The sequence below is a fragment of the Strix aluco genome, chromosome 2 (assembly GCF_031877795.1).
Source record: "Strix aluco isolate bStrAlu1 chromosome 2, bStrAlu1.hap1, whole genome shotgun sequence".
Taxonomy (NCBI): Eukaryota; Metazoa; Chordata; class Aves; order Strigiformes; family Strigidae; genus Strix; species Strix aluco.
In genome coordinates, this window is record NC_133932.1 from 32009067 (window position 1) to 32153245 (window position 144179).

A 144179-nucleotide genomic window follows, 5' to 3' on the forward strand; every position below is an offset into this window, starting at 1 on the left:
TTTCTAAGAAGCACTAGATTTTCCTTCTTTCGTACAGACTTTAAAGTGCCCTGTAGTCACCAGTTTGGGCACACAGACTTGTCTTTCCAGAGTAATTAAGCCCCTATATGTGAACTGTCAAGTATGATTTGCTCCTTTTGCAATGGGCTTTGAACTCTATTCATGTTAGCTGTACATGGCCTGGGGCAGCCATAATGGGTGCTCAGCACCAACAAACATTTTACCTTCATTTTCACCAAAATTTAAATTGTTCCTGGGTGATCACACTGTGCTAAGGCTGGAGCGCCCCAGCTGTGGGCTGAGGCATCTCAGTGCTACGTGCCATACTGTCACAGGAAAGGACTTCCCCTGTCCGAAAGACCTGTCCTTGCCATTTGATCAAAGGGCAATGAGTATGTCAGTACTGCTCAGCCTGGAGTCGATGAACTGGAGCATTTATTTTATGATGGTCATATGAGTTGCCAGTGTGCTCAGCATGCCGCCCAGAGCCATGGTGGATATGTCACTAATGCAATATACAAGTTGGCAGAGGGAACCTGAGACGTGGCAATATTGTGTAACAAGTTCAAATGAACTTACTGTACATGCTGTGTGGCAGATGACTGGAGATGGTAAAGATGTATCTGCAAGAGGTCTGAGATGTGATGACCACTAGCCATCTGGATAGTGCAAAACGCAGACTGAAAACGCAAAATATATTCACTGTCAGCAAGGTTTTTCTCCTCACAGAAGGTTCTGTTAGTAGGAAATTAAAACAACATCAACAGAAATGGATAGAAAAGCAGCACATCAAGGCCTAGTCTGTCCTATAATCCTGAATGTATAGATAGGATCCCCCAAAAGCATCTTCTATTCCACACTTCCCAAGGAGCCATTTAATTAGATTCTTCCTTCAGTGCCTGTGTAAGGAAAGGGAACCTCCCTCGGCAGTTAGTTTTACTGTTTGTTCACAGGCCTCATATCCTGCTCTGGAGCATTTGTGAAAATTTCTGTCCAACAGATTATTATTTTTTTTAAACAGCCTTGATGTTTTTCTCTAGAAAAAAAAAGTCCTCCACGTCTATCCATCACCCCTCCCCCTCCTCCAAAAGAAATATATGTCTGTTCTCAGTGCTTCCGAGTGACTCTGTTTGCCAAGGAAACTTGCCAAGGAACTGATAGTTACCCATATCTCTGGATTAAAACTTTCATCTGAAAAGCAAACTGACTGCTGGGTTTCATTAATTTGTGTTATTACCTAAGCGTCGCTTCTGTTTAGGAACAGAATTGTTAGATAGTCTCTGTACATTTTTTCCCCCCTTTGTGAAATACAGTTTACCCCTTGCCTTGCTCTCCACCCAGAAACAGCAGAAAGATACTTGTTTCAGTGCTTCCTCTATCCTAACGGACTTGGATGTTGCGTTTTCTCCTTCACGTGCACACTTTGCAGAAAATAAATACAAGAGCACAATAAAAGTGTCGTACAGGCCTACAGCCAGGTCTCTCTGCTCCACTTTTGCGGCCAAGACCCCTCTCCCCAAGGAGACATGGCCTCCTGCCTCCTCACCCACCCTTGTCCTGCTGCTGCAAGCTATCAAACACATCGCCTGCGGCCAGTAGCCCTCAAACATTTCTACACAGGCTCCATTTTATGCTCACTGCTTTCTCTGGAGTTGCTCAAGTATGAGATAAAGTGTATCTGCCTGTGCTTGCAAAGGGGGATTGAGCCTGGCCTGGCTGACGTGGAGAGTATCCAGGAGTGGGTATTGCCCGTTTGGGTTCCCTTTGCATCACCCATGTCTCTGTTTACCTGGTTGATGTTGTCCTTCTTGACTCTACAGAGTTAATAGTAAGCCAGGTGGTCCACTCTCTTTGGCTAGGGGAAGCCAAAGAGACACAATGAGGGCAGAGATGGATCACCCCACAGCAAATACGAAGGGAAAGCAGAAGGCGCTCTTAGGTGGGTAGAAGGCAACCTGACTGCCTCTAGCCCTCCCGACAGGTTACTGTGTCCTGGTTCTCACCTCAGATCAAAGGGACGGCCCAGTCTAGAGGCCTGTGCCGGCAGGGAAGGGGAGAATGGGCAGGTGTGGCTGCAGAAGAGCCTGAGACACCCGCCCCATGCAGACATGGCATCTGTCCCTCCCTGGGCTGGGGGCAGAGGGGCCTGTGCCCAGCAGAGCACACGAGAACCAGCGGTGTCCTCTCTGAGCACCCTGCCAACCCCCTCTCTGAGTCCTGGTGTCACCCGCTGGGCATGGGAGAGGGTCAGGAGCCAAGGGGGTGAAGCCTGTCCAACCATTTATTGCAGGTGGTGGAGGAGGAGAAGGGTTACAGAGCCCAGAGCTACATAACAAATATGTATCTCTCCTTTCAGAAACTGGTGGAGATGCAAAGATAAAAAACCAGAAAGCTTAATTCTTCTAGGAGGCTGCAGGAACTAACAATATCTCATTGATTTTAAAGTAAAACTCATCCTTAATTTCAACAGGGAGTTTGAATTTTGCTTCAAAACAGATAACACATTATCTCACCCTATAAATTAACTTGCTCTCTTGCTCTCTCTCCTTTTATGTTAGCACTCTCTGCCCAAGAAAAATGCACATTTCGGGGGGGGGGGGGGGGGGGGGGAGGATAAAAAGAAAGCAAGCTTTTCAGTGCAAGAAGAGAATGGAGGAGAAAGAGAAGACCATATGGCTCAGATACTATAGCTGCTTATTGTATGATATGCAGCGACAGGATTTTATGCTCTACTGTTGTGCTTGAATAACACAAGGACATTTGTTAAAGTAATACCTATCTCATTTGAAAGAACCACTCATCCCTTGGCAAATAAAAAAATAATCTTCTCCAATTTTAAACTAAACAACACAATAAAAATAAAATGTTTGCTTATTTGTGCAACTACTGAGATGAGAGAAGGTTATAGGTTAATATTAACAATAAGGGATAAATTATCTTTATTCTGCTCTGGCCATTACGAATAGACTACTTGGTATTTCTTTTAACACCTGCTAACAGCTTTTCAGAATTCCTTTCTAACATTTGCAACACATACACCATTGCACAATATTTACAATTCAAACAAAAAAAAGAAAGCTTCCTGCTCTCAAAAATAGTTGTTTCTGATAAAGCCACTTAAAATAATACTCTACCTCTCGGTCTTAAACTCACCAACAGCATCATTTCACCACTTATTACACACATAAAAGAGCACACAGGCTGTAAAGATAAGTACCCAAAAGGCAGGAAATTTAGTAATTAAAGACTGCATCACAATACATCTTAACCTCCATCACTTACAGCAAACATTGCCCTGTAATTAGCTGTATTATTGTAGCACTGCAGTACAAAGCATTTTACAGGGAGAGGAAGAGAAAGCCACTGCCCCAAATTCAACCAGCTGCAGCTAATTCAAGGCTGCAGCCAACATGTCCTACTCAGGCTTTTCTTCCAAGGCACATTTCTTGCATCTGCCACCTGGGCCACATTAAACTAATCAGCATGGACTGAGCAGGGAAGGTGTAGGCAACCTCCTGACTTGGACGTCTGACCCTTGCTGATGTGCATGGCTTTCCTGGCATGCTGCTGGCTGGGGAGGAGGACACGGTCATTCCCCCAGAGCAATGGAGTTACCTTGGGAACAGCCCTTGCGTTTGTGAAACAGGAGAAAAAAAGGCTCTGACCCATACTTACTGCAAAGAAAATGTCTGTGCTAAGAATGCTTCTTTGGAGACCACCTCTCTCACCTGTGCGTCTCTCTTGTCAGAGCCACTCACAAGATTTTCCAAGTCAAAAGCCTTATCTGAATATGCAGTCTTGCTCAGCTGGGATAGACCATAATTAAATACAAGCAAACTATTAAAGCTAATAAATGAGCCAAATGCTGACCCCTGCTGCCATTGCTTCCCCTCTTTCAGCAGGATAAGGAGTCTGTGAGTCTGCTGGATCTTCTTCTTCCCCATCCCAAGGACTTCCCACCCTCAGGTGATGTGGAGCACCTTCTCAGCAAAGCTGCTCCACGTCCCTGGCATGGAGGAAGCCCACCTGAACAGCCTCTGGGTCCCTCACAACACTCTCAGAGTGGGGGCTGCCTGGCCACTTGCCTCCATTTGCCTGTGATGGAGGAAAGTGGTATAGCTCTGCATTTTCTTGCTTTTTCCCTGCAGCTGTGCCATTCTTGCTCTGCATACAATTAGGACAGATTAGGGAATCTGAAATATTTCAAACTCTACTTGATAAGTGTTTCCAGTCATAATTGTGACTTTAACAGTTCTGGGCCCAAACCTCCCTGCTGTGACTGTGCGAAGAGGAATGGACTGATCTTATTCTGCTTATAAAGGGAATCGCATTGACCTCACGTGGCTTTACTGTTATGAGTATATCCATAGGGCTGTACTCCTTAATCAAGACACTGAGGTTTGCATTTATCGTTACTCTGTAGTACTAGCAAATGCATTTCTCTCCCCAGTCTCTCTTCATCTGCCAGTATGCTATAAGAGCAAAGTGTTGTGGAAAATCACTTCATCAGGAAAGAATCAAATGCCGTTGCGAAATTTTCCTCAGAGTAATCCCATAATCTGGCAGTTCTTTGAAGAAGTCGTGCATCTGTAATGTGCAGACATCTCATTGCTAGGGAACAAAGCTTGCCTGTAATGACTATTTGATGTTAAATTTCAGCTTAAACAAGACTGCTGTAACTGTTGCTTCTGCATGACACTGCCTTCACATTTGGATTTCAAAGGATTGTGATATTAAATTGTTTAAAAATAGCATTTATTGTTTCCAAAAATAATGCTGCCATTCTCAAGATTTTAAAGTGCTGCTGACTGTGCTTTGTCTTCTGAGAGTATGTCAGCTTTTCCATCACAAACCCTGCTGAGAGCATATGGCGTGGGTTTTATTATCTTCAGCCAGCTGAAATGGCAAGTGAGGTGAAATTTTGACTCTCCTGGGTATTGGATGCTTATCTGTGTAAAGTTATGTCCATTAAGATGGTTTTAGCGGAGGCGTCAGCAAACCTCATGTGCTACCCAGTTCCTGAAATATTTTGAAACCTCTCCCAGGCTTCTGATGGCCCAAATACTTAAAGGTAGTGGATAACTAACAGGGGCACAGGGACATGTAAGAGAAGATGTGTGACACCCAAGCTCCTTTGCAGCCCCACCACAAATGAGGGAGAAAAGCAGGAGTGGTGGCCTTGTGATCTCCTGCACCTCTGAGCAGCAAGGAGAGGCGGTTGAGAGAATGGAGTTATTGTCTCCCTTTTCCTCCCACCAACATGAAAACCAACAGGGAGAGGGAGACTGATTTCCTAAAGCATGCAAGAGAGAGAAAGCTATTTAATGCTCCTCTGTATATAACTGGATTTGCCAACATGGCTTTAACCAGGGGAGCTATTTATGTACATGTGAAAGTGCAAACCTAATTTAGATCAGCGAATGAAATTTCCTTGTTGGTATAGCTTAGATCAGTTCTCAGAATAGAATAAAGGACTTAGGCCAGTATAAATGCATCTTCATTAGGATTTTTTGCTGTTACAGCTATAACAAATTGGGCTGTGTTTTTCTTTTCCGTGTTCTTCAAGGACATTATTATGCCAGCAATGCTTTTAAGAGCAAGCCTTACTTAGGCAGGTCTTGTGTGAGTCTGTCAAACAGCCCCTAGCAAAAGCAAACAAGCTCTCACTAGTCAGACGCGTAGGCAGACCCGAATCAAGAAGAGAACTGGCTGGCTACAATATACACCAGGCTCCACTGAAGGATAACATAAAGTAGATTTAGGCCACTTGACATTCAGCATGTCAGATACTCAGGTAGATGGAAAAAACCCATGGCCATGTGAATTGTGGTGAAAAGCTGCTAAGCAGCATGCCTGTAAGTTAAAAATTCTCCTCTAGAGTTGCAAAAATGTATGCACCAAATGCTTATCTTTTAATAGTTCAGGTCTTGAGTAGCAAATGATTTCCATTCTTTGCAGCACTTTCCTGGCATCCCAGTGACACTGAATGCAAATTGTAGGACCCATTTTCCTGGTGCTGAAAAAATCCACCATCTTTTTGTTTTCCACTACATCGCTCCCAGCACCTCTCCACAACAGGCCAGGTCTTCATGGGTGCAGAGCTGGGGCTGTCTGGATAACACCAGGTCAAACCTCACTCTTCCACCCAGTTCTGTTAAAGGACTCTCCATCGTCACTGACCTTAAAAAGAAAAGTGATTTTCCCCCAGAACTGACAGTGGAAAACACCTGGACAATAAGTATAGTAACTTTATAAAATTGTATTTTCTGTTCTCTGACACAGTGTTCCTCTTCAGGCCAAGTCACTAAAACAATTCTAATTTCTGAAGACAATTAATTAAATTTCATCCCCTCCTGATTTAACAAGGTCCTTTGTAGTGTTGCCACTGCAAAGCTGTTTGAGCTGAATGTCTGGGACGTGCTATCTCTGTTCTTGGAAGTTATGCCCTATTCATCCTTACAGGCAGTTTTGTTGCTTCACATTAGGTAGTCTGCAAACAGTCATCTGATCAACCATTTCCAATGGGAAGCTCTCTACTAGTATCTTTAGGGAATGTAGTGTGCAAACCTTGGCTTTCTTTTTTGTTATTTGAACCAGTCATTTGCATGCTGCCAGTGAGAACACGTGTCTCAAGAAAAAATAGTGATGTGTAGAATCAATGGTGCCAAACACAGAAGTTATTTCAGTAGCTCTGAACTCAGATCGGGTTCACCCTGGCTGCGGGCCATGTACGATTGTGCTTGGCCCCACGGTGGCATGCGTTTTGATCAGTCTGTGGCTCAGCAGCAGTCCTGCAGCCCAAGGGAAATGCCAGTACCTGCAGCTGGGGAAAGGGAACCTGGCTAGAGAGGCTGCTTTGCAAAACCCCAAAGCACTGCTCACACCAAGATGATGTCATCAGCTTACTTTAAAGCAGCTGATGTTGCCAGTATCTTCATCTTCTCTTTCAAGTCTTTACATGTCTCTCTCAATACTAGAAAGTGAAATTTCCCTACTGCTGTAAGCAACCCGGAGACTGTTTCAAGTGCTCACATACCTGTCAAATTCCCAACAAATATTCTGTCAGTGTCATCCATGAACTCTGATCCAGAATCTCTTAAGAGCCCACCTCCCAGTAGGAGAGTCCAGCTGCAAAGCCCCCCTCCTGCCCTCCCAGCACTGGAGGTGTCTTCAGCAGTACTGTGTCAGTCTCTACCTCCTCCTCCTCTGCACTACACCCAAAAGGCAGGATCCCTCTCATTCATTCCTTGCAGTTAAAGCTGTCATGCAGTGCTGAGAACATCTGTGGCACAGACTTAAATAATATCAATCTACTGATTTTTAAAGTCGGACCAACAGGAATCTAATTTAAAACCAGGAATTAAGTACATGACTTAGTCTCACCAAAGCCAGTGTTCTTATGAGGGTAATATCCATTACTTCAGACTGAGCATTGGAAACAGGCTCATACAAACTTTTGTCCCTATGCAAATGGAAGCATTAGCTCTGAATTGCCTGGCTTTTGCTAGCTTATATCAGATTCAAAATTATTTTATGCAGGATTTTAACATTTATATTCTTTAATGCCTCCAACCTTCTTGTCTGCCAGGCAGCTGTTTAGTGTCCTCTTGGATCCACTCCAGCTCGAGCTGAATTCAGATGTGACTTTGGGGGCTCTCCTTTCTGACATCAGCTGTTATTCCTTTAAAAGTGCAAATAAATAAAACTGTAAATTAAAAGAATCAAGAGGAAACATGTGCAGAGGTTTTTTTTAAATCTTTTTTTTTTTTTTCTTATTATTCATCAAAGGCAGCTGAGTCCCTCTAGTGCTTCTGTGTTGTGTTCTGCACTTGTTCCAGCAGGAGAATAATGAGAAATGGAAAACATCAGTCTTCATTATTTTAGCATATTCCCAAATGTGTGTATTGGTTCCCTGGGAGAGGAAAAGGAGGTGGACATTACATTGCATTTAATTCCCTTCTAAATCTGCCCAGGCCTGATTGTGAAATCTAATTTCCAACATATGTTTCAGAAGTTTCCACAATTAACAATTCCACAGAAGTCCTTTCCTTTCCTTTCCTTTCCTTTCCTTTCCTTTCCTTTCCTTTCCTTTCCTTTCCTTTCCTTTCCTTTCCTTTCCTTTCCTTTCCTTTCCTTTCCTTTCCTTTCCTTTCCTTTCCTTTCCTTTCCTTTCCTTTCCTTTCCTTTCCTTTCCTTTCCTTTCCTTTCCTTTCCTTTCCTTTCCTTTCCTTTCCTTTCCTTTCCTTTCCTTCCCTTCCCTTCCCTTCCCTTCCCTTCCCTTCCCTTCCCTTCCCTTCCCTTCCCTTCCCTTCCCTTCCCTTCCCTTCCCTTCCCTTCCCTTCCCTTCCCTTCCCTTCCCTTCCCTTCCCTTCCCTTCCCTTCCCTTCCCTTCCCTTCCCTTCCCTTCCCTTCCCTTCCCTTCCCTTCCCTTCCCTTCCCTTCCCTTCCCTTCCCTTCCCTTCCCTTCCCTTCCCTTCCCTTCCCTCACCTCCCCTCACCTCCCCTCACCTCCCCTCACCTCCCCTCACCTTTCCACTTCCACTTCCACTTCCACTTTCTCACACACTTTTATCTTTATGAAAAACTTATAATAAAAGTTTGGCCTCTGTAGTTAATTCAATATATAATTAAGATTTAGATTAAACAAAAGAAGGCAAGCTTTTCTTTTGTCTCTCAGATTTAACCAGTGCTGTCCTAAATCATGGTGGGTGCAAGCACGCGCTTAAGTATCCCATTGATTCAAAGCTGTACCTGCAAGACATCTTTATTTTATTAAAGTAGTTACAGACAAGGGCAGTTTTGTGACTCGGTTTAAAGAGTACTCCATGTTTTTTCTGCTTAAGTTTAATTACTCAAAGCTCTTGGTAGGCAAAAGTGTGAGAAACATAAGAGGTACAGACTTCAGTAGAATGTGGTCAATATCTGTGCAATTTTGAAGGCATTTCTAATATAAAGGGTGCCCTGGTGATGTCAGATTTAGGCACTGCCCATCTGTCAGACATTGCAGAATCACCGACTTTTTTTGTGCTTAGCTGTGCCTTCAGTGTATGACTTTGAGCACCCCTCTTTCTTGATATTGCAGCATCCATGTTTTTTGCCAGTCTGGCTGTCAGAAAATTGAAAACCGAATAAGAAAACCAGAAGTGAGTTGCTTTAAAGCTTCATATTTTTGATGGCATTTGTTTTCACTTGGAATAAAAAATTAGAAAAGATTACCCATTAACATGTGTTGCTTGACAGAGAAATTTTTAATCCAAATAATTGAATATCAGTTGTTTTCTCATCCCTAATTTCATCTCCAGTTTTGTATGTGAAAAATCTTGCAAAGTGGCAGTATATATTTAAATTGTCTGGAAGAAGACAGGCATATTGTCTTAGTTACACTGAAAAATATATCGGTGCACAATTAAAATGGCCACCGCTTTCAGCTTGCCTGATTATAATCTCTACCATATGACTCCCATCTTCCTTTAGCTCCAATTGTTCCTACTATGTTGGAACAAGCAGCTCCTTTTTGTGGTTGTAGGAAACTGTATTATAGTTGAGTGCAACTATCTCCAAGATTGGAGAAAATGCTGATATTCAAATGGAATATCTGGGAAGAATCATGAGCTGGTAGAAACTCAAATTAGTTTTGTAGCATTCTTACACAGGAGTAGAGTATATTAAGGATGACAGGCTTTGCACTGGGTCAACTTAGATGTGAGGTGCTTAAATTTAAATATTGTCCAGGCATCTGGGATCTCATTAGCTTACGGTCATAGGCTGAAACATGACAAAGGACTATACTTTATCACATTGACACTATCAAGCACATGTAGCCAGCCTACAGTACTGTATGAAACTGTACTTCTATTGCCCAACATCAAATCTCTTTTGCACAAGACCCTCTTACACTGTCAGGTACCGTAAAATAGATCTGCAAGCCCAAACAATGCTACTTTCATCTTCAGCAATAATCAGTCTGCCTCAGGCTTTGGGAGCCAAAGCATTTGTTAAAACACCATGTTCATAGCACCACTTGTTGTGAACATGATAACTATGTTTTGACTTCCCTTCTGTTGATATAGGTTGTTTTGTGATTTGAGGGGGAACATCAAACATGAATGCATGTTTGTAGCTGCTGTTCTACTAGGAAAGCATCAAGATTTGGTGCTGCCATGGAAGAGCTATCAAGCGGGTGCTGCTAGGAGAGGTAGCAATCTCCCGGTCCATTCTTTTTCTGCCTCCACATGTTATAACAGTGCACTCTATTTACGCAAAATAGGGCAAATTGCAAATGTTTATGCAAAATGAGGGTGATTGCTGAATGTTTACTTACACTCCTGTTGTAGCCTCTGTTTTCCACGGGTGTGGGGGAAGGTGATGGGTTTGCTATATTTGGATGACCTTTTCCCTGCTAGGGAAAACTTTTCACCTGATTATACCACCCTCTTTGTCTTGAGGACTAAGCAGTTGTGACCATATCACACAGGATTTGGTCTTTGCTCCAAATGGTGGTTGGTAGGCATGTTTGCAATTGCATGGGATGAAAAGCTTTCCCAGGTGTACGAGGTCTGGAATAATGTTGGGCTGTTGAAGCAAAGCTGTGCAACCAATTTCATAGCCAGCTGATGAGCAAAAGCCAGACATTACAGTGGGAGTGTTTGCTGAGGTGTCTGGGCTGTTCTTCTGAAGCTGCCTTTCCGACTTTCTTCACAAGTATTTTCTTCTCCATTCCCTAACCTAGCTAGTGGGTTAAGATATTTAGTGTAAAATTTTCCCCCACCTAGATCATGTCACCTATTTGTCCTACAACATTCAACAAATCACATTACTTTGCATCTGCTTACCCACTTGTGATGTTGCAATGATAAAAGCAAAGGTCTCACTTGTTTTTCTGTACAAGGTGTGCCAGACTTTTAACGAAACATGCAGTGCTTGGAGATGTTGATTTGAATGAAAGCTAATGTGGAACTACAAACAAAGGAATCCAGTTGTCACGTTACAAACTATGTGGAGCTGCGTTTCAAAAAGTGAAATGCCAGCTTTGCTAGTACGTGGCAAATCAGAGTGTTGTTCCTATACATATCTCTAGGACCTTTATGCTCTAAGTCAATGTCCTGACATCAAAATTAAAGCTCCAAATATACTCAGGCAACTGATGGCTCTGAGATGCAGGTATCAGATGCTAAAGTATATACCAGTTCTAGACAATTTCCAGATTTTTCCATACCGGAATTATTTATTTACTCTGAAAGCTCAAACAGAACCAACTTCTATAATAGCAACCAAACTTTCTTTGCTTTGAAACCACATATATTACAATAAGTGGCAAAATAGTTATTATTTGGGCCACACCAGCATCTCTTATTTTTACAACAGTTGGACTAAAGAGAGGGGAATGTAGCAGCTGAAGAACCCTATCACCTACTGGGTTCTTTTTTCCTATTTACTGTTAATACAATTTCAAGCAGTAAATCATATTATTTATGATTTTAACAGTGCCACAGGAAAACAACTATTCCAAATTTGCTAGTAGCACCATTTACAGTGTTTAGCCAGCACAGATACCACAATTTTATATCTAATCAGCCTGGAAGGTAGTTCTCCAGCATAACTGTTTTCCTCTTCAAACTCCTAGTTATTTTCTGACTTAGTGAAATCTGAAGATTGGGTTCTGGAGATCTAGCCCTCAGACTGGATTTCTGCCCCAATGCCAAGGCCACTGAAAGGCTGGAAAGAGTTTTTCCTCAGTCTCATGATGCCTGAAATGGCAAAGAACTACACACTACGTTGCTTCCATTTGCCTCCCTCTGCCAACAGAGACTTTAGCCTTACCAGGAACTGAAAGATCACTCAGCCTAGAAAGCAATGAAACCAAGGGTGATTAAGGGAGACACATTTCATTCATTTAGACATCTGTGTCTCGCCACACCTCTGAAAATACTTGAAGATACAGATTTCATCTACCAAGCCCACGCTACTCAGCTAAACCCATTTATCTTATGACACCAAAATGTTAAAAAAACAGGCTATAGCATCTGGCTTCTCTGAACCTGGGAGGAAGCCAGGCAAATTTGGCTCCAAACTGAAGTGAGGTTTGTCCTCAGCTGAAATGCTGGGCGCTGGAAACCTCCCACCCAACCTGTCAAGCTGGACAGCTGAGACAACCTGGTTGAAAACAACAATCTTCATCTAGGGTCTGAAGCTCATCTGGGTGTCAGTGGAACCAGTGGTCCTGGCTCAAGGACAGAACGCCTGGGCTGTCAGAAAGCACCAGCTCTTACAGTCACCCCAACACAAGCTTCAGTGCCACTTCTGCTCCCGAGAGTGCCTTATGAGTCAGTAATAAATGTTGCAATTCCTGCTCACAGCAAGGAACTTGCAGACAAAAAGCACTTAACTATCCAGTCCTTTGTTACAAAAGCTATAAATTGCCAGACTCTTGGTGCAGGGGATGTGTTTAATTGTGGTCTTGATTGCTACACAGTTAAACAATGCTCCCCTGGTTTTGCTTGTTTCCCTTTGCTGGATCACCCAGAGCAACAGACTTTCTTGTAACTAAAGGGCATTTTGGAAGGGAGCAGTTCTTTGGCTGCCTTGCTTAATTAATACATTATTTGGAGCATGTTCTTTATAACCCAGCTCTATTAAAAATAGGATATAATTTCATGAACCATATTACTATATAACAGACACAACTGCTGAGAATTCATGAGCTAGTCAAAGAAAAATACATAGTCAGTAAACTTGGAAATGCAGTCTTGGCCAGCTGCGCTACAAATATGGGTAACGAGTTGACCTGCTGCTGCTATGTTTATGCTCTAAAGAAATGAATGCCACCATAGAAAATAGGCTGTCATTATATCATAACTTTTTATTAGTTCATCACTCATTTTATTATGCAGTCGTTTGCAAGGGTGTAAAAAAAAAAAAAGTTGATGTTATTGCCATTTGTTATGGTAAAATACCGAATGTGTTTGATTTCCCTCATGCCCTCTGACTCCGCACTTAGCTCTGGTTAACCACGGAGCTGACGGATCTAATCTAGGTAATGCTGGCTGAAGCATTTTGAAAATGCAGAACACATCAGCACCTTTTTGTAAAAAAGGGGGATTTTGCTGCATTTGATCAGATCCGAATTCCCTCAGCGTGAAATGCGGTGGCTGTGAAACACCATTTTTCTCTCCCAAGAGCCTCCTTAGGTGCTACTGCAAGAAGTGAGAGTACGTCAGCACCTTGGGCTTGCTTTGATACGGGTAGGTCTGGGAGAATCTGTTTCCTCTGCGGGGCTTTCTTAGCTTTGCCTTGAATGTTTCTTCTAGACTGATGAGAGCAAATTTGGGTGATCACTATCAACCAGCAGTTGTGGGACCTTGCCAATTCTGTAGATACGGCAGGGTCTTGCAGTTTCAGGACTGTAGCTCCTTAGGCTCTTAAACAGAGAGTGTTTCAGGCAACACCAACAGCTACGTTAGGACGTGAAGTCTACAAAGAGTAAGAACAACAGCAGAAAATGAAAAAAAATGCATTTTTTTTTCTCTTGAAAATGTATGTATTCCTATTTTGACTATTTTTGTAGTAAAAAATACATGTACATATACATATGTACAAATAAATATTTGTTGTATTTATAAATACTTTTAAGAATTTATAAAACCAGAAAGTGATTGGCTCCCTCCTAAATGTCAGAAGTAATATGTTCCCCAGTATTTTTGCATGTCAAAGACAAAGTAACACTCAATGAAGTGTGACGTGATGAGAATTCTTCTATGTGCTTTAGAGGGGCCAGGATTTTATCCGTGGAAGAAAGCGGGAGCTATTTCTGCAAGACAGAGTCCAAACATTGGCAAAGGAAGTTTTAATAGATTTTTACATGACACAAAGCCAAAAGTATTCATAAATGACTGATGTCTCAAATTCCATGGCAAAAATCCTACCAAGTTCAACAGAAGATTTTCCCTCAACTGCAGTGGTCATGAGATCAGAAATGAGGGAGCAAAAATCAGTTTCTTGATGCTTAGGATGTATTTTAACGTTCTAAAACGTGTTACCAACAGCATTAGAACAGCTCATTCATACAGTACTTCTAATTAGAAAAGCATGATCAGGAGGCCCTCCAGAAATTTGTGAGGGAAATCTCTGACTGCTAGTTAATGGTTTTAAATTTTGAATGCTTCTTTCCCAGTAGGCTAAGGTTAAGTGGAGCAGGTAAAACTGCTACTTTTGTACATATTTTGTTGGTTATAAACACCACTGACAGCAATACTCCCTCTGTAAGCAGTTATTAAAAGCAGTGGCATCAGTCTAGTTGCACTCCATTTTTTTAAAAGATGAAAACAACAGTGCTGAGCACCCTCTTAGTGGTTAAGTAATAAAATACAAAATTACCCCTTTTAACGTGGTATATTACATTATGGGTAGAGTTTTCCAAACCCCTTCACTAACACAGTCAATTAGTAGCCTAAGCTACCAGTCATTTTGAAAAATGTGGTTTAGCTTTTTTTGTAACATTGCCTTAGATTCCAAGCTCTTTTCGCTCGATGGACTAGTTTTACTCCAGGGAAATAAAGACGCTCCATTTCCAAAATTTATAGGGTTCATTTATTACCTCTAGTAACATATTATACTGTATAAATACTCTATCCTTGTTATATGTCCTTTTAAAAAAGCGATAACTTAGAAGATCACATTAGACAAGAAGTATAAAAATAAATACGCTCATTATATGCATTTATTACAAATTATAACCCTTCTCAGAAGGGAAAGAAATATGAAATACTTATAAAGTATATAAAATCTATAGTAATATATTTTACTATATACATATGGAAAGCCATATTCTCTCATTGTCTATGGACTGGCACAAACTTTAATTATATGAACGTTGGCGTATTGCTGTGGATGGACCTGCTATCCTTCAGCTTTGTCTTCCCGCCTTATCAGTGATTTGAGCACTATGAACCCATCAGAGCCCACATAGGAGAGGTTCCCATTCGTAGCGGGATTTCTTTGATCTTTTTTTTTAACTCAAATGCAAATAATTTCCATTGGCTGGGGTAAGGTAAAAGATTTGAATGTGAAAGCATGACTCACATGCTCACAAATGCCAGCAGTCTGTTTGACAGGATGGTGGGACCAAGCTCAAATCAGAAAAGTCAGTGGAAGGTATGCAGTAGGCACAAAGAGCAACTGTTCAGAGACGCTACCTGCTCCATGAAGCTTTCCACTTTTTCTGGCCTCTGGATTACATACATCACTGCAACAGCATCAGAGTGGATGACAAAAATGGACAGGCACATTGGGATGACATAAAGATACTTTAAAAAAATGACATTCTAGTTATTTGTGGAGTTGACTGACTGTTCTTGGTATTTCTTACTCTTTACAGGTAGAGAATATGGCTTTATTTTTATATAAAACTATTCTCTGAAACAATAGCAGCCATGAATGACATAGTTAAAGCTCCTTTTCCAATCCTGTTTTTTGCCCTTCGTGAGGTAGGTAAGCCCTGACCAATTATTTTAAGCTATCTTTTCCACTCCCCTTTCCCTCCCCTTCCTAGGCATGGGGACTTGATCAGTACCACAATATAAATCCAAAAGAAGGGAGAAATTACCGAACTCCAAAATCTTTGCTTAAATGTGTTTTGGCCACCGCTCATGTTTTGTTTAATTTGTAACAGGCTTAAAAAAAGGCAATTATAATGCCCTCGGGCCTTTTCTGCTAAAGACGAGTGAGTGACATGGGTCTGCTATCCTATCAAATTTTCAGTTGGCAGGGTATTTTTAGGATGCAACGCCAACTACAGCTATTTGCACTGTCCCACCTCAACGGATCCTCACCATGAATTTTGTATGCAAAAACACATGCGCTGCCTCTAGCCCTCTTTTTATCAGTGCATTTTTCTGAAGGAAAAAAATAAAATAATAAAAAAAAATTTAGCTTTCCCAACTTATACTATTTAACTGCAGTCCGTAACATTGCAGAAGTCTATTAGGTGTTTTGGTTTCTTGGAAGGCTCACAGCTTTCTTGCGGCAGCACGCTGCCGTCGTAAGAAATACATTTCAACAATCTCTTCTTGAAACCTTTCCCGCACGTCTTAGAGCAGGGCGACCAGTCCCCCAGCTGCCACTGCGGGCAGGGCACGTCGGCGCAGGGACGGACGTCGCTGGGCTTCAGCTCCCGGGCGCAGTCGGTGGCCGGCCGCCCCCGGGGGTCCCGGCACTCCACCGCCCGCCGCTGCCAGCCTGAGCCGCACGACTTGGAGCACTCGCCCCACTCCTCAATGACCCACTCGGAGGAGATGATCTCCCTGATGGCGTTGAAGGACTCTTTCTTTCTGCTGGGTGCCTTCTCTGATCCAGGCTGCGTGGGCTTCTTCACGAAATAGGTGAACTTGATCTTGGGCTGTGGCAGGTCCCCTACAGTGAGGACCTGGATGGTCAGAGGCTCCTTCAGAGGGCTGAAACTGCGGATCCTCTCCAGGGCAGCAGATGAGCCGCTGTACCTCAGCACGCTGCCCTTGTAGGTGATGTCCTGCTCCAGCGTCGACAGGGTATAATCGCCGTTGAGGACGTAGGTGCCATCTGCGGCTTTGATGGCGAGGAAGCTGCCATCATGCCTTGCGCCCCTGTGGTTTCGCTGCTTCACCTCGATGTTTGTCGCACCGGCTGGAATGGTGACGACGTCATGGTAGCCGGGTCTGCTCAAGAGAAAAGAGAAAGACTGAGTCCTCCGCTCTTCCCTGGGAAAGGGAAGAAGCTGCCCGGCACAAGACTGAATTTCATTTGAAGCCAAAGCGTTAAGCTCATGAGCTGCCGACCTAATTGAATTAATGGATTAAGGGATTTGCAAAGTCACATCCCACGTTATTGCTACATCAGAGGCGTGCCCACATGTAAGGGGCTTGCTTTCGTTGGGATCTCACTGTAAGTTATTCTTCAGTCAGATGGCTCTGACAGACCAAATCTCAGTTCCAATGATACACTGGGGCAACATCTCACTGACTCGGAAACCCAAAGCTTACACCCACAAAACATTCACCAGAACAAAATAATAGCAGCAGCCATATACTCACTTTGCTCTAACAAGTGTGCCAGACACTTTCTTGCAAGTGGATCCATTGCCACCGCAGATACCACATTTGTCAAACTTCTTATTGGATCCTATCATACGGTCACAGCCAGCCTTTACACACTGTCCCTGGACGCAGACGGAGGTGGAATCGGGGCTACATGGGGTACCATCCACAACCTTTGCAGGAAACAAGCAGTAGGGCATTTGATTAGAAGATGCACGTTGCTTTGAAATTGTGTAATAGAGACACATACAAAATGCAAAATATGGACAGGTGGAAGACCTGCAGCACCCATATTTTCAGGGTTTTTGAAACTAAAAACCAAAGCAGCTCATAGACAGTTGAAGGTATGTTGTGCTACTTCATCTCACTTGCAAAGATGACGCCATGGGGACAGAAGAAAACAACCAATTTTAGTTTTCATTAACAGCGCCCCCCCCCAAAACCCCCACAGAACTGTTTTACTGATTTCATATAAAGAAAGAACATTGCTTTCTAACGTCACTAGAAGGTAGTCATGTCCTCAAAGTACAGGACCAAAATGGCTTTTAATGGTGTTCAATGTATCCTTTATTTCCAGGAGTACTGCTCTACAAAAAACATCTGTGTCATCACCCTGGTAGTTATTGGCTCTCAACATCTATGACAGTGAATTCAAGTAGCTATGCAAGACGAACATTTTTCCTTTTGTTTATTTTAAGCTGTCAGCATATTAGTAACTGGTATGCGAAAGCACCAATGTTTTGGCAAAGAACCCCCACAGTTTTCCAAACATATCTCAAAGTAATCAAATTGGTGGAAGGAGAGGAAAGGAAACTAGGGTGGAGTGGGTAGAAGAGGTGGTACGTGTGAAATAACTGATAGGACTGTGCCAAGATATTTAAAGCATGCTTGCACTGATCAAGCTGTACATGTAGGAAGGGGAGAAGGAAGAATCTAGCTTAAATAAGAGAAAGACACAATTTCAGATTTCTATATTGCTTGATTCTTAACTTCACATGAAGAGTTAGAGTAAATAAAAATCCTACTCCTGATTAGATGGAAGAGGTATAGTTTTGAGTTTTGAAATACCTTTGGCTGTAAAACGAAGAAGTATCCTGTTCCTTTTGCTCGGCAGACCAGCTTGCATCTGTCCTTCGGAGAGACACCGGCAAACTTGGGTGTCCACTCCACTGCAGGTCCACTTCCAAAGGGAGACTTGGAAAACTCATTGTGCTTTTCACATTGTTCCTCCCTAAAGGTTTTACCTGCAAAGGAGACAGGTGGACATCAGATCATCTTCTGTACATGCTCCTCCTCCACAAGACACCCTTCCTCCACCTTAAAAATGGGGAAAAGATTACCATCATTGTCCGGACAGTCCTCGATGTTACATGATCTGTATTGCACCCGCTTCCCTTCACAGTATTTCCCCCCATTCCTCGGGATGGGGTTGTCGCACTCCCTGAAGGAGTACTGCACTCCTCCACCGCAGGTCCGAGAACACTCTCCCCACGCCCCCCAGGACCCCCAGCTTCCATGCACCGGTGTCTGGAATGACAAGCAAAAGCAGATCAAAAAAGTTAATACAATAAAAGCTAAACAAAACCAAACCACAAAACCCACAATCACGCTCACTTTTACCTAAGCCACTTGTAAAAAAACCCCTCTAAGTTTGTTTCATTAGCTATCTGCCTCCATTTATTCAAGCCCTTTTAACTGATTGCTCCCAGTAAAGCATATCCGTGCTACTGTGCAACCCACGATATATTCTGATTTCTTTTTTAGTACTTACATCATAATGCTTCTTCTCGGTTTTATTCACACACTTGCCATTCATGCACCACTTCCCTTCCCCGCAACTGGTGCCGTCTGCCCAAGGGAAGTGTTTGGTTTGGCACACAAGAAGTCCTCCAGAAGTGCCAGTACACCACAGCGTCGTACACGTACTGGCTGCATCAGGGCAGTGCTTGGACTCATCTCCAAATGTAAACTGGCACTGCCTGTTGGCATCGTACAACGTGCCAGGCAAGTCAGAAGGAAGCTGGATGGGTTTGTGGGGCTTGTCCAACAAACACTCACCTGAAAAGGAAGGGAAAAAAAAAAAAAAAAAAAAGGCAGACAATGCTGTCAGTGAGTTCAGATTCAAGCATTTGCTTTGTAACATAAGTCTCTGAGGCAGTTTGTGCCACCCTTTTTGCAAAACTAAGGGTCTTCTAAATTCACTGGCAGCATGTAAAAGGTTAACTCCATGCTGCAGCAGAAAGCACTCCGTTAAGAAAAAGGAAAGAAAAAAAAAAAAGCAAAACAGTAAAGCACAAGAGCTTAAATGCCACATGAATGGAAAGCTTAATAATCTTACCATGACCGTTATCCAAAAATGTTGTAATCATGTAGGCACTACATGGAGACCATGGCTGGCTGCGATCCAGGTTGGAAAGCATAGATGCCATCATGTGGAAATCCCGGCTTATTCCATTAATACCAGCACACTGCTTTGCATCGTCATGAGGCATGTTAAACACGTGGCCTTAAAAAAAAAAAGGAAAGTTGGTGATTTTAGGAAGTCTGTCCTATGCATTACCAACACTATTTTAAATATTACTTTACAGCTGCTCATAGCCTGGTCTTTAATTAATACCCTGAATCTGAATACTGCCAAACTTTAAGCAGATAGCACTGTATCTTCACTCCCCTCACAGGCTTCTCACATGCTTTTTTTCTGCAGTCAGTCAAATACACAGCTCTTGCAGACAACGCCGTGCAGACAGGATTTGCTTTGCACAGCTCAACCCTGCTAGAAGGCAAAGCTTTGCCTCCTCCCGACTGTGCCGGGGAGCTCAGGGCGAGCCCACGGTGCGGGCTGGGCTGCTCTTTGCTTTACGGCATCGAGCTGGCTTCAATTAATCACGTGAAATGGCCTTTCAAAGTTTCAAGTACCTAGTTCGTGGGCTGTTGTAAAGGCAGCCTGCAAACCATCGTCTTCTATGATAGAGCAACTGCGGTTTAGATCACAAACTGTTCCCACATCAGCCATCCCAAGAGTATCACATGTCTTGGCACCGCAGAGGTCCTGTAAAAAAAGGCAGTTTCATTATTAATCAGATCAGAGACTTAACCTTGGCAAGAAACATCCAGCCCTGGCAGTTTGCCTTTACTTATGGAAAGAGCATAAATATTCAGCACTTCAATGGGTATGATGGCAAAAATCTGTCTTTGGAACATACACAAGGGTTACACGTAGAAATAAAATGCATAATTTCCATACTAAATCTGCTAAAAATATATGAGGCAGAAATACGTTGCACATACTGTGAGTTTCACCTGAGACGGTGCAAACAGCAAAATAAATGACTAAATAAAAAGCAGTTCATTTCATTTTTAGCCTACTTTGCTGAAGCTGCAATGACACAAGACTGCCTCTGAACACTTTTACGGAGGTCTCCTGGCAGAAGGGGCCTCCGGGGGTAGGGAGCAATGGGCGTGGGGATGGATTTGACCTCCGCGTCCCTCACCTGCCTGGTGAAGAGGATTGCCGTGTCGTAGTGCTCCGCGTGCCGGTCACTGGGCGGGTTGTGCTGCTTCTGCCAGCTGCAGAAGTTTCTCAAAGTCAGGGCCGCGTTGGAAGAGATGTCGGGTCCCTTCCGCTCCTCGTAAATGACCATGATTTTCACCACCACGAGGCTGATGGAGTTGCGGATGCTGGGGTGCTTGTACAGCTTGGCCGCCACGGAGAGCAGCGTCAGGAGATAGTGCTTCAGCCCGCTGCCGTGGAACTCGGCCATGGACTGGTCAGCTACCAGCATGGTCTCCACGTAGCGGGGGCTGGACACGAACCTTTTCTTCCTTCTGCTTCTCGTTTCTGCATGCAAAAAAGAGAGGGAGATGGAGGGAAAGCGCAGGTGAGCACCGCAGGAGAAACGCCGCTGCAAGAGACCACCGTGAGGAGCCCAGACCCCACCGACACTCCAGATGTGCACCCCAGGGCAGCGCCCCACGGCCCCGCGCCCACTCCCGCCCCCAAACCTCGGCTGCATAACCCCCCTAGACGGCCACCGGGCGGAGGGGCGACACCCGCACCCCGGTGGGAGCACCCCCGGCCTCCCCTCGGGGTGGGGGTGAGGGGGAGGCACCGGCCGGGGCCCCGCCGGGGCCGGGGCGCAGGTGGGCGCAGGGCGCGGCAGATCCCCCCTCCCCTCTCCGAGTCCCCCCGCGGAGGGCGGCGCGGCGCCCCGACGGTACCTGCGTGCCCGGGGGGCTCCGGCGGCCCCGGCGCCGCCGCCGGCTCCGTCCCCGCCTCGGCCTCGGCCACGGCGCAGCGGGCGGCGGGGGCGTCCCGGCGGGTCCCGCGGAGGCGGAGGAGGTGGGCGCCGCGGCGGTGCGCGGTGCCGGGGGCCGGCTGGATGAGGTACTGCCGGCCCCGCAAGGAGAAGGCGCCGCGCATCCCCGCGCAGAGGCTGAGGGCGGCGGCGGAGCTGGGGTCCCGGTTGACGGTGCCGGAGTAGAAGCAGCGGGAGAGGTCGTCCTCCGGCGGCGGCGGCGGCCCGCCCAGGTACTGCAGGGTGAAGTCCGGGGCCAGGAAGCTGCTGTCGGGCTCCAGCTCCAGCGTCAGCCGCTCGCCGAAGGCCTCCAGGCGGAAGCGCTCCCGGCCGCCGGCAGCGCCCAGGCGCCGCGGCAGCACCAGCGCCTGCCGCTCGGCGGGGCGGTGGGCGCCGCACGGCCCCAGCAGCGCCGCCAGCACCGGCACCAGCAGCGCGGGCACCAGCGGCAGCCGCCCCCGGGTCCTCATCGCGGCCGCCGAGCTGTGGCCGCTGGCTTGGCGGAGCCCTTTTTATTGACTTGGGTTTATATATATATATATATATTTTTTTTTTGATTTTTTGCTTTCAGGTTTTGGGGGTCTCTTAGTTTCTTTCTGCCGGCGGAGGGGCGGGGAGGGCCGAGCGGGCGCCGGGTCCCGCGGTCACTGCAGAGGCGACGTCGGCTTCCCCATGGCCGGGGCGCGGCGGCGGGGAGGGAGGGTCTGCGAGGGGAGCAGCCGTTCCCCTCGGTCCGTCTCTCTGTCTGTCTGTCCTCTTTCTCTCGCAGCCGTTTCTCCTTCCCGCCTCCTCCTCAGCTCTCCCCAGCAGCCGCGGTCAGGGAGGAAGCTCCGGCGCGTCTCCGCTCGCCCCTCCGGCAGCCCCGGGACGGTCCCGCCTGCACTTCCACGGCCCCGCGGGGCGGGGGGAGGCGAGCGCCGAGAAGCCTCCCGTCCTTGCAGAGCGGAGCAGAAAACGGAGCCAACGCCACCCCAGCCCTCCGCGCCGGCCCGCCCGGGCCCCTTCGCCGCGCTCCGGGCGCCTCCGCCGTGCGGGGTGAGTGCGGCGGCCGGGGCGGCCGCTGCCGCCCTTTATGGGGTTTGCCCGGGCCGCCCCCACCCCCGGCGCGGCCCGCCGCCCCCCGCCGCGCCGCCCCTCGGCCCCGGGCCGCTGAGCTCACTGCGTGCGTAACGCGGCCGCGGGCGGCCCCCGCCCCCCCCCCTCTTCCCTTCCCTTCCCTTCCCTTCCCTTCCCTTCCCATCCCCCCCGCCGCCCCCGACGGGGCGGGACGGGGCGCGGCGCGGCGGGCAGGACCCGGGGTCGGCCCTTGGCTGCCGGGCGGGCCGCGGCCTCTCCGCGCCCCCGCGGCTCCCCCTCCCTCCCCGGCCCGCCCGGCGGCGGGGTCTCCTTCCCCCTGGCCCCCGGCTCTGCGCGGGGCGGGAGGGGAGCGCCGCCGCCCCCGCCGTCACCCCGCGCTCAGCCCCGCGCCGCTCCGCGGGGGCGCACGTCGCTCGCTGGAGCGCCCGGATGGGCCGCGGGCGGCCGCCCCCCCCCCCCCCCCGCCCCGCCGGCCGGGGCCCGGGTCTCCGCCCGGGGCAGGTGAACGGCCCGGAGCTCCTGCGGGGAGGGAGGGAGGGAGATCCCTGGCCACGCTCGTGGCTTTTCCTTTCTCTTTTTTCTTTTTTTTTTTTTTTTTTTTTTTTTTTAAATAAGCAATTCTTGCCCTTTCACGGCCCTAACAGCTACAGTCAGCTGTGCACCTGTACTTCTGGGAAATGGTTCCTTTTAAATCACTTAAACAGACATTTACGTAGGTGCAGCCAATATTTTCCTTTGAAGCCATAACCTGCCGTAGTGGTACGGCTAATCCACTTAATTCTTTATATGCAACACGCGTGCGATGTGCGCAGCTCGAGCAATACTTCCTTCTCCTCGTTGAGGCCTTTTTGGAGGATGAGGGAGAGAAGTGGTGAGCAAATGAGCGAATGAAAACAGCAGCAGTCTACCAGTTGGTGACAACTCCTGGGCTTCCAAATTCAACAGAGATGCTTCGGTGTGGGTCGACACTGCATTTCACACCAGCGCAAAACTCAGAGGCTGAAAACAAGTAGCAAAATGTATCATCTCTGTGACAGCGCAAACATTTCTAAAATTTTATGTATCCACTGTTCTCTTAGGATCTAAACCAAAGGGTTTTTCTTCCTAATTTGAACCTTGTCAGATAAACTTGGAGCCACCCTTCTGTGTCAATCGCACAGCCTGATTGCCTGCTAAATTCTGGTAATACATGTATTTCCCATGGTGCTCTGTAAATCGTGCAAGTTCAGAAATGGACATTTTTCTGAAGTTGTGCAAAAAACATATGAAAAGATGAACCCAGTTTTCCAGTTACTTATTCCACAGAAGTGCTGTTGTCCCACATAGTGATGAGCAAAATCAGAACTGGGCCTCAAATGAAGGATTTTCCTTGGAATACAGCAGGAAATGCTGGGCTTTTTGAGCAGAGTCTTGGCTTTGAGAGGCTGCGACTGCCGCCCATTAATACATCAGGAGCGGAAATATCCATTCAGTTATAACAGAGGCCTAATTTTTTGCCCGAGTCAGACATGTGTGCCAATCTCTACCCTTATCTTTGAGAGCTGGTAACGTGTACCCAACTCGGTGAAGCTTTTCCTAGGATAGAAAACTCATAACAAAGGTACAGTTCATTCATGCTGTTAATTTCGTGTTGCGTATGATACATACCTCTCAGTTGTATATCTGTTGCATATTTAGGGAATTACAAGTTTAAGAGTCTAGAAATATGGTATATGAAACATAGAATTGAAAGGAAAGCATTTTAATAATTTATTTTTGACCTTACAAAGGTTGCAAAGATACTAATTAAAAATATGAAAACCTCCTGTTCTGTCAGTGTAGTCGGCATAACGGGTACATCAGCAGGGATTAGAGCCAGGCCACTTCGGCGTCCACCAAGGACATTCCGCCCAGCTGCCGGGTGCACCTTTGTGGTAACATTTTGCTGGTTTTTTTGATGTAAAATCTCTGATGTGAAAAGGTCCTGACCACCTTAAAACGGCTTTTTTGGTGTGAACAGTCTTCCTGATGTTCCACCAGGTGGCACTCGCCTATAAAAAAGTTTTTTTCGAAGCGTGTTTCACGGTTTGAAACTGTGCTCTGGTGGAAAGGCTTGCGTGTTAGTGGTGTTCCTAACAGTTCCCTGATTAAGGCAAAAGTTTTGCTGGCCTTTATAGAATAGTCAAGAAAGTGTTTTAGTAGAGACCTCGGCAATTGCCTTGTTTTCCCCTCACTGCTAGGTGTGCTGCTGTGCCCAGGCAGGCAGGCATGTCAATGCTTTGCAGTATGTGAGCACGCACCAACTGGTGAAGGAACATTTACAAAAGGTTTGCTTCCTGACAAATGTGCGACCTTGCTACGCGCCTAGTCCTGCAGGGGCTTAAATCGCTTTCTGTGAATAACCCCAGTGAGTTTAGCTGGGATATTCAAGACAAGAAAACCCATTTTGCAATCCATAGTGTATCTAATCCATATCAACTCCAATCATATTTTGTGATAATCAAGATTCAGAAAGCTAAACGTACTGAACTTTTTCAGAATTTCACTTAGTGGCATAAAAACCTAGAAAAGGTGTAAAACTTGCGGTTTTAATAAATTTCTAGTGCTTCTTGGAAACCCCAGGAAAGATACAACAAATTAAATTCAAAGTAAGCCACCAGGTGGAGCTAACAGATCATCGTATTTTAGTCTACAGTGCAAGAATAGTTTTTTTATGGATTAGACCTGTTACCAGTATCTGAGCAGTATTAACAATGATAAAGCTTTAATTTCCTTACCAGTGTTTGCATAACTGATTTTCCAAAATTAAAAAAACCACACTTTTTTCAGCCTATTTGTTTAAATGCTTGCTTTCTTCAAAAGGTTTCCTTCCTTCAAAAACTGTTATAATTTAGAATCGAAACAGCAGATGGCACATTAGGCCCACTGAATAGAGGATTGAAGACCTGCTGCTGTTAAAAAAATCCTTAAGTCATTTTTTTTTTGGTCAGAGATTCGTCTGATTTTGCAGAACTCTTTTCCCATTGCTGCTTGTGACTACTGAAAGGTTCACCCACAATCAACACTACTATTCTAAACACTCTCTTAATAGTTGTTGAGCAGCGTGAGTGGTTTGGCTTCATGCAGAGGGAAGGAATCCATTGTCATTCAGAGTGAGTGACTCTACTGAACAAGATTATTTGTGGAGATTGTTCCTCTATGATGTCCTTTGTGATATGCATGATTAGCTTATTATTGATTTTCATGTCATTAATGGTTAGTTTTTGTTAAGCAAGGTAACAAGGATAAGAGAGAAAAACCTCTAATTTTTCCTGAGTGTTTTGATAATCAGTAGTCACAGGAAAGAGTAATCACTTTAATAACTTTAATCACTTTAATAACATTTTTATTTTGGAGGAGGAGGAGAATCATGTGATTTAATGTGGCTATCTGTTTGCCCATTATTTCTGCTTTTACATGAGCTAATTGTCAATGTTGCTGAAAAAAATAGATGCAGAAATTTTGGGAGCCACCAAATTTTATTCCTAAATAGCCTGTGTAGTCCTGTATGCACTCAGAATCAAGAACTACCAATTCTTTCTGCTTTCCATTAGTAAACTTTCATCAAAATTGGATTCAGTGGGAACTTGGCCTACCTGTGGCTGTGTGAGTCAAACATTTTATTATTCAGCAAATATAATGCACCTGACTCTGGGGTTCAGAATTTATGTTAGTTTAATTTATAAAGGTAAGGGCAGCCAGGAAGCTTGATTTAGTTTAAATGCAACAACATTTGTAGAAATAAGAATCCATTTCCTGGAGACATTTTGCACTAACATAATACCACTCCTATGATTTTAATACAATTACAGGCATTATAACTGATGGCATAATTTCTCTCATCAGTTTTTTCATTGGGCACAGGTAGAAGCATATGTAATCCAGGTCACTTTACACATCTAAAAGATGTGGTATCAGCTGTCAAACTATGTCTCAGCTGAGTTTTTCTTGTGTCTTCTTCATACAAGTTTTTACATGTGATTTATCTGTTTCCTCCCAAAATAAGCATGGTGAAAAATGTATTGAGTTTTGTCCATGATAAAATGTTTTCAACTCCTTTATCGTTAGGTAGGAGTGGAGGGAAATGAAAAACAGGGAGAGTAAAAGTCAGTTACAGAGCATAGGGACTGCAGCCATGGGTCTTAACGTTTATCAAGCAGCTGTAAAATCCCCCAGTCACCTGTGGCTCTGAGTGTCCTCCTCGTGTTATAGCCACGAGTCACAGTCTTCTCCTGACACTAATAGTAGGTAAGATTCAGTGATGAAGATGGTGATGTGGAGCACCTTTCCTTCTGTAGCTGTCTGCATCCAAAGGGGGATGGCAGTGCATCGCTGATGGCCTACTCTGGCTGATGCTCCTGAGCACTGTGGGGAGCAGCAGGCCTTGCTCTTGACCAGGAGTTGGCCGCGCTTGTGCCCATGCGTGTAACTGTCTACTGTAGTATCCCTATCTGATCTGAGACATCAAAGGCTGTTAGCACCTCCCGGCTGTTTGTTGATTGATGTGCTTGTTAGAACGTGTGAGCTAATGCATTTTAAGTGATATGTTCTAAGAGTAGTGGAGGCAAAGCTGTGCATATATTTAATAGTAGTTTTCTGGCTAGATCAACACCTAGGGGATGGCCTAGCATTTAGTTTTATGTTAACCTCTGCCCCCAGCTATTACCAGTCATATACCATATCAAAAGTCTGTTATCACAGCACGGTAAGTCTGAAGAGGGAGTTTTGTATAAGTATGTGAATTCAGACATGACTGTATCACACATAAATCCAGAGGCAAGTGGTTTAAAAGACTGTCGAGGTCTGACATGTGGATCTCACTTTCTGGTGGTAGAAGTATTCCTACTGAAGAATTTATGTCACCATCTAAATTTCTTGTGAACAGCTGACCTAAATCCAAATTTTCATGGTCAAAACAACTGCTAGTGTCAAATATACAAAAAAATCTCCCTGGAAAGAAGGGATCAAGTAAAAGCAATCAGGGAAAACAAAATGTTGCATTATAATAGGTCTGCAAAAGTGTTTCAGAAGTTAAATATAACTGTAATGTTGGCTGCAAAGTCCCTCAGCAACTGGCAAGGAGCATATTCATGCATACCCTGAGCTCCACTGGCATTTTGATATTTTTATCACGCTGCGATTTCAACAGATACCACACTTTCTCCGTGTACTTTGGACAGAGGATTTCACAAGTACTGCAAGAAGTGTTACAGTTTCCATGGCAGTCCTCCTAATGAAAACTCATCAGTGTACCTATTAATAATTTTTTACCTTCTAGACATCTGTGTGATGCAGGAGACAATTGCCATCACTTAGCAGGTGTGGGCATTGGCCACGCTGACTCCAAAGAGATTTCCATCTTGCTAAACAGTGCTCTGCTTACTGCTGTCCTGGTCTACCCGGACATGTACTGGTCATTCGTTGTGACCAGAGCCTATATAATGCTGATGCTCCTCATAAAAAGTGTCAAGAAATTTGAACATAAACAACAAACATTTTTGGTGGAGTTAAATTTCAAGCTGGGCGGTTCCCTCACTCTAGTTCTAGCACAGCCACGCAAATGATTGTGTTGGCTTTCCAGAGGATGTGATGCATCACAGCAAGTGGTGGAAATGGGCAGCTCAGCGTGGCAGGCAGGTGAAGGGCAGGAAACCCCCTGAGCAGATTTTGCTGTCCTGCAATTCCTGGGTCTATTAGCTTGTTGCAATACTGTTTCCAGACTGAATCTGCCTCATACACATCACAATGTGCTGAATGCAACATGCATGAGGATGTACTAATATGAGGATCCATTTTAATAACCTTCCTTTTCTTCTTCACATTCTCCCTGTGCCATTTTAATAGCCTCATTTACATGCTTTACTTTATTCATATTTTTGTTTCATCCCCTCTTACCCTGCCCTTCATTTCTGTTATGCTGGATAATCAAAAGTTGGCAGTAAGTGTATTTAACAAAGGGCAAAAACCATGAAAGAAAGCGACTAACCACTCTCCACTCCCCAAACAATTTGTATACATGTGTAGACTCATCTAATTCATGCTTTGCTAAAAGCTGGATTAGGTGGGTTTTCCTCTTGGTTTGCAGGGATGGGGCTGTCCCTCTCGAACTGCAGTTCTTAGGGCTCCTCTTGGTTTTGGGCTGTTTACTTGTTCTGAGGAGGTTCCTCTTTTCCTCCCTCTCCCTTTCCAAAAAGCCTCACCTTTCTTATGTGTGTCTGAAGATGGCCACTGCTGGATAAATGGTCTTTGTTGTAGCTTTCATGTGAAAACTTACTTTTTGCCCAGCACAGCTTTTTTTCCGACTTGAATAACTGTGACATCTAGGGAAGAAAGTTAGACCCTTTCTAACTATGGTTATGTGGGATGTGACATAAATTAGTCTATGGGGGTCAGTGTATTGTCTGCTCTCTGTTATAGTCCAACATGCTGCTTGAGGTTACCTAAAAACACAGGCTTGTATTCATTATCAGGTTCTTCATCACCTATGACAGAGATATTACACTAATTGCAATAATCATGGTAATGTTCAAACTCTTAGATTGTAATTTCCCCCTTTTTTTTTCTTTAGACATGGTTCTTTCCTTTCTACACCTTGTGAAATATTTTTCTGCACTTACTATAATGAAAGGGGATTCCCCAGACACCAGTCTCAGGGGTATTTGGTATCCTTTATAAAAAGTTAAATATCTTGCATTCTAACATCCAGATATCTTCAATCACCCTGTCATCTTTGTTGATACTAAATAATGCCCAACCTGTGCCACATTGGTGTCTGACACATAGTTAAAGCCCTCCTCAGTACAGCCAAAGGTAGATTTTGCTATATGAGCAGACTAGAAGCCCTCCACCACCTTCTAGAAAGGGTGAAAAGCCAGCTCTGTGGTCCTCAGTATGCTGAGGACATGGTCCTTGAATTTTCTGAGGCACTGACCTCGCTTCCTTTTCCTTTTGATAAAATGACAATGTCTTCCCGTCTCTGTGGTCTGACACCTGGGTTGCTAAAACCAGAGTATCTGTAGGCTGTGTGGGACCAGAGGATGCTACTCTTTCTGTCAGTGTTGCCACAGGGGTGGACGTTATAAGCAGTCTTAACCTATTTTACATGTATTTCAGTACCTACTCTTATATACTACGTCACTGTTGGTATTTTCCATTTTAAATACTGTTTTGATTTTAAATAAGAGCCTATATTGGCTGAGCAGTCAATGACTTCCCAGACTTGCTTCACAATTATAGTTTCCTTAGCTTACTTTTGGGGTTCTTTCTCTGAAGTCTGAAGTCTGAGGCTTCAAACCAGCATGCAGCAGTAGCCATTTGAGAAGTAAATGGGGAAATGCCTTTATTACTCAAAAAGTAGAGTGAAGCTTTGGGGAAAAAAGGGTACAGAATCGAGCAACAATTACACATTTCTGCATCCAGGAGTTGAATAATATACCTCAACAGTTTTCCTCTTGTAAAGAGGGGTTTTGATATGACAGTGCAACTTTTTTAAAGCCGAAAGAGTTGCTAGTCCCAGTGTTTTCACTAATCTCTGCACTACCTGAAAGCGATTGTAATGGAGATCATCTGTTAGCTTCTATATTGCTGCCAAGCTGGACCTGTATCACAAGTGGAGAAAGTGCTAGCCAGCCAAGTGTGAAATACTCTTGCCTGCATCTCTTTTATTCAGAACTAATGGAAATAACATGTAAGCAAGTAAAAATCTCAGCAATACATACCTCAAGAGAGAGAACCTTAAAAGGCAGCTTCACTTAACAGCAAATTTGGGGATTTGCATCAGGATCCTTATTTAGATGCTTTAATCCGTACATTCATCAATTTATCCTGTGACCTCAGCAAATATTTCAGAGATGCTGCAAGAGATTATAATGCAAAGTCATGATTTGAAGTACAGTTCTATGCATCTTCCTTTAATATTTGCTCTATACCAAAATAGAGTAAGATGTCTTTGTACCTTTTGGGAGGAGTAGCTGTCCTACAGACTCTTTTTGAGATGACAAGCAAATCACCTAAGTTTAGGTCCAACAAAAGCCATAGATGTGTGAGAATCAGTTAATCCAGTAACTCTTTTTTAAAAGCTTGTTGGCTTTCAATAGCCCTGATTAATTACCTCCTTCTAAACATTATATTTTTGACTCCCTCATTGTGCTTACATGGCTCTCAAATGGACAATTTGCAGTCATTAAGAGGTATCTCGTCAAAAGCCCCTAGCAAGCATTATTTTTATTTAAAAGGTAGGAAACTGAGGTACAAAGAGATTCAGCAATTTATTAGCAATAAGACAAAATACCTTTGGGTTCATCAATACAATTCATAGACATTTGTAGAGCCTCTAGCTTTGACATAACTTGTTTCAGCTACTTCAGGACAGGGCTCATGATGTTGCTAATCTGTTCTTTATTTTTGACAGTTTTATCCATATTTTGAAGACCACAGGAGAGGGCTACCTCTTATTTTTTTTCTGCTTTCGATCCCCCTTGTTTTCTATTGGACTGGAACTTCAGATGCTTCTTTACACTTCTTTAATGTTAGGGAAAAAGTAAACCAGAAATCCTTGTTTGCTCTTGGGTACAACGGCACCTAAGTCAGTAAGACTTGTTTAGATGTCTTTGGATACAACAGATACCTAAAAGGTCTCCCTCACTTCTGGCTATATCTGTATGTCAATGCTCAGCTGGGCTGGAGGCAAGATTTAATCACAGATTTTGTCTAACACATTGGGATGCTCATTTTATCAATGAAATGGGTAAAATACAATGTTGTAACTCAAATCTTAGGCAAAGAACTATAGGGTATTGTAGTGAGTTGACCTTGGCTGGCTTCCAGATGCTCACCCAGCTGCTTCCTCATTCCCTCCTCCTCCTCAACAGGACAGGGGGAAGAAAATAAGATAGAAAAGCTCATGGGTTGAGATAAAGACAGTCAGATCACTTACCAGTTACTGTCATGGGCAAACCAGACTTGACTTGGGAAAAAGTAATTTAATTTGTTGCCAATTAAAATAGAGTTGGATGGTGAGAAACAAAGACACCAGGGAGAGGGCAGCAGGAGCAGAGGGAAAGATCACTGCAATGGTGTCATATTTGCCGCTGTCACAGGAACTAGTATCTTCAGCTTTTCTCGTCTGCCTATTCACAGTGTAAGTTTTTCCCAAGCCATGCAAAAATCTAATACCAGGCTCTCTGTTCAGGAATTAAATGCTTAGCAAAATAGATCAAACCAGTTTTACAAGGCTTGGATTGACAATATCCCATTTTTGACTGTCCCTTGCTGACCCTTCCTCTGCTCCTCTCTGAGGAGGGCAGATATGGTGAGGAGGCCTTTTGCCCTCCGCTTCCCTCCGTGCATATGCACCAGTTGCTTTCCACCACCAAGGGCTGGACAGACCAGCAGCCATCAACAGAAAGAGTGTGAGTGTGGAGGCAGTGGGGGCCTCCCTTTGCTGCTCTGTCCATTTTCTGGAAGGCTTTAAATCGCTGTCAGAGTTCACTGCGAAGTCGCGCTCGCTATCTCCCTGGCTGATCTGGAGCAGCTCATGTGAGCCACTCCTCTGGCATAAAACCTCACTTGCACAACTCCATATTAAGACTATTAATACACTTTGCCCACGTGAGCAACCCTCATTGCAGCAATGTAACACGTAGCTCAATCACGTAATGTTAACAAAGAGAACTGGAGCAGACACGTAGGCCCCAATCCTGGAAATATTTATAGTTAGGCTTAACTTCTAGCATCTTGCTAACCCCTCGAGTGTTCGCAGGATTGAAACTTAATAAAATGTTGGCTAAAATATTCTGTTTACAAATGTTATCAAGAAGAAGCATGTGCAAGAGCTTATACAAGAAATTAAGTTTTTAAAACAAAACACCCTTCCATCCATCCTCTGTGTCAGTTTATACCATAGACACTGTGAGAGAGCATGGCAAGAAATAAACAGACACTAGTAAACCAATACCCGGATTTGTATTTTCACTCTTGTTATCGGTAGGTCTTCTGGAAAAACATCGTTGCTGCTTAAGACCAAACACCAAAAAGCCGGTCAACAAAACTTTCTTTTTTAATTCCATTTAGCATCGCTAAATTTCTCCTCTTGGGTTTAATATGCAAATCCTTATGCGAAGCCTTCGCTGTTGTTGTGTAGACAGGCTCTTTCATTTCCAGTGGGTATAAAGCTCAGCATGTGAACACATTTGCAAGAGATGCTTGGGACCCCTGTTGATGTGCTGCCTTCTCTATGCCACTTTTTTTGCATGGCATGGCACAAGATACATTATTGTTTGGGGTGATAACCACAATTGGGGAGCATGGGATGTTCATGAAACCTTTTCATTCAGTATTATTTCCATAACTGTCATGGGGAAGTCCCAGTGTATTTGACGGAATGGTTCAGGTTGCCAAATGCATGCTTTAAAGTTGAAAGCTGTACTTAAGGCAAAAGGAGAGGTTTGGGTATATGATTAAGGTTGATCAAGGAAAAAAATCACAGGTTTTGAAATGTCTCAAGTCTTCTGGGAATATGTGGGCCTAAGAAGAGAGGGAAGGGGTAAAGTAGGCATGGGGAAAGCTTTCCCGATATTATTATATCTACCAGTTAATCTCAGTATTTTGACTCATTGTCTTATTGTTGAGTTCCATCTTCTGTTTATTTAGAGGATTATAAGTTTTAATTCAAAATATATTTAAATATGTGATTAAAATATTGCAGACAGAAAAATGCATCATCATTTCATACAGAATCATTTTTTTTAGCAGAATAATTCATTTCATTGCCTGCACAAACTCGGCCATCATTTCTGATTGTAAGCTGGGCATAACTGGAAGGCAGGCGTCATATTCCCTTACCCGCTGGCAATGCCCTCTCCTGTTGTGAAAGAGGCCTGGATCTGATGCCCAGTTTGGCCGCCAACTCCCTAGTTTCCGCAGGGAGTACAGCTGAGGCAACCCCAAATTCTTTGGGTTGCAGTCACCTCTGCCTGCCTCAGCTGCATGCTGAAGCTGGGGCAGAGGGACATCTGTGTGCCCCTTGTGAAATGCAAGTGGGTGAAGAGGTGTGAGGGTGTCCTCCAGCTGCCTGTGGCCGATCCAGGCTGTTCTGGGCTCAGTAGAGCTGCTGGCCGAAGTCATGTGGCTGCTGACAGGCTGCTCTTCAGTGGTGTGTTGGCAAGAGCAGGGCAGCACTGGGCTGGTCCAGGGGCAGCCTGGGATAGTCCCATGGCAGTTAACGAGGGACATGGACTGGAGGAGACTTTCTGGGCTTCTGAGGCTGACATCCCAAGGGGAAGCTTGGTCTGGTTACATATTATGTGGCTTCAAAGGCATAAATGAAAGCAGCTAGGGAAACCCCTTCTCTGAGATCTCCAAGGTCCCATAGGAGTGCTCCCTCTGAGCCCGGACTTATTCTTACACTTATAAAGTAGAACAGCACAATTCTTAATCAGCTGGAAAGAAGAAAATCAGTGTTATTCTGTGCTGCTTCTCTCACTAACATTTTCTTTCTTGATTGTTTAAAAATCTCACAGGTTGTTGCTCAATAACATTTATGAACTGGGTGTAGTATAAAAATCCTAGCTACAGCGCAAATATGCACAGCTGTCACACGTAACACACCTTTTAAAACCAAAACATCATCAGGTATTTTAGCAAACAGAGAGGTAAAAAAATTCCACTTTATAAAACCATAGATTTATATAATTCTAGTGATGCCAACTGAGCTGTCATTGCTTTATATGGTAAATACATGAGCTAAAATAGGTTGTGTAAAGAAATTGCTAATAAGACAAAAAAGTGAAACCAAATTTAGCTGAGAGGGCCCTGCCAGCTTTATTAATTTGGATTCAAAGCTCTCCAAGAAAAATGTTCTCTTTTTACCTTTTCCAAAGAATTCAAACTCAAACATAGTATTGGAAACAAGCTGAAAAACTATAAACACTCAAGCTATGACATAAGACACTAAAAGCTCAAAAACTGTACGAAGTGACAACATTAACTCATGCTGTTTGCTTCAGGGAGGGCAGAAAAGTAAAAGTCAATTAAGGTGAGGACATCCGCCGCTAAAACTGCCAGCATTTGTTGCTTTATGTTAATCTCTGTGGCCCAAATCCCACAGAATTTTTCACATATCGGCAGACAGCTGCACTTGAACAGAGGCCCATTGACTTCATGTCATTTGAGCATCTCTTTCGCATTTGAGGGCTTTGATCTGTGTGGCTGGCAGTCTCTTCTTAGCTTCTGTCTACAGCAGTGTCCCAGCACACACCTGCCACTTTCTTAGCGCAGTGCAATTCTTCTTGACTACTGCAACTCTGCAAAGAACTATGGAAATGTATGTTATTTTAACTCCCATTAGATCATTTGATTGTATAGTTATGATGTGAGAAGTACCAAAAGCTCTAGCTGTGAGCAATATAAATGGTGGTTGTCCACAAGCCAGACATTTAATTATTAGTGCCAGTGAAGAGAGACCAGATTATTGATGTTGGAGACCGTTGCATCTGTAGCCTATGTGGCCTCTCATAGATGCAGTTTCATGATAAGGCCTTCAGTAGGTGCACATGGGTAGACCCGCTTTCCAACAGGAGGGATGAAGACAAAGGGCACAACGGCTGTAAAATTTAACTTGATGAATTTCTGATCTGAATTACATGTATCTATCTCTGGCTGCAGTAGAGGAAGGTATACACTGATGAAGGAAGTACCTTCCAGACTCATGTCCCTAAAATGCTACAAACCATACATGCATAAATGCCCTGCTTGGGTTTATTTCAACATCCAAACAAGCTTGTGAGCAGTGTTTGATTATCCAAGAGTAGGGGAATGCAAACCTTCTGACACCTCCAAAAAGCCTCCAACAAGCACTTGGACTAGGAAGCAGTGCCTGGGGAACATTTCCACACAGAGATAAGTTTAATTGCAGACATCAGCATTTTGTTGGGGAGGCCTCCTTGTCCAAAATTTTGCAGTGTGTGCATATGTCATTTCAACCCTAACAGCTAGCAAAAAAGGATCAGCTGGTGCTCTAGATTCCAAGGCCAAATGCTGTAAATATCTACAATAAATGCTGTTCCACACATGAGTAATTCCTTTGGCTCTGTCTATGCAGTCTCTGGGATCATGAGTCAGGGAGCGCACTACAAACCTTGACCTGCTTTTCGTGGGCCTACATTGCTGGTAAGGGGATATCCAAAGCCCAGCGACCTCTGAGCCCTGTGCTTTCCCTATTGCACATGAAATTAGGCTTTGCTGTGGGAAGTAGCTTGTTTGTCCCAGGGTAGAATTGGATAAGGGGTAGAAAGGCCTCTCATCTCATTAGGGGAAAAGGAAACCCTGCTGAAAGCATTACCTGCTTCACTACACTGAATTTCTTCTTGCCTAAGATGAAACCAGTTGACCACCGACCTTTCCAAAGGGACATTGTAATCTAATCCTACTTTAGACCATCTGTGGTGGTTTAGCCCTTGCAGGGTCTGAGACCACGCGGCCACTGCCCCTCCCCCACAAAGGGAGTGAAATACAAAGCCCCGAGACTGAGATAAGGAAAGGTTTAATACAACAGAGCAACAGCAACACAACAAACAGCAACAATAAGAATAACAGTGATAACAATGAACAGAGCAAAGTATATCTACCAATACAGCAGTGAGAGGACCAGATGTATAAAACCACGCGCCCCGCGCTCCCGTGCCAGGATGTGACGCGCCAGGATGTGACGTCCGCATGGTATCTGAATAACCCGGCTAGAGCTCCCCCCCCACTGCTGGGGAAACTTAACCCTATCCTGGTTAAACCAGGACACCATCTGTGGAAAAGGCAGGGTTTTATGGCCAGATTTGGTTATTAGTTACCATATACCAGGTACCATGGGTGTAATATTTCATGTACACTTTTAGTTCTATGGCATCAGTGTAGGTATTAAGTTGGATTTTTGGATGCTTGCTTTTTTTTTTTTTTTTGTTTGTTTTTGACATATGATCTGTTTTTAGAGCTAGCAAGAAATAAGGAATAAAGACAGAATATAAACAAATAATTTAATGACTTTACTGTTGGTCTTATGTTAGGAGCCAGAAGAAAGAAATTTGGTGATATAGGGCGTGACTGGGATACATAGATAATTATCTTATAAAATAGCATGAACATTGGCCAAAGTTGGAAAAAAACACTGTTTCTAAATAGGAAAATATTTTGCTGCTGGGGATTTGGGGATTTGTGTGCTAAGAAAGGTCTAGGGGATTTCTTTATGCAGCATGGAAACACTCCCAGCAATTCATCCTCACATTGAGTTTCTTTGTCATCTGACTACTGCCACTCAGCTGTGTATAGTCTTCACTTAACTGTGGCTGTGGGGAGGGCTGGAAGCATTTTGATGCTGGAAGAAGACTGAAATCTCATAATTAAAGACACATACCTTTTTAAACAATTTCCCCTGAAAAATTAAAAAAAAAAAATAATGCAGGAGACTTGAGCTACTACATAGGTGTCTGCTGTCTATCAAGGTAATTTGCAGTTATCATGAACTGAACAGTGTAAGAAGAGGGTGAAACGTGATTGATTTTATGAGGGTGCACATATACTGCTGAACCATAGGAGCGCCCTAAAGGAGCGTGTAGGAACTGCAGTGCCTGTCCTGTTAAAAAGAGCTACTGTGGGTGAGGCTCCTCCAGCCCCTTTTCCCTTCAATTCTCAAAGTAGGTGCAAGATTGCTACAGGCACTTCCCATCCCCAGCAGCTCCACAACAGCTTGCGCCAGGCAAGAGGCCTAAATGTCTATTTTCTCACCCACTGTCAAGCATCAGTCTGCCTCTGTGGTGTAATTACACCTGCTGTCACTGGTTGTACCTCCTTCCCTTTGTTTCACTGATCCTGCTCAGGTTGATCCCATGGTGGCAAATCATGCTCCCACTCCTGCATCCTTGACTAGCACAGCCCAAAACCAGCTCATCCCCCTTCAACTCTGCCCATGTGCCCTTTAGAGAGCTCATACACATTAGAAAACAAAATCTGGAGAGCTATAGTCTAGGATAAAACCCCTAACTCTCTAGAAATGAGTTTAGGGAACTAGTAACACATGGCCTCCTCGCCACGTGAACGATGGCAAATGTGTAATTGACTTGATTAAGCCGTTCTGTAGTATTAGGGCCACCCAAAAGATGGCACTAAACAACTTTTAGTCACACACACATACACATACGAAATTTGCTAATAGTACTCAAAGAAACAGTTCACTAGCTTAATTCTGTAATTTTGTGTGCAAAAATAGAAGTCATCTTAGATAATTCTATGTTAGACCAACAGGAGAATTGAGGACAAACACTTTTATATAAGTAGATAAAGTTTGTACTGTAAATATTACTTTTCTAGACCCACTTGAAAGCGTTCCTGTTTTTGTAAACCTGACAATGTGACATCTGGTGAGCAGTGCAAATGTGTTAAAATTACTCAGGAGTTAGACACTGCACTTAAAATACTAGTTTCTTTAGAATCTACCGATGCCATTGCTGTACATTGACCTTTGTAAATATGTGGTTATTGGGCCAAAAGTGCAAGATGAAGTCATTCCACTGGTGCCCACAGAGCTATATGGAATGGTAAGTGGCAGCAAGGGGAAGTCCCAGCCTATTGTCACTAACTTTTTTAATAGGTAGGGCTGATTATTTTGATTTATACATTAACTTGTTGCCTGCGATGGGAAGAACAAGACATGTTTCTACTAGTTACCTTCCATTTTATGATGGAATAGTTGAAAGAGGAAAAAAATCCCTTTCATATTTATAACCTCTGAAAACTCATTAATGGTATCTAATTTATAATAAACCCTAAGGATGAGAGCGTTCACAAAAAGTGCTGGAGGAGAAATCCTCACATCCTGTAGGGGTCATTTTTTACTGTTACTTCAGTTTCATTATTTTAATCAAACTCCATGTTAATAATAAATGATACAAATGAAAGAACACCACCTTTGCTTACAGCAGAAATAATTTGGGTACCAAAAGGAGTTGAGAGATCTGATGCCTTCCACAAATGTTTGATTCCCTTGTATTATGAGGTTTCTCTTTTGAATGTGGTTGTCTGTAAACCTACAGCTAAAGTAGAAGGATAAAAAGAAACTTCCCAGGAACCAGGAGAGACGTAGTGCGAATTGAGCAGTGTAAAGTCTGCCTGGATACAAAAAATTCTTTCACCACTTTCTCCAAAGCCTGTCCACTTGACAAGCCTAGTATTTTGCTCACTTCTGCCTTTCTTACTGTGACAGCTGGCATAGATGCATATGGAGTACTGAGCTCTCCACAGCTCTATGCACTCATGAAATTAAAGGCATTTAAATCAACTATATCAGCTCAGAAAAGGGAGTTTTACATTTGGGGAGTGTTTTTTTTCTTTTTTCTTTTTTTTGACAGCTCAGGTAAGGCATTTGGCTTATATAATAATTTGGTTATAATATGGTCAAATTATAACCACTATTTGGTTATAATCAAAAAGAAACTTGGATGTCGGTGTTTTCTTCGGGAATGAGCTGGAGCATACTCAAGAGAATTTAGTGACACCTGCGGAAAAACAGTGCACAGACATGGAAGCAGCAGGTGGCTTGATTACATTTATTCACCATGGGGTAAAGAAGACAAAAAAGAAGAGATAGTGGAAGTATACACACAATGAATGGGTGAGGATCTGGGTTCTCTTTGTGCTTGTAACACAGCAATAATATCTACTTGATAAGAGATTCTTCACAACGCATAGCATTCAAAACTACCATGTATTTCATGGTTACTTTTGGATCTCATTGTCACAGCTTGTTGAAGGGCTTACAACAGCTTGTTGTAAAGGCTTACTAATATTAGATGTGTAATAGGGATAATGAGTTGTAATAACATTACTAATATATAATTCAATAATTGACTTTAAAAGCTCTGTAGTAAAATATGATTTTAATGTTGTATATCAAGGCTAAGTGAAACAAATACTTTTGCATTTCTCCAAGGCCATCATAATTTCATAGAATCATAGAATCATAGAATGGTTTGGGTTGGAAGGGACCTTAAAGATCACCTAGTTCCACCCGTCCTGCCATGGGCAGGGACACCTTCCACTAGACCAGGTTGCTCAAAGCCCCGTCCCACCTGGCCTTGAACACTGTCAGGGAGGGGACGTCCACAGCTTCTCTGGGCAACCTGTTCCAGTGCCTCACCACCCTCACAGGAAATAATTTATTCCTTATATCTAATCTAAATCTACCTTCTTTCAGTTTAAAACCATTTCCCCTCGTCCTATCACTACACTCTCTGACAAAGAGTCCCTCCCCATCTTTCCTGTAGGCCCCCTTTAAGTACTGGAAAGCCACTATAAGGTCTTCCTGGAACCTTCTCTTCTCCAGGCTGAGCAGCTCCAACTCTTTCAGCCTGTGCTCATAAGGGAGGTGCTCCAGGCCCTGATCTGATTTGATTTGATTCCCACTGTGCTGGGTTTGTGTGGCGGGGTTTTTGGTAGTGGGGGAGGGAGCTACAGAGATGGCCCCTGTGAGAAGCTTCTTGAAGGCTCCCCTGCTCCAAGTTGGACTGGTTTCTGGGCAAGGCCAAGCCAAATAGTGACAGTGGCTGTGCCTCCGCAATAACATATTTAAGAAGGGGAACCTGAGAGAGCGTTGGGATTTGTCAGGAGGAGTTATGAGAAGAACACCTATGCTAATGCCAAGGCCAATAGAAAGAAGGAGAAAGAGTAGGAAGAGGGGGAGGTGCGCCAGAGCAGAGACCCCCCCTGTATCCCCTGGAGACAGCAGGGTCTCCCCCCCTGCCACCCATGGAGGTCACTGGTGGAGCAGAGATCTGCCTGCAGCCTGTGGAGGACCCTGCACCAGAGCAGATGGCTCCACCCAAAGAATGCCAGGACTCTATGGGAAGAAGAAGCCCCCGCTGTTGTAGTTCAGCACTGGGAGGACTGCAGCACATGGGGGTGACCCACACCTGAGTAGCCTGGGAGCGGCTGCAGCCTGTGGGAAGAACTCACGACAGAGAAAGTTTGTGGAGGACTGTCTCCTGTGAGAGGGGAGCCACGTGGAGCAAGGGAAGAACACAGAGGAGTGCTCCCTCTCTCCCCTGAGAAGGAAGAAGTGGCAGACTCACTGAAAACCCCCCATTCCCTGCCCCTGCACTGCTGGGGGGAGGAGGTAGAGATATTGGGAGCAAAATTGAGTTGGGGAAGAAGGGAGGGTTAGGGGGAGGTTTTTGTAAGATGTGGTAATGCTTCTCACTGTCCCACTCTGTCTGTTAAGTGGTGGTGTTGTTAGCGTCTGAATTAAAGTGATGTTCTTTTTCTTCCCCTACGGGATCTGTCTTTTGCCCATGACGGTAAGGGGTGAGCTACCCCTCCCTGTCCTTATCTTGACTCCTGAGCCTTTTGTTTTATTTTCTCCTCAGTGCTGTGGGGGAAAGGGTGAGTGAATGGCTGGGTGGTATCAGTTGCCCTTTGGGCTCAAACCGTGACACCCCCCGATTTAATTTTAAACAACTTCATGTTAGTAAAAAAATCTGCAAGTAAGTCTTAGCATAAAAATTAGATCACTCCACAGGAATATATTTTGGGCGGGGAGGAGGGGAGCAAAGCATTTTTCTGACAGTCATTGCAATATGTATAACCTTCACATTCTGAGGGGTTTTGAATTCACTAATTTTCTAAACCATAGAGAAGGTATATTTTTTTACACAAGTTTAAAGAGAACTTTGCAATGAAGTAAGAGCTGGAGGACCTAAGGGGGAGGGATAATAGGGAGGGAGAGTGAACTGGAACATTACTAATTCTCACAATGGTAGCTCAGTGAAAAAAAATGCTGCAGAACAAACCTGCCTTCATCCAGTCAATTTTTGGAAAGAATTATAGCCATTTGGAACTGAGTTTTTGCTTGAAAACTCTTTGGAAACAGGATACTGCTCCCAAGCACTTTCAGCCCTTTTGAGACCTGGAATGAGATTCATCTCACTCAGCTTCAGACATCTGCACTGTAGCTGTCTACATCTGAACCCTATGTCCCTTTGTCACTGGAAAGAAATACACATTTGTGATGTGCAATTCATCTAACCCATTATGGACATCTACTGTAGGGTGAAATGAATAGCATGTGTGAAGGGCCGATTTTCTCACTATTGAATCTAAAACGCACCTATGAAGACTGCTTCAGATGCAGATTTGGAAGTCAATGAGAGGAAACCCCTCCCCAGTGTCAAAATATTTTTTTTAAATTTTTGAAAGACTATGAAATAGTTGCTACAGTTTTATGTATTTAGACTTAAAAAAATTAAGAAGAGGAACAGTGTAATACACTCTTGGCAGACAACATGCCACTGGAATAATTTATGACAGCAGTGTTTGTCTTCATAGACCGACTTGCATTGAAGTCAACCATTGTACCATAAAGCAATCTCTTGAGCAGTCTGAGGCCAGGGATGGATTTGTCTGGTCAAAGGTGGAAGCCTTCTCCACATTTAATAACCTAGACCAATTGAGAGAAACAAGAGCCTGTGGAACACTGTTCATCTTTCTCTAAGGTCAATGGCAAAAACCACAAGTCTTGTACATTTCAGGTGCCTACTTTTCTCTGTCAGTTAGCAAAGTTACCTGGATTGACTAATGAAAGCTGCTTCAAGAGTTGCTCTGGGCAGGACCAGTGCTCCTGTCTGCAGTGGGGAACTGCCTATGTAGATGAAGCTGCAAAAGGGGACTTGAATGAAAAAAATAACTCAGAATGTCAACCTGATGCTGAAAGCAGCTGTAAAAAATCCTGGTAAAGAGGAACAGTTGCTTTATATCTCTATTTTGGAGCCTAGAAGCCTACAGTACATTCCTGGCTGTGCTTCTGCTCACTGTGTAACTTAAAACAGCATAATTATGACTTTTACGTCTTCCAGTTGCTTCAGCTGGGAAACAGGGGTAAGGATATCTTCTGATGCCTCTTTGTCATCACTTCATTTGACCTGTGTAAGCATAGGCAAATTCTGAAATCTTGCAGCTCAACTTCACAGTTAAGGGAAACTTGGGGATAGTTGATTAGGATTATGCTTCAAATGGTGACACTTTCTTTTAGCTAGCTTAGTCCTGGATCAACCCAGCATAGCTTGTTTGGGAGAAAATCCAAGCAGTGAATTAATCAGTGAATCCTTAGAGATACAAACTTCATTTTATTTTGCGGCATCATATATATATGCTTTGCCTTTTCTTCTTACTTCTTTTCATTCTCCTGTTGCTGCAATATATGCTAGCTCAAGTTTGGGAACTGGAGACAAAAGCAGGGAGCAGTTATCCCTGCTGGTGCACAGACTTCCTCTGCATAGAGGGCTCATATGGCTCCACCATTAGCCACACAACTCACTTGCACACTGAGAACATGTGTGGGGTGGCCTGTTGATGACTCCTGACATTAAGCTAACCAGTGGAAGAGATTTTTAAATACTCTGAAGTCCTGTTGCAACACCTCTCTATGTTTACTGTATAAAAGAAGCTAAAGTGCCTAACACAGCTATATAATATATCACTTGCACGGAGGCAGAGAAAATAATTTTGAAGGCAAATATCTAAGTAAGGTAGCTACTTTATAGGGAGAAAAAGGTTTTTAATCAGTGAAAACTGCATTAACACAGAATACTCGGCAATGCGGTCCCATTGCTGAGCTTGAAAGCAAAACTGTAGTAATATCGGCCTCACAATTTTCGATTGGACCCGTGTCTCTGCTGCTACTTTTCCATCCCCTCTATTTTTCATAATTTTAGCCTTACGTACTGTATGTGCTTTTGGGTGCTTACACTGTCTGCACCATGTTTCTGCAATTTGTTTGCAAAATATCTTGTAGGCTGAAACTAGTGTGGTGGAAATTATTAATGATCACAATGTGTGCAATGCCTAATTAGTACTGGAACTCGAGCTTTATCTTCCCATACACAGCCAAAAATCTTGAAGTGACTTATATCATGATGGTTGTGTTGCATTTTAATAAAACATCCAAATTCAGCCTATAAGAGAATTCCCGCTTTATAAGTGAGTTCATCTCATTGTTATCATGGTTCTTGATTCGTTTAATTTTTTGACATTCTTGTACATTTGTATTCATTTGCTGTACAGGGGCTTGAAAGAACAACACATTAAACTCTTTGCTCAAGTGGTCTGTTACAATGTTTTCTCATAAGAAGAGAACATGAAATCATCCAACTATCTTCTGGAAAATGTACTAATTATTTTCTGAGTGGGTAAAAGGTCACAGTCGACAGGGCAAGGGAAAGACAAGCAAGCTTGGCATAACTGTGCGTTGGAATTATGCCTAGGGAGGGAAAATAATATTTATAAATACAGCCCATAAAAATAATTGTAAAGCTTTTCTAAAAGCTTTACCATGTTGTCAAACAGAAAATGTAAGAATTATTTTGTGTCGAGACCAGAAAGGCCTGCTCATAGAAGCAGAGTTTTGGTACTAGCAAAGAATAGGAACATTTTCTTTTCAAATTCATAAAAAAAACTTTGATCATCATGCAGGAAATACACCAGACTTAAGAAATCCTGCCACTGATCTCTATGGTAGAATAAAACAGAGAGAGAAGGGGAAATAACTCACCAATTTTTTAATTACTATTATGCCAAGACTTTTAAGAGAGTTTGAATCCCAAACGTGCATTCTAAGAAAGGAAAACATTTTATTTCATTGAACAGCCCTGGGGGGTGGCTGGCTTTTTTTCTACCCTCCCCCCCCCCCCCCCCAGCCCCTCCCTGCAATATTTTTTCTTTTTTTCTTGCATGTACGTGTAAAAATACAAAGTCATTTGTAAGAAGTTCACTTAATTCCTCACTCTCAGCTCACATTTGTTACAGATTTTGTTTGGCTTCCAGTTTGCCAGAAGGGAAGGGAAGAATGTGCTCCAGCCAGGGAATGCTGCTGTCCACTGAAAAATGTGTTTGGATGGAGGAGCTCTTTTTCATGGATGGATTGTGGCTTTTGGCAGCAGAGGTGGCAGGAAGCAGTTGCCATAACTACTATACCATTAAAAAAAAAAAGCTTTAAGTAAAGAGACATTTTTGAAATTATGCTTTTATTAACAATCCTGGCAGAATTAACCAGTTCAATATGATGGGTGACAGGATACTGAATGTGGTCTCCTGGGTGTATGCTAAGGATATGCTTTTAAGGGCTATATTCAGGCATTGGCTTGTAAGGTACATAGGGGAGGAAAATATGTAGACAGCCAGAGAACCGAACATAATCTGCCTTGCGTGGGATTTCAGGGCTTGGCTAGAATCACACTATGGTGTTAAATAGCAGACTAAAAAAATAATAATATATGGTTTTCAAAAACTTTAAGGATAGGATTTACAAATTCACTGAAATGATTTAGAAACATGAGTTACATTTTAAGTCAACACTAAGGGCTCTGCATTAAATGTAGATATAATTTAATATTTATCTATATTTAAGTGACAGATACTACTCAGATAAAAAGCCCAGATATAGTTGGTTAACACTGAATATTACTGGAGCAGACCCCAGGATGGTTTATACTGGGTCAAACCCAGCTGAAGGTTTTTCGTCCCCAACATTACTACACATTATTGTCACTGGCAAATTGCTTTGGCACTTTTTTTGTGTGCTGTTGGAATCAGAAAACATTTCACACTGCTAAAATAACCTCTGTCTCTTGCCATATGGATACCAACGTAGTTTTTGTGGTCCTCTAGCTACTTCCCTGCAGTGCTTTGAGATGTGTCTCAAATGACCAAGCTACTTCTTTACCCACAGGACTTTTACTGAACTAGTCAGGTGAATTGGACTCATACCCCTGCTTAAACACTGGTTCCCACGCAGGCTTTATCCCTCATTCTCACAAATTTCTGGGGTCAGCACCTATGAGACTGTCCATCAACAAGCCTTTGCAAACACATGGTCATGGTGCACCTTCAGCCAGGACCCTTACTCTGGTCCCATTCTGGTTTTGTTCAGCTGGCAGCTTTCTCTTGTGTAAGGACACCAAGAGCCCTTGGAGTATTTGTTAATCAAACTTAAGTCTAAATCCCTTGTCTGTGAGGTGCTTTTCCTGCGGTACATCTTACTGGCCTGAGCACATGTATCAAAGAAACTTTCTAGTCTACCTACTAACCCTTTGCTTTAAAAGCAGGTGTTACATTAGGAAGTACATTAGGAATGACTGATTCACTCCTATCCCTTTGTGAGTTGTAATGTATATTACAGCTACAATTGCTTCCATGCAAGAGTAGGAACCTCCTGGCATGTGTAATTAAATAAATCAACTAACTTTATTTCAAGCTTTAAAAAGGCTTAAAATGATAAACCCATCTGGGCTGCAATCTTGAGGTTTTTTATTAACAATATCCACATTCTCATAAATAATTAAGTTATGAAGTCTTCAGCTACTACTTCTAATGGAAATTCATATTCACCCTTATAGAATACAAAGATGTTCCTTATATTTATCTGGTAAATTTAATCTTGTATTAAATTATCTTAAACTGTCCAAGCTCCCATCTTAGTAACTTCTTGTCTCTTGCTGTATCTAACCGAAAAGTATTTTTTCATCCTTCGCTACTCCATTCTCTTATTTTAGCTGTTCTGCTTTATATTTTAAAGTTTACTCCAATATATGGATTTCTACGAGATCTAAATTAACTCCCTGAGTTTTCCAAAGTTTTTGAATGCTGTTTGATTATGGCTTACATCCAGAATCAAGATAGAAGAGATATTGTTCATAGATGCTAATCCTTCTTAGCTTTCCTCCCTCTTTTCTTCTGTAGTTGCAAACGAGAAGTAACTACTTCTCCTATTTATTTTTTTTTTGCCAATGTCTTTTTGTTTTTCCTAATCTACTAGGTCTTTAACATCCTCTTTTACATATTTCCAGAAATGTGACTAGCTCTGAAAACAAGCCAGGTGATGATTTAAAACAACGTTATGAATGTGGCCAAACGAAATGGCTCCTGGGGTGGAAGGTGCAGGCTCTGGGGAACAGGAGCCCAAGATTGGAGCCATACTTTGTCTTCAGCAGGCTGAGGCAGGCAGAGACCTTTGGAGGCAAAGTAGTTCCACAGTAACTTCACAACTTGTCTTAGGTTCTGTCTCTGACTCTGCCTTGCCTTAAGAAACTATTTTTGGGGAAAAAAAAAGCCAAAAATACACAATGAACTCATCCCAAAATAATAATTTTTCTGATGGAGAGGGAAACAAAACATCCTTTGGTTCATTCTCCTCTCCTCTGAAGGAAAAGTTCTTCATATATAATACTTCAGTTCACTGTTTCGTTTTAACCTGATGAAGGGCTAGAGTTTTGATGGTGATTTCCTGCATACATGGAGAGTCTGAGGTTTACACAGAGAAGTCCTGCAACCTCCCTTCTCCCTTTGAAGTGAAGCTGAAGAGCATTACAGCGTGCCCGTATGGCCAAGGGTCTGACTGTGTATTTTGGCATTTGAGTGCCAGACTGGTTGGTAATTTCCCCTTAAATGCTTTCATAGCTCAAATTCCTGTCAAAAGAACCCATATCTCTGTAGCCACTGGTTTACCATATGGAGTCTGTCTCCGCTATCTGCAGATGCTCTGCCATTCGGTTTACCCCTCAGAAGCAATGCCATTTCACGTGCTTTTATTCGTTTGTGTGCAGCATATATTTAAAATGAAATATTGGCCGAAACCCCTCTGGATGGCTGTCAGATCTTAGCATGCCACATAAATATCAGTGTGAAAACATTCCTTCCAGCCCACACAGAATGTATCTAACACTGTTTTTTCTGGACAAAACCAGCCCTAGCACAGTGAGGCCTTCAGCAAAGGACCACTTCCAGTGGGCAGGACTCTGTCTTAAATTGACCGCTTTAAAGTGCTCTGAAAGTTTCCAGTATAATTTTCATTACCCTTTAGTTAAAGACCACCTTTACTAGGTAACTAAGCTTGTTTGCCAACCCACTGGGTAGCTGCCATCTAAGCAATTGCCTAGGTGGCCTGCTGCCAGCTTTCAACTGTTTCAAGATGTGAGTTACCTGATGCTCTCAGGCACTAGGGGACCGTAGCGATGTTCACCGCACTGGTGCCTTCCTGCTTACCCAGCAGATGTTTCTCTGTGGCACCTTCATGGCTTTATGGCTGCACGGGGTCAGTTTGCAATGGGCCTCTCTGCTGGATTGCCAGTCGAGTGGAATTTGCACATTTGTTTTGCAAGGAGGTGCACTTTATGTGCACTAACACATGCATATGGCCCTTCTGTGGTTACTGGCATGGCAGAATTTGCATCTGCAAACCTCACTGGGGCATATGGCATTTGATCATTACAGCAGATAAGAAAAATTATCAATGGGCATGAGAACAGCCAGCCCCCATCAACAATTTAAAGCTTAAAAGAAGCGCCTCAGTGCCTCCAGAGCAAAATATATAAAATCCATTTTGACTGTCCTTTCTCAAAACAACACCACAAATGTGTAAGGGGGAAAAAAGGTGACTGACAGAGTTGGTGCTATAAAAAGAATTAATTTCTGATGTACACCTGTGCAAAGCATTCAGATGAGCTTGAGATAGGCATGTCCTTGTACATACACAGGATCTGAAAATTCAGCTGGCTTCAGCCCTGGAGATGGTCTGAGAGCCGATGCCAGCAGGGCTCTTGCGTGGCACTGTTGGGCTCACCCCTGACCCTTGTCTTCTTCTGGCAGCTGCGAGGGCAGGGGATGCCGTTCCTTTAGCGCCCATCTGGCAGCACTCGTGGCGTACCGGGAAGAACTGATTGCTGCTAACGTGAGTCTGTTTAGCAAAACTCAGGCTTATGCAGTCAGAGATGTGCGGGAGGGTTTGGCAGATTCGGGTCCTTTAGGTAAAGTCTTTCTGAGACAGAGATGGAAGAATTAAAAGAAAGACATACCAGTGAACAAAATTGCAAGTAGGCAAAATACATGCTTACGAGCTTTCTGTGGCAAAATGCATTAAAGCTAATAAACATTATAGGACGCAACACTTCTTACCCCTTATGCCTGCTGAAGCACCCGTCTCTCTCCCGTACCTAAATGCATACGCATTCTCCAGAATTTCATCCAACTATCCCATCTTACTGTATTTGTTTAGCAACACTTGGAGCAGTGAGACTATGGTGGCAATGGCCACAATGGCTGTTTTAATAAGCTCATCCCTAGGTTGAACAATTGCTACAACAAAGCTTTCTTGGGCAGCTGCTTAAGAAAATGTCCGTGTGCTTTCACTTAGACACACTGTTCCCAGAATAATCAAGAGAATGCAAAGATATTGCTGCCCTGGTCCTCCAAGCATGGAAAATAATAATTTTTCCTTGGCGTTTGTTATTTTTCCCACGCATTTACTCTTCAACCCTATCCTTGGGTCAGCTTAGAATGCTGAGTCGTCTAAGTATGATGAATTTATTACTTTAAACTTTTCAGAGCACAATTTAAGAAGAGTGAGGTAACGGTGTAAGCAATGTGGAAAGACTTGAACATTTTCTAGTTTGATTGTTGGATATATTTTGAGGTTTCCAAAACTTAGGGGTTTTTTTAAAGGATCGGTTTGGCTAGAGGACTGAAATTGGATCAAATCCATCTTGCATCCCCACCTAAAAATGAGATTTGGGTCTACAAGTTCAGACTCTCAGGAATAGAAGTCTCCCTCCTCATACATAATTATGTATAGTTTCTGAAGAGGTGAAATGTCACACTGCGAAGAGATGGAAAATACATTAAGAGAGAATGAGTTCATCTTCCTGATACAGAACAGTCCCTGCACAGTAATGGGATTATGACAGCGCTGAACATTTGAAAAAGTCTATACCGCTGTTTCTGCTCTATTTGATTTGTATACGAATGGATTTCCGTTCCCAGTAATGGCTTTCTCTGAGCTACCACAAACTCTAAAATGGGAAATAAAAATGGAATTTTGGGAAGATAGGAGCTATCATAATCACTCGGCGACATTGCAGCTTGCTATGCAGACAAAAATACAGAGGAAGCACTGGGTAGTAACACTTGTGGAGTTCTCTAAGAGATAAAAAAAATCTCTAAAAGTAGAGGACAAAGTTGTGGCACAGTTTGCATGTCTGCTACTCCTACCTGCAGGTGGGCAGGAGGAGACAAGGAGTTGGTGGAGGTTTTGCTCTGCCCCAGCATCCTGGCTGAGGAAAGATGCAGGGAGGCATGAAAACCTGTTAGTCAATTTTTACTGAAGAGTGTAGCAGACGACTCATCTTCCTAAACCCTTTAGACAGGGTAAATGGTAAAACTGCATTGTAGCACCGCTATTTCACTGCACCCTTCACTGATGTTGACCACTGTATTTCTTTCTGATGTGCAGCGAGCAGTCTTATAACCATCTAGTGTAAATGTATAACCAAGATTTTCTGAAACATCTTTATATACATATAGACTATGTAATAGTAATATTACAAATATGTAATATTGTACAGATATACAGACATATATTATACCAAGCACTAGCAGGACAGCTCTCTTGTAATGTGGTTCAAGCACATTTATACGTAGTGTAACAGATTATTAGGCAAATTTTTCTGAAGACCTTGGGCCTCTCTATAAGTACTGGCAGCTATGTAAAGCTTCACTGCTGTTGTTTGAACAACCTAGGAAGAAAAGTTATTCCTAGGCATATATAAATTGTTTTTGTAAATAAGAATCAATTTCATTTACAATTTGTAAAACAAAATAAAGCAAAAACCCCACATTAAACCAAAGGCAAAATCCAAAATAGACTAGACATGCATGTGGGGTAAGATTTAGACAGGATGAATTTGCGTTCACCTTTGGAAAGAAAGCATCTGTTTTGGGAACAAGAAAAACTCCAACTTACTGTTGTGGAATGAGGAAGGATAAGCAAGAAATCAGCATGAAAATTGAATTATAATGCATAATAATACGGTGCTATTAGAAAAGTAAATTTTGGTAATAGCTCATTTTAGGAGCCACGCTTCAATAGGAGTGTCTGTACAACTCAGTCTCACCAGCTGAATCCCCTAGTTACTGCTCTCACTTTTCCTTCGACTCGTAGGCTGTACCACCACTTCTGCACACATTGTACACTGCCATTACCCGCTCTGGCAGGTTTTACTACTCTTATATTGGTTTATATGGCTGATTGTGAATCTCATGCTGAATATCTTAATCCACTAACTCTGCAGGACGTTGCCTTTGGACAGAACCTGTGGAGTTCATGGGGGCTTTGGGGAGGCTCAGGAGATCACTGGTATGTACCATCTTTCTGAACTGCAGCAAATAGGAACTTTGTCTAAGGCTCTGGAGACACTGAATGCCACTTTCTGCACTTTCCTGTTATATTTCATGACTCCCAAAACCACTTTGACAGAACTCCACCCCACCAAAACTAAAGTGCAGTATTTACATATAGAAAGAATATCGATGCCTTAATGTAGGGATCAGCTCCATCTGTTTTCACTTGTCTGTCTCTAGTAGGGCACAAATGGCAAACAGTAGCCCACAAATATACCATACAGAACAAGTATTTTGGACCTATGATACAGTTTATTATTTTTACTGAAATCACAGAATCAAATGTTTTAAGATTACAACTGGTAAATTATACATATGTAATAGTTTACAAAACAAAATATTGGCCTTCAATGCGTCATACATAGTACAGTGTAGACCTTGTACAATTCAGTTCAAATGAATTTATATGTCGCGTAACATATTATTTATGATGTAAACTGGCTGACATAGTAGTGCTCTAAAAATGTTAACTCTCTTTGATTAGACACAAACTAGGATGAAAAAAAAGTTTTGTGACACATCTTGGTTTTTCAAAGGGTACTGGTATTTCAGCCAAGTTATCTGTAATGTACAAAGTGACACTTTTGTCACTTTATTTATGCTGACACCAATAGAGTGTATAAAGAGGCACATGAAATAAACAAGCAAAACCAAATGTTGTGCTTTCCCATTAGTCTTCCCTACAATACCTCTCTCATTTTATCTTATCTGATGTTAGGCAGATGACCTGGCAATAGAAATTAAATGGATTTATTGCTATATAGGGGTATTATGCTGTCTCCAAACTTACTTGAATTCAGTATATCATTTCCTGTATCTGATAGGATTTTAACAATACATATATGCTGTCAATGAGTATGTTTCATATGATAAACTATCAGAAAATTTCACAGTTCATATGATAAATTGTGTAAACCAGTTCCTGTAAATAAAAACACAAATTATGCTGTCACTTAAAGTGGTATAAGTCTGAAGCAGCTCCTGCAAAGCCAAATGATGTAATGAAGTTACTCTGAATTTACATAGGTATAACTAAAACCAGTGTAACTATTTTGCCCTGTGGGTGGGAGTAATGGAGACCCAAATACTTGTGTGTATACATACATGTATGTGTTTATATACACACAAGTATACACATGCACACACAAAAAATATGCATTTGCATTTAGCCACAGTTAAGTTCTACACGTGCCCATGTACGTGTTTCAACACGGACTGTGCAAGGCTGATGTACATGGAAATTATTTTAGTGTCCTTGCAGTGACTGTGAGCCTCTACAGTCAACTTCCAGGGCAAACAACATCGTGAGTTTTGTTTTCGACCTGCAACTCTGCAGTGTGCAGAGCAGTGGGACTGTATCGAGATGTTTGGTATGGTGTGTCTGAAGAGAAGTTCTTACACCGCTCACCTGGAAGACTATGTTTGGGGCGTTTCAAATTTTGTACGCTATCACTGAAAACTTGCACTGGTAATAAAATCTTCTAAATCCCAAAGCTACATTTTGTGGTGCCAGCTGAGGACCTGACAATGTCTCTCACATTAAGTCATTACTGGTACACATGATAAACCAGAAATATCTGCATTTGCAACGCTATTTGAAACAAGAATGTTGAACTAGCAGTGTACCCACCGTAAAAAAACCTCTTGAAAATGTTACCAATGACAAGTATGAATGCGATGATGCACTCTGGCAACTCTGTAAAAACTAATCACTTAAAAAGGAACAAACCTCTCCAAAACAGCAACTTTTTTTCTGAAAATTGCAGCCCATGCTCAGAGAATCTGTTTTTGGCTCTTGCCATAGGATCCATCTTCCTCAGTGACAAAGAACAGCACGGCATTCATTAGCACAAGGAGAAACACTCACTTAAACATAATGCTGAAAACCCACAATTATTAATGTTCCATCCTTACAAATCCTGTTTAAAGCCTGCCCTGAAGATCGTCGGAGTCAAGGCTTACAGTCAACCCCTGGCATTTTGGAGTGGGTCTTAAGTGAGGAAGCATCACCCACGGGCCATCACAAATTCATCCAAAGCCTTGTGGCTGGCTCTAGGTCTTCGGCAGTGCCTGGATGGCAGCAGACACTGGGCAGAGAGGCTGAGCTGGAAATTAACTTGTGTGAATGTGGGCACTGATAAGCAAGAAAACTTTCAACAGTTTGAAATAGATTATCCGCAGTCTGTAGTACTGCCCTTATGGCGAAGTGGCTACAGAAGTAATTTGTATTGTTAAATAAACTGACTGTAGAAAAGCTGTAGGTTTGTCTATATTGCATTTTTCTTCCTTAAACTGGGCCAAATACAAGTTCCCTTGAGTGCAGCAGTCGTTGGACTGGATGAAAAGTGGAAGCAAACAGATACTGCTATTTTCTGAAGAAACACAGGGAATAAATGTTTTGCTGGCTTTTTTGTGTCTAACTTTGCCTGATGTGGTGCAAAGAGCGAGAATACAATGAAGTAAATCATTGCAAAGCCTTCCAAATCGGGCTTTTGACTTTTTATAGCCACATATACATATTTATATATGTATATAAGTGGTGGAAAGACTGAAAAAGTAGCTTTTTTAATAGTTCAGTCTTCATAAACCAAATCATACATTGTTTCAGCTATATTTTTAAAGAGGCACACAAGAGTTTCTCTGTAGTGTTTTCACTTAAACATTAAGAAGCTGCGTGAGAGAAGACTCACTTGCTGTCCTGACAACTCAGAGAAACTTCATCCAAATACAGATGACTCGCATGTACTACAAGCCTGAACTTGTTCCCATTGAGGCAAAGGGTGAGACTCCTACCAGCTTTGGTGGTAAATCGCTGAGGCATGCAGCATGAACTGCATTTATCCGTGCAAAGCAAGCCTGTTGTCTGACTTCAGGAGCTGGTATGGGGTTTTTTGGGTCCAGAGACTTGCTAATTGAGAGATTTTCAAAGTGAAGCGTAACAAGGAGCTTTGAGCATGAGGTGTCACAAAATTAAAAATCTACAACTTCTCTAAGAAAAAGATGGTAGAAGAAAAAGAACATACATCTATACAGTGTGCACACATGTATACACATATACTCCTGTTTCATGCAGAAAGCTTTCTAAATAAAAACATACAAAAAATAACCAGTGCCATACATTATGTAAACTCACAAGGCATACTTTCAACATAAATTTGAAGCATAAATTAAAAGAGAGTAAGAAAGAGAGACAGAGACGATAGCGAACATTTTAAATATAGAATTTGCACAATTGATATTTTTGTTAAATAAGAATAAATAAATTCATTACATCAGTTCACATACCAGTTTCAAAAACAATAAATTATTTTATTTTTTCAGTGCTGTGTTGCTTTTTTTTTTTTTTTACAATTGTAATTAATCCACAAGATTATTCCCTCTCCCCCTTGTGATAAAACTGTTTCCACAGGAGGGCAGCTAAACTTAATTTCTTGCATACTGTCAAACCAAAGATGACAAAGATGACAGCAGTGAGAACGTCTTATTTGAGAAGCAGATGCTCTATAAAACACTGATGCTGAGGGGTCCAACTCCACCTAAGGGCAATGGAGCTGTGTCCCCAAAAGCAGTGAATTTAACACTAAGGATTGCTGATTTCTATGCAAAGAGCAATACTCCAGGTTTCTATCCCCTAGAAGCATTTTATGAATGCTGTTTGGCAACACTTGGTAGTAATGTAAACAATGACATAACAGTGTGAGAGACAAGGAATTTGGTTGAAAAGTTGAAATGACACAGTCACATACCTTGCACCAACTTTTCATTCATCAGCTACATGAAATAGCTATGACTGACAAAAGCAAGGTTTGTAACTGGAGTCTGATTACAAAGAACAGCTAAAAAGCAAGTGTTAACTAGAGCAGGCTGACCACTAACTAGGTCACTATCTTACACTTTCAGGGTTGCTTCCTTAGTCTGTCCCCTTTGCCCTCTCACCAGCAACTGCTATTTTTGCATGTTAATTTGCTTCATTACTACACTAGTGAAAAGGGAAAAATCACTATAGTGGTTTGTTCTCATAGTTAATTTTTTATAAATAAACTCTTTCTCTGAAAAAGATACTCTTGATCTAAGGAAACTTTAAATTTATACCCGCGTATGGTATTACTCTTCTGGAGCCTGAATAGCATCCAAAAGCTTTACTCATCTTGATGACTATATAATAAATTATTACCATGATGCAAGCACAAATACTTGCACATTCTGTCTCTATTATGATAAAACACAGGAAAAACAAACGCCACAATACAGCAGCTGTATGCAGAGACAAATGTCTATGCTGAGACACACTGTCTCCTTATTTTTCCTCTCATGATTGTTTGTTTGTTACGAACTTTTTTGAGAGGTTCTAGAACATGTGTAATAGATATATAAATATAAAAATTAGATTACTTGAAAGGAAAATAAGACACTTCAAAGTGATCTTATGTTAACAGATAGAGAAGACATAAATCTTACTTTTCTAGAACTCTGCAAATACTCAGAGCCTTGATCTCAGTTCTTATGGTGGGATCACAGATTAAGTGGAGAATTTTCCTCAAAAGCCACAGTTTTGCATAAGACTACTCCTAGTAAGAAGGCCACACCATTTTTGAATGACTAGTAACATTCATTGGTAATTCATTTTGACAGAGAAGGCGGCCCTGCCCCTATTACTGTTTATTTAGAACAGGGTACAAAAATAGACACTTCTCCAGGTTTCATACTTGTAGATGTAGCAATGTATGCTGTTTTGAAATCATCACATGCTTTCTAAGAGTTCATACAAACATGCCACAGTTGCAAAAACATGTTTGTGTCAGCCTGGAGTGAGACCTGCCCTTCTTGCTACAGATGCCAACAAGTTTTCTCTACTGATTTCATGACCAGGATTTTCAGAAGAGCCTGGGGTATTTCAGCACTCGAGTACCCACTGACTCACAGCCGTGAAGCTTGTCTGAAAATCCTCCAGCAGTCTCATACTCTCCTCTGTGGATGAACAAAGGAATAAAAGACAGATGGGATTCTATTTTCATCAGTGTATAACCATTTCTTTCAGTACCTGTTATTCTAGGGCTTAATTCAAAGCCTGCTGATATAAAAGGAAGCAATTTTAACAGGGTTGCTATCAGGCCTCCACCTGTTACCTGCATAAGGTGAAATGCCCATCCTCGGTCACAGAACTTCTACCAGACAATAATGGGATTCAGAAGTTGCTGCCAATGAAAACTATTACCAGCTACTGCCTGTACTGTGGAAACAGTCTTATTGATATTGGGCAAGTCCTCCACATCCTGATGTGGTTTGACTTCCTAGTGACCCCTCTTCCTCCCAAATGTGGTAGATATACAAAACATGAATGCCTTCTACAGCTTAAAAAAAACCCCCAAACACACACAAAACAATCAAAAAAGACAAATAGTTACAAACTTTTGCTGGTAAGATGAATACCAGAGTTAAACATGATGGACAAAACAGTGATAAAATACTAACTGCTTGCTGTGTTTTTTTGACCTTTATAGACTCTTCAAAAGATGTGGGTACATTACACATTGTTAGATTCAAGGTGGAAGCCACAGAGAAAATAACAGAGAAAGCAGCTGAACACAGCCTCAGAATATCTGAGTTAGAAGACACTTGATTATCTTACCTGTAATTTTTGGTTCTCTAACTAGTTTCTACAAAATACAATATGCCTTTGTTTTATGGAAAGAAGAAGCTAGCAGCTATTGTTCATCAACAACAAGGATCCCAAGATATGACACAGCTGGAACTAGTGGAAGGTTTACAAGCAAAGTGTACACAAAATCCTCATAGCAGCCAAATCCTCCTTCTGTGTGTGTCTGACATACACATGGTGAGGAGTTGCTGATGGTGCTGGTATTTGAGCAATGTACATGTGGGGATCCCTGGTCTGCAAGCTGCTGCAATGCTCCTTCTGAGAATCTTGGTATTTGTCATAGAATAATGATCTGTTCTCAGGAAATTCCTAGCATGAAAATGTGTTTCCTTTTGTCAAAACCAAAAGGTATTACTATTTAAAACCAGCAGCAAGCTCTTCATTTTCCAGTAAAAGATCTGCAGCCCTTTCTGAAGAATGGAACAAGTCCACAAGGGCTGCAGATATACTTTGGTCAATCCTTTGCTTATGTAGTTTGTCTTTTGATTTTTTAATAGAACCAAGTGATATAAAGTGACATACCAAATGAAAGATATTTACAAAACAGTATAAAATAAGCTACTGTGGTATCATGGGAACATGTGACGTTTTCTAAGGACATACTGTGTTAGAGGTAGGTGAAAAAGGGGAGATGATTCTGTAACCTTCAAATATCCCAGGATCCTCCATTCACTAGTTTTTCTTCTTTTGCATTATTTTATTTTATATTTTTGCAGACACAGAGGGCTTATAACGACTTTAATGCTTAGTTTTTGACATATTAAGATCACCCTACTATTATTTAAAGCAGTGCACATCTTCATTTGGTCCAAACAGGCAGATTCTGCCCATAGTTTGAGACTGTATGTAAGTACATTGAAGCCTTTGCTTCTCTCTGTCTGGGCAGACCTAATACCAGTATGTCAACAATGGCTTAATCAAACCTCTTTTAAAGAAGATCACAACCACAGGTTAACACTTTTTCAACAAGCACTGTTTAAATGCTGATGGTCGCTGAGAGAGAAGACATCCCTTAGCTAATTTTCCATGCCCGTCTTTGCACTGGACAGTCCTGGTGTGCCATCCTGTGTCACATGTTCGTGAACAAGAAAGCCACGGCCCCGTAACCCAGCGGGGTTGCGTGAGCTGTGGAGTTACTTTGCTGCTGCTGCTACCACTGCTGGTGACAGAGTTAGTCATTTGCCCTTGCTTCTTTGGCACGAAGAAACTATAGCGAACATCCACGGGTTGAGTTGGATCAGTTGCAAGTATCTGCACAATAAGAACCTCTTTTGTGGCAGAGTGTCCCATTGCATGCAAGAAATCATCTTTGTGACTCCAGCCGCTGTAGTTCATGACAGTCCCATTGATGTCGATGATTGTTTCTGAAGTGGAGATCATATATTTTCCATTGACAAGGTACTCACCATTTTTCTTTTTCAGGGCCAAGTAGGCAGTGAACCTGCTCTGGTCCTTAGTTTTGAACTGCCGAACTTTGATGTGGGTTGCCCCTTCTGGGATTTTCACTACATCTGTGTAGCCCTTGCTGAATGAAGGAAAAAAAAAAAAAGATTATTCAGTAGCTAGCGTGAAATAAGCCTCAAGTCTTACTGCAACGCCTAATGAAGTCACTGGCGTGACACATCTTGCCTAGTTTTAGTTCAAGCCCTGAATCCATCTGGCTTGAGGCTCATCTAAGATTAATTTAACCAGGTTACGCTGTTTGCCTATTGTATTGTTCTTGATGTTCTTGAAGAAATTTCTACTGCACTTATTTCAAATTGCTTCATCTTTAGCTTTAGTAATGATTTTATGTGAGTCAGATACAAGAGGAATGAAAAATAACAGATAGCTTATATATTTCAGCAAAGGGTGGGAGATATGAAATACGATGCACGCTTTGCCTGCCAAGGAAAAGATAATGAGATATGCATTGGTTACAGCTGTTTCTCGCTGTCTTTGCTATAATGATGATTAAGGAAAGCATGAGCAGAGTAACAGCTGGGTTAGAGGTACCTTGGGAACATTTAAAAATAATCTTGATCACTGAGAAAAAATTTGTTTACTTTGAAATTTATAAAGCCGAAGATTAATTGTCAAGTGTCTAATATGAGGTGCACCCAAATGTTTAATTTGTACCATCACAGAGTTCTCTCTGTTGCTACTTATGAAGTATTTTAATTCAGATTCAGAAAAAGATACTTAACTCTTCTACTGAAAGTGACAAGCATTCAAAACCGGCAAGTGTGCTGAAACTTACCACTATCCTAAGTATGTTATTTATTTTAACTTTACTGATATATAGAAAAAAATCTAAAGACTACATAGCTATAAGCTACCAGGTGGAGTTTGGAGACATGTATTTTCATTTCTAAACCCGTGACAAAACCATTCTACGAGCATTTCATATCTGAAAAGTTTAGTGATGAAACTTCTAGAAAAAAAAAGGAATGAGAAAACATACTAAAAATATATAAAAGTGAAGGGATCTCCTTTGGGATTGTTTAAAGAACAGACTGCTAATTTCGAGAATTTTTGGCTGCACAAGTAGAGACTGCACAGACTACAGATTAAACACTTGTGCTATTCCCCTGCTATTTCCAGCAGTTATGGGACAATGACTAAAACTCTATTGATTTAGCACCTCCATAAAGCTGAAGGAATATGGTGCGAAAAACAGGCTGGGGGGGAACTCCGCTCTACAGCACTGCACAAATATTTTTACATAACAGTTGCCAAAATAACTCTGTTAAAACATGTTATTAAAGTTACAAAATCATTTGTACAAAAACTAAAAGCAGTGCTGGAGAATTCAAGTCATCTGCACAAAGAACTGGAACACTGCATGTGCACAAAGAAGCATGTGCAGCTTTAATTCTCCTCTTTCCCCACTTCTGACAATTTGGCTTTACAGCCTTTTAAAAAAAGTTCTTAGGAAGCAAGTCTTCCCAAAGTTTATGTTTTGAGTGCTTTAAAAGAAAAAAGTACAAACAAATGTTGTTATGGAAATTGACTGCAATAGGAAATACTAGTTTCCCCTTCTACATTTAATAGTTTTCTTGTACATCTAATGTACAGATTGCTACAGTTTGGTTTATAATGGACTGCAATGCAAGAGCTGCTATTTTTCAGTGGAGAAAAGATAATTTTACTGCAGCCACTGCCCTTTCATATGTAAAAACAGTTTACAGACAATTAAGATTTCACTATTTTAACAAGGGGTTTATTTTGAAGTCAGTTACTCCATAAGGGAATTGTCTCAAACAGTATTTCCAGTAAGAAGTAAATCCTTGTCACTCCAAAATTTAATCAAAATCAAGCTAGAACTTACTTGTTACAGGTTGACTATTACTTTCTAAATGGGGCAACTTTTCGAATGCATTGAGGTTGAATTAGTATTTTACGCTCTGACCAGTCTAATTTCAGTTAAAGGCATGATTTGAGGAGTAAGATGGTAACTTCATAGGAATAATTATAATAGAATCTCTCAATTTCCAAGTATATCTATGCTACAAATCTGGCCTCACTGAAATTCATGGAGTCCCTTTAACATTTTTGCTGAAGCCTGGATTCCAGCACAAGGATCATTACTGAATCACATGAAGTATATCTCACACTGTCTTCTTCATTTAGACATCCTAGACATTTCAATATTTACCAATTGGAAAAGATTTGGTTTATATAATTACTAATTTGGATGGAAAGTCATTCTTTCTGGCAGAGGTGTTTTGGCATCCTTAGGTGGGTAATCATTGGTTTACCAGGAAGAAGATTAGTTATGTTTATTTTCAGAATAAATTCAGTCTCAAAGCCATTTTTGACTGCTATTAATCAGGATGTTGAAATGTATAGAAATAAAAGGTCATTTCAGGAGTCAGATTTCAATTTCTGGCAGCTTTCAATATACTATGTAAGAATTTGGAAGATATAAACCAAAATCAAATTTATGTACATTTTAAAAGATGGTACACTAATGCAGTCACAGATACTGAGTAGAAACTGTCAACTGGAAGTTCCTAAGAGTAGATCACTACAGTGGTCCTATGAGACCTTGGAATCTATATAAATGATAATTAAAAATCCTAATTTTAATAGGAATCTTAAGACTTGAAGAGGGAGAGAAATAAGAGTCCAAACAGAAAGCAGATTTACTTGACATCGGTGTCTCAGTACAAAGTTTACTGCTGCTCTCAACATGGTCAGGGAAAACCATGGAGGTGGTTCCTTTTATTTTACTTGTATTAAGTTTTATTATAGTTAAAAACTGAACTCTGACAGAAAAATGTCTTATGGATAACTGCTATAAATATTTTGACTTTAAAAAAATCCATCTGGAGATCAATATTATGCCAATGGACATGATTTTACTTCTGACATCTCATCGAGTCTTCTAAGCTCCACATACACTCAGCAGTGTGAAAAGGTATTTTTAGGGTATAACCCCTCTCAGCTATTAAGGAAGACTTTTACAGCTGTGCTCTAATGCTGTCTGCTTCTCCCCACTGACTACACAGGAATCAGTGTCGCTTAATCATGTGGGATGTCCTCATTGTCATTCAAAGTTAGATGAGATGAAACACATTCTCAGCACATAACTTGCTAACACAGCATCATCTGGGAAATGTAGACCTTCAGAGATACCCAGATTATTCTGACCCCAACTTCAGATTTCTGTTCCCTTTCCTCTCTCCTCTAGAAACCACATGCCATCCAACACAGCAAGATTAGCAAGTAGCACAAGATTCTATGCCGTATTCTAGGCAGACCTCCTATAAATGGGGTGCTCACCTCTATCACTGGCACTTTGTGTCAGAAATGAACCTGGTACAATGTTTTGCCAGTTGATTATTTGCCAGTTTTGCGGTAATGTTAAGAGGCCAGCTGTTAACATCTGGAAAGTGCAGTAAAGCACAGGCAATGTACTTTTTTTGCTCAATCTTCATATGAAAGTAACTTGCCTTTAGAGACAGAAAGAAAGCAAGTACATAGCAGAGTTACTGTTTGCACAATAACATGTATTTACTAATACTCAAGATCAATACCTCTTTTTGGTAAAGGTTCCCATGACTTTTGTGCAGCTGGAATTGTCTCCTCCACACACTCCGCATTTGTCATACTGGAGCTTTGAACCAATGATGCCATCGCAACCAGTTCGGATGCATTTTCCCCGGACGCAGACTGAATTACTGTATGGTCGACATTCAGTACCATCAGTTACCTAGGCAATCAAATGACTGTTAGTTAAAACTACCATGGAAAAGATTTGCTTTTGTGAATCTGACTGGCAAAACCCAGTTACTTACTTATGTCACCTACTCAGAACAGAGTGCCTACCCTGACAGACCAGAGTTTCTCTAACATTCCCAGCACAAAAGCAGATGAAATTTAGCAAAGGGCTGAAAGCAGTGCTAGGTAACTCCACTGTAAGACACTAAGACGACCCTGACTTTAATGATCTCCCAGCTTATTAATAGTAACAATAACAGTTCTTGTACGTAGCCTTGCATTTTAGCTATCTACATCTAAATGTTACCTTCATAACATTTAGAGGCAGAGAATTGCAAGTATAAGAGTGGGAGACATTTCAGTTTGAATTGTGTCTGATATAATAAACTGACCATGAGTCACATCTATACTAACTGGCTGATTATTCTATATTAATTAGCTCTGTAAGAGTTACTCTGGACTCCCTTAATATAACTCAGGGTAAAACTCATTCTTTTACTCTTAGTACTCTTTCTCCTCCAGAAAACCCCAGAATGACTGATGATTCTGCAGGCAGAAATCCCTTCATCTACTACTGAAAACAAACTAGTGCAGAGTGCACCAAAAGGCCCATATATTTCATGAATCCACATACTGAGATGTGCAAAAACTCACCTCATTTTAGAGGCCAATTCTGATCCTAATGTATAACCAGTGGATCAAACCATTAATCACACAGCTAAATCTTTGAATCACATGATTAACTTCTTTTCCCTTGTAGGGAAAGATTTCTAAGATACAGGACAGTTCTAAACTGGAGCATGAAATCATGATTGGAGATGCCATTACCTTCTGAGAAAATACCACATAATAGCCAGTTCCTTTGGCTCGGCAGGTGAGCTTGCAAACGTCTCCAGGAAGTACTCCAGCATACTTGGGGACCCATTCAACAAATGTCTTGACACCCTTTGCATCAGACTGATAGCCATTCCTTGCTTCACACTGCTCTTGTCGGAAAGATTTAGCTGTAGAATTATGCACATCATTAGTGAATATTTCAGACCACGCTGCAAATATCATTATGCCCATCTATTATTCAAATATCTTTTTTACATAATTTTTAAGTTACATCACTTCACCTCTTTACTTAGAACTGGCCTTCAAATCCTTCAACTGTTTTAGCTTGGAAATCTTCCCATGACATAATAAGCATTAAAGGACTAAAGTCTGCATTACGGTTCATTTTCCAGGACTGAAATTTCTTTTCATTCAGGTGTCCCTTCTGTATGGCACCACGGTGGGGATGGGGGAATAATTACGGTAAGGTATTAATGATGAATGTCTTGCCTTGGTAAATACATTTTGGAGAAACTACAAGGGACCTTTGCTGTCTTCTTTCACAGCAGATGTTCAATATTTACTATCTATGAACACAGAGGCTGGAGAATGAAGTCACCTTGGCGTGAAGGCACTTACCATTTGCTGGGCAGGGTGTGACGTTGCAGGAACGGTAGATGGCCCTCTTGCCGGTGCAGTACCGGCCATTGTTTCTAGGAGCTGGGTTATTGCAGTGACGATAAGCAAACTGAACTCCTCCACCACAGGTACGGGAGCACTGTCCCCAAGGTCCCCAGGACCCCCAGTTACCATGGCTTGAAGCCTGAAATATATGGAACAGTGGGAGGTAAGGACGTCATCCAAGTGTGAATAAAGGTGTTACATCTCAAAGACACTGCTAATGCTGTCCTCAATTGAAGGCGATTCCTTGGTCATTTTAATCAGGGATAACAGGTCTTAGGAGCCTTCTTTCTCCCAGTACAGTTAATTTAGTTAATTGGTCTTTTATGTGCACAGTGATGGCATCTCATTTGGCACTGTGCATGCAAAGGCAATATTAAGCCTTGGTCTGCACTGATGCATTCATGACACCCATGCACCAGAAATAGCACCTACAGTCTAATGTACTGCTCTCTTATATTTTGCTGTTCCTACCAACAGGGCCCCTTAAACTAGCTCCAGGGGATCTGGCTCCCAGAATATGTTTGTAAGGCTAATCTATGATTAATTAAATGCAATTATTGTGATGTGCAGGTATTTCTCTGAATTACTGGCAAGAAATAGAGTTGTCAGATATAGTTTGCAACTCTGCTAAATTTGCTACCTAGAAAGAGTATTGCAACAGCATGTAGTATAGTTCCATAAAAAAGAGTCTTATAAGGGCTGCAGCTTGATCTGAACGACTTTGCAAATATCTTCACAAAGCTCTACAAGTCCATATCTCTTCTGTGGCTATAACAGAAGGGGCACTGCTATCTAACCTGTAAATGTAGAAGAAGCTGAACTGTGCAGCTGACAGATCTCATGAGCCTGGGGACTCTTCAGATATACAAAGGGGACAGAGGGGCCTCTGTCACTGGAGGTACAAACTTTTCTGCTCCAGAAATTATATTCTGCATGAACTTCATCCACCTTTCTCTTCACTAGAGTTAGGGCCCTGGGGCCTTTCAGATGAGGGCTGTAAATTAAATTTACAGATTTAATTTACCTTGTAGTCCATTGCCAAGAAGTGAAGAAGCTAGAATAGGTCCTTCACAATCTTTCTGTATGTCCTGAGACCTGAACTGAATGGGCAAATCCTCTACTCTGAAGGCATACTTCCAGTTTTCCAGGAATGAAGGCTTTCATGCTTCAAGAAGAAAACACGCTTCCTGAAACTCAGCAGCATTTTTCCTATATCCCTCACCAATAACACTCCAATTACATGCTAAAAAATAAGGCAGCTTTCAATCTTACTTCCATAAAATCCTTTTCTCTCACAAAAATCAGCACCTTTGAGGATCATGCCTTCTAAAATTTCCTAGGGTCACAGCTGGTAACTTACTGAGTAGTATTTCTTCTTGGTTTTGTCAACACATTTCCCCTGGAGGCAGATCCTCCCTTTTCCACATGGTGTTCCCTCCACAGCAGGCAGCTTCTTAGTCAGACAAACCATCTGACCTTGGCGCACAACTGCACACCAGAGGCGAGAGCACACATCCATACCAGGACACACTGTGTATTCGGGTCCAAACGCCAGTTTGCACTGACGAATGGCATCATAGGTTTGTCCCGGAAGCTCCTCAGGGCCCATGATCTGCTTTCTCGGTTGGTCCAGCAGACAGTTACCTAAAAGAGCAAACCAACTTATTATTATTACTCACTCCTAGTTTCCTCTGCAGTGCTGCAAATCTGTCATTCAAGTTAGGAAGACTGATAATGACAGTGAACCTCATTCAGAGGATGCTGACGTGAATGGAAGGACTCTCTGAGGTGTCATCAGGTTTTGGACAAGGTCATACTATTGCAACTGTGTTCTCACCCTGCAGCACACCAGGTGTTGAGCTGCCTATTTCCAGTCTGAGGGTGTAAATGATGAGTTTTACTCTGGTCCCTTTGGCCTTTCATTCTGGTTTCCTGTATTTGAATTGACTCTGAACATGTTCCCCTCTATTTATCAGTTTGTGATTTAAGGAATGAGCAAGACTCACAACAAAGTAAGCAAAGTTGTCACTTGAAATTTGAGACAGAACGTTAGAAATTATAAAGGTTCTAAATGGATGCCAGAAAAATCACAAAAAACAGCCCTTTAGCCAATGAGGAACTTAAAAAAAAAAAGAAAAAAACCCAGAAAAATCCCCAACAGATCAGAGGAAAAATATAAGCTGGATATCAAAACTAATGTTGGTGGTAAATTTGGACTGCGCTTTCCTTGTAAGGAATGATACTTGGCTGCTTCTGGAATGAGTTTGAAGAGGGCTATCCATTTTATACAAAAATACATAAATAAAAGTAAGAAAAGAAAAAATAACAGTAACATAAAGAATTGCATACGTGTTTTGAGATATGTTGCAGAGGTCAAGATTTGTCTGGCACACTCTAAAAATGAGAATTCACATTTAGGTTCTAGAGGATCTACTGATAAGGGGTTTTTTTACTATTGAAAACCTCACTTCTTGACATGCAGAACTATTTATTCAGTGTAACCTCTTTTGCACTTCATGAAAGGGATATGTGGTCTGGGCAAGCTTCACTTATCCTTGGCCAAAATAGCTTACCACAATTTACCTCACTTTGGAACCTACACCAGTATTCTTCAGCTGGATCATGGGTGAAAAAAGGCTATCTATAAAAACCCTCCTATTTATACAAAATGGAATAGAATTTCAAGTTATGTCAGTGAATTTAAACAAACCAATAACCCATCTCTCAATGGCTTGGGTTTTCCCTCCAGAACACACACTGCAACTGTTCTTTTTTTCCTCTAAAGACTAAGGCCAATTAGCCAAATCAACCAAAAATTCTTCCTGCATCATCATTTACTGCTAAAAAACTGTCTTGTTTAACCTGTTCCATTTGTCCTTTGCTGTCCCTGATTTACCCATGCCTTATCTTTAATCTAGATTATGCTGATTTTTTTAATGCAGACAAGGTGTGTCAAGGCTAACTGATGAGCTGAGTGCCATGAGATAAAGATAATTAAAAGTACCCTAGACTTCAAAGCCTGTTGTAGTGTAAAATATTAGAGATATGGTGAGGAGTGAGGAAGCACAGATTTATTTATTTTTTTAAAATTTCTGAAAAGGAGATAACTGGCAAAAGTTGCTGTCAAAAATACACTTTGTAAAAGTAAATAACAGCAGAAGTCCTACTTCATATACCTTGTGTTGAGGGAGGAAGCTAGTACAGTGTTAGGGCAGTGACAGGAAGGCACTGGCATGTCAACGTTCAGTAGTATTCACTACTATTGTATATATACTGCAGTTTATCAAACTCCCAAGTGGAACCATTATTCAGTATTCTAAAACATTGTAATAATACTTAATTTCACCACGACACGCACTGCTGCCTATCACTGAGATCTACCATGACTGACATGATGGGAAATATAAATTTAGAGAAAAAAGAAAAAAAAGGTCACATCCTTGCATATACTTGATCTGTCAATCATTTTAGTTAACACCCATTTGAATACCTTTCACATGTGAATAACAAACAGATTTCACAAGCTTACATAGAAAATACAGCATTTTTTCCTCTCCACAACACAGGGGAATGAGATTCAAACTTCTCCTTAACTGATACTGCTCTGAGGAAACATGTATAATTTCTATAGAGTCAGATGTTCCAGCTGATCTCACATGATACATTCAAAACTGAAGATAGCAAAGGCCCCTAAGGATTCCCCACAGGGAAAAAAAAAAAAAGTCTTTATAGATAGTAGCAGTGTCTACATTTAGACAGGTTACAATGAAGTGCAGGTGTTTTTACCACCAGCTGGTCCAAATTCCTACTTGTAATGGTCAGAAAAGACAGAGTTAAGTTAGAGATTGGTTTGCCCTGTGCCCCCTGGTTGAGAGGGCAGAGAGGGCTTCAGTTCCCTACATTACACTGCAACATACAGAGCATGTAATATACTGCTATTCCCATTTTTGTCCTGAGTACCAAAGAACATCTGTGTGCCCTGGAATAGAGCAACACTGTTGGCTGATGACAGTGTTAATTAAGCCATCTCATTATCTCTCCTCAGTGTTATGTGTAATGCATCTTGGAAAAAAAAAGCAGAATAAGATCTGTGCAGGAAGCAGATAACCAGGATATAAATTAATTAAAACAGAAATAGTCCTTGTTTCAGGTTGCACAGAGCACTGAGCACTCTGACTAAACACAATAAATCGCAAGCAATCATACCACAGCCTCATGGTTGGCATGACAATAAGGGCAATTAGTACCTTAAGAGAGGGCTGGCTAAAAGCAGATGGAAATAAATGTCACTGTCTTCTGGACACTAACTGAGCCTTTTCTTCCTAAATGTCAAACTGCTGTCTGGGGTCATCTCATGAGTGTAAAACAAATGGTGATATCATGACAATGATGCTTATAGTTCTCAGAGTGGGCCTCAGGAGACAGGGAATCAGCACCTTGATCCTCCCCAGACCTCCTGGTTGACCTTGGACGAGACATTTATATTGGGATTTATTTAGCTGACTTTAACTGTATGTAATGCTGGTGTCTGCAATTCAGTCAGCTGTCAGATGTTTCACTACTCAGGCAAACGAGTTTATGGTGTAATTCAGCACCACTAATGCAACTGATGAGATCAGTCAAACCACTGATGCCATTGATTAGACCCCTCTGCACTACAATGGGGACCTGGATGCCTGGTTTAGGAGTAGCTACCTACATAGTAAATACCCACGTTTTATAAGATGAGTCCACTTCCTAGCATCACTTTCCAAATTTAGAAAGTAGGAACATCAGTACTTGACAAAGTGACATTAACGAATTAGAGAGTCAAGGCTGTGATGTTTTCTGTTACAGCAGTATGGGGTGAATATCTAAATCTATATGGGAAGCTTACTTAGAGCTTTGACAAGACATTGGCTGTTCTTTTGTAATAGAATACTGCTCACAGATCCAAACTTCTGGACTTCATTCACATTTCATTATGCGTACCCATAAGGAACAGCAGACAAAGCACTTTATTTCCTCACACCAATGCTGCCATTGGAGCTCCTTCTTGAAAACAAAAAGGGAGGGAAAACACTGCAACGGTACATCTGCCCCAGCCAAGGAAAAAAATGAGCAACCCAAAAAGCAGATAACATGCGTATTCTGAAGGAAACAGGGAATATGGCACATTTTCACTGTTCTATCATCAGCCCAAAGTAGTCTGAAAGGCAGTGTCATGCTCTACGAGGATCCTGTGGTTTCTGGTATGCTCAGTGTACGTTACAAATGGGAATTATAGAGCTATAGATTCATTCACTGTCTGGAAGAAGAAAATAAAACCAGAAGTTCCCTTCCTAAAATAACACATGTCCTTTCAGCATAATAATTTGAAGAAACTGCAATTTAATTTATTGATTTCCATTTTTACTTCATAGATAGTGTTTGTGTTCTGTTAAGACAAATCTTTGATTTAAAATAAATAAAAATTATAAACTTCAACAGAAAAGGAAGACTGTTACTTAGAAAAGGTCTCTGAAGGTCTCATCTATCAAGAAAAGATTCTCTAAACATTGTATATTTGAAATCACACCAATAGCATCAGTAATAAAAGTAATTCCCAGAGGACTATGGACCTCTATGATGAGAGGTTCAAATTTTCTATGAATTATTTCATCACATCAATAACTCTTTGAGACTACATGCCTGAGTGATAGCTACTCATGAGTATCAGAAAGGGCAATGTACCCCAACCCATCCGCTAACAGACTGACAGATCCTAAGCCCTTTACATGCAGCAAAGAATATATGACTTTGTGAAAAGTCTCAGCAGTTGAGGACTGCCAAACTTCTCAGGCAGTCAGCACACATGACGAACAAGGAGACCATAATGCAGCTCTGAAGGATGTGAAGCTCCTACCTATTTTTACTGGAAAAAACAGGCAGAGTTATATTCTTAGACCTGTAGGACTGATTGTTACAGCCCCTCCTTAACCTCCACACTGAGGCTGGGTCCAGCTCATGGGTAAGGGTCCAAATTTCAAGCATTCCCCAGGTACAAACAAGCCAAAGGTGAGGGGAGTGGGAGAAATGCTCTCTTTGCTTTCTTCATTGTTGGAGAAAGTCGGATGCATAGTAAAAAAGAGTCAGGTCACAAAAAAACAAAAATGAGAGCAGCCTTTCTACCTGCCTGCAGCAGAAGAGGAACAGAAGAGGCAATGCAGTTCAGAGTTCCTTGCGCTAAGAGGTCATACATGGATGGGAAGGAGGTCCCTTTTTTTTACCCTAGTGAACTGTACTGTATCTCAGTAACTAAACTTAGAAAGGAAAGTTCTCTTCATATGTGGAAACTAACTTGATAACATTAAGTCAATGCCAGAGCAATACGGACCATAAAACAGGACAGTACAGATTAATGGATCTAATAAAATTGAGAGAAAATAAGTCATTCTCCAATAGAGGAAAATAGGAGAAAATATTTCAGAGCGCACTGAAATTAGCCGACAAAATATTGAAGAGCAAAAAAATCTTTACATTCAGCAGATGTACTACACTTTTTAACCATAAGCATTTCGGTTACCATAACAACTTGATCCATTCACTTAATTATGTCATTTTTATCTCAGCATTCTGGAATTTGAATGGTTTGTTTAAGAACTGCAGTTGCTTTGGGAGCACAATGAAGGCTTTAAAATTCATTAAGAGACTGAAGACTATGATTTTTTACTACTACTTTTGGAAAATGAAAGTTTTGCACCTACTCTCCAAAGGGTAAATGACATTTAACAAATATTAGTTACATGACTTGGAAGGTAAGCTCCTGGGGCAGAAGTAATCTTTTATGATATACAGCACAGAGGAGTCTTAATTCTTGCTACAGCCCCTCTACATAAACATAATAAATATAATGGCATTATAAACATAATAAATGTCATTAATGGTAACAAGAATACACGCACTATGTTCACATCTGTAGTCTAATGCTAAGTAGACCATATCACTCATTTTTATTTCTGTGAGCAAAAAGCCATTTCCTTGTGTCCTCTGTTTAAAGTACTCTCTAAGCTCATATCTGGAGCATTTGGGAAGACAAGACTAATTTTGTGCTTTTAAAAAAACATCTCCATGTTCCAAACCAAATTATTGCCAACACACAGTCAGTCCATCAGCTCTTTCTTTTCTCTTGCATTTGAACCATGCAAAAGGAAGGTGAGGCTCTGACAGCCTTTTAGACCTTTGCCTTGCTCTGCAAGCACTTCCAAGATAGTCCTGAAGATGAGCAAGGATTGAACAAGCTGGTATAAAATGTTCTTATTAAAAAAATAGATCACAGTAAAAACTAACATGCAGCCGACACAAGGTGTGACATAGGTACATACCATGACCATCATCGAAAAATTCTGTTATAGTTGCTGAAGTGCATTTGGACCAGGGTTTTGAAGCATCTATGCTAGTCAGAATGGAGGACATCAGGCGCTTATCTTCCATGGAGCCAAAGTTCTCCTCACAAAATTTGGAGTCATCATGGGAAAGCCCAAGCAGGTGCCCTATAGAAATGAAACAGATTAATAAAATGATATAACTATCCATAACAGAGTTTACCAGCTGGAGCTCACAACCCAGGTAAAATGAATTGTGTAATTAATTTTCAAATTTTGAACAGCAGCACAAAGCAGGCCACTTGAAATGTGGTATCTCTGCTTGAAGACAAAAAAGCTGTGACAATTTACACCATTACATATAGCAAGGAAGTAATGCCATCAGCTGACATGTCATCGAACTGTGCTAACTGAAACCTGATGAAGACTAAAGTGAACTGTACTTATTTATATTAGTAAGAACTACTGTTTATCTAAATCGTCTTTGGCAAGAAAGATTACTACTTCACTCTGTAAAGATGTTCTGCAACTGTCTAGAAAGGTGCTACAGTATCTTTCTAAATGGAGCAACAAAACAAACTGTACGTAAATTCTTGAAGTGCACTACTCACTGAAGTGCAAGTACCTTCTACAATATATCAGACAATCTGAATAATGTTTTCAAATAGTCTCTTCCATGTAGATAGTCTTGGTTTGTAAGAGGGTGCTTTTTAGTATTGTTTTGCTTAGGGTTTTAGTTTTGCTGGTTTTTATTTTCAAATGTATATGGTATTGGATATTTATACTCCAGAACACAAAATAATGTGCATATCACAGAATCACAGAATTGTCTAGGTTGGAAAAGACCTTGAAGATCATCCAGTCCAACCATCAACCCAACATTAACAGTTCCCAAATACACCATATCCGTAAGCGCTATGTCGACCCGACTCTTAAACACCTCCAGGCTGGACTTTTCTACTGGCCAAGCTCAATCCATATTTCCCAATAGAGAGCCATGCTTCAGGTCAAAATTAAAGACTGTAATTTAACCTCAGGTATCTTGGATCACTCTAGGTGAACAGTTGGGGTTTGTTTCTTTTTTTTTTTGTTTTCATGACACTGATTTAATGGTGCAAAAATAATCAGAGATGCTTTGCTTCCCTTTGTATGTTGGTGGGTCTACATCAGTTCCAAGGTCTTGCCCAGCCAGCAATCCTATTGCTCTGAGAACATGATCAAAAATGAGGGGTGATCATTAGACTATATAAATACAGAAGGGTCCAGGGGAGCATCAAATCCAATTCAGCAGATTGTACCAGTAAATTTTGGTGTGGGAAAGAGAAATGCTACACAAATGTAACGGGGTCACCCTGGGATTCCTTGTACTGAAACATCATTTTACACAGAGGATATATATATTTTTTATATATATATTTATATATATATATTCACACACACGCACACGCACACACAAAGAAAGTCTTTGATAGGCTTTCTGTGTTCTAGTAAAAGTAGTTGGCAGCTGCAATCTGTGAGACCAGAACTGGCTTTTGCGCTGCGTGTGCTGCCCCTCTGCAAACTGTCTCTCAAAGGCAGACGCTCGTATTTATCTGGCAGGTTGAGCTAGTGCCTGCCTGAGACAGAAATAACCTCCCACTGGGACACACACAGAGCTCGTAGATTTTTTGCCTGGACCCTGTAGAAGAGGAAGATCCTTGAGGCAAATCAGGTAGTTTGATTTTTGCAGAATCCAACGTTATCTCTCCATCTTTGGATTCCAGCCTGAGCTCTGTCCTGCACATGGCTTTCAAGCTGCCGGCCTCAGCGTTGATCTCGATGCCTTTTGGAGCCTCCATCACCAGTGCATGCATAGGTGACTCCAGTCTTAGTTCCTTGAAGGGGTCTGCCCTGACATTGGGAGTTTCTATAGATTTAGGGAACACTGTGCCTTCTGCTCCTAAAACTCTCAACCTCTCTGCTCCAACCACCACTTTGTTGTCATCTGCAGAAAACAGCAATTTTCCAGAGAGGGTTTTCACCTCAAATTTTTGGCTGTGTGCTTCCACTGCTTGGGGACCTGTTATAAGGTGAGTAAGGATGAGTAAGAATAAAGCAGCCCATGATGGAACTTGCAGAAATCCTTAATGTCCAGTGCTAGAGAAGTTCTTATACGTGCGACAGCAACCTTTTCTGTAGATCAGCGAGCCCCGTCTTCTCTAGCCTCTGAGCAACAGTAATAGATTGCAGGCAACACACTTTGTTCCCTCTGTAAACATCAGGTTTAACTTTAATTTCCATGCCCACATTGGATTATTTCACAGCCAACTTACTATCCAAGAGGTAGAAGGCTGAATGGGAACCAAAGCTGCAGGGAGCTCAAGCCTGAATTTAACACTCATAGTCTTCAACCTAGGCCAGGAGATGATAAGGACAAAGACCATCCATCAAAGCCACTGCAGAGAAATAAACCTGATGCCCTCAAATAGCAGCTGAAGAGACACATTGTATTACTCTGCAATAACTAAAAGTCTTCTATGTACCATCAGCTTCGTGTTTTGGTATAACTGCTGTAGACTAGCTGTAAGGTGACACAAGTGAGGACCCTGATGGCAGAATATCATATTCTGATATTCATAGTAATAGGCATGACAATAGTAATAACAATAATAATACCTACAGTACAGGCTGGAAAAGAAGAAAATCAGCAAATTTTACCTATTTGCCTTATATAAACTTGCCATTATGTTGTTTTCATCTGCTTTGGGGGAGAAGCCAAGAGGAGAGAGATGGAGGCAGCACTCACTGCTGAGCTGTATCTGAGGCTAGGAAAGTAGCTATCTGACCAGAAGTCTGTGTTAAGGCTACAGGAGATCAGAAATCAGGGTTTCTGTCCTGTGAGAGAAGCCAAGGTATCATCTGGCAGCCTTACTCACATGCTGGATTCCTGACCTAAGGATGGAGCTACAGGAAAAGTGACAAGACATCCTTTATCTATCACTTCTAGTTGTACCAGAGATGACTGAGAACAGTCAGTCCATCTTCTGCAGCTAATGAATCCCCACTGGAGGGGAGGTGGGAAGGAGAATGAAGAGGGCATTTCTCTTTTTTTCCCCTCTTCCTCTGATGTGCACACATTTACCAACATCATTCAAATACAGCTACTATTTGAATAAAAGGCCTTGCAGTTTTATAAATGCTGGTAAGAATTTATTCAAGGAATCTGGGTTAACACTGATGAGAGTTAATACTCCTTTCCCTGTTACTACTGTTGCTAATTACTATTGCAATGCTATATCGCAAGTACATTGCTGCAAAAACATAATAAATCAGACTTTCACACTGAAGGCATGTCTAATTACTAGTGTGTTTTATATGCAAGATTTGGGCTTACTTTTTTCTGATATGTAAAACCACTTTCCTTTGGCAATACTTATATATGGGCCAGATAATGCTATTTATTTATATGTTTCACTGAGACACAACTGAGTATCAGTAGGTGCATGTTAAGTTTCAATCTGATATAGCACTATATAAATATTTGCTCTGAAGACATGACATCTTATGTTATTTAAGCCAAATGATGGCGTTGAGCAAAATAATTCACTAGTAAGATTATTATTTCAAACAGACTCATTTCTGTGACAGAATAACCAAGTAATCAGTGCATCACTTCTAACCTATAGAGCAAATTCTGTAGAAGTGTCACAGGCTAAGTGTTTAATGAATCAGCAGCTAGAGTGCCAATGAGGACTACCTCTGACTTTGCCAAAGTCCTAGATGCCAACAATGAGAATCTTCAGGAAATGCAAAGATGATGTTATTTTTGGCTGCTGTTCTATACAATGTTATCGCTAAGCTTATACTCAAGCTAATGCACTGAATGGCACCAGGTCGCACCTCATGTCAGAACTATGAGCACAGCTGACAGGTTAATGAACCTCAATGCAGGCCTAGTAGCAGTAGAACTAGAACCATTTTCTGCTGACGTTAATTAACCCCTTGTAGCATGTTTCACCAGTGTTTTGTTAACTTAAGCATTTACTAGAGAGGGCTTTAGGCCTATCCTCTAGCTTTTGTTGACAGACCCCTCCATATGTGGTACAGCTCCCCATTTAAGTCAAGACCACACACACTCTGCTTTGCAGAGGTGTTCAGGAGTTTCAGCCAGTTTCTTATATTTTGCTTGAATCCGTGAACTTGAATATGCATATACTACTAATCAATCAACCTGAAATATTCGCAAAAAATTAGCCCAGCAACGAAGAAAACACCATGCTGGTTAGACCTAAGCCTCACTATAGCCATCTTCTCAGAGGCAACTTGTATGCTTAAAGGTTGCAGGAAGAATGCTTTCGTATTTAATGTCCCAAGACTGCTCATAGTTGCAGAAATTACTTCACTGCAGCATGCTTATGAAATAAGGTAATGAGGTTCTGTCAGTGGAAAAGGAATTTAATTTCTAAGTCACTGGACTTGGTACTAAAGAGCTCTGGGTGAATAACAAAAGCTGGAGAACTGTTCTAAAAAGTTCGGCTGAATAACATCCCATGGCACACAATGCACGTTCAGTGTAGGATATGAATAATAGTTGGATGTAAACCAGCAATTTAAGAACTTAATTTTTCAGAGTGCTCAACATTTTATAGCACCATTCAGAACTATCCAAAACTCTGTGATGTGAAGGATTCAGTCTTGTAGGGCAGAATTCAAGTTTCTTAACCTTAACACCCTCTGACACTGTTCTGCAACACTCCACACATTTAAGATACAACTTTGCTCTCTATACAAATCTTCTTGCATAACCATACTTCACCTTTTGTAACTTTGTTCATCTTATGTGACTGACATCCCACATGAGCATGTAATAAAAGACTTAATACGGTCCAGATACACACAGGCTCTGTTAATGCTGATGCTTCTGAATATGCAACTTGGACATCTCTTTAAGTTTCTCTGCTACCTATGACATCCTTTTAACACAGTTTTTGTGTAAGTTCCTCCTTGCACCAACTTCATCAGTCCTGGCTTTTGAAAGACCTCTTTGTCTTTCCTACGTGTGTTTTTCAGCCCCAGCTCCTCCCGCAGTGTAATTTGTAAGCAACCTCCGCTTAGAACTACCTACTGTCAGAGTAATGTGGTCACACCACATCAAACTACAGAGATCCTACAGCCAAGCAATGTGAATGCCTCTGGAGCAGGCCAAGGAGTATATTGTGCTTTAGCTTGCTCCTGGCTTCCCTGCCTGAAGATGGTGCAGTTTCCTTCCCTCTCTACTCTGAAAGATGCACTGACTGCAGAGAATGTAACTGCTGAACTGTGGACTGAAGTTGTTCTTCCTTTCTTTTTCCTCCTTCATATACACAAATAAAATAATAAAATCCTTCAGATATGAGAAAGCTTGCAGCCAAACTTCAAGCTCTTCACTTCAAGCAGAGAGACTGAAAATTTTTTCATAAAATGATTTCAAATTAGCCTCCCTCCCAGAAATGGCTGGACAGTCTCTGTGGAGAAGTTCAGAGTAAATAAGTGAAACAAAATGCTTCTCAGGTGACTGTTCAGCACAGAACATTTCATCCCAAATGCGCTGGCAAACACACAGGAAACTGCAAGAGGGTCACCTTCTGGAAAGTGTCAAGCCTCTGGCTTCACCTTTAATTAGAGTGCAGCATAACTTCTATACTTTACCATGATAAATGGGGTGAACTAAGGACATACCTCATTAACAGTGTCTACTTTGTCATATTAATGAGGCCATTGTCCTAATGCATGATGAGAACTAAGTCACTTACTGGGCAGACTTCAGCTTTTTGAAGAGAAACTTCCCAAAATATTCGTGAATCTCTTGTTATTTTAAAATTTTTAAAAAACAATTAAAAAAAAATCAGGACCAGGAAAGAAGTAGTAAGTTGCAAATAATTTCCAAAATATTTAATTCCAATTGTCAATATTTGAGCTTCTCAATTAGCCACCAGTGACATTAGTGAGGATAATAGCTGTTTATAGCATTAGATACATGGATTCTAGCTTTCCATACTGATACGCCAGTTATACTGATACGCCAGTTAACTTTGTATGCATGCTTACAAACACTGTGAACGCAATTTTCAAAGAATTTTATGGAAAAGTTCTAGTTCCTATCACAACCTAAATCTTTCTCTGTCCTAACTTTGCCTTTTAAGGCATTCTGACCAGGCTTAAAACAGATTAAAGCATATGATAAACTTCCAAAGACTCTTAAAATTGTTTTTGCATTTAATTAAAAATAATCAAAATTCAAAATATCACAGCAATATGTAATCTCTAAATACTGCCTAGCTAAGGTATGCTCTTTTTAGCACAGAAGTGACAACAACTAAGTACTTCTACACCTGTGCCCTTTGTCCTTTTGCATCCAAGAATTAAAGAAGGGACACTTCCCTTTCTACTTGAAAAGTCTCCCCCTCACCATCCCTCGCATGCATGAATGTGCTTGTATTATCACATATTGCTCAGGACATTAGGGTGGTTTCTGGCATTTTACTGGTGGGGTCTTTCTTTCATAAGAACCAAAGCGAAAAGGTTACAGGTGATCTTTCAAGTGATCCTGTATATAAGCTTAATTCCAGAGAAAACTTTGGGCAAAAGCGAAGACTTAAGGAACATGAATCTTACAGAGAAGGCTTTTAAAAACAATACCAATTTCAGCACCACACCATTTTCTACTACTATGAACTTCAAACAAGGCTATTGAAAAAAAGAAAAAAAAAAAACAAGGCTCCCAGCAGCTGTGTAAAATGATGACTGATCGAGAATGGGTTAGTAGATCATCTGATGTTTTCTACTTAATGAAGCATCTTACTGGTGTTGACAGTTCCCACTGAGCGAAAATGACATAATATAATTTTACCAGCAGGATGGTGTTTAGTTAAGTTATGCTGTAGGAATGCACAAAATGGTAAAAGAAACAGATGGCGAGGAGGCAGGGTTTACCCTCATGCAAATGAAGAGGAGCTAGCCTTCTTGTAAGTTGGTTCCTTCCCAAACAGCAAAAAGACCAACCACCTAAATGGACTGACAGCCTTTCCTCACAGCCTTCCTTCTCCCTTTGAGATGAGACAAAGTGTGACTACATCAGTAAGCTGTTGAAAGCAGTATGAAAGCAACCTGCAGACTTTGGACCCCTGTGTATTTTGGAACATCATCTGCAAGGGGCTCACGGCACAGCTCAGTTTGTTTAAATCCTGAAGAAAGCAATGAAGGAGACAACAGCAGTCATCAGCCCCTGCATCCCAGTTCACCTGCACTGTCTGCATTCCTCATAGTGGACCTTGCACTGCACAAGATTGCCTATCCCAGCAACTACTGCAGGCCAACACCCGTTACAGCCCAACAGGAAATAAATACTCACAATGGGTTCAAAAAGAATTCCTACACCTTGTAGGAATGGGGTGTAAATTCCTAATATAAGGTGGGAATACTCTAAAGCAATTATGACAAGTCAGGTAGAAGTTACATCCTCTCTAAGTATCAGGACACAAATTGCTCTGCAGGTAAATCAGGAGCATATCAGAGCTATGTTAGATGTGTGGTGACACACATTGCACTGCAGCTATTTGCTTCTCAGGAGTGCTGGGAAGCAAAACAGAAGTTTGGATATTTCTGAATTTTCTTAAAATACATTGCCAGACCATCTTTAGAGGTTCTCTGAGTGAAGAGCATGCAAAAATTACTCTAATCTCATTTATTTTCCACTGGTATATGAAGTATAGGAATAAAGAAAACAGCGTTCCCAATGTACAGCAATTGAAACACAGCTTTTGCTAGAACACAAATTGTGGTGGCTTTTCTGGAAGAAAACCCCAACAACCTTGTTTATGGACATACACAGATCTCTAGTGCTTGAGCTGAACAGCATGTTAAAGTACAGCTCTTGCACTGAATTTGACCACAGGACACATGCAAAGTGACACAGCATGCTAAAAAATGCTGCAGGCATTGTAATTTGTTTTCTTAGAAAAGTTCAGCATCGACAAAGCATGTGTTTTTCAGTGAGGTCATGCCTTTCACCTAATTTTCAGTGGGGATGACTGGGGTACAAAAGAAGGTCAAGTGACTTGCCCAAGGTTACCCAGTGAGTCACTGGCTCTCACGGGATCAGGACTCAGGAAGCTCCTGGCTCAACATTCCTTGGTCTAATCACCAGTCTGTACCTTCTGCACAAGCCTCTCGCTCTCTCCTTTACTAAACAAAGATTGCATGCAGTAACTCTTTTAAAATAAAACCATTTCTTTCTGCATGTACTGTTTTTCTAACTTGTGCAAGTACTTGACTCTTCATTAAGAAATGTATACTATCACCCAGAAATCTTCTTGAAGTCATGGGAATTTTGCATAAAAAAACGATGGACCTAAGCAATACCGATTAATAAAGTTTTTTGATAAAACAGAAGTGTTTTGAATTACACAAGCTTACAAAAAACATGCTTTGAATATAAAATTGGCTATTTTCCTTTCTTTATACTTGAACTTTCCTTCCAGTTTTCTTTTTTTTTGACTGCTATCCATCACTTATGGAAAAAAAAAAAAAATCACTCTCTCTTCTAAATCTCCAGCCCAGAGGCAGTTTTTAATATTTCTGGCTTAAAAGAGTTCTTCAGACTGAATGAAACAATAGTCTGAAGTGCAGCTCCTTTTCAGGAGCAGACATAAAAAAAAGCCACAATCAGACATTCATACACCAGTTCTGCAGACTTTACACAAAACAAACTTCTGCTGAAATGGCTTGTTATAACAGACTTCTGTGGGAGATCACAGATACATCATCCCTGTCAGACAGACAATTTGCTGGCAAAATTCTGTCCAGGCAATGTGGACTAGGCAATCAGAAACCACTATGTCTACGTAGACTCAAATAATCATTAAAAAGATGTGGTCTTGGAGGTCCACGCTACATCTGCTATGTTAATTAATGGGGCATGTAGAAGACAAATATTAATTTTAATGAAAAAGCAGGAGATGGCGACACCCCTTTCACATCTGTCCAACTCAGAGTAACTCGCAAAGAATATAATTCATGGCAGCTCATGGAAAATGAATGAACTCTGGGAGAGTAGATAGCGCAAGAATGTAAAAATTGCTTGTCTGCTGCCTGTTTACTGGGTAATTCTGCCTTCCTCTCTGTACTGGAAGTACTTTCCACACAAAACCTACATGATTGTATCGATAGTATTTACCTGCCAAGGAGGAAAGCAATCCCTACTTTCCCCTGCAGTCTGGAAGACTGGGGGTTCAGGTACACACAGCTGAAGTGGTCTTCTTCTAGAATCATAGAATCATTTATGTTAGAAAAGAGCCTTAAGATCATTGAGTCCAACTGTAAACCTAACACTGCGAAGTCCACCACTAAACCATGTCCCTAAAATAATTTTTGATAATGATTGTTCTGAAACATTAGGCAAAACACAGTTTCATTCTCAATTCCCTTATGGTTGCAAAGATACTGGTATTTCACTCTATATATTTGGCTTTAAGTTATGATGTTTCAGGATCTGCAGCAGCTTTTCAAAGCATAGTGCTTGTTTAATCTAATTCTTTATGAGGCTACATGTACACAAAGATCAGCACAACTCCAGCAAACCTCTGAAAACTCAGGCAATGTTAGTGCTGTGTCTGAGTCACTTCCTGAAGTCTCTGGTTGAGAACTTGGCCTTCCATCTCCTCACTAACTTCTCTGTCAGAATTGCTTCACAGTCGTTAAGAAGGCAAAGATCCCCAATCTACTCAGACTTAAAAGTACGTGGTAGATAGAGAAAAGCCCAAGCATATTTAGAACCTGAGGATTCAATATTTCTACATCATATCAATTTCCCCCTTCCACCTCTCCACTTTTCCACACAAACTGACTCAGTTTCACTAAAAAAGGCTTGTTTTAAGCACCATTTGTGGTGGCTACAGGTGGAACAATTATATATGACATGTAACATCGTAAGTTAATAAAAATATTTTTGGGCAAGCCAAGAATTTTTACCCAAAATTTTAACCAGCAACCTTTTGTACAGCTGATATTTATTTTTTGAAGCAACAGTTAAATTTTCTGCCCCAGTCTTCACCTCTTGTGAAGGCCTAGCTTTGACTGCCCATCTTTTCTCTTAACCAAAGGGGCTATGTTCATAAGGGCTTAATTCAAGAGCTTTTGCAAGCAGAAGTCTAGATAGAACTTTCACAAAGGTTCAAAGAGAAGGAATCAAGCAATTTTCCTGATGTATGTCATCAGAGAAGACTTGGATGAGTGTACACTCTCTTTTTTTGTTGTTTTAAGAAAGCAGATCTGCCTAATTATAACTACCTGGATATTTGCCTAAACTTCATCTGTCATGAAGGAAACATAATACAAAAGTCAGACAACCTTCACCATTTTTTCATGTGACTATGAGATTATGTGCCCTTGGCCATGTATCCCCCTTGAAATGAAAGGCTACAGAAGATTTGTACCTGTCAAGTCTGAAGCTTGTCTTTATCTGCTTTATCTTGACAGCCTTGAAATCAAAGGGCTACATGTTCAGCAGTGGAAAAGAAAAGATGACTGTATTTAGTTACTTTTGAGTGTATACACAATGAGCACATGTGGTAAAATATGGAATAAGTATTTTTTGACTCTTCTATGGACATCAAAAGCAACATTTAAATGTCATATGCATTGTTCTTGGTTTCAGTTTTTTTCTCAAGAAGGGTCAGAATCATACAGTTTGCTATAAAGGTTACATAGGCTAGACATGGTAGACATGGCCCTTTTTCTGAAGAGGCCTACAACTCAAATACAGGCTTGGGCTCTGAATAAATACTTTGAATCCACTCAGAATTCAGAAAAATGGTATTCTGATATATTTCAGTGAACCACCTCAGTAGGGACCCCAGGAGTGATACCTCACTGCTAAAATGGCTTCTTTTACATAAAATCATGCTCTCTAATAAAGCACTACACTTTGATGACAGCGCTTGCAATACTTTTGTCCTCAGTGGTGGCAGATGCCACTGAATGATGGCATGCTGAAAAAGATTTGGTATTAAACATGTTATTTTCAAGTTTTAGTTTCTGTACAGTTCCTTGATTTTAGGTGTTACACAGTATAGCTGTGGAGGAAGTTGTGGTAACTTCACATAACCATAGAAAATGAGGCTGAGAGGAGACCTTGAAAAGCCATCTTGTGCATCCCTAGGGTAGGACCAGAGTCCCCTAAGCCACAGCTGTTTTAGCCAGCCAGCTCCTGCAAACCTCCAGTAATGGGATTTCACAGCCTGCCCAAGCAATTAATTCCTGCCCTTAACTGTCCTTTTGGTTAGATGATTTTGGCTAATGCTTAAAGTAAATCTCCCTTGCTGCAATTTAAGACCATTACCCCTTGTGCTGTCCCAGGTGGACATGGAGAATGATTTATTATGTAAATTTTTGCAACAATTTTTTTAATATATTTGAAGACCGCTTTTATGCCCCTCTTTGGCCTTCCCTTCTCCAAAGTCACATGTAAAAGATAAAAGAAAACTAATGAACAGAGGTTTAATTAGTTCCATGTAGCAATTTTAGAGCTATATTCTAAAAATAAAATACTTGGAAAGAACATCAGTAAACTATATTACTCAGGAGGATAGAGGGAGTAATAGCTTGCCAGCGTGGTTGCATAACAGAGAAATAGGAACTTTGCAAAAGGTCAAATGAACATTACCACTGAGCAAAAAGGCAACGCTTTCTCTGTATCTCCTCTTAAAAAAAATTCTTCAAGGTTTATGAAAAGAATAAAGATACATATGATTTAAGTTATTAGGCCCATTTAACTCTCACTGAACTAAACCAGAGCTTTGCCTGCTTAAAGACTACAGGAAGGATGCTTTTGTATTTAAGGACTAGATCGAAACTTAAGAGACAAGCTAATCCTTGGTTTTCCTTGAGACTTCCTTTGTGATTTTGGGAAATTACCTATTGATAAAACAAGCAGTAGCTCCACTTATTTCTCTTGAACTCTTCTCCTTTTGTTTTTTGTAGATGACAAACCCTTTAGGACGGCAGGCTGTCTGTAGCAAAGCATGCGGGACTCCAGCATAGGACGAGCCAAAGTCAGCAGATACTTCTGACCGTGACTGCATCACAAAATGCAACACCAGGCTACCAAACAAGGAATTGTCAAGTATTGGATAGATCCCATTGGAAGAGATGTTAAACGTAACTTCAAATTGATTGACTGCGTCTGTTGGTAATGTTGGATTATCTTTATTTTCATGGGATGAACAGGTTGTTTTATAATTCAACACTGTAAAAGCAACAAACCTCCAACCCAAAAGTCCAGAGTTAGAGTGAAAAGTGAAAATGTAGTTATTTTTGTTTCCTGATGGTTATTTTAATAAGGCATATATGGAGAAGCAATATGCTAGTGCTGACCTATGAAAAACATTAAATAAATGTTGAGATTGTGAGCAATCATAGGTTCTTTAATGCTTTTCTCTAGATGTCTCTGTGAAGCAGGGAAGTGCATGAAATAAAGAACCATAATTTTTTTTACAGACAATAGGTTGATGATAACAAAGACTGAGATAATGTCTACATACTGTGCCTAAGCTAGCTCAGGTATCCCTGCAAAGCTGTGGAGGCATAGCTGAAGGAGTTGCTTAAAGTCAAAAAAGACACCCATATGCCACAACATGGAGCTGAACTGATGATTTCAGGCAAAAATCCAGAAGACTATTTTTGTCACAGCAAAGCTACTGCTGTCCAAACTGATAGCAGCATGTCCCATGCTGGAAAATAACCATATATGGATTTACCATTAGTGGCTGGATGGACAAGCTATGATATAAAGATAACATTTATGTTATTAGCACTGCTTTCCTTTATTGTGAGGAGAAACTGGATTATCACATTGCAAGTTACAAGGTTTCCTCCTGGTTTTTTTGTTGCATTAGCCTCATTTTCTGCATTTGACATTGGGACAAATTATTACTGATTTTCCTACACACAAGTAGGACAAGATTCAGGTCCTACCTCATCAATCTTTACGTATGGATCTCCACCTTTTATTGGCAGCTAATCAGTTGTACTCAGAATCTGGTTGTATCTATTCCTTACTGTGCTCTCATTTACAGCTCGTTGGAGATTTTGCCTGTTATTGCTGCTCATTCATACTCTCCCCCTCAAAATCCATCTATTTTATCTGAAACAAAGAAAACATCTAACACATAAAATAGTAGAAACCCTGGCAACAGAAGTGGCAGGCTTTATTCTGTGGGAGGCTGCTTTTTTGCTTCCTATGCATGTATCCAACCTGAGCCCCTGGGCTGTGCATCGTCCTGTTTGGTTGAGCTACAGTTCCATTTACTTTGGTTGCCTTCCAGAGAAAGAATCTGCTCCTCAGAAATGCTCTTGGATCCTTCAGAGAGGAAACAAGAGCATTCACATGCCCTTGGAAGTCAAAGTGAGGACACACAGCCATTCTCTGGATCAAGACTGTGTTAATGATGCTGCATGTGCTACCCATGCACACGCAGCAGGGCTATTTAAAAAACTGCAGACAGTGACTCTGATTCACTTAGAGGCTCATCTTGTTCTTCTGACTGACAGAAAGGAGCATCTTAGGCTTAGAGCCCTTAGCATCCCTCCTGCCTTGCAGGGCGTCTCCTATGTTGCCAGGTGAATTCCACCGAATAACTAAGCTGCTGTAAAATTAAAGCTACACCCTACCCACAGGACAGGGGGAACTTTAAGACTTCTGAATTGTAGGAAGAAATCCGGTCTCCAAATAAAATAAAGTGAGGTTTTCCCCAAAGTGCTTAACTAAAGGGTATCCATGCCACACTCTTATTTTTCATCCTTTTTTGACCTTTAATTTAATCTAAGTACTCAAGCAATTTCAGCTGTGTTTTCTTCTCAACTTCTCCCACTTCAGGCCACACACACAAAGATCATTCTGTGACTTGACACCCCTCCTTTCTTAAAATCTTATGGTGAGGAGAAAAAAAAAGGATGTTATTTTAAACAACCTCAAACTAGAGTTTTTTTGTCCATTAGGGTACTTATTTATTCGTTTCAATTCATGCCTTTTTTACATTGAAAATTATAGCTTTTACAGATTCCTGTAAACGTCTAGGTATGAAATAAAAAATGTGCCTTTAGATCACTAAAAATAATTCACTTTTGTTTACATTTTCTTTGTGTGTAATTCAAATGAATAATAGGTATATTTACTGCTCATCCCTATCTTTATTGATCTATGTTCTTTCATTTTTAATCTATCTAAACATGTATTTATTGCTGATAAAATGGTAGTCGAGACACATTACTCACCTCTTCACACACCACATATATCAGCAGTGCCTCATCCAACCTCGCCAATGCCTGCTAACCTTCAGCATTAAGCATCACTTCTGGATGCAAGAAGATACAAGCAGTCCCTCTAGCAGGCTGGCGTTTGAGTGACAGGTTAAGTTTGCCAATCTATTTACTTGTCCCAGTTCTAGACCAGGTTCATGATGAGTCATTAGCTTCACAGCATCCAGGCTTGATGCCACTAAACTCATCTAATGTGAAGTTGTATTCCATGTATTACTGTACTTATCTCCAAATATTCTGAATTAGTGATTTCAGAGGGCTTTTTCTTTTATAATTATATTCTTGTTTATTAAAATAAAATTTCTGTTTTGGGGACTTACTCTGCCACAACATTTTAGGTTTTCATGCAACACATGATCCCTCTCCAGCCGCTACTTATTTCATTTCTTTGTAGCACCATAAGAGCAGTAGGGTTAAGTTTGCTAATCGTTGAAGGGTCAGGTCACTGACACACCAGCTGCTTTTTCATACTTGGTGACCTCTGGTTGCTGAGCCAGATGTATATATAAGGCACAGAACAGGCTCTACCTGCTAGCTACTTGAAAATTGAACTACTGCAATGATACTCCCAAAGCAAACTTTACTTTGGTTTGGCATGAGGTACAAGGCAATTCAGCAATTGGCTCTCTCTGAAAGTTCTCTTTTCCTTGTTTTTTCCTTCCAAGAATGTTAAAAAAAAAAAATGTTCTCCACTTTTAAATTACTGTTCACTCACCAAAGCGAACAGCCCTCATACCAAATGTATTTCCAGTGAATACAGCTCACAAAACATCAGTAAATTAAAAAAAATCAAGATGGCAGTAGTCTCTCTGAAGGAATATATCATGACATAATATCCTAGAATATGAACTTTCTTCTGTCAATAAATTTATCTTAAATCCTCTGAGGGGTACATGTAAGGCTCTTACATTAAATTGCTGTCCACTGAGGGGGAAACTGAAACAAAGTTAAACTGAAACAAATTTTTTGACCAAACCATTATCACCTAAATACTATGTCACTTATTTTAGTATTCACATTAGTACCGTATTTTAGCATAGAGGTGGAATTTCCATACACTTAGAAAAAGATTAGAATTCTGTTTTCTTCCACAAAAGCCTTCCTCTGCAGGCAATACACTGTCCCAGGAAAAAGTTTCATTAACAGTAGAGCATGGAAGTAGTTCAAAAAGGTGAGTTATTTTCCACTGCGTATGCACTAAATGCATGCGAATTACAATAGATAGGCCAAACGCTTTCTCAAGAGGGACACGTACTGACATCTCTGGACAGTAGCAGCAGCCTTTGAATTTTCACTTCAACCACTGCTTAGAAATGACACTGTCAGAAAGGAAACACCTACTGTGCGCCTTCACTTGCCTTCTGATCCCTTATTAGTTAACCCTGAAGTGCATATGTATACAGCCTTAATCCCCAAGTGAGTATCTGGACCAGGGGAAATCTGGAATTAATTGCGAAGTATTTTGGTTACTAATGCAGCTGTTACAAGTGTTTGATTTGGCAAGCGAACAGAAAAGGCACTGCATACCAATTTCGTGAGCCACTGTAAAAGCTGCATGGAGGCCGTCATCTTCAATCACTGCACAGCTGCGCTCAGGAGAGCATATGGTCCCAACGTCTGCCATTCCCAGAGTATCACATGAATGATGCCCACATAAATCCTGTCCGGGAAGGAAAAAAAAAAAAAAATCATTAAAATAAATTTTTACACCCATAGGTAACAACAGGTTAAAGTCACCATCTCTTTGCAAAGAGCAGAACCTGGATAAAAACATCAATATAAGCTTCCATCTAAAGATGTCAATGTAGTTTAAAAGAACAATGACCCAATCCCACCCCTGGTAAAGTCAGTGGGAGTATTTTAATTGACTTAACAAGATTTGGATATGTTCTGTAATTAATTATTGTTAGTTATATTTTTATTTCTGCAATGCATAGAGGCTCAAACTTGCATTGAGTTAGATACTCAAAATACATGCCGTAGAAGCATTTTTCATTGACAATAAAAATATTCTCTTTATTTACAGAAGGTGAACCAAGGTGCAGAGAGAAAGCTTCAGATTCCTGATCAGTCCTTGAACCAGAGATCACCTTTCTTCTCCAAAGGCAAGTCCTATACTTGCACTTAAAGAAATGAGATTGTTATATATTAAACCTCATGTCACATCTGTCAAGTAGTACAATGATTAATAATGTATTACCCAATATACCAAGTATTTAAGCAATTCTTAGAGGTTGCTTGAAGACTCAGTGATATGACAGAGTGTAAAATCCCTTGATTCCTAGTCTTACTAGTGCAACAATTGGATCATGTTTCCTACTCATAGATACGGGGTGTCTCCAAAAACCATGCAGGTAGCATTAAGTTTTTTCTTTCTCTTCCAGGATGATAATGATGAATGCAGCTTTGGTCAGACATAGTGTTTTAATCATAAGCAGTAACTTTTCAGTGCTTCTGCTGAAGCAGAGGGAAGAATACTAGTCCAAATGTACATATACATGCTTTTTTGGTTGAGAAGGAAAAGTAGGTACCATGCCATTTGGAATACTTCAATATTTCATTGTGGTGGAATGAAATTGTCATTTCCAAGGCATGACAGTATTATCAAATGTTATTATCAAAATGATCAAAGAGTACCTTTTTACCCCTGTCTTTTAAGACTCTCCTCTTCCCTTCAGATCCCCTTTTATAATGAATTTCTTTTATGAAGCCTTTCATAATTAATCATCTGAATTACAGATATCCTGTATGAGGCTTCAGGTCAACAATGTTCACTGATTATGACAGTTTCAGATTTAGGCAAACTTGAAAATGCACAGGATTCAAATGCCACTGAAGTCAAAGAAAACCACACTGAGTTCACAGGTCCTGTGACAGAGCATCTCTTTACAAAAAAAAAAGTGGTTTTTTTTTTTCACAAGATGAAATAAAGAAAATTTCAAGCTAAAATTACTTAGCAATATTACATATATGGAGCAAGAATTTTGGGATCAGTTCTGGATTCCAGGTGTCTGGGAACTCTTTTTGGTAAGTGCACTCTTGGTGCTACTTAATGTCAAGATTTAAATGGCACAGTACCAATGAACAAAACAGCCTCACAAGAAGTGAAGGAATGAAATTCAAAAGTATTTCAATTCCCAGATTTTCACAGGTATAATCCATGGTTTAAGAAAAACTTCCATTCCGTAGCAATGCAGATAATATGCAGACAATTTTCTCTCTAACCCCACTGGTTCCCACCCCAACATCCAGTTAGCTCCCAAGACTTTGCTTCTGGCTCTGCATGGGTTATGGGAAGGTACAGAATAAGGATGACCATTTTCAAGTACTTTAAAAGAAATGCAATTTTTTTCCAGTTTTATTTAGACAAATAAACTTCATATCATTTTCAGCATCTCTGGACCAATGTTGGAAGAGGCCCTAAGTGAGGTCATGTTATTACAGCGTCAAACATCTGGGGCATATTCAACAAGGAAGGTACAATCCTTAAACTCCTATTACTTTTGCTTGGCTTCATATCCATTTAGCCCTTTATGTATCACTTCTGAATCTGGCCCTTTCAGTAAAAGGGTACATTTTACATAGAGTAAACTCTATGTAAATGTAACTGTAAAGGGTTTACCTACAGCAATGTAACAAAACTCAGAAAAAATTAATGCGCATAGTACCAAAAATACCTTTTCATGGTGATATAATTGGTCTAAATAAATGAGTGTAAGCTGTATAGGAAGTAAGATACCTTTATACTAGTGCAATCTGAACTGAATCCACACAAGCAGTTGAACTGAAATTGTTACACAAGTACAAAAAGCACATAAACCAGACAGAAGGCAGCTTGCTGGAGCAGGTCTAAATTACTCTCAGGTTGATAGTAATAGTATAAAATGCATTAATTCAGGCCTTGTCTCTGCATGCAGATTCTGTGTCATTTGGTCTTTTCTTATATTTGGGTGTCATTATTACATAGATATTTACATCAGTACTGCTCCCAGTGTGGGCACACCTATATCAGCACACAGATGTCTTAAGCTGGTGCAATTTATTGCCATTTACATACAAGAAGAAGCTATGACAGTGAAATGGCTATGAGGCTACACCAGCAGATGCAACCAGACCTCACAATGCTTCTCTGGATTTGATGACGCAAGTATAATTAAAAGAATACAATCCTTCTAAACAGGCAATCTCATAAACATCCTTAGAGTTACTTCTGATGGGATGTGTGCAGTATGGAAAATGACAACAAGGATATTAAACATAAGCAGCCCTTCTGACTCTTGGCTGATTAGTAGTCCCATCCTCAAAATTTCAAAAGCTATGCACAGGATTACGTTATGACATCTTCATTAGACATCAAAAAAATAGCTATGTACATATGCAAGCACTAAAGGACATAGCAATGTTTGGTTACTTTTCGTATGTTACGTGTTACTGACATCACACCACACTGCATGCCCAGGTTTTCCTCAGAAATCCAGTCAAATCAAACTGCTGTTCTTCCATTTTCATCATCTCCCAGAGTATGACACATATCCACACATCTCAGCATCCCACTAGTAACTTTCAAGGAAGTGCTTATTTGCATAACAATTGTCTAGACAAAACAAAGCAGGCTTTACGCTTTCTCTATGAAATACCTTAACTTCAATGCCACATAAAATTCATTTCTTGAAACCCTGTATTAAAGGTTGCTCCTAGGAAATTCCACAGCAGAAAATAAGTGATTCTGAAAATTTCTTATCTGTACAATTACCTAGCTCCTCCAGCACCCCATGGACAGCTGGAAAACGGCTGTCCTCAGATGCTGTGGGACCAATGCTCTCCATAAAGGAGAAGAGAGCAGAGCGACCGCACTGTGGTCAGACAGAGGTGGACAGTGATAGAGTAAAGCCCCATTCCCTTCAGCCAGCCGCGTGCCCACATCCGCGCTGCCTCCCCAGCAGCCTGAGCAAGGCAGTGTGGGGAGCCCAGCAGCCGCCGACCAAATCCCAGCTGGGCAGCAGTGCAGGAGGCTTGTAAAGGATCTTGGAAACAAGGACAGGAAATATCTTCTGGTGTTACATTCTTTGTATGAAGCTGTTACTGAGGAGGGATGTCTACGGGTTGCCCATCTGCTCCTAGAGCAGGGCATGCGCTGGCTACGCTTTGAACAGAGAGCATGTGCTGAACCTTCTGGTTTTCGTTGCAGACTTCACTCCTCAGTGACTGCATGCAGATGCTTTTTTTTAAGCTAATGCTGAAATTGTCAATGATCGCTTAGGCAGATTACTGAAGACTTGGCTCCATTATGTTCTCAACTCATAGTCTCATTTAATTCTTTACTTCTCTTGCCTCTGCATGATTTGAACTTTAATATATGTATATTCATAGCATCACATAGTATATATTATACACATAATTGAAGCCTATCAAGTGGCATCTCTGACATAAATATTTTGAAAAGTTTGCTGTGGGGTCAACTCACCATTCCCTAGCTACATGGTCCTTCTCAACAGCATGATTTCGAGTGACGTTATTCAAAATCACACCTGTTCACACTTCCACTGATTTAAATCTTTATGGCAAAATTTCTTTTGACTTAAACCTCCTGTAGCTGTACTGGCCATGGATTATTTGTTACCAGCATCAATAGCCATATTTTTAGTTTTCCTGGGCAGTCCTGGAAAGCAGTCTCAGCTTTTATGAAGTAAAGTTTCTGGGAGTACATTAAAACTTTGTATTTCCCCTGAAAATAATTTTTTTGGGGTTAAAAACAGGCCCTGATGTAATGATGCAGTCTAAAAAGTCTGTGTGGGTCTCTTCAACTTTTCATACTCCAGCTAAAGCACTAAGAAAGCAGGGACTCACATGATACTTAAAATCAGTTTCCAATGATTATTTTACTCTGGTGTGTGCCTTCTATTTAAAAAGTTAATCGCTTACTCAGATCTGCATACTCACGAAATTGCCTCCAAATAGCAGCAGAAGCTTAGAAGAGTAAGTGTTTCTTGATATTTCTAAAGAAGGAATGCAGAGTCTGGCCCTCGATCTGCATTACAGTAGTTTCAAAATAGAAGAATGACTAGGAAATGCATTTGCTACACAGGAGGCAATAGATGTTAAGCCTTAAGCTTTGGCAAAGGAATGACTTAGGAAAACTGAGCTGTACATCATAAGACTAGTAGTTAATTAGACAGCTTATTAAAGGCCAAGTTTTCTTGGCATTCGTAAGTACATCAAGAGCAGCTGGCTGTTTGCCATGTATATGTGGCATTGTTGTGAATGAAGATACTGTCATGGCACCCTGCTGGCGCAGTTAATTTACATTACCTGAAATTCTTTTATTTGAGCAGTAGGCTTAAAAACAAGAATAAACTGTTTAGTGAAACCTGATATTAGGCCAGAGCCCATGGACAGGGTCCAAAACAGGATTTAAGCACCAATGCGGACAGTTTGGTGGAATGTAAGGGCAGAAGAACAAAATTGGCTCATATAACCTCTGGTCTTTGAGTTATCTATCCTTCACAGGGCTTGCAGTCTGTGGCCTTATGGGCCCCAAAGTGCCACAGTTTTACAGTCCTGAGCAGCTTAGCACTTATACTAAAGCTTGATTGGGGTTGAGATGCTTAGTGTTTCTCCATCTTTGCCCCTGAGGGAAGCTAAACCTACAGACGTTCTCAGATCAGATGTAAGAGAAACCAACAGGATTAGGCTTTCTATCAGGCACAGCTGTACATCACCTTCTTTTAAAGCACAGCTAAGAGCTTTTACATCTCTGTGTGTCTGTTTGCTTGCTTTTCTGGTTTCTTTACAATGGCTCATCAGTTAAAGCCTTTGCCCAATAAGAAGGTGATCCAGCTTCAGATTCCTTTCAGGGATGAGGATACTTAGAAGCGTGTTTCTTAGGAGAGCGCCCTATGGTCTATACCAGACTGTGGTCTACGATGAAGGCCTGCACGTGTCCGTGCGTGTGGGGAGTTGTGGCTCCTCCTGTTGCAGCCCATGTGCCAAAGGTTTCCCTAGCCCAGGCTGCAGTTAGTGCTTACAGTGCTTGGTGAAGGCACCTAATTTTTGGTTTTTATTCCTCAGCCTGCTTCTGTATTTTACACTAGCAGTCTGTCAGTAAATTACAGAAACAGTCTTCTCTCCGTGCTTTGGGAACCCAGACCGCCTTGGTCTAAGCAGTGCACTTCAGTCAGCAGCTTCAGGTCACGATTTCTCTCCTTCTCACCATATGAATCTTAAATTACTTGCTAAACAGTGACATAGCTTTGGTCAGAGGGGTGGAAAGTTTCCTTAACACCTGGAACAGCTTACAACCTACCAGTTAAGGACCTCTCCCGGGAGGTGGGCGATACAGACCTAAAATCCCTCAAGCAGAGGAAGGAATTAAATACGACTTTCCGACTTCCTGCAGCAGCATTCCCACCGCAGCCCTGTGAAGGGAGGGTGGGGTCAGGTGGTATGCGGGACCCACACATCCACCCTCCCGCACCCCGCTCTGCAAAGTGGGTGAAAGTTTATTAATGTCACAGCAATGCAAAACGGCACATGTGGAGGAAAGTAAGGTTCACCCAAACCGTGAGTATTACAGGTATCACCCAAAGAGCTCATGATGTCTGGAAGTCAAAAGCAACACAAGACCTAAGACAAAAGACCACAAACGGTATTGAAAATAAGGGCTAAGTGGTGAACAAAGTAATTAAGGAATGATCTATTTTACCCTTCAGCTGACACTATGACACTTAAAAAGAGAGACTTTACAAGCTAAAATGCCTTGGAGGAAGACTGCTGTGAAAAGTCCTCTTCCTGAGACACTGGTGGGTCTTGCTCATGAGGGTGTCCAGGTTAGGGCACCAGGGAGAGGGCCTGGCCATCGCTCTGAAGAGAGGAAGGACCCCTATCAGACTCACTGGGTTACTGCTTTGTCCTCCCATGGCCATATTTTGAGAAAAAAGACTGAAGCTTAGTTACCTTTCTGGTAAAAAAGGAGTGGTGATACCTGCCATACTGACCAAAATTAAAGTCACGTATTTTCCTCCAGTAGTTTAACCTAAAAATTGAGGTAATCTTCTTTTCAGAAGGAAGCTAAATTCAGAGCTGAGTTTTGGGCTTTTGAATCTCAAAATGTACAGAGCTGTCTTTCTGAATTCTAGGTGAGGTGAAATTTGAGAAAACCCAATGTATGGGTGATGTCCTGTTGGGCTAACTTTAGCACATGCATGCTACCTTTGCTGGCTTCAGAAACTACCTCCTCATGAGACTGGATATTTAGGCATGTCCTTACTCTCCCCTTATATGGTACGAGGACCCTGGGCACTCATCACGTCAGGACACTGCAACAATTAGAACCTAAACTGGATTAAGCTTTTATGCTCTGAATGTATATACTAACAAAACTTCTTTCTTTCCTAAAGCACATAAATAAAAAGTAGCATTACGCAAACCACAGATTATTTTAAAATATTGACAAAACGCACATCAAGCTTTGGGACTCTGCATGGGGAGGGGAAGGCAAACAAAGTTTCAGTCATGAAACTGGTGATCAGTGAACAAGGAAGAATGTGTGATTTAACTTGCCCAACCTCCAGTTTCTCTGTTGGGAAACTCCATGCCATCTCTGTAGATTAGTGCGAATCACACGACTTCTCCTGTACAAATTATGTCACACTTTATTTTCCCCAGGGACGTTATCTAAATGTATTAGATTTCCAACAAAATTGGTGAAAACGTGACAAAACTGGTAGACACATCACATTGTAATTTCTTCAGAGTAATAATAATAAACTTTAGTGAAATATATTCTATTGACCATTGGTACAGTGACTTGTTTTACTAATATGGGATAATAATTGTGCGAAGATGATAATATAGAAGAGAAAAAAAGAAGAAGGAACTAGAGCCAAAGAAAGCATGTGCTCCATGCAACGAAATTATCATCCATAGAGCTGAGATAATCCAAAGCTTGCTGTTAAATTTCAACAGCACTATCAGACTGACAGTTAAACTAAATCACACACACAAGACCCATATAATTACTGTGTGGAAAAAGGCAGGACAGCGGCCTTTGGCTCTAATATGAACTTTTTGTTAGAGCCAGGCATGATGGTACTATCACAGATGATGCTAACAAGCACTTAGGAAAGTATTTTTTTTTCTCTTGCTGCCTGTATCTACTGTGAGAAATATCTATTTTAATTTTCACATGATTCAGAACTGGGGGGAAAGGAAAGGAAGAGAACTGGATTTTGTCCAAATGCATTCAATAGTTCACTTGAAATTTAACTAAGGGTCACTAATGAAATAGATTGGATGAATACAAGAGGATAATTGCAGAGCAGGCTAGACCTCAGAAAAGAACAGACTGAGTTCAAGTGCAGGTTGCAAGTCATGTCTAATATGTTTCTCTACTGTGACAAATAATCTGGCAAGTATTTTGTTGTACCCATAAAAAGCTGAAGATAACCTGTTTCCAGCTTCTGAGAACTCTTCGGAATAAAAAAGCCCGAAACAGACTAAATTCTAAATTTGGTGTTGACTTCACTACCATTGAGAACGAGGAAAGCTAATCTCCAGGGGAAGAGGGCTTTACAAACTTTTCCCTCCTTCCCACCAAACAGCTGCTTCTCCACCGCTGCACAGGGTGGACGACTCACCTGGCCACCAGATGACTGAATCCATGCATCATCATATTTCATGTAGGATGCTCTGAGGATGCATGCAGACCAGAAATTTACAGCTGCTGTCAAGGATTCAACCACAAAGTAGTCGAACAGCAGGGGACATGTGTATTCTCTCAGGTTGCTAAAGCCAAGCTGCTGTAAAGAGAGCTCTCTCAGGATTTATTGGAAAATTATCACCTTTTGGTACTGACAAGTCAGACCTCTGTCAGGCTTGACACTGGCCATTGTGGGTCAAAATGAGAGATTGAGACCACTGGGAAAATATACTTCTTATTAGATCTTGGGAATTTAAATAATCACTGTGGAACCCAACTAAGTTTCTGCAATATTTAGTGATAGAAAATTTCTGTGGCCACTGAAGGTTTTCACAATCTCCTACACTGATAATGACCAGACATGTTACTGTAGTTTTCCTTGCAGTTACAGAGTAAACGTAGGTTTCACTGCAGCTAATGGATAGTTACGTGGTCCTTGACACCACTGATAAGCAATATAGAGCTGTAAAATAGCTTTAACATGTTGTCTGTATTGCTCAAACTAAATTTGTGTTCATATTTATTTAGTATTTACTATGCTCTGCAGCATGATTGCTTTTAAATGCTTATCAAATCAAATACAGATGATGACCAAAAGTGAGTGGATGTTTTAATCCAGAATCAGTAAATTTCCCTCTAGAAGTCTTTTTGCATGGGAAGTACTTCCTAGTATGAACGATGATCGTAATTTGAACTGCCAGTACTAATTTTATAATAGGGGAGAGCTGCCAGCACACTCTTAGTCTATCAATGGTTATTAATTTATCTTTAAACAAGTAATGACAACAGAAGAGGAGCAAGCAATAGTGAATTCTGACAGGATTCTTCCTTTATAAGGAACACAAGTAAAGCCACTATCTTTTCAGAGTCTTTTTCAGTGTCAAAAATAACATCCAAGTAAATGTCACTTCAGAACAAAGATAATTATGACATTAGAGACTTGTATGGCAACAGGCATGCAGAACTGAGATTCTAACTACACATAAACAGTTACATACAGCTGAGGACATGCGTTCAGCTGGCAAACGATCTGCAAATATTATTCTGTTGACGCAGAGACACAAAGTTGAAGGTGGCCTCGGTTAGTAAACAAAGACGGAAAATGTACCTCACACATTCACCCCATGCCTAAAAACCAAGCCATTTAGAAGAAGACATCTGGATGTTCAAAAATTAGCATGACGGTATTCAGAGCCCATCAAAACACGCAGCCATGGCTTAGCGTCTAGTAGCTAAGCAACACACTTCATACATTCAAAACATAGTTGTAAAACTTGGATCCTCCTGCCAATTGCTGCCACTCTCATTGAAAAGCTAAACTGGAAAAAATCTCTCTTTAGTTCAAAGTGGGGCTGTTTTCTCCGGGAAACATCTCTACTACTTTTTCATCCTTTAACCCTTTTCGTGTTTACATTCCAAGAGGAGCAAATAGATTCATGTTGACATTTCCAGTGTAAGCATATAAAAATCGTGTGGACTCACACATACTCCCTGCAGAGAACATCATGAACACATGTAGCAAGAAACTACAGCCTTGTTCTTACTGAGTCAAATACTGAAATGTAATGCCGAACAATGTGCGTGTGCACACAGCGAATCATTAAAGCAGATTAAGTTATACTGAATTGCACTGAGGAGCTAATCCCATAGTTAAACGTGTTAAAATGTAAACCAAGAAAACAGAAGCCTGTGCTTTTTTCTTGCAAGGCATTTACAACACTAAGTAACAGTGCAAGCAATATTTGCATCTTAAGAGTGGAAGGAGACCACAGGAACTGTGACATTTTGTTTAGTTTAGGTACTACTTACATCCAAAAGAAGTAACTCTACACATGGAAGATGCATTGCTCAGGAGTCTTTGAAAATGGATTACTGATTAGCAGCACACTCCTACTCTGGCAGGAGGGCATCCACGCACAGAATTACAGATAAGCTTCTGTAAAGTAAGTGCACTTTAAATTCACATCCTCTCTCAATCCAAATTAACTTAATAATCGATGTTAAGATTCACAGTCTGCCACCCTAGGAGTGTCTGAATTGTAATAAACCCCAGGGAAATAAATGGGAACGCTGGCAGAGAAAAACACTCTTCAGTGAAAAGTGACGGATTCTGGCCCAGGCTTAATTAATAAGCCATTAGAAAGGATGTTTATAGCAAAAAAGCAAGAGCATTCTGACCCAGCCTAGGTAGCCTGCTTTCATTCACATTATAATGATAAAAAAACGAAAGCCTGCAAAGTGGACCGATGGGCTTTAAACTGCTAAAAAAAGCTCGTTCTGTACAAGTGATGCCTGACTGACACAGAACCTAATGTTTCAACTATTTACAGCTATAAAAGCGAGCCAGGCACTTTTTTTCCCCCTTCTGGAGCAACTCCTTCCACAAACCATCCAAAGCATCCTTTTTGGCAGGCTCCTATGATGTAGAAAAGCAGGAGAACTCAAACGAACGGAAAGTCATGCAGTTATTTTTTTCATACTTGGGGAAGGGAGAAAAAGAAAACACCAAACCCAAACCACTGAAGGGATATTCTTACAGAAGAAGTTCATTGCATAAACTCGGCCACATGTCTACTAGAGCAATGTCCCTTAACGACCTCTGGCAATGCAATCAATTAACGAGCGGGCAGGGAGCAAGGCACAGCTCTGCATGGGTAATGCCAGCCGGATCCGACCCACAGTTGATGACGACATCTATTTTTCACTTGGGGAATGAGAAAGAGACTGCATCCCCTTACCACCAGCCCAACTCACTCAACTTCTGCAGCTCTGTTTACCTGCGGTTTGCATTTACGTCCTACCCTTGAACCACAAGCGCTGCCGGCTTCCAGTGTGGCGGAGCTATTCTTGCTGGAAATAGCATCTCAACGCGCTCAACAAGGAAGTTGCACGTACTTTTAAGGTGCTCTCCACCATTTTCACTAGCAGGTTTGTCTGGGGACTGATACAGGCTAGGGAGCGCTACCAGCCCTTTTTGCCTGGACCTCCTCTCCAGAGAGAGAGGGGCTGCATGTGCAATGTCTCGCTGGGAAAGATGGAACGACGTCATCTCTCCATCAGAGATAAGTGAGGTGGCCTCCACCGAGTTCCCCGATCAGGCAAGTTACCACCTCTCCACCCCAGCAGGAGTCCCAGCATCGCGTTGGCACCACTGACCGTGTACCCGCGGTGGGGATGACCTCGCAGGGGAGGGGGCACACACAAACGTGTACACACTTTGTCGGGCTGTCAACCCCTCTTCCATCCCTGGAAGTTGCACATGTGGGTGCTGGTCCCTGAGCAGCACCACAGCTCAGCGGAAAGGCCGAAGCCGTGAGCGGGGAGGCAGCTGCCGGGCGAGGCGTGGCAGCGTGGCCGGAGGGCCGCCAGGCTGGCCTCGCTGCAGCCCGACCACCCCACGACGCATCATTTGAGGGACACCAAGTCGCCGTCGGTCGGGGCGATGCCTACCTCGCGGGTGAAGAGGATGGCAGCGTCGTAGTGCTCGTCGTGGTCGTCGTCGAGGCGGTTGTGCTGGTGCTGCCACTTGCAGAAGTTCTTGAGGGTGGTGGCGGCATTCCTGTTGACCTCCAGCCCCTTCTCCTTCTCCCCCAGGGCCACCACCTTCACCACGGCCAGACGGACGTGGTTCTCCAGGCTGGCGTGAGCGTAGAGCCGGGAGGCGATGGAGGCCAAGGTGAGCAGGTAGTGCTGCAGCCCCTTCCCGTACTTGCGGACCATGGAGGCGTCGGCCACCAGCAGCAGCTCCACCTGCCGGGCCCGGGAGACGGAGCGACGCCGCCGCCGCCGCCGGCCGTACCCTCCCGCCGCCGCCGCTGCCGCCGCCGGGTCGCGGGTCTCGCAGCTGGTGCGGGCCGGCACCGTCTCGAAGCTGAAGCGGTCCCTGCGGAAGAGGTGCGGGGCGCGGGCCGGGCCCTCCCCGTAGATGCGCGGGCCGGCCGCCTCCCCGCCGCGCCGCGCCGGCCTGACGGTGTAGCGGGAGCGGCCCACGGCGAAGAAGCCGTCGAGGCCGCCGCAGAGGTTGAAGACGGCCAGCGAGCGCGGGCTGCCGTCCACCGTGCCGCGGTAGTAGCAGCGCGGCGGTCCGCCTGCCCGCGGCGCCCGCGGCCCCACCGCCGCGTCCCGCTCCAGGTCGAGGAGGAAGCGCTGGCCCCCGGCGTAGAGGACGTAGCCCGCCTTGCCGCCCCCCGCGTAGGTCGGGTCGAGGCGCCGCACGACGCCGCTGGCCCCGCGGGGCGGCGGGGGGCGGCGGGGCGGCCCGGGGGGAGGGCCGGGCCGGGGCCGGGGCCGGGGCGGCGGCGGGGCGGCGGCGGCGGCGGCGGCGGTGGGGGGCGGCGGCGCCCCGCGGTCGGCAGGTGCCGGCGGCTGGGCCAGGGCGAGGTGCAGCTCGGCGGCCAGCAACAGGGAGAGCAGCTTGAGGAGCATGCTTGCCTCGCCGTCAGGAGCGGCCACGGTGGTGGTGACAATTAATAGTAGTAGTAGTAGTAATAATAATAATAACGAGAGTTGGGGAGGGGGGCGGAAAGAGCCGGCCAGCGGAGTGCAGCAACGTAGTTAAGGGAAGGAGAGAAGGGGGAAGGAGGGGAGTGGGAAAGGAAAAAAAAAAAAAAAAAGAAAAAAAAAGAAAGTTCTCCCTCCCAAACTCGAGTCAAGTGTGAGTGGGAGAGAAAAAAATGTCAACAAAAGCCGCTCGCGTGTGAACTTTGTGTTTCTCTGCAGGGAAGAGGCGGGAGCACATGGAAGGAGAGAGAGAGGCAAAAAAAATCCCAAATCTCTGCTGCTGGGGAGGCAAAAAGTGGGAGAGAGGGAAAGGAGGAGAGGAGGCTCGGACCCGGCAAGTAGAGAAGTTTGAGCACTTCCCACTCCCCTTCCACTTCTCTGCTGTAGTCACCGGATCATCACCAGCAGCAGCAGCAGCAGCAGCAGCAGCAGCAGCAGCGGCAGGGGCAGGGGGCAGGTCTGCTGCGACTCGGCACCACTTTCTCGGGCTCCGGTGGGCTCCCTTTCCTTCTTTTGCCCCCTTTTGTTTTGAAGAGAAGGAGCAGAAGGAGAGAGAAGAAATTCAGGCACCCAAAACCGCCTCGATCGTCTCCGGTGAGATGGTTAAAAAGGGAAGAAAAAAAAAAAAAAAGGAAATAAAAAAAGCGCCCAAGAAGCGGAAAACGTCCCGGATTTTTTGTAAAAGCCCCCTCCCTGTATCTTTTCTGTTGTTGTTGTTGTTATCCCCAGTCTGTCGATGTGAACAAGAGGAGAAGGGAGAGAAATGTGAAGATGAGAGGAGGTGGAACAATGAATTTATAGCGGAATGCCATCCTGCAATGGCAATTTCAACAATTCGTCACTGCAGGCTGCCTCTTAAAGGGAGAGCTTCAAAACCACCACTCCCACACTTCCTTCTCATTTAATCAGACAGAGGGAGAAACTTGAGGGGAGGGGGAAAAGGGGGGGGGACTGCGGGGGGAGGAGAAAAGGAGGGAGAGGGAGCGGGAGAGAGGAGGGCAGGAGAGGGGAAGAGCGGGAGGAAGCCGGGGAGGGGAGAGAGACCGAGAGAAAAAAATGTTTGTGTGTGAAAAACGCAAGATTTCCCTCGAATCGCTTAAAGCCGCAGAGTCACCCGGGGTTTGCGATGTCACCGCTGGCCGGGGACGGTGAAGCTGCGCTTACCTCACGTCCTGCCCGCTCCCCCCTCTCTCCTGCCTGCCGCTGCCGTCCAGTTTGCGATGTGCAGGGGAGGAGGCAGGTTGGCGCCTGGCTCTCGGAGGGGAGGGAAGCGGCCGGGGCTTTGCGGGGAGCGCCCGTGGGGCGGCCGCGGGGAGCGCAGCGGCTGCACCGAGCGGGGGGTTTCGTCCCCGCCGCTGCCCGCCGTGTCCCGGCTCGGCCCCTGCCCCTGCCCTTGCCCCCCTCTGGGGTCGGCGGCAGCACCAAACTTCCTCCCTTTGTCTGGGCGGCCGCGGCTCGTCTGCACCCAGCCTGTCATTAAGTCCCGGCAAGCTGTCATCTAGTTTGGGCGGACTGTGATTTCCCCCGCGCCCCCGAGGAGGAGGGAGGGCGGGGAAGAGTTAATGCTTGCTTTGACCTTTTGGATGACTTCAGATACTTAGATCATCCCCCCGCTGACTGACACACGCATCCACTCACCCGATCCCCTTGTCTTCCTTCCCCCGCGTGGTGCTCCGGCGGGGACACCGCAAAGGACAGATGTCTGCATTTACTTTTTCATCTGCCCTTCCTGCCTTAACACCGCCCGGAGAGTGAGAGGAGGTTGGCAAATGGCTCACTCGCTGCCGAGACCCAGGGCTGGAAGGCGGCCTGGGCCCCGGGAAGGCAAGAGGAGCGGGACCCCGGAGGAGCCCGACCCCGCTGGCCGCCCTCCTGCCGAGGTGCATGACCCAGCATCACTCGGTGCCTCGTCCTGCCCCGAGTCACACACGGGCGTGTGGGAGACGAGAGTGCTTATTATGTCCTCTTGCCTCTCCAGGTCCCAAGACGGATGCCGGGAGCAGGTGCTCCCTGGCTGCGGGACTCCAAGGGGGATGCAGCTCTCCAGTCTCGTCCTAGCCCGCAAAGAGCATCTCGGCCCAACCGCGCTGTTTGCGGGGAACGGTCTGCGTGTCCCCGATACTTCGCAGCAGCAGCAGGACTGTGGTGGTGGGATGTGCGGAGGATGGCAGACCAGCACCCGCTCGGTGGCTTCCAGAGGCTGCTTCGAGTCTCACGCTTCTGTAAAGAACAGGTTAACTACTGCAACAAACATTTCGAAAATTAATATTCCCACATAAATGATGACATTAACATAACCCTGAGGTTATGTTTATGAAATATTTAACGCACCAAAGTTTTGCAGGTGTTCTTTCTTCTTTTTCTATTTTTCTGGAAATGGTGATACCTGTGAACAAAAGTTCATTTCTCAACCTCCTGGTATTTCTTTTACTACATTTCAGTATTTTATCATCACCAAAAATTCTTGACTGGAGTCAGTAAATTCCAGAATTAAGAGTTATGTATCAGGAAGGTTGCATGACATTTTTTGGGCATTGGTCCAGGATTATTCAACATTTTAAAATTTAAACATTTTCTCAGTTACTTTAGTTATAAAGTTAAGACTGTTGAAAAAAATTTAAAGGGAGGGAGAGAGAAGAAGAAGGCATATCTTGATTAAAAAAAGAACCTGTAATTTGTCTCCCACTTTTTCTTGGATGGCTTTTACTTTAAATTTGAGCCTAATAGATAACTGTTCAGCACTGACAATATTTTTATTGACTTCGCTGGGATCTGATCAAACCCTGGATTCACATATAAGTCTGGGTCCAAACTCCCAGATACCTCTGGGAGAGGTGCTAAAGATGAGATCTGGGATAAGGAATGTAGTTTGGATTATAACCTCAGAAACTCTCATTAAAAAAGTGTTAGTTTGTCAATGAAAAGGCATACGGTGCACAAGAGGCCACTGTAATGTTCTCCCATGCTACAGCATAATTCCAACTGTCCGGCCATATAGTCTAGGAAAACCAGGAATGCTTAGAAGGGTTAGTGGTAATTAAATGGTGCGTCTCACTGCTTATCTCTTGTGTTGTCTTTGATTTCTCAAATGACAGGAAAAGTTGGTTAAGCTTGCACAATGCCCTGTTTCACCGAGCAAGGATCTAGGCTTTCCAGGAAGGTACAAATTAGCCTGTGCAGATTACCCCATAGATTATGAAATCTTTCCTATTTACATTTCAGAACTGTAATAACTCAGCAGTGCAATAGTGGAAAGACAGATCAGTCATTCCTCATGCAACAAGAGGAACCCTCTTGTAGTCTGGGAGTCCTGAAGTGTAAGGATAAATCACTTAAACGAATCATCTTCTTTTTGCTCCCGGTTTTGCCCTCTTAGCCTCTCTCTACTGTTACAGCATTGCTTTTAAACAAGAGAGCCTGTTAGCCTGTCCCGAGTTGTGGATGACACTAAATCCTTGTCAAACAGTCTGACCTGGAAATCTCAAAGCTGACCTTTCCCAACTGAGAGATAAAGCACCACAAATCCCCGATTAACTTTTTAAGACACAACGCAAGTTTTGTACACTTTGGACCAAATTCCATCCTGATGTAAAAAGACGCGATCCTCCTGAGTCTCTGGGAGCTGCAAACTGCTTTCATTAAGGTTGTGTTTCACCCCCTGGGTTTGTCCATGAAACCATTCAGGATCCTTCCAGCAACAGCCTCAGTAGCTGGGGATTCCTGATCATATAGTATTTTAGCCACATAAGGAATATTGCTCTAAGCATTATAAGCACTCATGAAGGAATAGCTTGAGAGACATGGACACGCCCGGAAAGCTGCTGATCATTTTATCCACATGTCCTTCAAACTGTCTTATAGAAGGGTCCCGTTTTATATCACCTCTTCTTCAACTCTCGGTCACATTACTAGGGGTAGAAAGCCATGAATCCAAGGTGTCAACAAATCAGTCCTATGTCTGTCTACAGCCCCCTGGTAGTAGTCAAGGCCTAGCACAGATGTCCTACCCAACACCACCTGTCTTTCACCATTAACTTAATTCTTCCTTCTTAAAAAAAAATCTGTTCAGCTTTTATTGTTCTGGCGTTAGGAGTGTCTGACATTTCTATGTAATTGCACAGGGGAGATAGCAATTACTATGGGAGATACTAGTGTTTTCTGTAAAATTTTAGGAAGAGCCAGTCAAATCCAAGAAAATTGCCTGCTTAACGTGTTCTAAAGTAATATCAAGCAAACAACATTTCATAGACTCGTGATCAACACAGGCCTATAGCTGGGAACTGGACCCAGGTTTGGGTGAGTTTCTATCCAAGGATCTACCTGTAGCAATACTCTTCTTAACATGGGACAGCTTTGTCCCTCCTGAGAATTGAAAGCCTCTGTTAACTTTATGAGACATTTTTAATATGCATATCAGCGAGATCCAGCTTGCCTGCAACAGGAGGCTGTTCGAATCTTTATCCCCCGGAAATCTGTTGGTGACACTTTGCTGCCTCTCAAATCCACTGTGGTTTATTGGTCTTGTCAGCAGTTTTAACAATACAAACATTATGATTATAATGTCAAGTCTATTCATTTTAAAGCTTTCCTATGGTGATGCATTAAAACCACTGAAGACATTTATTTCTAAAGTGGTCATTATTAAATAAAATGCTCATTATAAATAATTTTGCAAAGAGCTCTTACAGATGAATATTTTTGGTTAGTGTTCTGGAAAAGACTAGATATACCGGCATTTGGAATAAGTTTTAACAGCCTTTGACCTCCACCCTAGGACAGCAGCATAGTCAACATTGTCCCTTATTTGGACTATCTGTCTTTATGTGGCTTGAATGTTATGAAAACCCATTCAGATGGAGACCTCCTGGCAGTTGTTTTGACTGACTCTAACTTGCTTGTTGATATTGAAATGGGTTTGTGGTTGATAAATAAGCCAGCATCACCATTATTGGTGTATCCTTCCTGCCAGTCTTACCAGATGCATTGGGAACTGAGCACTTCTGGAGACTGAGCTAACTTCTTCATCCTTCTCATATTGCATGTGGCAAAGGCAGTAGCGGGAAGCTTGCTGTGGGCTTCACGTTCTCTCATTTCCACGCCTGGCATTTCCTTCACACACAGCTGGCATTTCAAAGTCCAGTCCAAAGTTTTTGCAGGCCCTAAATTATTTATTTAAAGTTCAAGTAACGTCTACCTCAGAAAAACAATTTAAAAGTCTGTTCACAATGAAGACACGTTGCTGCGGTTCCTCAGTGTGCAGGTTCCTGGATGGTGTTAGTCAGGTTGTACCTTTGTGCCTTTCACAAGCCACCACTGCATAGGACCACCACCCGTAGTTGTTGTAATTGGCCAGGTTTAGAATAAAAATATCTTCAGTTATAATAAAATCATGAATTTAAAGCAGTCACATTTGGTAAGAAACGTAAGTCTTTTTGGTGTGAAGCACTGTAGCTTTAAGGCAGAATGTTTTACTTGCTTCTTTATGGTCAATGACATCTTCTTCAACTGCAGCCATGTGGGAGCGAGGGAGACGCCTTTGGCTTGGGGTTTAATTTTTTATAAGTGGCATGTGTAAGTAATGTATCAAGTATATAACAGTTCCAGCAGGCTGAAAATTTTACATTTGACATCAGCTTCATTTTTCTGTAAGAGCTAGGGAGGCAGCCGTAAAGGGTATAGTGTTAAAGCTAGGTTGGGCACCATTTAAATAGCTGTATTGTTTTAGTGTAACAACACAAGAATATTGTGAATCTGTGGGTACCGTATCAAATTAAAATAGGAAACTGTCTGAGGCCTGGCTAGAAATCAAATTGTTAGGGTATCCACTTATGGAGGAGGAAAAGAGATTTCTGCAGGATTAATCATATATAAAAATATATCACATAATAAAAGTATACCTCTTGCCTGCATAGCACGATCCAGAGGAGGGGTGAGTTTACTGATCAAAAGAAGCTATGACATTGTCCAGTCAGGAGGAAAGGGAGGTGCAAATGACAAATTCTATTTCCTAGGTATTGACCTAGAGAATAGACTGGAATGGGGTCCTCACCTTCCTACAACTGATGCAAGAAATGAACTCACATAAACCATAACATAAGTGAATAATTGTGACCATTGAACCTACTACGAATTTTGTTTAAAAACACATGTTGGGTGGAGGCAGTGCTCTGCAGGAAATATCAGATGTTAGTATGGTAAGTATCAGACCCTCATCCTTTTTTTTCTGAACAGCAGCAAGATAATCAGAGGAAGGGTAAGATGTTAAACTTTCCTTATAAAAAAATGACACTTGTTATAAAAATACACTTTAAGAGCGCAAGATATGCACATGATGTATTCTACAGCTGTTCTTTCAGAAGACTAGAAGGCCTGAAAAACTCTGGAGTCTAGTTTGTATGAGGAGCAGCAGACATTTAATTAATCTCAGTCCTAGAATTTTACAGCCAATATGTGGTCTCTGAACATCTCTGCTCTAGTTAGCAGAACATCTGTAGTAGAAAAACAGAACTTGAATAAATCCGAGTACTCCAAACCTTACTGCTTTTTATCATTATTTCTTTAAATATTTTTCCAAAGATTTGTATGTTCAGCTTCTCTCTGTCCTCCCAGCTCCATTCGTGAATCTACCCTTGCAGCCAGCTTTAAATGCCTTAACATTTCTAATGAGTCACGTCTAAACAAAAACTAATTCAATACTGATTTAACAGGCAAATAGCCTCCCTGCACTTCTACTCAAATCTTGTGTGTTCTTTTTTGCACATAGGCTGGATATATGTTCTTGCATATATTCTGAAATAGCTGGATCTGAAATACTGGGGCAATTATAATAAAAGAAATGCCTCAAATGTTCTTCTTCTTTTTTTTTTTTTTTTTTCAGTCAAGCTCTTAGTTGATGCAAATTGGGATAGTTCCATGTGGGCAAACTGTTAGAGGCATAGCTTTATGAATTTACACATCTATAAATGATATTCCAGTACTGTAGGTGGAATATCTTTTTCCATGTCATCTGAGGCATACACCAGAAAATGTGCTTCCCTAGACTTCAAAGTTAAAACTGTAAGAGTGATTAAAGAGAAATTTAAAAGAAACATTCACTTGCCAGATCTCACCTGGCATTAATACACACGCTGCACCACTTAAGATATCAAGTTCTAGTTGCCGTGTGCACAGATTTTTCCATCTGAATCCTGGTTGCCCTGAAACACAGGGAGAGAGAACTTTGCAGGTCCTCTGAGGCAGGAGCCGGGGGGAGCACTCTCAGGTGGCACCACTGCCTGGCACAAAGCTTCATCTGACTTGTCCTCACTCGAAATAGAATCTTTGCCCTGAAAGGGAAACGTGGAGGCCCTGCAAGTTGCTCTCCCTACAGATATTTCTGTAACATTAATCCACAAGTGAGATCATTTTGTGAGCACTTCTTTGTCTTGTACGTTGTCTAAGAAGGCATGCAGGTGCGCACAGGGTGCATCTAGGATAGGATCATGAATGTGCTTTTGGAGTGACTCTCCCTACTGTCTCCACTTAACTGTGCTTTGGTTTGCACCCGGTGGGGGTCATGTAGCACACAAACAGGATTCCTTTGGAATGAAACTCAACCAGAAGATATGTTCCTGTAGGCATACAAGGCACAGGACTAGACTACAGCTGGACCAAATTCCACCAAAAGGCATACTGTGTGGATGTCACATCCTTGGCACCAACTGTTCTGCTGTCCAGATCTCCTCCTATCCAGCTGCACTACTTCCTAGAGCGGACAGTCCTGCTACTACTATTGAGGAATATCAGAAGGACACAAACAGGCTGCAGTGTCAGCTGAAGGCTACACGATATTCCATTTCAGATGCAAATGTTTTTGACACTTTTGCAGACTAGGATGCTGTATGAAGAAATGATGAGTGCATATGTAAGACAGGGAGGTAGTTTTCTGAATATATTTTACTGTCTTTAACAGTGGAGAGCATACATTTTAATAATTAGCACATATCTTGTAATGCACGCACTTCTGTCAAAAGGGCCAGGAGGTCCGTGTAATGTTTAAATGCTGTGTTAGTCTTATTTTAAGGGCTAAAATGGGTCTCAAATGGTGCCTAAGGCTTATGCTGGCCTTGGGCATAAGGGCACAATTCACCCTGAAAGAAGAGACCAAACATAAGTCTCATCACAGCTGCAATATTCATTTCTGGAATGCACCCAGCAGGTCTTATCCAAGCCACTACAGACAGGCAGTTTGAGTTTTTCCAGTTCCTAATGATTACACAGTATCCTGGAGTCAGTTGGACAATTTCCACCAAGAGTGAAACTCTTTGTATTTAATATCCCACTAAAATAAAAGTGGTATAAGAGAAGGGCCTCAGTCTTTTTCTTCTTTTATTGCTGTTGTTGAAAAGGTTTAGCCCACAGGGATTGGAGCACTGGGCAAAACTACAAAATATGCAGTACATCCTGTTACACCAAAGTAGGCAGATCCTCTCCCATAACAACCAGACTGGTACAATGGAAGACTTTGTCTAGTTTTCCTGACATACGGTACTATAGCGTGCATGGTATTTCATTATGGTTTCCATTTCAGGAAGTTAAATGGTGGAAATCGCTAAGTATCATGACTCCATTTTCACCATTGTTCCGGGAGGGGGTGTGTTTAAAAGGAATGGGTAAATCTCCCCGGAGCTCTATTACATGATACTGCAATGTACCACAGGAAATTATTTCCCTCTTTACTGGACACCCAGAATATCATCAAATATGAGTCTTGAAAATCTTCAGCAACCATGTTGCAAATAAATTTGCAAAGAAATAAACAAATGAAGTGCCTAGCAAATATAACATATGGACAGAGCAGAGAATAACTTGATCTTAAGTTGATCTGAACAACTGGTCCTTTCAAAATCTATCTATCATGATCTTCAGCAGGAGAAAAAGCAGAGCAGATCCACTAGACAACAATACTACCTCCACTATACATCATGCTATAAAATGTCATTCCTATCTCTTGTGACCTGGAATAGATTTACAAAGCAGTATACAAAACATATGCACCCATGGAAGCAGCCTACCTTTCAAGGTGTTAGGAGAACAGGGCAAGAAACCTCTAAATCAACCCAAATTTTTGCTCTCCTATGTAGTCTGACTTACAGAGATTTCATCATAGCCTCAAGGCTGTTTCCCAAATTACCTACCCTCTCTCAGAACCCTTCCACTTCTCTGCTCCCTTGTCTGCAATATTTTCAGATTTTTTTTCTCCCAAGAGGACATTTTGAAATGTGCATGTCATGGTTCAGATCATAACCACACCAGGCAACCTTCTTTCCTCCCTGATGTTTACTGGGTTTTATATTCTCCAATATGAACTGAAAAATGTGTGTACTCAAGCCCTTGCCAATGAACAGCATGACTTTCCATGGTTCATAAAAACTCACCCATCCCCTGTGTAGGAAAACCATTCTCCTTTGCACAGAGCAGGAGTTCACTACTTCAAAACATGGAAACCATATGGTGACATGTTTTAAAAGAAAACATAACAAAACAATGTCCCACCCATGACCCTTCCCAACAAAAGCCCACCCTTTTCATCCTGGAAAACTGACCAGTGCGATCACCTGGTCTACCACAAGGTTCTGGCTGCTGTTGTGTGAGGAAGGATGAGCGTTGGCACCATGTTTGTGTTTGGCAGCTGTAAGTCAGCCTGTTTTCAGCCTTACCAACTTCTTTGATCACTGACTTATTCTCAAGGCAGGGGAAAGGCAGAGGACATTAAGGGGTAGTTTGTGCTTGAGCCTCTTCCACTGCTGCAGCTGGGAAGCTCTCAAACCTGAACCTCCAGGCCTATGTGCAGGAGTGTGCACATAAAGTTTGGAGTTGGTGTTCGTGTGGGCTCAAGAAGGGCCATGTGTTCACACCCAAAATACTCAGCTTGACCCACTTGACTCATTAAAACCAAGATTTTGATATTGCCAAGGAAGAAATGACAGCCTTTGGTAAGGTGTTCTGATGCTTGTTAACCTTAACTGTTGCTCCGACTTCTAATCTGAATTAATTCAGCTGCAGTGCCCAGCTGTCACACCTTGTTAAAATTTTGCCTGCTAGTCTGAAGAATCTGCTACTTCTTTTTGCTAGTTAGTAAAATTATAGATAATAGCTGTGTCATGCTAACATTTTATTTGGGAAGCTAAAACATGATAAGGACCTTGTGCCTGTGCAAAGATCTATTTTCTAATATTTCAGTCCATTCTCAGGGTCCTTGTCTTAGCCTCCTTCAGTTTACCAAAATTGCCTCTAAGCTGTGGCTATTGGAGCTGGACAAAGCAATGCTGCTCATGCCAGTGTAAAACACACATACAGCTTGACTTGCCATAACTCTGTTGGGCAGAGCGCCAAACCAGAACTCACATTAGCTGATTAACAGCAGCAGCTTCTCCCTTTGCTTTTGCAGAGTCCCTGCTTCTCCAGAGCAAATGTTCCTCTTCTAAGGTCATGGCTTACAGTCTTTGTTTCCAGATGTACTGCTCTGCTCAATACTTTGTCTTCAGGATCCTAAGTTCTTCATGTCAGTGTCTAGCCCTTTTTAAAGCTTAGACTGCCTCCCAAACTTCATGATTTTATGTCTATTTCCAGGTCACTGATAAAAATATTAAATTGTGTTGTGCCAATAATTGTGTTCTTTGGTATGCAGCAGAAAAGTCTTGCTTGATAATAAGTGCTTCTTTACAATCACATGTTGAGGTCTATCAGTTTCCAATACAGTCAATGTTTGCTGCATATTTTCTACGCCTAGGCAAATCCACATGAACCACACTGAGCAACTACACTGTAATAAGGCTGAATAATAGTTCTCTGTCATATAGTCACTTCCTCCTTCTTATCCTCTGTCTGCTGGAGCGTTTGTCATTCAGGCCCAGGGCTGACATCTAGAACATTGCTGTTGGGGTCACACAGAGTGAAGTCAGGCTTCCTGAGTGGTACTGACAAAGACGAGACCTCCCTTCAGCTCTGTTTTGTCTGCTCGTACGCATTTCTACTTACAGGGCTCAGATAGCACCTCCCTCCTGTACTTCACAGATATAAAAAACCCTGTCCTTTCCTGTTTGCATCTTCTGAAGAACTCTCCTTGGTAAATTCTCATTGCAGGTTTTTTTTGTCTCACTTACAGCATCTGTACACACTTTTGTGTGGTCTTTAACTCATCACTCCACTCATTGGTCCAGTTAGACCAATTTCTAGTGAAGAGCAATGTAGCAGTCTCACTTACTGTTGGGTTTTAAGTTAAGGAGAAAACATCTAGTGGGTGAGGAAAATCTGCATATCCTTGACAAAAAGCCTTAAAGCATATCATCATGCATAAGTTGTATTTTTCATTGGAACTAAAGTCTGAGTGAGGCCCTATATTCTGTTGTGTTTGGTTTTGTTTGTTTGTTGGGTTTCTTTTTTTAATCTCCATGTTCATTTATAGTGATAAGGAGTAGTCTCCATTTTAATTAGTCATGGAATTATGATGCAGCAGAGTCTTGCTCCCAGTTTGCACATGTGGAAATTAATAACTGCACAAAATGCAAGGCAGTGGCATATCAGACTGTCTGTTCTCTGCAGTATAACACTTGTGGATTCTCCTCTCTCATTTGGCTGAACCTGTTTTAACAAGCACCTGAATGGTTCAGCTTGGATGTTCCTGCTGTTCCTGCTCTGTAAACCCAGAGTGACTCCTTTACATATTTCTCTTGAAGCAGTGACTTGCATGGGGCAGAGGCAAAATTCCAAAACAAAGCAAGCAGACACTGTGGGTCTGTGAAAGCCACATGAAGTTGGAGCTCTGATGGCTTTCATTATGTTGTGGTGCGAGTACCGTGCATTCACATGGCCTGATAAATTTTAGTAAACTCTGCCATTATTTTGAGTTTCAGCTTCTTTCTGCAGATTTGAAGGCACTCTGTGTGCATGCATATTTGCCTGAAGAAGGTGGGGATTTTATTTTATTTTTTAATGTTGGAAAGCAAAACACACTCATTCTCCAGCCTCTTTGCTGGGCTACCAGGGAAACACTAGGAGAGTTATTGGTCAATAGCTCTTATAGTAAAAGTTAGTAATGTTTCCCAGTAGTAAATGTGGGAAAGACATGAATTCCTTTCAAGTTCTGAATTAGATTCTTTTTTTCCTTCAACCCATTCCTCAGATCTGGGGAATTCCAAAAAGAAGGGGTTTCATACTGAAACCAAACCCATCTATATTGTTAATGGAACTGTCAGACTGCTGTTTTTACAATGTGTGATTCAGAGAACTCAGCCACCCACACGCTAACTGTAACCACAAGAGGCAACACTTCAGAGCATCCTATCTGCGAATCCATCTATACGGACATTTCAGACAGACCTGAGGCTCCTTTGCTTATGCTTCGAACTCCCTGGATGTGAGCCAGCTCTAATTTAGAAGTCCTGCAGACATGTTAGCTCAGTTCTGTGTTTGAGCTAGTATCAAAGCCCTTGCAATCATCTGGGTTGAGATGATGCCTTGTAGGTAAACCTCAGTCCTCAGGTGATTCAGAGTTGTGTTGCCTCCCTGGATGTCAGAGGAATTTTGCCTCAGAAGAAAAACATGTAAGGGAGTACGTGTTTTTCTGCTTTCTGTTATGCATGTGGCATAACCATTGCTCTTGCCCAACAGATTTTTCTACAGAACCGATGCTTAGTCTACAGCCAGTATCAGGGAGCCTCCTTGCACCCAGCAGCCTCCCTGTTGAACATGAAGCAGCTCACTAACCACACCCACCCCTGGCCCGTCTTTCTCTCCCTTGCTTTGTACCCACTCAGGCCTGGCCAAAATCCAGTCCTCAGTCAAAGCCTCTAGGACTCCTTTCGTAGTGCACATACTTTACAGATAAAAGAAGTAAGACTTGCAGCAGAAGGAAAACAACCAAGAAACCCCCTGCCTGCAGTCACGTGTCACACCCAGAAGCAATATCAAGGGCTCTTGGCTCTCAGACTCAGCAGACAACAAGTTTGCACCTGAATCATTTGGAAGAAAAATCTTTTCAGGAAAAAGGCATCCGGTCAAAATATATAGCATCAATTCCTTTGTTTAGTTTAGCTGAATCCCATGGTTTTGCATTTTCATCCCTCAATCCTCCCTACCAGAGAAGCAAATCTCCGGTAATTTGAACACATGTATGCTCTTCACTAACTCCCCACACTGGTAACTTGTTCCATATTCTCAGTACTATTTGCATTAAACAGTTCTGCCACGTTTCCTCCTTGCTCCAAATGCAGAGAAACAGATGGGTAAACAAAGCAAAGAGCAGCTATGTCTCACTGCACTTGATTTTTTGTTTGCAATCTATGCAAACTTTGGGACTAATTAGGTCATTTTAAAATAAGGGAAATTCCTGTAAAATCTTTTCTTACTTCTTCAAACAAAATGAAATGTGGAAACATTCTGGATTACAGCATGTAAACTGATGTGGAGATAAGATAGGCTTTGTTTTGTTCGAGAGTCAGAAAGGTACTTTAGGTAAAATTCCTTGTTGTTGTCAGCCTACTTACCTTTCTGAAATGTAATTTAAAGTTGTCATTTACCAGCTTCTTTCACAATGCTTTTACAGAAGTAGGAGGAAAGTGGTAGTGGGAAGTCTTTCTATGGCAAGTTTACTGAATTATCATGAAAATTTTCATATGCTTAAAAACCAATGCAGAATAACCATTCTGCTGTTTTTTTTTCTGAAAAGTCAGACCCATGGATGACTGTGTTTTTCACATTATGTTGATACTGTCTGTACCTTTGAAAAATCCTCCCAAAAATGAAAACAGAAATAATGAAAGCTCTCTTCCATAAAAGGGTGTACTCTAAAAGATTATTAAGTAGTGTTTTAATCAGGGTCTGAGACAACTGGTCTTTTACTGACTCAGGAGACAGTGCTTAATGATTGTTAACAGTATCTACTGATTGTGAATGTTCAACCTGTATTTGCTTTGCTTTCTGTTTTGCCTCTGACTGCCTCCACTAAAGAAGGCAAGAAAACCCTTCCAAAAGGCTGGGAGATCTTTTTGCAAAATCTTTGCAAAAAGGCTGGGAGATCTTTGTGACCTTTTGGTGTGTTCCTTACACGCTGCCCATTCCGGCTCTGCTACCTCCAGCCTGGCAGCTGCTTGCTTTAAAATGTCACTAACAGGTGCAGCCTCTGCATTCCCATTTTTCTCCATTGCAGGCATATAGTGTCGTCTGCTGGGGCGGCACACGTAGCATGGCCTCCTGCTGCCCTGGCTCTGTGGGTTGGCTGGTTCTTTCCACCGCTTTCCATTGTGCAAGAGGCTGTTTGCCTCCAGCAGCATCCCTCGCGGAAGGACATGTTTGACTTGTTGCTCCACCTGGAAGCTCTTCACAGCCACAAAGCTGTGGAGGGAGCAGGGATAAGATGGGACCTATTTGTTGTTGAAAAGCAGAAGACCAACTGCTGAAAAATAACTTCACAAAATAAAGAAGTTGCCTTCAGCTTTAATGTCTATGGGTTATTTGTTTGTTTGAAAGGCTGAGACCTTTTCTTGTTGTTAACAACAATAAAAGTCCCTCAATCAAAATAAATACAGATTTGGTACCTAGAAAGGCTAATTTCTGCTTCCATAGATTTAAGAGACTGCAACTTTTGATCAGAGGTTTTCTGGAAACCAGACAACTTTCCAAGAAGAAGGGCCATAGCAAAGTGGTCTTGAAATATCCAGTACCTCTTGTATATACATAAAAATCTGTAGACATTCTGTTTTTAGCACTGTGCTTGGTAAATAAGCATTTTCAAAAGCTACTTTTTTATATCCTGCCACTGCTATGCTTTGCAAATTTCTCTATGCCTTCTCTGGTCACCAAGTAGTCACAGCAGGAAGCTATGCAGCTTCAGTAGACAAACATGAAACCAGGCTAATAACAGGTGAAATTCTTCATAAATACACCAGTCAAGGATCCTGGATGGCATCTATTTCTCCAAGGTGCTTTTTATCAGAGGATTTGAGACTCTCACAGTCATTTGCTGCATGGCACCACAGCATGGGGAAGTTCATATTACTCTTTCCAAGTCAAATGGCTGAGAAAAGCTGATATTGTAACATCAGGTGTTGTGGCTGGAATCATACAGAGAGCCTGGGCTGGAGGAACAAACCCTGAGAGCCCAGGTGGGCCCAGTAATGAAGCTGTTTTCATTTCAACAGGGACAGACAGTCACCTCTGAGTAGCCAAGGACGGATGTATCAGACCGACCTGGGAACACAGTGACCCCCTTTATAATAAATTGTTTCCTCTGAGACCTACTAAAGGCCTCTAAAGCAGAAGACTGGGCTGCAGTCCCGGACATGACAGGTGTGAGAGCCGGGAGCGCTATTCTCAAGGCTGGGGCTGGCAAGGAGCTGCCTTGGCCCCTCTACCCCCTCTGGCTGCCCTGCTCGATGCACAGGCCCTGCCACACCCCGGGTGCAGATGCAGGGCAGCTGCTGCTCAGCAGGGAAGTGGGCAATGTTAATGCCTCTAAGGATCAGCTGTCCCCCTCGTTAACCACTGATCGAATCCTCTCAATTACTTCATCCTGCTCAGGGCCTTGTCCTTCTCTTTTTTTGCTGTTTGGAGGCAGGTTTTCAGCCTTTTGGCTTGCAGATTCAGAGGTGATGAAAGCATACACAGAGGAGTGAAGAGGAGGGCTGTTGTCATGTCAGCTGGGCATCCTGGCTGGGCATACCTGGGCATACCTCAGCATGGTACGCTGAGGAGCCTTAAAACAGAGAAATGGGAAATCTTTCAGAACTCAGATTTTCTTTGCTTTAGTTTTTGGGCTTATTCAGGATGTGTTGAATATGACTAAACCCTTATCCAAACTCCATAGCATCTAAACTTGCAATGATCTGGAGTTGGAGTACCTACAAATTACCTTTATCAGAGCTTTTGGGAAATGGCAGCAAAACCTTCTCTGCAGGTTCTCACACTCACATTCCAGGTAAGTGCCTGAGGCCTTTCTGGAAAGCCTAAATGCCATTGATAGTCACTGAGAAATGGCTTTGGAGTTTTCTAAAACCCCAAATAATTTAGGAATATGTTTAGTAATCCCTTGGAATGGTATGCTTTGGAAAATCCCAGCAATATGGATTTGTCATTCCAAATCAGAGATGATTGTGGAAAATCTGTGAAAAGGAGAGTTTTTTTAGTTATTGTGGAAGACCTCAGCTAGCATATTTTATCTTCTTCTCCTGCATCTCTACCTCAATTTGTTCTCAAATCCTGGAACAAAAGAACTCTTTGGTATCCAACCCATTCAAGAACAGTTTTCTTACATATAAAATTACATGTCTGAAAGCATGTGCCTCTTGAATCTATTAACATCATTGCTATGGTACTGAAAAGGTTCTATTTCATGCATTTGATATTAGGACTATGCTGACAGATCTACATCTTTGCCTAACAGCAGAACTTGAAAAAGTAAGATTTCACTAACCATTAATTTAACATGACACAATTTTATTTTTATCATTCTGTTTGCCTAAACAAAAGCAAACTTGCCTTGGATAATTTTTCCTTTACTGATGTTAGCTGTACAAATATTTACTGACTCACCTAGGCCAGGGTTTCAACTAAAACAGCTTTTATCCAGCTAAATAAGGTAATTTAAATAGTCATATACCATTAAAAAGAAGAATTTTCACATACGTCAAAACATAAGTTTTACTTTTGATGAAAGGGAGGGTAATTTGCTTCATTCAGTCTTGAACTATGCTTTATTTTATAACGCAGTAAATAAATTCATTTTGCTACCTATCAACTCAAACCCAATTAAAATGACGTTTGTATATGATCAGCCTGTTCAGAACCTCATTCTCCTGTTTTTGTTCAGAGAAAAAGAATGAGTAAAAGGTCTCTAAACAGTGTTCTATGTCGGCTGACATTGCAAAACAAGCATTGTGGGTTTTTTTTTCATTTGTTTGTTTGTTTTGCTGGAGGTGTGGACTTGTATCCAGGTTCCCAAATAATGCAAAAATACAATCTCATCAGTGAAAAGGTGCACAGCATACAGCAGTCTTTGTTTTAACAACAAGCAACCAGGGAAACTGGAGGAGATCCATCCTCAGGAGGAAGGGGTAAGGGAGGCACCCATTGTGCAGGCTGCCTGAGAGGCCATGAGCATAATGTAAGCTCTATTTGTAAGGATTTTTTTTCTCCTGTCCCCTCATTTTAGCTAAATAAAATAAAAAAGTATAATGCCATTAGTCACAGCTTTGTTAGAAGGAAGCCAGCACTAAATCTTTCTTCCTCCTAGGCCCTGCTTTATATTTTGGTGATGTGGAAAATGGGATCTGAATGCAAATGGGCCCGTTGTTTATTCTGACCTTCCTTTCTATTTTTCTCTAAATTTTTAGTTTAAATGTAGCACTGATTGTCTGTTTCTAAGGCCATGATTAATGAGAACAGCCCATGTCCTTTGCAAAACCAGGAATGCCTCCTTAACATTTTCCAAGTCTACACCAGATACAATATTCCCTGAACTGCAGAGGAGTCATCCAGCTGACCTCAGTGGTTTTGAGCTCAGACCGAAGGTGTGTGGTGGAATGTGCAGAAGAGAGGATCTGGATCAAATTCCTCCTTAGTGTCTATTTTATAGAGGAAGGAACTGGTTAGTGTGCCTTCCCACCTCAGGTCTCAGTGCTCAACCATTTCATCAGCCAAGGAAAGGAGGAGAGTTATGAAGAGACTCTAACTGCTGTTTTCAAAAGAAATGCCTTTCTGATGCCTCTGCACTAGGAGCATCTGTTCTTATTTATGAAGTTTTCCATATACAAGAGGATATCACACATATTCATTCTGGAGAGCTTACTCCTGATTTTAAAAAGGAAAACAACAAAAAAACAACATGTGAGAAGGAAAAAAAAAAAAAAAACCAACAACCCTCACACCATGGAAATGTCTCCAAAGAAAGTGAAATCGGGTGCCTTGCTTCTTGGTAAGGCATTGTCACCCTGGTTCAGCAAAGCACTCAAGTGCATCCATAAGCCCTGTTTACTCCAGTGGGCCATTAAGCCTGGACTTAGATTGGACTTTCTGTAACAGCTGCCAAACAAACTCATAGTACTGCCCCCCCCCCCCCCCCCCCCCCCCCCATGATGCTGGGAGAAACCTGATTAAATCTGATGTAAGAGACTACTAGTGAAAGCCAAGTACTCTGTACAACAACAAGTTTTATTGATCTCATAAAACTCAGGAACTCTTCGGTTAGCCAGCCACCTATTTTTGACTGCCATATACAAACAACCAATCTACTATTCACATATCTAAAGGCATAGAGGACTCTTGCAATAAGTCCCAGCATTTGAAGAACTTCATAAAAGAAACATCAAGAGCCTCCCCGCTTGTGCAGCTACATAAACCTTGTCTCTCATTTGGATATGTCTAAGAGCATTTAGGCTGCCAAAGGCTACTTTGGCTGCTGACTGCCTAGTGCTGTTGCACTGTGCAGCAAAGGTAACAAGGTTGGAGAGCCTCTACAAGTGGTTACAGAGCTCACTGCAATCCTAAATTGCCAGAATAAACTCTCCTCTCTCTATCGCCACTGACCACTCTTATATAGCACCTAATAGCTGAGCGGGAATGAACCACTGCAAGTTTTAAAGTTGTGGTGCTTTTTGGGGATTATTCAGGCATGTGAGATTTCCAAGTTGGCAGTATGGAGAAAAACAAGGCTGTAGTAGGAAGTGACCTAATATGGTGAAGAGAAGAAGTAAGGAAGTCCCATTCTGGTATGTCACCCATTTAACCCACTATAATTACCTGTATAGTTATATTTATTCATTCACGGAGTAACTCACATCTGTTTCACTGCTCTCGTCATGGTTGTGCAGGGGGCTAGCTAGTCCCTTGTACTGACAGGTTTCAACCTCAGCTGAAATCAGATACTAGAGGAAATGAATTGGATTTATGTGTGTGTAGAAGGGTTGCTCTGGCAGGATCTATGTTTATTAAAACACCGTCTGGCAATTCTCATGGGGTGTCTTTATAACTTGTAAACCTTTAATACAAAAGGAGATTCAAAATACAATCAAGAATACAATGGGGTTTACAGGTTCATGCAGTTATCCATCTCCAATCCTATAATCTATCCTTACATGGTGACTTGCATGATTCTGGCCTGATTCTACAACCCTATTCATATGGAAATACATATGTTCATATGAATAACTGTTTAAAATCAATTCTATTTTATTACATGGCTTATACATTTCAGAATCAGGCCTTCTGAGAAAAAGCCAGTACTGTTTGCAGACAAAATGGTCAAGACTACAAAGTATTATGCTCAAATGACTGAATGGGAGTCTATGTACGAATTTCTCTCATATGGGGAAAACAGTGCAAATATAATATTTTTAAGGTGAGAAAAGAATACTTTAAAAAATTGTTCACTTTAATTTAGAGGCATAAATATAATCCTTGGAGAGGTGTGAAGTGGTCATCTCATCCATGTGTCTATTGAGGACTGGCTTGTAATGAGAAAGAATGAAGGAAAAACTTTGTCTTGTGTTAATTAAGTTTATTAACATAAAATACACTTTTACTAGTTGGTAATAAGTTCTCACATTCTTAGAAGAAAAAAACAGCTCTGTTACTATATGGCTGATAAGGGATGTCATCAGCATGTGATTTCTTTGAATACTTGTTTGTTTCCAATGTACAAAATGCTTTTCCATTTCTGAACCAAAGATAATTTTTGTTGACTGGGTATCCTAGTATGGAAAACTTATAGTGGGCAGGCAATTACGATTTCGTTTGTGTTTAATTGCTACTACTTACTCTATTAAAAAAGTTAGACTCCGTTACTCAGCAATGTTATCAGTTATTCAGAGCAGATAATTTACAAGCAAGCACAAATTACATTTGGGATGAAATAACTATAAAACTATGGTATCTAATGACATAGCTTTGCTGAAGAAAAAGTATTTTGGAATTAGTAACCTTAAATACAAATTTGTCTCTGATACCAATAAAACCTTTTCCCTAGGAAGAGCTTATTCTATGACAATCAGCTTCTCTCTGAGCCTGGAAAGAAAAACAGATTCTCACTTCCACTAAACTGAATACCTAAACACAGAATTTTCACCTTCCCACCATTGCTGATCCAGTCTCTGGAATAAATTAAACCATAGAAGCTTTCACCAGGGAGGGCTCTCAGTGTCTGATCCTGCATAGTGAATTGCTTGAAACAACAGATTCTTGGCACCAAAATTTTTTTGAGATGCTTTTTCCATTGTAAAAAGGATTAATAATAACCAAATATCACTAGTTAATTTCTCCAGAGTCCTTAAAATGTGGAAACAGTGTGTAGATGAGGTAGAACCCTTCACTACTCTCAGTATTCAAAACCCTGCTGGGTACTCATAGACTTTGAAATGTCTGCTTTTAATTATGCACTTTGCTTTTCTGCCAGATAGCAGGTGGAATAGCTTTCAATTCAAGTGGGAGCTAATATAAACTCCTCTCAGCAAAGTCTCTTCAAGAGGATTCTCTTTCAAGGCTGTCTGTGTCAAGCTGAGACTCTAGGTGAGCGCAGAAGAATATCCTTCTTTCAGTTAGTTGCACAAGAAGTAAGGTCTTCTCCTGTATACTGATAAAATTCAGTAAAACTTGAACTTCCCCTGCTCCTCTGTTATCTGTCTACTAGCTATCTATGTGGCTATGCTGCACTTTGGTGAAATAACACTATCTCTTTGTATTCAGTCTGGCATAACTAATGTCGACCTGCCGTTTGTTTTCATTCATTCTCACCTTAAACTGAATCTGTCAAGGAAACTTTTGCCCCTTTTATGGCAATTTTTCCCAGGTTTTCCCTGCATTGTCTATGGACATAATGAACACAGCTGCATATGCAGGCGTGACTGAAAGTTAGGCATTCATACTCCCTATTTCGTTACAACTTTGCGTGTGCCAAAGGGCTTTTGTGCACAAGATACTTGTTGACAGACATAAAGAGGTAGAGGTTTGAAAATTCCTGGAGATATTATTACACTATATCAAGAATATCTGTCAACAATCAGGAGAAGTCCTACAGACCCAGGGTCTGATGCTCCAAAATGACTCACAGAACTTTGGTAAAGTCTACTTAAAGACGACACAGCTAATTACAGACTAAAAGAACATTACTTTTTCAAAGTTCTGATTCAAGAAAAGGCAGGCCCTAAGTATATGTCTAATTGCTTTTCTGAATAAGTGTAAATTGAAATAAAAACCCAGCCAAATAAAAACAAACTAATAGCCCCAACCTCCCATAAGCCTCTCATCCCCTTGGTTTCATTTACAACTAGTTCTGCTGGTATGGATGGGAGAAGAGAGCTTCTGAAAAGACAGCATGTGCTTAGCACAGCTACAGCTTTAATAAGTGTTAATATTAGTCTTGAAAATAAAAAATATAGGATACCGCCACTCAGTAACTGGATTTTACTATGAAAACTATAATCACCAATCCTACTTGTGTCATGTTGACTCCACTGTTGAGTACAGCACAGGGGTTTCTCCAGTTTGAGACCTTGGTTTTGCAAGCAAAGCAGGAACAGCTCTCAAGGGTAGGTCTATAAAAGCAGCAGATACTCCACAAGACAGACTCATTTTTTATTCAAGAAGAAGCTTTCCCCAGGAAAGATGAGTCTTTTGGTGTTCTGAGGTGGTAATTAAGAAGAATGCAGCAGGAATTTACTATTTCTGGAAAGGGTCTGTAATATAAGCAGGAGGACAGCAAATGTAAGTGGAGGGGGGACTAGCAAAAGTAAGAGGGAAGGACACTATCTGCATTTTGTTCAACAAGGCTGCTTTGAAAAAAGTTGTAATAACAACAGTTACTAATTTCAGTGTCCCGGAGGTTATTACATTTCTTTCCCAAACTCTTAAAAAGTCTATTTCTTATACAGGTATTAGCATTTTTCAGATCAAGTGACCAGCTCCTCAGCTATTGTACAGAGACATCACTGTCAGTTTTCACTAGCTGGAGATGTAGGCAAAAAAAATCAAAGTAGAGCTTAAGTGAGGGTTAAGATGGGTATAAGCTCATTGCAAAGCCTGAGGAACAGCTGGCATGCAATGTAAGCATTGTTCAACCAGCATACAACAATCCTGTGTCTGCTTCCCTTACATGAACATCCTCTTGAAGAGCCTGATAATCCCTTCTGTGACAGTAAGCACCATAGACAGCATGAGCACCATAAACAGGGTAACTAACTGAAGCACGCACAAGACTCTGAAAATACTTACATGTCATAGTGAAACCTAGCAAACTTAAAAAGAACCCACACCAAAACATGTGAAGTAGAATAGTAGGAATGATTCCACTGCTCTTAAAGGCCCTCTTTATCTTCAGCACTGTGATGAAATTTCATATGACTCTGACTCCTCTAATGGCAGGCTTGACTCTTTAATGCATTTTGTGCACAAGACACTTCATATAGAGACTGTGTTCATTTAGGTAGTTATTTAAAACTATGTATAACTGTCAAAGAAAGATATCAGTTAAATATATGAAAAGAAAATCAGACCAGGTGTATGCAGCAGTTATGATGGCATGCAATATTCCTTGAGCACTGGTTTACTGCCATTTCAGAAATCGTCTATTACTATGGTACCTGAGCTCTCAATGTATGATACTGATGTAAGCAATTAAGGAAGAATACTATATGCCCAGATTGTTCCAAAGCATGTTCCAGTGCAGAGGTTTTTCATATGTATCTGTCTCATATTTTTAATAATAAGAGGAAATAGGTTCTTTGACATGCAAAACCCAGTTGAAAGTAAATCACAAATTTAAAGGAATTATTTATACTTGAAAAAACCTTCAACCAACCCCACAAATTGCTCGCATCTCTCACCCTCTTGTACTGAAATTGTGGTGTGTTAAGAGTCATCCCATGGTCTAAGAAAAAAATCAGGCCCCATATAGTGATAAAATATCTGCGGGTTTCCTTAAATACTATTCTAGTCCTACCAAAGTGAAGCAGAGGTAAAGTTTGAATGTAATAAGCTTAAAATACATTTTTTTTTCTGTCTTGGTTTAAGTCAAAACTGTAATGGTGTTTGAGCTTTGTTTCAAAGACATGTAATTGCCCAGATGATAAAGCTGGACACTGTGGCAAAAGGCATAATGGAAGGAATGTGCTTCACTTCTCACCTGTCTTTCCCAAAATGTGCTGGCAGCCAAGTATGATATTTGAGACAGTTTCAAAAGAATGCTTCTCTTCTCAAATAAAAGGAAGCTTTATTCGGATACTCTTTTAATTCCAAAGTCCAAAAGAGGCCACGCACTTAACATCCTCGGAAGTTGGGCTGGATTGAAATGGAAATATTGGAGCCAGCACACGTGTTGCTACTTATTTTAGTTCTATAATTAAAAATAAATAAATAAAAATCATTATTAGATCTGCTAAAGGGTTCAGTTTTGCATGGTCCTCAGTGATCTGAAACTCTGTGAAGGCAATAAAGTTGAGAGTGTTCAGCCTCTTCTGGGAATCTCCATATGGTACCTGACAAGCACACAGCTTCCTGACATCTGCTGAAGCAGCAGTACCTGCGAAACTGTGACACTGCTTGAAGTACTGGGAGAGCGCTGGAATCCAACTCTTTAAAGATGAACATCACAAATATCCCAACATATCAAGTAACTCCTGACATCTGTAGACAGGAGAACTGCTTAGCATCACAATACTAAGAGCAAGCACAGAAATACATCTTTAAATTAAAATGGAAACAGACATAAGCATATATCTTGTTCAAATTTACCCTCCAAATTTCCAGTCATTGCAATGGGTTGCAAACAAATCTGTTGCCCTTGCAAGAGGCTGTTCAAGACCAAAAAATAAGTCCTGCTATTTAATCTGACTTGGAAATTATTTCCTTAAGCTTTTTTGGGAAAAAAATGTAGCAAAAGTATCTAATGTAGTCACAAAACTGTATAAGATAACATTTACATAGGTCACTGAGAAATTTCTCAAGATTTATCAGTGCATCTTTTTGGTTTTGTTTTCCCACACCTCCATCCCTTCAGAAAGTTGGGAGTTTTCACAGAACACAGGCAGACCCTGTGAACATATGCTTTCCTTTTAAAAGGATAACAAAAATTTATTTGGAAAAAACAACAGTTTTCGGGTGAGAACTAATTTTTTTCATGGTTTTGACAGATTTAAACTGTTCGTGTTTTCTTTATGGCTGTCAGCATCTTGTATTTATTTATTTTTCAGAGCTTAAATTTGATTTTATAATGAAAAGCTACCATTTTCTATAGAAAATTTTCTTGTGAACATCGGTAGTTTTCAGCAGAGAGCAAAAGTTTTCTCCCCTGCCCTGCTCACTTCTGTTCCGTATTTATTGCTCTCTCTCCCAGTGAAAAGAGGAAGAGAGAAGTAAGGATAAATACAGGAGAACCAGAATCAGTCCAGCAAGAATGGTTTTGCCACATCCCAGCTTCTCACCCAGCCCCTCTAACAAAGTGTCTGTCACCTCGTGGCTTTCCCCTCTGTTGGTTTATCATCCATCACACCTTTATTTCCACAGCAGGCTCCATGGCTTGTTTTCACCCCTAACCAGTGGAAAACCAGAGCTCCATGCAGTCCTGCCCATCTCACAAGGCAACAAGACACAAACAGTATCCTGAGTATCTTATGCTATTAAACTGTGCTAACTTGTCATCAATTTGCATGGCTCTTTACCCAGATCATTTGTAATCTGAACTGGATCACATTTAGACTTTAAGATAATTAGCAAAGGAAAGGAGAAAAGGGTTTTCTACAGCTCTGTTTTGTTTCAGAGCAGTAGTACGGCTTCGAAGCAAACTCTCCTGCTTGTCTCCATTTCTGTTCTCAGGGTGGTTTCAGTACCTGTGAACAGGTTTCATTTCAGAGGCACCTAAGGCAGATGGTCTGTTCCAATTGCACACCAAATGTATTCCAGCTCCTAATGGACACAACAACCCAGAGCAACAACACGTCCTTTTGACAGATTCAGATGTGATGGGGGTGGTCTGTCCAGCAACCCAGACTAAATTCAGTTCAATGTAAAACCACTGTGTTGCACACAATGTACGTGTAGGGGACTGAGCACCATCTTGCCTTACCAGTGTCAAAGTAATGTAAAGTAGCCGGAAAGTGTTAAACACCTATTTGCAGAATTGGCCAAATAATTTGTTCTCTGCGGGGGAGTTTAAGCTTTCAATTTAAAGCATGCTAAAACCTTTAATAACAATTACATGATTCCTGTTATTAAACCTCCATTATTTTTAAGTTTGCTACTGAACAGTTATTACCCTATAAAGCACTTTCATAGTCATAACTAAAGTACTTGTCAACAGGTGCATTTTACTATGTATTAACCTTGTCTCCTTTCACTGCATTCAATTCATTAGCACATTTTATCGATGCAGTTGTGTGGCACCAGGCCTCTAATGACTGAGAGGGAAGCTTTGCTCTGCTTTATGCCTTCCAGAGCAGCCTAAGGACTGAGTAGTTTCTCTGGCTCTACCTCTCTATCTTTTGGAAGCCTTTCCTTTCACGAGCCCTTCCAGTTCCAAATGTTCTTGTCTTGTTATTCCTTGTCTTTTCCTTCGTTTTCTCCTGTGGATTTCTATGCAGTTATGTCCTCCACCAGTGAAGTAAAAAGTCTATTGTGGACCTCCTTGTGATGGAGAGTGGCCAACATTAGCTGTTGTCCCAGTGAGGTTACTGGCTCAGTGAAACAAGGTCATACGGAACTCCTCCTTCCAAGCTTTCTTTTCCCACAGAAGTAGCTGGTCCCCAGAAAACCATGTAAACCTGGAGAATAAAACACCTGGAAGCTATATGCACATTGCTGTTTTAATTTGCACACCAATTATTGACATTCAAAATTAAAAAAACCCTTTAGGAGTACCTGCCTCAATTCCTGAGTACGTGCAGTCACTGTGCAAGGCTTGTGTTTCTGTGCTTTCCTAAAGTAGTTCATGAAAATCTTTCAGAAATGTCAGTAAAATAGAGCTGTTTTTCTCTTTTAAGACAGATCAGCTGTGTTTTTCCGACTTTAAGGGTGGGGAGTCAAGTGTTTTAAACAGCTTCCTTCCTCACCAGTAAAACTTTTGCATGTTTTTTCCTCATGCAGACCTTTGTAAATAAGGATGTATGTAGCATATATAACACTTCAAAAATCTTTTGTTGGCTTGCACATTTCTTCATTTTAAAGATTTTTCTATTAATTCTTTTCACCATTCAAGGTCACTGAGACCTTTTTTCTTGTAGCTGAACAGAGAGGTGATCTGCATAAAGAAAACTTCAGGGCTCAAAAAGAAGGAAAACTAAAAGCAACCACACTCTTGCTGGTTACAACAGCAACTCAGAAAGCTTGGTGCTATGCAGAGGCAGTCCAAACCAACAGGATTCAGTTGCCTAAGCACAAGCACGCTGTGTCACTGGAAATGCCTTGGAGTAGCTGTGACATCCATGCAGGGTTCTCAGCACTGGCAAAGGTCCTATGGGAAACTTGTGTCCTTCTGGATCAGCAGTTGGAGGCCAGGTGGGATCCCTAGGGCATCTCAGATGTCCCTAAGCACCTGTGTTTTGGCAACTGAATCAGTACTGAAATGCAGCACTCCCATTCCAGGAGGCATGATTCTGACTGAACTTACACTGATGCCACTCCTGATAGAGTTAATGAGATAAGTACCAGTTTTTCAACTCCACAAGCTGAAAAGAATTACTCTGAAAAGTGAATAGGTAAACCATGTTGATGTCTCACCAGATTAATCTCACCATATAAATCAACTTCCTTTCTTCTTTGAAATCATTATGCTTTATAAAAAGCAATTCAGAATCTTGTTCTAATTTCTTGGTTTTGTTTCTAATGTATTAAGACATTCTTACTGTGTTTTTCACCTTCCCTCTATAACTATAAAGGTTTGGAAACTTTTCTTGTTTCACTGTTGATGTTCCAGGACATACATGGTTTTGGGAGATATAAGTTTAAAAAAGGAAAATTGCAAAACTTACAATGAAACATTAAAAACCCCCACAAGTCTCTGCAACACTGGAACTACCACTGCTGTACTAATTAAACATGACTTTGTATAGCTCAAGACTTAGAAGAATTGGACGTGTGAGAATATGGTTTTTTGGAAAGCTTGCATGTTTCACGGAAGTGTTAGCAAAAACTTTGTGCTCTGTATACATTCCAGGTTTTATTGCCTGTTAGTACAGTGTAAATAAGTGACTGTAGGGGATTTAAAGTAGGTCTACTTAAGCATCACTTCTGACTGTGATTTGATTATTTCAAGAAGGTGCAGAATAATTTGCAGAAGTCTTCGGCTGGTAGCATCCACTTTTGACTTTGAAATTACTACCTCTGTGACAGAAGTACAAAGAATATTTATGAATCTGGTAAGTCAGAAAAACATAAACTTTAATTCTAAAAAGCTGAAAGAGTATTTGCTTTTCAACAAGGAAAATTTTAAAAAGTCAATAATGATTGTTGACTACTAAAATGTTCATTGTTCACTCTCTTGTCTGATTTCAATTAACTGAAAGAAGTGGAGTAAATGAACAAGCATTAACTTTACCTTTGTGGCAATAAAAGGTATTTTCTAGATGCAGCTAATTTATCTCTCAAAACGAGTTGCTTTGTGTTTTAAGCTCAAGAACCCCTGCTGTTTGGTTAGATCTTGGATTAGTGCCTTCTGGACAGTGTGAGCAATCAGAATTAGTACCAGTAAAAACCTGGATGATTTACGGCTTTATGGAAACTGCAGAGGGTTAGGCAATGAGACCCAGTAACTCTCTTGCTTTATAACTTCTGCCTTGCTACCAGTGCTTGTAGTAAGAAACCATTTTATCAGGCAGGTGGCCCTGACAAAGAAGGGTCACTTGATGGTAAATTAATCTTTGAAAAGGAGAGTGTTTTCAGTTGCAGGGAAGATGAAAATTATTCAAAAAAATGCTTAGTGAGAAAATTAAATAGGGACCAAAAAATGTATTTAAAACTAATCATAAAGCAAACTAAATAATGAGCAGACTCTATCTTCTGTTAAAATGCTATATGAAACTCTATTGGAAACAGTGATAACTGTTTAAAAAGTATCTTTCATTAAAATTAATTTTTCAAGTTGCCAACCTGCCTTATTAGATACTGCCTAACTCCAAGAGGAGCTGAAGTTATCAGAACTGCCTTACTTTTCAGTGAACCGTTGTCAGCTTTTCTATTGCAGAAAGAATTTTTCCTTTTGATTGTGCTGCTTTCCATGGATGGCTTGAGAACACTGGAGAAGAGAAATCTTGCTTGACGTAGGGTATAGGATTTCACAAACACAGTGGGTTGGGAAAGCTAGTAGCATTACTATCTTATTGCTTTTGCCACCACTGGATCACATTTCTGACCACTCTAAAAAAATTAAATCATCATATCTGCACGGTCTTACTCACTCTTCACGCATGGTTCACTTGCCTTCAGCAGAGACAGAGGCTTAGGAGTATGGCTCTAAAGATAACATCTAAGAAATTTGTTAAAGGGAGACCCTATGTAATGTGCTATTTTAAAGCTCCATTACTCACATTTTTGAAGGGTATTATGCCACCTTGCTATTGCATCTTTGAGTTATTTTACATGCACTGCATGTAACAGGGTGCAGCACAGTTCTAAAAGAAGAAAAATATTACTGTCTATGAATTGGCCATAGCAGACAAGTCTAACTGTGGTGCTGTATAATTGTGAAAACAGTGATGTTCTGTTGGCTAGAAGAGGAGTAGCTTCAGTGTTGATATACGCCTTTTCCCTGATTTTCATTTAGTTCTTCTTAGAACAGATACTTTGTTTCAGTCAGGTACAAGCTTCATCTGTTTCTTAAAGTTGAAGCTTTAGGCTTTCCACATGTAATTAACGACAGCAGTCTTTTAACAATAAGGCACATACTCAAAGCAGAAATCTGGGAGAATGGCAGTTGGTAAAGCAGTGGAAAGCCATGGAAATGTCGGGAAGCGTGCTTTACTTGTCTTGATTTTCTTCTTTTCCCTGCAAATATAGTCTTTTACAGCTGCTTTCATTCAAAATTCAGCTTAAGGTGTCCAACAGACCACACAGTGCAGAGGTAGCCAGTCTGGCAGCTCTAGTCAGCCATCACAGCTCCCTTCTCCACAGAAGAACAATCTGGGTCCCAGCGGCAACGTAAATGCATCAAAGTTTTCTGAGAAAGGTCCATTTCCTTCCTAGGTTTTCTTGAGACAATACTCAACTTCTTGGTCAAGGACAGCACTGTCATCTCCTGAGGAGAAAAATCCTGTGGGGCAGTGTAATTAATTCCCCAGTAACTGCAAATTACTACTATTCTTTATAAGAATATTAATATTTTTTATATTTTGTGATTTTCTGTCAGTTTGCAGGTGCATTAATAATATAGGTTATTAGGCATTAAAGCACATAACTCCCTCTCACAGTGACTCCCTGGACTTTTTGTGAAACATCTGTAGCATCATTAAACATCCCAGTAGCATGTTCCTTGAAGGATTGCCTGGACTCTTTATCCTCCTGACTCTTGAGGTCTATGTGATTTAATTTGGATGGGTCTCTCAACCTGCTCTGCCACGCGTGGGCATTGAAGGTCTTTGGTTGGTGCTGACAAGGGCATACATGCAGCCTTGCACTTGCCTGTCTCTTCTGACAGCCCTGCGCTGCCTGCCGTGACACCGCTCCTGCTGTGCTGACGGTGGGTCACTGTGTCAGTGCCTCAGCTCAGGAAGGTGCAAATTCAACATGAGGCAAGAGGAGGTTTGGGTTCCTTATGAAGGGGAAATTACTGCCAGGGAGCAGCAAGAGAGGGCTGCTCCCTGAGGGAGGGCAGTCCGGAGTGTCCCTGGGGCCAGCAGGGCCTGTCCATCCTGAGGGAGGGAGCAGGATGGACCCGGGGGTGGTGACCAGATCTGACCAGGAGTCCAGACCATAAGGCTGTATCATGGTGACGAGGCAGGTCTGGGGTCCAGCTGTGAAGTCAATCCAGAGGTCAGGGCCAGGATCAGGTCCAGAGACTGATGGGTAGGGCCCCGGGGATGGGGATGGGCTGGGATGTGGGCCCGTGCATAGGCCCAGCTCACCTTGGCACATAGCTGGGCAGGGCAGGGCTGTGGGGAGCAGGAGACTGGACCTTCTGCGGCATCGCTGGGGCTGGGGCTGACAACCCCAGGGGACTGAGAGGGGGTCATGAGCCATGGGCAGGGTGGGGGGAGCCCCAGGGGACTGGACAGGGACAGTCAGGGCTAACAGTGTCCTTAGGACTTGGACAGTTACGTGTATGTGGTCAGAGTGTCCTAGGAAACTAATCGAGGGATTGGACATACAATAGCTGAAATGCACATGCTGAAGAAACCTGGGACAGAGGAAGAGGGTATCACAGAACTCCTTCTTGTCTCAGTTATTCTTATAATTCTTCTGCTGAGAAGTCTAAGTCTCGTTATTGTATATTCCTCCTTCTCAATAGTTGGAGGGTGGGAAAGTGTTCTTTTTGGGAGATCATTTGGACCATACGGCATTTGTGCCACAGGGAATGGAAAATAATGCAGAGGGGAACAACATTAACAAAAGAATCTGGTACAACAAAGCTCATCAGTGTGAAAGCTGAAGAGTACATTCCTTTTCTTTTTACCTATCCTTTCTGTTTTTAGAACATTCAGAATAAACAATGATAACCTCTCCTGACACTGAGATATACTCAAAGCCCATAGTGGAAATTAAAAAAACCTCACAACATTTTATGGGATTTTATGTTTATTTTGATTTAAAATACTTTTTATATTTAAAAAATTAAAATAATTAAAAAATGAAATGCAAAATTAATCTAAAACAAATAACAGTAATTCTGCTGGAGTCAGCAGCAGTCTCTCATTTAAGTTCATTGGACTTTGAATCATTGAAACCTGTCTGCCTTGAACCCCTTTTGTTACTTTTTCAGTGTATGGAATACACTTTTAAAGTATTTTTCTTTTTCATGACTGTCTCATGGAAACAAAAATGAGAAAACTTTGTAATTATAGATGTGTCCTACAAGCTCTCTCCTTTATAATTCTACTCTTACTCTGGAACCTACAAATTTTTTCTATTCAATATTACTCTGAAATGGTTGGAGACTTCTCCAGATGCTAAAGCAGCAGCAGCAGAAACTGCTATTTTATTAAAAAAGTCAAACAAAGAATCAAAATAAAGATAGCCTAAAAATATTTTTCCTATCTTTCAGTTAGACCAATCTTGCATGTAACTCTTAAGAATCTATCCTTTGTTTGTAAAATAATGCTTTCTCTTTAAATAAAATTACCTTCTAGTATGTTCAGAAAATTCAAGATCATTTACATCCTGTTTTACATCATCTTTTAGTGCTGTAAGATGAGAAGAAAATAGTGTCTGGCATCACTGCTACACAGAGGTCTATCTAAAAGCCTTTGCATTTGTTCTCCTACAATAGTCATTGTAAAATGATATCTCTGCCCATGGCTGGGAAGTTCTGAAAGATTAAGCAGTCTTCATCTAGCAGAATGCAAAGCCCAATTTTCCTCCTTCTCAAGGCCTCCTGCACCGTACACTTACTACAAAATCCAACTTGAAATGATGTTGCTTTGTAAAAGTATAATGAAAGGATTTGGAATAACCCTTTTAAGTCAATTGCTTTGCATGATTTACTGTAGTTTGTTGGGAGGCACTTCTCATTATACTGTGTTTTATCATAGCTATTAACATTATCAGTCGGTATTTGATATAAAGATTACTCTTGTATAATGAGCATGATGAAAGACCTGTTTGTGTCTCTTATATCAAGCACACTGTAGATCTCTTGCAAACTAATTACCTTTATGAGAGCAGCTTGCAAATACAAAGCACTCTAAAAACCTAAGCTCATATTTCTCGCTTCGTATGGAAATACACTCAAACCTTAGCCTTAAATGAACTACACTTTAATTTACACTTAAATATATACCAAGAATAACTTCTCCAGCTCCAGTGCAACTTTGTGCAATCCTAGGGATCTTCCCAAACAAATGTAATTGAAAGGTTAAGGGCTTTGTTAACTCAGCAACGTCAACATGCTAGTGAGTCATCTGGTGACTGTTATAGATAAATTACACATAACTAGGGCTACTTTTATTCCTCATCCTGATCCCATACTACTATGATCTGATGGATTCTGATTTAAAGGAAACGCAGTTTTAGACCAGAAATGTCATGACAGCATTTAGCTGAGACCCTTCTTATGTAAGGCAAAATGTACAATGAACAGCTGACATTATTTTTTCTCTGAAGTAAGTCCAAAGCAATTTAACACAAAGTTGTAAGCATAAATTATGATAAAGTAACATCATTGTCCAGGTTTAAAAATCCTTGTATCAAATCAAAGCTTGTAGTCTTTCAGGGATTTGGATTTACAAAATAAACTGAAAAGGAAATAAATCCATACCTGGCTTAAAGTCAATTAACTGATTGTAAGTTTCCTCTCTGAGCTATGCGCACTCTAGAGTCATGGTTTCCTCTCTCAGGAATTTAATCTCTCTTCTTTATCTCGAGCTACCTGCAGCAGATACTGCACAATAACGACAACAGCAAAGGAAAAGGAAAATATTTTCAAGATCAAGATACCAAATGTGTAGCAACAGCAGAAAGGAGGACTGGAAAAGGCCCATGAGTGAAGTAATGGTGTTAACGTGAATTAGTAAATTCACTGTCTGAATTGTGTGATAGCACTGGCTTAAAAAGTAATGTACTCTTCAAACTGTATAAAATTATTTAATTAATAGACCAGATACTGTCAGTATTCATCAAGCTACTATTTAGTTCCTTTAGAAGAGGACAAGAACATGGCTTTTTGCAGTGGTATAAAACATTATTCCTTGTGAAGGAGTACAGCATTAATGGCAACAGATGAGCTGGTGAGAGAGGTAGCTAAAAGGGCAGTTTGCATGGCTGGCAGGGGGAGAATCTGTGGGAGCAGGATAGCTAGGCAGAGCTGAGAGGACTTTCTGGCTTTCAGTAAGAGCTTGAGCAGATTAGGTAGTGAAGGGGAAGGCAATGAAGGGCCTGAAGAGGCAGGTTTGACAGGCAGAATGAGCAGCTATCAAGATGATTTTGGCAGAAAGTGCGTATGCACTCATGCATTCGAGAAGAGAGAAGGCTGTGATGGGGAGAGATGAGGGAAGAGAGAAAAGCTGTTCGGGCAGTGGAACGAGGTCTTGGAAATAGCTTGAGAGGAGAGTGGAGAAGAGCTGGATGTGTGGGGGTGATAGAGAAAGCAGTCACAGATGATAGCTTTTTTCTGATTCAGTAGAAGGGCAGTAATATTTCTAGCAGTGGTAAAAAGGTAGGAATGCAAAGTGGGCTAGAATCCTGGCCACGATATATTTAGGATAAACTCTTCAGGAGAAAGTATCAAAAATACAGTGATGTAGGAAATGATGAAGGGAGGCAGCCTGAGTTAAAAAAAGATTCAGGGCTAAGGCTGACCTTGTCTATTCTTGCATCTGTATTTGCTTCAATTCCAAACAGGTGAGCAAGTAATTTTTCCATATTAGATCATAAAATCCTTGTCTTCTCCCTCATTAGCTCCAGGAAGGAGGAGAAAGACAGAATGAGCAGTTTTGTGACAAAGGCGCTTAAGCTGTTACCCTTCAATCAATACCTGTCCATTGTATCCTGTACTGCACATGTTCACATTTTGTGTTCAGCCAGACAGGATTTTATTCTCATTTTCACATTTTGGACCACTCTTCAGGACTGCACAGATACACAACACGTTCCAGTGTAAGAATTTCCTTCTTACCATCAACTAGCAGAACACATGGCAGTTCACATAGCTTGTGTCAAAGCAAGTCAGAACTCATTACAAATTAAAGGGTGGCCATATACTGTTTTCTTTAGGCACTCAATTAAAGGCAGGTGTCTGGCCCCTCATCAGTTGTAGGTGGTCTTTTCCTCTTGGGTTGTTTTTCTTTTCTTGGTGGTGACTCAAGTGCTTTCTTCACTTTTGAAATCTGTAAAACAACCCACGATTGTTTTGTAATATTCTCTCTAGTTACATGTGCAAAAGTTTCCAAGTAACAGTCAGGTCTTGGTAAGTCATTTTTCTTACTTCTTCTCCTAGGTACACATTTATTCCAGATTCCTAATGGTGGTTAGTGATCTCAAAAGAAATGGAATAACAGATGCACAAGTGTAGATGGCAGACACACCAATTTTCCATTGATGAGTTCAGAGGACACTGTAAATTATGCCTGCTGCCAGAAGACCCCAGAAATGGACCAGTCAATCAGAGGATTCCTGCTTTGTTTATCCTACAATTTTGGGACTTGAAATTGAACCCCTCTCTCTGTCTCTTCCTCTCAACAGAAAAGCTGAGAAGGCACCACATGTTTGGATTTAGCTGCTTTTGGATGTAATTGCATGGAATTCACATTGACTCTGGGATCTTTGCCAGGGTACATGCTGACAGAAGACAGCATAGACCTTGGTTTGATAATGAACCTTTCTTCAGTCATCAATATTTTACATTAAATAGTATAATCATAGAGTAACACTGTTAGCCTGAGGGTCGAGAACGGCAGAGATCCAAGCTTGATCTTTGCTTAGTGCAAAAAGATCAGAAAATGCTCATGAGACTATGTGACTAGGATCATTTGCTGTAAGGAAAAATTAATTTAAAATGGACTGTTTACCCATACCAATTCACTAGAGATAAGCTCCCTCCTTTGGAAAAACCTGCTCTTCAAGAAACAGCCATCCCCTTACAGTCAAGCCACATCACACTTACCTTAAATAAGAAACACAAACACCTGCTCTAGCAGCCTACTGCTTACTTTAACCAGTGGTGCAGAAGTAAGTTTTGCCCAGGCTTTATACAGCTGTGCCTTGCAGGAAACAGTGCATGGAGCTGTTTCCCTAACTTTGCCTGTCTCCTGTGCTTACCAAGATCATGGGGTCTTCATGCTCTGGAACTGAAGAGCTCACCCCTCCAAAGCTTCCTCAGCATACAGCTAACCAAAAGAGGGTGGGCAGGGAAGGAGCAGGGCGGGTAGGGAAAAAAGGGAAAAGAATCTGGCTGTGTGTCAGGGGGGTTCCAGATGGCAGGCAGGCCAGCTGGGGCAATAGCTGAACCAGCCTGCCTGACACCCAGAAGTCCAGGACAAATGGCTGCTGCATGTGCACAGTACGCCCAGAATACATTAGATTTGTCATGCATGTGCAGGCCATCTGTGAAGCAAATGCTCAGTAGTCCCAGTGAGCTGAGATAGAAATATGAGGGCCCCTGCAGAGCACAACTGTCACTGGAAAGCAACTCCCTCCTGAACTGGGTGAGGAGAGACTCCGTCCCTCTGTGGTTACCATACTGTATTTCAGCATCAGACTGCCAGTATTAAAGGTTTTGTCAGTGACAGAGTGACCATGAGAATATTACACACAGCCGTGGAATTAGATGGATGTTAAATTGTGCCCACAAAATACATCTGTTTCTAAAAGTGGGCAACTGCAGATGCCAACAGCTCATTTAGGCAAACTAAAGTAAGCATTCACTTTTGCCCATTCTTTATACAATGACAGCTGCTGGCAACAAAATATTAACCTTTCTTGCCCTCCCTCCATTGCATGGCACTGTAGTCTGTTTGGGATTTAACCTGTACCTACTGCTACTTTGAATTCTTTGGGAACTGATTTTAGTGAGATATTCCAGAATCATAAAACCACAGAAAAAAATAGGTTGGAAAGGACCTCTGAAGGCTCTGTAGTCCAAACTCCAGCTAAAGTAAGGGTAATTGCAGACTTATGTGGGGCTTTGTCCAGCTGAATTTTGAAAATCTCTGAGGATGGAGACTATACAGCCTCCCTGGGCACTTGTGCCAGTGCTTGGCCACTCTCATAGTGAAGCAGTCTTCTCTTACAGCTAGGACTTCCTTCATTGCAAGTCATGACTATTGCCTCTTACCCTTTCACTGTGCATCTTGAGAAGAGTTTAGTTCTGTCTTCTCTGTAACTCCCATTTAAATAGAAAGGGAAGAATTTTCAATGACATTTCTACCCTACTAGTTTTTCTCTGCTTAAAATCTTATGCTCTTATTTGTTCATTCTCCCACAGTCAGTGATAGGTTGGTGTATGGTTGCATTTAGCATATCATACATAGACCCATTTCTTCATCACACTGGAGTAAGCTTATTATGAGGAAACATGAATAGAGAACTATGCCTAAGTATTAGAAGAAAAGACAGATTTTAAACTTTTAAACGATTGTTTTTTGGGGGGATAATATCTGTATAGTCTGAACAAACCACTGCACTACCATCTCCTTTTTTCTCTTTTTGCATGGCATTGCACTCTCACTTTTTTACCTTGGATTTATAGACAGGGAAACAGGACATTTTTTTTATGTAGGATTTTTCCTACCTCACAAGGACACTGTGAGTATAAATGCAAAAATTGTTCTATGCATACCTCAGAGCAAAACGTGCCTTAACAAAAGAATTTGTGCATTCTTTTAGAAGTATAGTACCTTTCCAGAATCCAGTCAGGAAAATTTTTGAAGGGACAAAATAATCACTGGAAGTACACTGGAAATTATACAACTATTAACCATTTGTTTCTTTGAAAATCGTATTTCCCTAGTTAAGATCCTCTTTGAATTGGTCTGAATCCATCACTGGTGGCAGAGTAACATCTGAACCTTTCTATAATTCTTACAAAATTTGCTACCTCTTTCATTCAAATTAGCCTCCTCAGTTGTGTTTTAGGTTTTATGACATGGCAATGCTTCATCATGATGCAAAGATGCATGATACAAAGGTCTTGTCCTCTCTAGTCAACTTATTACATCAGTACAATATGATCTTAACTTGACATCAGAAATGCAAAGATGGAAATGGTGCCATATTAAACACAGCTTTATCCTGTTAAACAATTGCAAAAAAGGCCTTGCAGCTTGACTTAAGCAAACACTTGTTTTTCTTCCTATGTATAGAAGCTAAATGTGTATACCATGTATATGGAAAATGCAGATCCCATGGAGATCCTCACAATTGCTCTCTGGTACTATATTCCTTTGGTTTCCCTCTACTTTAAATACCCCACTATGACTTACTTTGTTTTTTAATGAATTTCTACAATTTTAATTATTTTCTAATTTACTATTCTTTTTTCTAAAAGAATATTCAAGCATATGCCTGACTTGCTAAATGTAACGATATGTGCTATAGGCAACATTTAATAAACAGTCTCTCAAAGAAAAATGTATCAGAGTTCTTTCTGTGTCTGTCATGTATTCATGACAAATACTCTGTCTCATCCTAGAAAGGTAGCAACGAGGGAATTGCTCACAGAACACCACCACAAGATGAGACAAAAGTGGCTTATTATGTGGTCTTTTGTTAGTAATCTTTGTAACACAGGTATGATACCCACAATGAAATGCAGACATCCCTCAGGTTACTGGAAATGTTTTAAGTAGGAACAAAAGTAGGAAGCAGGTAAACAGAGACTATTTATACTCTGCTGGAGACAAATAATAAGGCTGGTAATGGACAGCTATAGACAAGCAATGACATAGTGACTAATGAAAAGAAATAGGAAAAAGCAATTGGAACATTTTCTTCCTTATTCCTTCTATGAAAAATAAGTAGGAAAAACACCATGCTAACTGGAAAAAATGCAAATCTTGAAGGTGTCTGATATCCTTCCTGTTATGTTAAAAGAAATGGGGATCTGGAAGCAAGCAAGAGGGGGAAAAAAAACCAAAACAAATAATCAGCTTGTTTACAAGAAAGATCACAGCAGCTGTATGAGCAGCAGGAATGGAATGGGACAGGACAGGATGGTCTGGCCCAAGCCTGCGCTCCCCACATGCACAGCCTCCTCACAGGAGTGGCAGTATCCCCAGCCAATAACCTCTTAGACAAAAATATAACTTCAGCATTCCTCCCACAGACTGATGAGTAATGCTAAGCACAGGGCCATGCAGCTTCTGAGACTGAATTAACTGTCTTGTGGGTTTCCTTTTCTGCTTTCCCTTTTGTTTTCTGTTTCCCTACTTCTGATCATATAGTTAGATCCTTCCCATTCAATCCTGTACTTTCTGGTTCCTAAATCAGTTGCTGTTGAGCCAGATGTCCCAGCGCAAGGACGTGTCTAGTCTGTGATCATGGCTGGGACTGCACCTCCTGGAGGAGTACCAGAGCCTGCGAGGGTGCTGCTAGCTGTTGGAACAGCCTTGTGAGAAGCCTGGAAATCTTTCAGGCATTTTGTCTAGTCCAAAGAAAAGATACAGGGTGATTTCTTTCACTTGCTTTGTAACCATTTCCCCTTGATTTTTTTCTCTCTTGTTTTCCTCTATTGTACTTTTTTTCCTTTTCCCTTTCTCTTCCCAGTATCTCTTTGCTTGTTCTGTGCTCTCTGTAGTGCTGCTTTCCCTCTGTACTTTCCTCCCTTTCCCTCACTGTACTTTTTCCTAATTTTTCTTTTTACCTTCCTTTTGCTTTATTCATTCACCTCTGCTGCAAATCTTCCTGTTCCCTCTTTTCAGTTATCCTCACCTCATTCCTGTCAGGTAGTGCTTCTTTTTTTGCAGAGTTACCCTATAATAGCTCCATTTGTTTTCAATTTCACTTTTCATGGCTACATGCAGCAAAATACTAGCAAAACCGTTTGCATGCCACATAAAGAGTCAGAGGACTTAGAACAGCTGAATCTCTGTTCTTCCTGAGAAGGCCCTGTCTCACATCAGCCCTGTGATAACTACTGATGAGATGAAAATGATGGAGAGTTGTCACAGTGGCCTCCATCACTGCAGTCCAATCTGCCATCCCATGTACATTGTCCTTTCCTCCTGTTGGCTGTGATGGAGTGCTGAGCTGGTCAAAGCACAAAAATGGTGAATTCAGCTCACAGAGAGTGAGTGTGGCAAAGCCAGTGATGGCACCAGGGTAGTTCAGTGCTCAGATACTCGGCAGCTGAGTCAGGAAGGCAAAAGTTCAAAGAAGGGCAGCATCTACAATCAGAAACATGTTTTAGGCCTGAGGACTAGAAGAGTTAAAAATAGGAACATGTGGGCCTAATTACAGAACAAAGGAAAAAGGAGCTAGAAAAAGGAAAAATTTGGGGAAATTAGGAACAGTTGATCAACCAGAGTATTGCAAACAACGTCAGATACTGCTCCTGCTTTCCTTACAGAAGAGATCTGAATCATGTAACAGATGACCTACACTCTGCATGGGAATAAAATGCATGGAGGGCTAAAAACATGAGATGTGCACTTGACACACAAGAATAGGAGTTATCTTTGTCCTTGTAGAAACTGCACAGGCACAAAGGCCGTAACAACCTTCAAAGCCCAGAAAATACAAAACCTGCTGGCAGAGACCTGCCTGATCTGTCTCTTTGATCAAGCTGGTTCCTACTCTCTCTTTCTCAGGCCTTCACAACCTTGCTGCCCTGTAAACTGTAGATTATAGAATTGGAAGGATTCTCCTTAGCTTACTTCAACTTCCTCTGCTTTAAGGAAACATATATTTGAGCACTATTAAGACCTTGAAGACTGTCAAGTTCAACGGTATTGGCTTTTTTGGAATATGATGTTTCATCTGGTATATCTGTGTGTATACAGCTGTTTCTAGACATTAAAACTCTAGTCAATACAATAAGAAATTGGTGGCAGTGGTACTACAATTTGAAAATGCAGTGGCCTCATGGTGGCAGACTGCAGCCAAACTTCCTTTTGATTTGGACCTAAATCCTGTGTTAGGGCTTAGATTTCTTTTGAAAAGCCTCCATGCTTGTACAGATGGTAGAAGATTGTCTCAGCTATAAGGCAAAGAAGAAAACTACCATAATAAAGTAGTGGCCAAACCAAAGATGGAGATTACTGGATCAGGGTATTAGACTGCTACTTTTCTTTCTTCTTGCTCTGATTCCAGCAGGGATTGTTTAAATGTCTGTCTGCTCCAGTGCTGCAGTTGGACTTTTGATTTCATGTTTGCCAGTACCACCTAAGAGTAAGTGCTATGACTTCCTGGTAATGACTTACTTTACAGTGATGAAATACCACTATAAAACATTGTCTTTTTGTTCTGGCATTTATAGTACAAGATTTTGTATACTGAATCTAGATTAAGATGAGTATTTTATGCAGATACATCACTGTTTCTTACCATTAAAATCTTCCCAGCACAAATCAGAGAAATGTCATGATATTAACATGGTAAATTCAAAGTCATTATGAGTCTTCAGAGAGCACAGGAAGCCTTTATGGCAGAAATCTAACTGTGTTGTCTAACTGATACAGAAACACTAAAAATTTGAGTGATCAATTTTGGTGATCAACTGTGGTGATTACATAGCCTATTTTATTAGCATAAATACTTTCCTCTCAGAAGAAGAAGTTTCAGCCAGCCTTGTGAGCTTGCACTCCTAATCAAACTGACCCATACAGAAGCACAGAAGTGAATGCAGCACTACATTTATTACCCAACCACACAACATCTTGTCATTTTTTTCTCATAACTGCTCTTAGATACAGTGATGCTCTAATTCAGTCATTTTATCATTTTATCATTGAAACCTTCTATGCCCCTATAGCTGCTCAGAGTGGCAGAAATTAGTACTTGGAAGTAATCTGAAGATATTTATTTTGCTTCATTTTTTCTTGCAAGACTGCAAAGAAAAAAAATGCTAATTTTTAAAAAACACTCCGACTCAGGAATCACGGAAATTGTAGGAGTCACTGAAACCTACTGCAGAAACCTGCAATGATGATTTTTTTTTTTTACTAACATTTTTATTTACCTCTGGCCAGTTTGGCTTGGATAGGGTAATCTCACATCTGACTGTATATGATCACAAGTCTGTGAGTTCCTAATGGACAAGAATGCCCTGGGCTCCACTCACTTTTCTACAGATGGGTACCCAATATCAGAGGGTATCCTTCATGAAATCCTGTTGTGCTTGAGGATAGAAGTCTCCTGCAAAACCTGTATGTCATCTGCCTGCCCAGTGCTGATGGATGCTGTACAGCATCTCAAGTGACACTGGGTGACTGAATCAAGTCCCTGAAGTAAATATTCCAGATAGCTAAAAATAAAGTTTTTGACAAATAACTTCCAGTTTGGGATGGTTCAGGTACTGGATATATGCTTGTATCAGTTCTCCAAATAACACTGCACTTGCACCCTGAGTTTCAGATGACCCTTATTATGTGGAATTATAAAATGTAAACCTGAAAGCATTTTTTTTTTTAAAATCCTCCAAGAAGAGAAATGTATTACAGTTTCTATATTTTTACTTTTTATTTTACTCCTGAGTGCTTCCAGCAAAGTAAGAGTATTCCATGATAAATATGAATATAGTGCTGAATATACGGTGTCTAAGCCCATACAGCATATTTCTGAGAGTTTACACCTTAGCTGAATTATTATACAATCACTGTGTCATCTGTATGTTATTCTTGACATCTAGAAAAGTGTGAAAGATAAACTAAAAATATATATTTGAACTAATTGAACAATGATCATCTTTCCTCTAAACACAGATGTTCCTTATTTGCGATATAAGAAAACATTCTTTTGGGTCCAAAGGATCTCCATGACCAACCTGACTTCCTTTTACACCCATCTGCATGGACCATGCCACCATGCCTATAAGTAAATGGCCATGTCCACCAAGATGCATCCTTGGAGAACTCTAGCATCTTTATGCTACAGGAATTATTTCTAGTCACCAAAAAAAGGGAAAACAGTTTTAGAGAACAATGTATAAGTTGTCTCTTATGGACATTAGAGAATGGTAAGGAACAGATGGAAAATAGCATTTTCTAATTTCCAAATAAATATTTGAAAGAAACTTTCCTCTTTCCTCCCTGAGATATTACTGAAATGGCAATATATTTCCATTTCCAAGCAAAGAAAATTTTCAAAAATATTTTCTTGCTCTACCCCAATATGCTGCTAAGACATAAAGTTTAAACACTTCTTTTCTGCAACTCCCAGAGGTTTTTTTCTCCTTCTTTCATGTATGGCTGTTCTGCTAAGCTTGATCTCCAGTGCCTAACTGTGGAAAGGCTGATAATTTACACTGGAAGTAGCATTTTGGGAACTTGTATATCTGGAGGGCTGGTTTGAGAAGAAGTTGTAAAAATGCGTTAAGGAGAAAAATTAACTGCCAAAATTAGACTGGCACACTTAAGGATTTTAAACACCAAGCTTACTGCATAATGGCCTGATTAGCTACATCTAAATTCATTACTGAAATACAGTTAATGCTGGTGTTCTTTGAAACTATGCAAAGATAAAAAGTGTAGCAAACATTTGAGTGCATAGACTTAAGCTTTAGGGTATTATTTTAGAATATATAGTGTGTTCAGTATTATAAAGTACTGGACATGTTCAGACAACTTGCTACTAGGAGGGTGGCTGAATATTCTCTTCAGTTTGACCTCAGGGCACTGTGCGTGGTTTAAGCTTTCCTCTTTCCCCAGCAGCTGTGGAGTTCAACTTTGCTTCAGTGGGAACATACTTACTAGCAATCTGTGAGTTTTCTTTCCTTGTTCCTCTAACAGATTTTTGAATTTCAGTTCAGTCCTTGATAACAATGTTTCCAAGTACCGCAAAGGAAGTTTGTTGTCCAAACACTTCAGCCAAAATGCTGCTTCAGTTACTGTGTTGGTAGGCAGGATGGGAACTTATGGTGAAGGAACAAAAAGCTCAAGACCCCAGCTTGAATTCAGCAATTCAAAGAGCTGTAGGAGGTTAAGGCCCTCTGCTTCCCCAAATATCTGCCCATCGCCTCTATCTGAAAACCCATCTTACCACTGCCAAAGGTAAGTATTGTAGAGTGTGAACTGGGTGTGTGTAGATATATGCAGATAAGAGTACAGTCACATATTTCTTCTCTGCTGACTCTGCAGCAGTAAAGGATCCGTGAGAGGAGTCCATGGACAGCTGATATTAGAGTGACTGCCTAACAGCAGAGCAGCAAGGAGTGCCCCAGTCTTGCAGTGAGGATTCCCAGTTTCTTCCTAGATGGTTCCCACACTATCAGCTCTCACAGACAGTACTTCAAGCAAGGAGAGAATTGCATGTGCTAAAGGCCATCTTATCCATTTTTTACCCAAATTCTCTACTTGGCCTTTAATCACAAAATTCCATGCACAAAACTGCTCATGGGAGAAAATTCAGAACATACGTCTTCAACTTTCCCCTATACTGTGTGTGGGTCCATTCCTGGCTCTGCTGCAAAAACCTCCTTTGAGTTAAAGGGGACAGTAATAGAAATTCCATGCTTACACATGCTGGAGTTTCATTTCAGTGACATCATTTGTCGGTTTGACTTTGCCAAAGAGAAGAAGGTCACATTATAGGATTTAAAAACAGCATCTAGAATGAAATCGGTTAGAAAGATCTCAGATTTCAAAAGGACATGTCATACACGGACCCTTACTCTACTCACTTGGGTTAATTTCTTGAGATTTGTATTTGTAACCAAAACTTTCTTAGTTAATGAATTGCAACCTTGAAAAGCACTTAGAAAATGAGAACATATTCCAGACAATAAAAAAGACCGTGTTAAAAAGCTCTTATTATTTTTTGGAAAGGCATAAAGAGAATTTAAGGAGATTTCATGGAGATTCAATAATGAAAAGACATGCCAGATAAAAAGCTTAATCATGTTAACTCTCTAGAAGACAAAAGAACAAACCCACTTTTTGTATGTAAACTTATAGAAATCCCGTAACTCCATAGAAGTGTTCTTGTAACTTAATACATGCTGTAGCCTATTTTTAGTTCCCGGAGTATGCTTTCTGATATTAATTTTTCGTTTTCATGTTGCTATGTAAAACCTAAGTAAAATCTGTAAAAAAGACAAGGGATAAAACACACAAACGCAGGTGACTAATCTAGCTAAGTCTTGGAAATGCCTGCAATTAACTGTGTGAATAATTTATAAACCACTTGAGCTAATTTAGGAATGAAGTGAAGGGGACATCCAACAGAGGTGAATTCTATTCCCATTTCAAGCTTTGGCTATAGATACTATGAATGAAAGAGAGAAAAGAATATTGAAGTGTGAGAACCTCTTTTTAGCAGCACCTTCTCTTCTGAGCTGATACACATTTCTTTCTGATTGTGTCACTTATGGTTTTACACCCTATTGTGCTCACTTGCATCCACTTAGACAGCTGGCTTATGGACATTTGACAGCAATAAGAGCAAGTGAGCAGACCAGAGAGTGAAAAGGAAAGCTGGTCATGAGTAGCAGATGGCACAGTTCTGCTTGGTGCTGGTATCCCTAAAAGGCTCATTTAAATACCAACCTAGAAGCAAGGAATCCCATATAATTTTCAGTTCCTTGTCTCCAAACACTGTGAAAAAAGTTGTTTATTTAAAGGAACTGTATTAGAAAATTGAACATTGTGAAATCAGCCAATTATAAAATGTAGTAGAGGATGGGAAAGGGGTCAATTTACTTGATTTAGACATTTTTCCCTCACGCAAATTTTCACCATTTGGAGAAGTTCTCTTACATAACAGTTGCGTTCCTAGGTGACAGGAAATCTTTGTCCAAACTGTGTTCTTTTATTCTGACCTGTGTGTAGGAGAGAACATAAGAATGGGTGTGTAGGGATACTTCCCTCCAGGGCTCTCTGTCAGCCCCTGGCAATTTGTAGCTGAGAGATGGCCTAACACTTCCCTAATGTTCTTATGCTTAAAGATCTTCAGCGGGCTTTTTATTCTGGGACTTTACTCATTTGCCTTCTGAACCTGTATAAACTTGGGATCCACAAAAAATTCCACAGCTCAGCTAGGTAATATGTGAAGAAATATGATGTTTTGTTTTGTTTTGCTGTGGTTTATTTTGTTTGTGTTTGAATCTGCTGCCTGTTAGTTTAGGTCAATTCTCCTACAACAGGTGCCTAAACTTAAGCAAGCAGCATTTTCCACTGAAGGCCCTCAAAAGGCAACTCTGCTGACAGTTTAATGAACTTAATTCAGAACCGTTGCTTTGCTTCATGCCCAAAACTGAGATACAAGCTAGATGCTTATGGAAGAGAGCTAGTATAACAATCAGAATAATTTGTGTGTAATACTCTGGACCCTGTTAGGGCTGAGAGAGTGGTTCTCATGTGCCTTGTGTTTCTCTGTGTGACGAAGGAAAAAGAAATGCCTATGCTGATGTACAGTGGCTGAGCAGCCGAGGTACCATAAAGAGTGGCTGTGTCTATGCTGAACGCAATGTGT

The 144179-nt window shown here is 41.5% G+C and overlaps 4 protein-coding genes across 4 annotated transcripts; 1 reads left to right on the top strand and 3 right to left on the bottom strand.

Moving 5' to 3' along the window:
* Positions 1-13828: 13828 nt before the first annotated feature.
* ADAMTS1 (ADAM metallopeptidase with thrombospondin type 1 motif 1) lies at positions 13829-22423 on the bottom strand. Its single transcript, XM_074813970.1, has 9 exons — positions 21285-22423; positions 20558-20904; positions 19983-20115; positions 19405-19572; positions 18838-19124; positions 18407-18593; positions 18135-18310; positions 17064-17239; positions 13829-16688 (listed from the first exon to the last, which is right to left on the bottom strand). The coding sequence occupies exons 1-9, from the start codon at positions 21829-21831 to the stop codon at positions 15947-15949; spliced, it is 2763 nt and encodes a 920-aa protein (XP_074670071.1). The 5' UTR covers positions 21832-22423; the 3' UTR covers positions 13829-15946.
* Positions 22424-37938: 15515 nt separating this feature from the next.
* Positions 37939-102015, top strand: LOC141920022 (uncharacterized). Its single transcript, XM_074816708.1, has 8 exons — positions 37939-38037; positions 38848-38852; positions 48131-48288; positions 97738-97970; positions 98049-98649; positions 99174-99548; positions 100653-100834; positions 100933-102015. Exons 1-8 carry the CDS (start codon positions 37939-37941, stop codon positions 101218-101220), a joined length of 1941 nt encoding a protein of 646 aa, XP_074672809.1. The 3' UTR covers positions 101221-102015.
* ADAMTS5 (ADAM metallopeptidase with thrombospondin type 1 motif 5) lies at positions 50949-98879 on the bottom strand. Its single transcript, XM_074813981.1, has 8 exons — positions 97905-98879; positions 86285-86417; positions 70424-70591; positions 64441-64724; positions 63036-63219; positions 62409-62584; positions 61397-61572; positions 50949-57900 (listed from the first exon to the last, which is right to left on the bottom strand). Exons 1-8 carry the CDS (start codon positions 98877-98879, stop codon positions 57327-57329), a joined length of 2670 nt encoding a protein of 889 aa, XP_074670082.1. The 3' UTR covers positions 50949-57326.
* Positions 71992-77704, bottom strand: LOC141919997 (delta-sarcoglycan-like). Its single transcript, XM_074816684.1, has 2 exons — positions 77683-77704; positions 71992-72533 (listed from the first exon to the last, which is right to left on the bottom strand). Exons 1-2 carry the CDS (start codon positions 77702-77704, stop codon positions 71992-71994), a joined length of 564 nt encoding a protein of 187 aa, XP_074672785.1.
* Positions 102016-144179: the final 42164 nt, after the last annotated feature.

Bases quoted from the DNA above. Each gene is read 5' to 3' on its own strand.
- ADAMTS1 (XM_074813970.1), bottom strand. From the start codon at position 21,831: ATGAGGACCCGGGGGCGGCTGCCGCTGGTGCCCGCGCTGCTGGTGCCG. The intron at 19,125-19,404 runs GTAAGATTATTA...CTTCCTTTTCAG, and splicing joins ATTTTTGGATAACGGTCATG to GTGAGTGTTTGTTGGACAAG. The intron at 16,689-17,063 runs GTGAGTATATGG...TCTCTTGAGCAG, and splicing joins GGCACACTTGTTAGAGCAAA to ACCCGGCTACCATGACGTCG.
- LOC141920022 (XM_074816708.1), top strand. From the start codon at position 37,939: ATGCCATTGCTGTACATTGACCTTTGTAAATATGTGGTTATTGGGCCA. The intron at 97,971-98,048 runs GTGCTGCCACTT...CTTCTCCCCCAG, and splicing joins TCGTCGAGGCGGTTGTGCTG to GGCCACCACCTTCACCACGG. The intron at 100,835-100,932 runs GTGCATGACCCA...TTGCCTCTCCAG, and splicing joins CTGGCCGCCCTCCTGCCGAG to GTCCCAAGACGGATGCCGGG.
- LOC141919997 (XM_074816684.1), bottom strand. From the start codon at position 77,704: ATGAGGAATGCAGACAGTGCAG. The intron at 72,534-77,682 runs GTGAACTGGGAT...GATTTCTGCAAG, and splicing joins GAGGAATGCAGACAGTGCAG to TTCCATCATGGGCTGCTTTA.
- ADAMTS5 (XM_074813981.1), bottom strand. From the start codon at position 98,879: ATGCTCCTCAAGCTGCTCTCCCTGTTGCTGGCCGCCGAGCTGCACCTC. The intron at 64,725-70,423 runs GTATGTACCTAT...TTGCTCTTTTAG, and splicing joins ATTTTTCGATGATGGTCATG to GTAACTGTCTGCTGGACCAA. The intron at 63,220-64,440 runs GTAAGTTACCAG...CATATATTTCAG, and splicing joins CCAAGAAGAAATACTACTCA to GCTTCAAGCCATGGTAACTG.